Source organism: Lissotriton helveticus, chromosome 8, assembly GCF_964261635.1.
Source record: "Lissotriton helveticus chromosome 8, aLisHel1.1, whole genome shotgun sequence".
Taxonomy (NCBI): domain Eukaryota; kingdom Metazoa; phylum Chordata; class Amphibia; order Caudata; family Salamandridae; genus Lissotriton; species Lissotriton helveticus.
Genome location: NC_136069.1, coordinates 1,634,809,897 through 1,634,954,075, shown reverse-complemented (window position 1 = coordinate 1,634,954,075; position 144,179 = coordinate 1,634,809,897). Strand labels below are relative to the sequence as shown.

The 144,179-nt window shown below is 44.1% G+C and overlaps 1 pseudogene; it reads right to left on the bottom strand.

The window, feature by feature from the left end:
* Positions 1-32,553: 32,553 nt before the first annotated feature.
* Positions 32,554-92,118, bottom strand: LOC144774046 (transmembrane protein 62-like; annotated as a pseudogene).
* Positions 92,119-144,179: the final 52,061 nt, after the last annotated feature.

Sequence of the window (144,179 nt, the reverse complement as noted above, 5' to 3'; positions counted from 1 at the left end):
GCTGTGCTAAACATAAAGTGCAGTGCCCGTGTATGTAAATGTTATGCACGGCAGCCCATGAAGCGTCCATTTTGGCTAATCATTACCAAAAAATAAAGTAAGTAGTCCCCACAGGAACTGATAAACACCTACCGCGTAAGTAAACTGTAGTTGAATGGTGCAGCCTCAGCATAAAATGGAAATGATGTATGGGAGCACCAACCAATAAGGAGCTAGGACAGAAGAGCAATGCAGGAGGAAACCAATGCTAATCAGCAGGCGGTATTACACTCCATACAGTGATTACAGCAAGTTTTCCAGACAACGCATGCACACTGTCTAGGCTCGACCTAAAAAAATGACGAACTCTCTAACCATTTACGCCAACCAGGTTGGCGCCCTGTGGAAAAACATATTCTTTTAAATCAGCCTACATCATCAAAAACATTTTCTGTAAAACAGGCTACAAATTCCTGGTACAGAAATTTAGGGAATGCGCGCTCACTTAGAATATAAGATCTTGAAAGAAAGCCATGTACTGTGTGTGGCACAATGAACTTAGTTGGACTGGTGGGATTGGTAAAGATGTTCTGAAATGAATGTGATCTGAAGTTTAGTTGTATGATGTTTACAAATACCAGTAACTATGGCCTTCTTAGGAATTTCTCCTTGCCTTTTTGAAGATCCTGTTTGTTCATATGTAATTTTATAAGTACATAATATTTCTATAAGATGAATTTTGAAAATAAAAAACATTTGTCTGAGGGATTCAAAGCCATGTTTGGTATCCCTTCAGTAAAGTATATCAGACGTGGTACAAGAGTTTTACAAGCACAAGGTGCATTACTGTGGCACACTCCCTCATTCTTCATTAAACAAATTCCGACTATCTTTGCATAAAATGCTATTCACCCACTAAAGGACTGATTCCGATGCAGTTAGGAAGGCCTCCCAAAGGTATTTGTTCCGTCCGAATCGGATAGGGAATGTCTCTTTCCGATGGAGCGGCCAATTATGATCCCGCTAGGAAAGTCCCCTGTACGACTGTAATCCGGAGGACTTTACTAGCAAATAGCGCTATGCGAATCCGACCAAACTACCATTGAACTCTATGGGAGCCTGTGTACAGATTAAGCATGGACGCAAAATCCATTCCGCTCGCGGATTTTGCGGATTTTCGGCAAATTCGCGATCCGTGAATTCCCGCGAATTTGCCGAAAATCCACAAATCCGCCAGCGGAACGGATCCAGGGGGCAAAAGTTCAAGCTTCAAGCTTGCAACTATTTTAGAATGGCACCGGCAATCTGCCAGAGCCATTCTAAAATAGTTACTAAGTTAGCCTAATAGATAAAATGAAGCAGGTGCTCGATTTTAACTGAATTCGAGCTTCAAATCGAGCACCTGCTTTATTTTATCTATTAGTGCTTCCTGATGAAGCTAACTTAGTAACTATTTTAGAATGGCGCTGGCATCTTACCGGCGCCATTCTAAAATAAAACAGGAGTGGGGCAGAGGGCAGAAGGGCACAACAACGAGTAGGGCAGAGGGCAGAATGGCACAACGAGTGGGGCAGAGGGCAGAATGGCACAACAACAAGTGGGGCAGAGGGCAGAAGGGCACAGCAACGAGTGGGGTAGAGGGCATAAAGGGCACAACAACGAGTTGGGCAGATGGCAGAATGGCACAACAACAAGTGGGGCAGAGGGCAGAAGGGCACAACAACGAGTGGGGAAGAGGGCAGAAGGGCACAACAACGAGTGGGGCAGAGGGCAGAAGGGAACAAAAATGAGTGGGGCAGAGGGCATAAAGGGCACAACAACGAGTGGGGCAGAGGGCAGAAGGGAACAAAAACGAGTGGGGCAGAAAGGCACAAAAAAGTAGGGTAGAGGGCAGAAAGGGCACAACAACGAGTGGGGTAGAGGGCAGAATGGCACAACAACGAGTGGGACAGAGGGCAGAATGGCACACAAATGAGTGGGGCAAGGGGCAGAAGGGCACAACAACGAGTGGGGCAGAGGGCAGAATGGCACAAAAATGAGTGGGGCAGAGGGCAGAAAGGGCACAACAACGAGTGGGGCAGAGTGGGTGAACCAGAGGGTGGCAGTGGTGAAACAGAGGGTGCTGTGATGAACCAGACGTAGAAACAACATGGTCGCGTCCGTTGCGACCCGACAAGTAAGTTTGCGTTTGCGAACTAGTAAAAAACCCTTGCGAACTGACAGAAACCCTTGCGAACACAAAAAAAATCCGCAAATTCGCAAAAGTTCGTAAATACACAAATTCGTGAATCGCGAATTCGCAAAATTCGCCCATACATGTTACTGTTCAACTTCAAGCCTTTGTTCCAATAAAAAATCTACTGTGTACTCACCAGGCAGGTTTTGACCCAGGATTTGGTACTTACTCTCTCATCTCCTCAGTGACAGATGCCCTCAGAATGTTCTCTGACAGTGGAGGCTCAGAGGTAATTGTGCCCCTGGACCTCTCTGCCACGTTTAACACCATTGATCATAACTTACTAATATAAAGATTAACTAATTCCTCTAATAAAGACGCAGCCTCTAAATGATATTATCTTTCATTCCCAACAGATGCCTTCAAGAACAATTCGACGTTACACTGTGGCACAAATCACTCTTCAATGGAGAGTCTCCCAGGATCTGCTGTTTTGCTGGGCAATTTAATCTTCATAGTCAACACTTCACATAACTACCAAAAAAGCCATTCCATTCCATTTCAAATCAATTCCCTCAGTCGGGCCAGTACTCAGTTGTGAGGAGTTGAAGGCTATAGCTAATCTCCACTAGAGCATGGTCTGTTGTTCTCATTTTGTCCGGTGGAGGCAAGAAGACGGTAGATACTTATCTCCTCTGGTTCAGCGAGCTGATGAGAGTAAAGAAAAAGTGAACCGGGTACATCCATAAAACAGCTGACTGAGGGTGCCATACGCATTGGTAGAGAAAAAACCCAGAGCCATCTCATCTGGTGCCACCGTCAGCCGGCACAGCTAAACACACACCAGGAGCAAGGGGAGATAGAGAGGGCAAAGGCAGGAACCAGCTCTACCCCAGGAGACAGTTGCACGAATGAGTGGCATGCTGGGATAGCAGAGGACCTTTGAAACTGTTATTGTGAAAGACAAGAGCTATTGGCATTGTAAATATAAAAGCGGGTGCCATGCTAAAACATAAAGTGCAGCGCCCATGTTGTAATTATGATAGAGGGCACTGAGGTAAACAAAAAGCGTAGTGCCAGTGTTGTAAATACTAAAGTGGGCGCCCTGTTACACAAAATGCGCCAATCCTGTGTTGTAAATATGAAAGCAGGTGCTGTGCTAAACATAAAGTGCAGTGCCCGTGTATGTAAAAGTTATGCGTGGCGGCCCATGAAGCGTCCATTTTGGCTAATCATTACCAAAAAATAAAGTAAGTAGTCCCCACAGGAACTGATAAACACCTACCGCGTAAGTAAACTGTAGTTGAATGGTGCAGCCTCAGCATAAAATGGAAATGATGTATGGGAGCACCAACCAATAAGGAGCTAGGACAGAAGAGCAATGCAGGAGGAAACCAATGCTAATCAGCAGGCGGTATTACACTCCATACAGTGATTACAGCAGGTCTTCCAGACAACGCATGCACGCTGTCTAGGCTCACCCTAAAAAAATGACGAACTCTCTAACCATTTACGCCAACCAGGTTGGCGCCCTGTGGAAAAACATATTCTTTTAAATCAGCCTACATCATCAAAAACATTTTCTGTAAAACAGGCTACAAATTCCTGGTACAGAAATTTAGGGAATGCGCGCTCACTTAGAATATAAGATCTTGAAAGAAAGCCATGTACTGTGTGTGGCACAATGCACTTAGTTGGACTGGTGGGATTGGTAAAGATGTTCTGAAATGAATGTGATCTGAAGTTTAGTTGTATGATGTTTACAAATACCAGTAACTATGGCCTTCTTAGGAATTTCTCCTTGCCTTTTTGAAGATCCTGTTTGTTCATATGTAATTTTATAAGTACATAATATTTCTATAAGATGAATTTTGAAAATAAAAAACATTTGTCTGAGGGATTCAAAGCCATGTTTGGTATCCCTTCAGTAAAGTATATCAGACGTGGTACAAGAGTTTTACAAGCACAAGGTGCATTACTGTGGCACACTCCCTCATTCTTCATTAAACAAATTCCGACTATCTTTGCATAAAATGCTATTCACCCACTAAAGGACTGATTCCGATGCGGTTAGGAAGGCCTCCCAACGGTATTTGTTCCGTCCGAATCGGATAGGGAATGTCTCTTTCCGATGGAGCGGCCAATTATGATCTTGCTAGGAAAGTCCCCTGTACGACTGTAATCCGGAGGACTTTACTAGCAAATAGCGCTATGCGAATCCGACCAAACTACCATTGAACTCTATGGGAGCCTGTGTACAGATTAAGCATGGACGCAAAATCCGTTCCGCTCGCGGATTTTGCGGATTTTCGGCAAATTCGCGATCCGTGAATTCCCGCGAATTTGCCGAAAATCCACAAATCCGCAAGCGGAACGGATCCAGGGGGCAAAAGTTCAAGCTTCAAGCTTGCAACTATTTTAGAATGGCACCGGCAATCTGCCAGAGCCATTCTAAAATAGTTACTAAGTTAGCCTAATAGATAAAATGAAGCAGGTGCTCGATTTTAACTGAATTCGAGCTTCAAATCGAGCACCTGCTTTATTTTATCTATTAGTGCTTCCTGATGAAGCTAACTTAGTAACTATTTTAGAATGGCGCTGGCATCTTACCGGCGCCATTCTAAAATAAAACAGGAGTGGGGCAGAGGGCAGAAGGGCACAACAACGAGTAGGGCAGAGGGCAGAATGGCACAACGAGTGGGGCAGAGGGCAGAATGGCACAACAACAAGTGGGGCAGAGGGCAGAAGGGCACAGCAACGAGTGGGGTAGAGGGCATAAAGGGCACAACAACGAGTTGGGCAGATGGCAGAATGGCACAACAACAAGTGGGGCAGAGGGCAGAAGGGCACAACAACGAGTGGGGAAGAGGGCAGAAGGGCACAACAACGAGTGGGGCAGAGGGCAGAAGGGAACAAAAATGAGTGGGGCAGAGGGCATGAAGGGCACAACAACGAGTGGGGCAGAGGGCAGAAGGGAACAAAAACGAGTGGGGCAGAAAGGCACAAAAAAGTGGGGTAGAGGGCAGAAAGGGCACAACAACGAGTGGGGTAGAGGGCAGAATGGCACAACAACGAGTGGGACAGAGGGCAGAATGGCACACAAATGAGTGGGGCAAGGGGCAGAAGGGCACAACAACGAGTGGGGCAGAGGGCAGAATGGCACAAAAATGAGTGGGGCAGAGGGCAGAAAGGGCACAACAACGAGTGGGGCAGAGTGGGTGAACCAGAGGGTGGCAGTGGTGAAACAGAGGGTGCTGTGATGAACCAGACGTAGAAACAACATGGTCGCGTCCGTTGCGACCCGACAAGTAAGTTTGCGTTTGCGAACTAGTAAAAAACCCTTGCGAACTGACAGAAACCCTTGCGAACACAAAAAAAATCCGCAAATTCGCAAAAGTTCGTAAATACACAAATTCGTGAATCGCGAATTCGCAAAATTCGCCCATACATGTTACTGTTCAACTTCAAGCCTTTGTTCCAATAAAAAATCTACTGTGTACTCACCAGGCAGGTTTTGACCCAGAATTTGGTACTTACTCTCTCATCTCCTCAGTGACAGATGCCCTCAGAATGTTCTCTGACAGTGGAGGCTCAGAGGTAATTGTGCCCCTGGACCTCTCTGCCACGTTTAACACCATTGATCATAACTTACTAATATAAAGATTAACTAATTCCTCTAATAAAGACGCAGCCTCTAAATGATATTATCTTTCATTCCCAACAGATGCCTTCAAGAACAATTCGACGTTACACTGTGGCACAAATCACTCTTCAATGGAGAGTCTCCCAGGATCTGCTGTTTTGCAGGGCAATTTAATCTTCATAGTCAACACTTCACATAACTACCAAAAAAGCCATTCCATTCCATTTCAAATCAATTCCCTCAGTCGGGCCAGTACTCAGTTGTGAGGAGTTGAAGGCTATAGCTAATCTCCACTAGAGCATGGTCTGTTGTTCTCATTTTGTCCGGTGGAGGCAAGAAGACGGTAGATACTTATCTCCTCTGGTTCAGCGAGCTGATGAGAGTAAAGAAAAAGTGAACCGGGTACATCCATAAAACAGCTGACTGAGGGTGCCATACGCATTGGTAGAGAAAAAACCCAGAGCCATCTCATCTGGTGCCACCGTCAGCCGGCACAGCTAAACACACACCAGGAGCAAGGGGAGATAGAGAGGGCAAAGGCAGGAACCAGCTCTACCCCAGGAGACAGTTGCACGAATGAGTGGCATGCTGGGATAGCAGAGGACCTTTGAAACTGTTATTGTGAAAGACAAGAGCTATTGGCATTGTAAATATAAAAGCGGGTGCCATGCTAAAACATAAAGTGCAGCGCCCATGTTGTAATTATGATAGAGGGCACTGAGGTAAACAAAAAGCGTAGTGCCAGTGTTGTAAATACTAAAGTGGGCGCCCTGTTACACAAAATGCGCCAATCCTGTGTTGTAAATATGAAAGCAGGTGCTGTGCTAAACATAAAGTGCAGTGCCCGTGTATGTAAAAGTTATGCGTGGCGGCCCATGAAGCGTCCATTTTGGCTAATCATTACCAAAAAATAAAGTAAGTAGTCCCCACAGGAACTGATAAACACCTACCGCGTAAGTAAACTGTAGTTGAATGGTGCAGCCTCAGCATAAAATGGAAATGATGTATGGGAGCACCAACCAATAAGGAGCTAGGACAGAAGAGCAATGCAGGAGGAAACCAATGCTAATCAGCAGGCGGTATTACACTCCATACAGTGATTACAGCAGGTCTTCCAGACAACGCATGCATGCTGTCTAGGCTCGACCTAAAAAAATGACGAACTCTCTAATAATTTACGCCAACCAGATTGGCTCCCTGTGGAAAAACATATTCTTTTTAAATCAGCCTACATCATAAAAAACATTTTCTGTAAAACAGGCTACAAATTCCTGGTACAGAAATTTAGGGAATGCGCGCTTACTTAGAATTTAAGATCTTGAAAGAAAGCCATGTACTGTGTGTGGCACAATGCACTTAGTTGGACTGGCGGGATTGGTAAAGATGTTCTGAAATGAATGTGATCTGAAGTTTAATTTTATGATGTTTACAAATACCAGTAACTATGGCCTTCTTAGGAATTTCTCCTTGCTTTTTTGAAGATTCTGTCTGTTCATATGTGATTTTATAAGTACATAATATTTCTATAAGATGAATTTTGAAAATAAAAAACATTTGTGTGAGGGATTCAAAGCCATGTTTGGCAACCCTTCAGTAAAGTATATCAGACGTGGTACAAGAGTTTTACGAGCACAAGGTGCATTACTGTGGCACACTCCCACATTCTTCATTAAACAAATTCCGACTATCTTTGCATAAAATGCTATTCACCAGCTAAAGAACTGATTCCGATGCGGTTAGGAAGGCCTCCCAACGGTATTTGTTCCGTCAGAGTCGGATAGGGAATGTGTCTTTCTGATGGAGCGGCCAATTATGATCTTGCTAGGAAAGTCCTCTGTACGACTGTGATCTGGAGGACTTTCCTAGCAAATAGCGCTGTGCGAATCCGACCAAACTACCATTGAACTCTATGGGAGCCTGTGTACCGATGCGTTCACAGGCTCCCATAGCAAAAAAGGGTTGGGTGGGGAAAAGCATACACCCTTTGGTGGGCATCCCATGTTGTCCACCACACTGTGCATGTTTGTATCGTGGGGACCCATGCGTACCCCCTCGCAGCCGATTCGGAGGGCTCCTTGTAAAGGGAGGCCTGCTGCAGCCCCCCAAATTCTGATTCCAACAGCTGTTTTGTCTCGCTGATACTGAGTCAGTTCATCTCCGAACGAGTAGGACGGGCAGGATCTGGTTCGGAAATGATTCGGTCGACGTGGACCAGCCCTTCGCATCGCACTTGGTTGCTCAGGACGGGGGACAACTCGGTTGGAAACGTGCTCCGAATTGGATTTGCTCGTTCCGGAACTCGTCTGAAGGCCTTCCCAGCGAGATCGTAATCGGCCCCCGAAACTGAAAGGTTTCTGACCGACCGAGTATGATGTGAGTTAGGCATTGGGAATATCCCAATCTGAACCCAACAGCATTCAGAATGACCGAGCCATACGGAGCAGAATTGTACGTCTCTATTGCCTGCGTTTCCGAGTGACTGATAACGATGCTGGATTCAGACAGCCTTTCCAAATCGAGCCGTCCGACTTGAATCGGCATTCGGAATCAGACTTTGGGGGCCAACATTGGGCCCCCCTGCACCAGGAGCCTTCCGGATCGGGCCAGTGGGGGTATCCATGGGTCCCCCCTTATAAGCCATGCACAGTGTGGCAGGCACCAGGGGGTGCCCGCCGCAGGTTGCCAGATTTTCTCCAGCCACCCGTTTCTTTAATGGGAGCCTATGCATTTGGTCGAAACATAGGCTCCTATTGAAGTCAATGGCAGTCCAACCATATCGTATTTTGGAAGCATCTGGATGCATTGTTCTCGGTTGTTCGGAGTCTCCCGATCTGAGTCGGTCAGAAACCATTCCCAAACAGATTTGGTCTGAATGATTTTCTAACCGCATCGGAATTGGGCCCTTAGTAGTCCTTAAGTATTGCACTTTTCTAAGCCTGTCTAAAGAGCCAAGAGAATTTAGCCGAAGTGCATGCAGAGCTTTAAAAATACTTCCAAATAAATTTCGATCTAACTGTTTCATTTTAATTGTGGTCTGTTGGCTGATTCCACATGCACTGGCTGGATTATTGGTTTGTTTTCTCAGCACAGCATGACTCTCTTCCGTTTAGGAAGGATGTTACAACCAAACTTTTTTTGGAACATGTCAGCTCACAGGATTTCACCAGTTCCAGTGGATTGTAGAGTCATGCCTGGCATGAAATGAAAAACAAATTCAATTTTGAATGTACTACATAGCCCCAGTATCCACACAAAGATGAGAATGAAAAGTCATAGAATAAGGTAAAAAAGGTGTGGTTTAGCAGATGTCAGATGGATTCCCTGTGGGTAGACTGGACAAATATTAGCTGTCGGTTGTGTTTCCACTCTTTTGTGGTGGTAATGTAATTGGAGAAAAACATTAGGCGTCTGTGAACATACACATAATATAAAATGATGTTCAGCGCATAATGTTTCATAAAGTTCTGTTTTGGTGACTTGGTAAATAATGTCCTTATCCGTAAAAACCCTAACAAAATACATTTTCATTAATGGTAACTTGTTAAAAATATTTTTTTGTAAAGTCTACTGCAATATGTAACTTTCACTGAAAAGAAAGCACAGTTTCATATTTTGAGATATGCTTCCGAAAAGGTGCATTTTTCCTATAACTCAAAGATAAAAACAGTAACATAACGCATCTCCAGTCCATGAAAAAGTTTAAACAGGATTAAATGTGTATATGTTTGTTAATCATGTTTGACGGATATTTGTCTTCAACAAAGCCTCATTTCCAGTTACTCTTCTTTAACTTTGTCCATGATTCTGTGGTTTTGCTTGGAACCAATGGAGCTTTAAATTTACGGTTTGCAGACAAATTGTACACATATAGGGCCATATGTATCAAGAAGTCATTTTGCGATTCTCAAATAGCGATTTTTTGTGAATCGCTATTTGAGAATCGCAAAATGCTGTGTATGTAGGATTTACAATACATTTTGCTAATCCTTTATATTCCTTAATTGCAAATCACTAATTGTGATTCGCAATTAAGGAATACCTACCCATTCATTCCTATGGGCCTGGAGGCCCATAGGAATGACTGGATGACATTCTCAATTTGCGATTAGCAATTAGCGAAACGCAAATTGAGAATGCCATTTCAAGGGTGCAGGGGTGTCAAAAGGACACCCTGTTGCACCCCTGAAATAAGCATGGGTTCCTTGTTGTTCTGATAGACTCATCCCAGACGCGTTCCTAAATGCAATGTAAGAAGCACTTTTTTGGTGCTTTTTACATTGCATTTAAGGAATCGCAAAATTTGTGATTCCTTAAATGCAATTGCAAAATAAGGAATCGCAAATTTTGCGATTCCTTATTTTGCCTTAATACATACAATTGGCAAAATTGCATTCGCAAACGCCGAAATTCTGCGAATTTCGGCGTTTGCGAATGCAATTTTGCTTGATACATATGGCCCATAACTTCTATTTGTGACTGAATTCTGCATTAAGGAGATCCCTTGGTCGAAGCCCCTGGAATAGCATTTTTAATACTATCAGGAAATAATATAGTTGTATGATAAATGTGCAGTATTAACGTGTAGCTTTAAAGAAAAATGAATTGCGTCTACTCTAAATGCCAAAAATTTTAATAGACCAATATATTTACTCACTAGGCCTGAGAAGCTGAAATGGTGTGCTTTGCCCAAAGCTGAAATGAATCAGGAATGTAGATATAACTCAGAATGTTTATTTCTCAACCTCTCCGTGAACACATTTATTAATAAGTTGCATAAATGTTTTCATATATTTCTGCAGAATGTTTCTATTCACAGAAAGATCATTGTTCACAATGATTAAAAGTTAGCCTTTTAGTAGGGAAATGAAACGTTCAAACATATAGATTCAGCATTTACACTTGATATTGACCCGTTCAACTAAACATGTATTTTCTTTCAGATGAATGGTTCCTGGAAAATATTTTCTTTTGTCTTGTTGATATTTCAACTTTTACATAGACCATTGTTAAAAAAGTCTGATATATTACAAGGTTAGAAATGTAATTATACATGGGAAAATAGACCACAATGGGAGAATGACATATACTGAAACTTCGAATGTTACAATTTGATAGCAAATTATACATTGTTGTTGGTGGACTACAGTATTCCTGTGAGAAAACTAGGAGTAAGCCTGTCCCCAGGAGAGCCTTAAAAGCTGATTGGCTGACTGAAGATGGAAGAAGGAACATGTTGCAAAGCTTCATGAAATGTGTAGACTATAATAATCTGTGTTCCTAGAGTAGACCGAGAAGCTTTTACTCGGACACAGACATAAAGTGCCATTCCGATTTCCATTTACTCTTATTCCATGCTTTTTTGAGTCTCTATTGAGGTTCTCGAACCTCTCTTTATGGGATTTTCTGCTTTGAATCATTTTGAACTTGAGCAAAACTGCTGGTCCATCCGCCCTATTTTAAGTTGGGTGTGGAGCCAGGTTTACATCTAAGGGGTAGAGGTGGGCGGCGTTTGTGGAGTTGCACTATGCGGTATTCCCCCGATCACCCATAGACAAAGTTTGCTGCGCCAACCAGCTAGGAAAGAGGGATCCCTCCTCTTTTCCCATGCACCCCCTGCTCTTTGACAAAACATAGGCTGCGGGCCCAGGGTTTGCCTACAGGGGGGATGACACTCATTAACTCGTTGAGTGCTTGTGACGAGCTCAGCTCGTCATGAGGCACAGTGGAGCTGCACTCATGACAAGCTGAGCTCGTCACGGCTGTTGGAACGTTCGCACGCGAGGATAATTTCCCCGCTGCGCTGAACGTTCCAAAACGGGTGTGGCTGTGACGAGCTCAGCTCTTCATGAGTGCAGCTCCACTGTGCCTCATGACGAGCTGAGCTCAGTGCGCCGCGCGAGGCCCCCTACCCCCCGCACAGCGGTGGGAAAACACCCCGCAGTGAAGGGGTTAAAAGGGGAAGCTCACATCACATAACTAATACAGTAAATACTGTGACACCAATGGGGGTATGCTCTATAAGGAGACCAGGATTAGCTGAGGGGGCATTGAGAAGACAACATAAGCAATTAGGGGAGGTCAAACTCCGCCACACAACGGAAACTGAGTTTTTTGCCAAACTCCGCGCTCCCAGCGTAGCACGGGGTTGGAAAAACTCGCCAAACTACGGTGGCGGAGCAGAGTTCACCGCCCACCCCTACTAAGGATTATAATTCACTCCATTGGCCTAAACCTTCAAGTCTGAGGGAGTACTATCCATCAATGGTAAGCCATCCAACGGTCTGCCCTTTTATAGAGTCGGTGATCAGATCACTTTGTAGTACATTTTCTGTACATCACTACTAAGAATAAACTGGTGGTGATGAGGAGAAGCAAAAAGAAAAATATGGCCCCCAGTCACCATAGGAGAGAACTCTCATAGTTTTGGCATAGTGTTCCAGATAAGACAGAGTCAGGCAAGGTAAAGTAAAAACTGTTTTATTTTCCAGTGGTATAGGAACACAACCTCCCTGCTACAACTGCGCTGGCTCAGCTGACACGCTATAGGAGGCTTCACTGATCACGAAGTATTTATTTATTTATTTAGTTTTTTATTTATGCGTTTTTATATAGCGCAGACTTTACCCGAAGGTGTCAGAGCGCTTCACAATAGGAACAGAACTGATCCATGAGAACATTACAGGTGAACAAATTACAAAAGCAAACGTTACATTGCAGCGTAGCAGCTCCACAATTCTGCTGTCTCACCGTCAACCATTGATCACCAACAACTTGGTGCACAAGGAAATGCAGCTTGTTTGTTTCTCTCCTTGTTGCCAAAACATGTCGTATTCCAGATGACACATAGTTAGGTGAGTTATAGTAAAACAGCTTTATTTCCTAGTGGTATAGGAACAACCTTCCTGCTCCACAGTCTCATATTAACTCCCCAACCTTCCCTTTATCCCCAAGATTCCCTCTCCTCCCCCAAGGTTCCACTAGTACAGAATCCCAAACTAATTAAGTATGACATACATAGAGTAAAGTCAAATCTCCACTTGGGAAATCATCAATCCACATGTATATACTGCATGCACTCTTCAAACACCCCTTGGGCTGATATTACATGCATCAAATCTACAATTCCAGTGTCACAGCAGTTTTAATAGACATGAAGCTTTATTAGTGTGTTTTCAAAGCCTTGCAATATATACATCAACAATGTTACTAAAATAATAATGATAATTGTGACATTCACAAGGTTAAAATTAATTCTTATATAAGAAAAATATCTTGCAGTTAAAACCCTCACAATACGGAGCAATAAGTTTTTATACAACAAACATAAAATCAGATGTAAACAAAACAGGAAGAAACAAAGAAGACAACAGCAACTGTCTATTCAGAAATACTGATCCGGGGGGGAGGAGCTTGGCGGGCATCCGAGATGGCCGCTTGAGCACAGCGCTCTCCGGACCCTCGCCGCTCCCGACATTTTATCCTGGCTGAATCCTGATTTCTTGCAGGAATTCGTGTAGGGGACGTTTGGCTGATTACCCTGGCACTTTCCAGAAATCGATTTGGATCTCGTATTCCTGAGATATGGTGCTCTGAACTTTTGGGCTCCGCCCTTGAGGTGCGCCCGGGACGGGGTGCGGTACTGTAGCCGTCCTGCAATTGAACAACAACGGCAGGAGATCTGGCCTTGTGGGTCCCCCCTTCCTAAGTTTCGGTTTCGATTCCGTTCCGACTTGGGCCACGGATGTGGATGTCGTGTTGCGACTGAGACTTGGAGGCAGATCGGCTGTTGGGCTTTCATGTGACCTATTTGCTGGTGTGGCGACCTCTACCCGAGTTGTGCCCCCCTTTTTATGTACTTTTGATCCTGTACTTTGGGTGTCGGGCCCGTCGAACCTGGTGGCTTGTCCTGTGACGCATCTTCAAAATGGCGGGCAGAGGGGACAGAGAGACGCGCAAGACGAAAACACCTCTGCGCGGAGCTCCAGTTCAATCAAATGTCATGGACCGTTATACCCATTCTAAGGGGTCCCCCGGAGCTGCCCTGCCTGGTTCTAGTATAGCGTCCGAACGAATTTTGGAAGAGTCGGCGGAGCCCTCCTTACAGGATATCATGGGCGCCATCTCGGGTGTGAGGGAATCCATCGGCCTACAGTACGAGGCCTTGGCCCACAAACTTGACACCGTGGCTATTGAGGTGAATCTGATTCGTGCTGATCTCGGCAAGACGAATGAGAGGGTACAATCACTGGATATTAAATCCTCTAGCCTTACGAATGACGTCTCGGAGCTCCAAACAGAGATTGGAAATCTCCGTCGGGGGAACGACTTCATGACCCGTCGCCTGGAGGACTTTGAAAATAGGGCGCGTCGCTGCAATGTTCGCCTGGTTGGTGTACCGGAAAACCCTGAACCCCACTCGGTGGATCTCCTGGTTGAGGATCTGGTCTTGAACCATTTGGCCCCTTCTGGTCTCACAAAATTTTTCACGGTGGAACGTGCACATCGTGTTCCAGGGGGCAAAGTCAAGCCGGGAGCCCCGCCGAGACCCATTGTAGCGAAGCTTTTTCATTATAGAGACCGGGACGCTATCCTGCAGGCCTCGCGGGTGAAGGGCCCGGTGGCCTTTGAGAATGCTACGGTGAACTTTTACCCGGACTTTTCCCAACAGGTTCAGAGACAACGTATGGAGTTTCGTGGTGCCAAGAAACGTCTCCGGGATCGGGGCCTACGTTACGCCATGCTCTTTCCCACTAGACTCCGGGTTGAATACAATGAACGTACCCTTTTCTTTGATCGGCCAGATGCTGTTAATGACTGGCTGGACTCATTGCCTGACCGTCCTCCTGAGACAGACTCCGCCGCTCACCCTGGCGGTGCCGAAGGTGGTGTGGAGATCTAACTGTTCGGCTCTTATGTCTTATTTTGAATACATTCTCAGGAGTGTTGGCCGGCGTCCCTCTACATTGTGATCATTCTGTCTTTCGTTTGTTATTTTTGTTCTTGCTGAGGTCGGGGGGTGGATGGAACGGAGACCTTTCCTCCTCCGGGGTCTTTGTGTAGAATAGGGGTTCTTGGGCGACAGGCACACTGCAGGTTGGGGTGGCTCTTTAGCTTTTTGCAGGGGTGCAGGGTGGGGGGTGTTTCTCTTCAGTTTGGGGGAGGGGGGTTGGGAAGTTTTTTCTTTTCTGTGTGTTGTTTTCAAGGCGAGTTGCTCCTGTGTTTGCTGCTGTTTCTGATGTCTAGCTCATGGACGAGGGGTCTAGGCTCGGGTGGTTGGGATGGGGGGTAGAGGGTTGAAATTTCTTTCCTGGAACGTTAATGGCCTGGGAGATCGTATTAAGCGCAGTGTGGTCTTAAAATGTATACGACGTTTGTCACCGGACATTGTTTTCATGCAAGAAACCCATTTGATTGGTAATGTTTGTTATGCAATGAATAGATGGGGCTACCGCCTTGTGGCGCACTCGGGGTTTACCTCCGGATCTAGGGGTGTGGGTATTCTTGTTCGAACCTCCCTCCCCCTGGCTATCGATGAGGTGATTCATGATGACCGTGGGAGATATACTGTCCTGGTGGGTAGATATGAAGGCCGCACCCTATCTCTCTTCAATGTTTATGTTCCCCCGGGTTTGCAGGCCTCTACTTTTACTGACTTGGGCCGTGTTCTGTTGGATCTCCCTGATAGCACTCTCTTTCTTGCCGGTGATTTTAATTCGGTGCTTTCCGGCCTTCACGATCGCCATCCCCCTAGAGATACCCCGCAGGCTCAGCAGTGGTTGGGTGGGTTTTTAGATACCTTTGGCCTTGTGGACTGCTGGCGACTGTTGCATCCTACTCAGCTCCAATACACCTTCCATTCTGGGGCCCATGGCAGTCTGTCCCGGCTGGATTATTTCCTGATGCCCGCAGCCCAATCATCGGCGGTTCGTGAGATTTTACATTTGCCGAGGGGTATTTCTGATCACTCGCCGCTCTGGCTTCGTTTCGAGGTTGGGGTAGAGGCGGCGGGCCGAGTGGCTCCCATTAACCCTTGGTATCTTTCCTCCCCTGAGACTCGTACCCTCTTGCTCAAGTCCATGGATGCATATTTCCTGGAAAATGAGGGGTCGGTCTCTTCGGCTGTGTCCCTGTGGGAAGCTTTTAAAACTGTGATTCGTGGACAGGCCCTTTCCTTGATTGTTGAAGCTAAGAGGGCAGGGAGGAAGGAGGTGGTGGACCTTGAGGGGGAGATCTCTGCTTTGGAGGACGAGTTGGAATCTGGTGTCACGCCTGAGAAACTCCATGCCCTGGGTCTAAAACAGTTTGCATATAAATCTCTGGTCACTGACGCTGCAAAGGTGATGTTTCGTGAGCAGCAGGGCAGATTGTACGATGTGGGTGACAAGGCGGGCAAACTCCTAGCGTGGTTGGACAAGAAAGAAAGAGTTAATCGTGTGGTGCCCGTGATTCAGTCTGCGAGTGGTGAGAATGTGATTGATCCGACCGCCATTGTTGATCGTTTTGCGGAATATTTCCGTGTGGTATATGCTCCCGTGTCTGTGAGGGATGTTGCCGACTCCCGCCTTCTTCTGCGTGATATCACTTTGCCCTGTGTCACCGACTTGGACCGTATTGCTTTGGACTCCCCTTTTACGAATGATGAGATAGCCAATGCAGTTCGATCGCTCCGTTCGGGCAAAGCACTGGGCCCGAACGGTTTGCCTATTGAGTTGTACAAATTACGCCCCGATAAGGTGGCGCCGTATCTCCGCGCCATGTTTCTAGAATCTCGTGAGCGGAACATGCTTCCTTATGATCAGCGTCTGGCGACAATCGTCGTCATTCCCAAAGAGGGTAAACCGCGTGACCTCTGTTCCTCGTATAGGCCCATATCCCTATTAAATGTTGAACCTAAGGTGTTGGCTAAACTTTTGGCGACCCGTCTCCTTTCGGTTCTTGGGGAGTTGGTCCATCCGGATCAGTCTGGCTTTATCCCGCATCGCAACACTGCTCTGAATTTACGTCGCCTCCACGGCGCGCTGGCGAGGGCGGGGCTTTTGACTGAACCGGCCATTTTGGCGTCCCTGGATGCCTCCATGGCCTTTGATACTGTGGAGTGGCCCTATTTATGGGCGACACTTGAGAAATTTGGATTCGGGTGCGAGTTTATTAGCTGGGTTAGGCTGTTGTACGCGGAACCTCTGGCGCAAGTTGTAGTGAACGGCAGAGTGTCGGCCCCCTTCTCCTTGGGCAGGGGTACCCGTCAGGGTTGCCCCTTGTCCCCTCTGTTGTTCGCGCTCGCTCTTGAACCGTTGGCGGCCTGGCTCCGTTGGGAACCGTCCCTTAAAGGTATTCGTTGGGCCCCGGACTTCGAAGACCGCGTCTCGCTTTATGCGGACGACATCCTCTTGTATCTTACTTCCCCTCGCAAGTCTTTATCTGTTTTATTTGACGTTCTTGCGTCCTTTGGCGCTAACTCAGGCCTCGTCATCAACTGGTCTAAATCCTGTGTATACGTTTTATCTGGTATCTTGCCTCCGTTGCCGAGTAGACTTCCTCTTCAGGTGGTCCGGGATGGTTTCAAATACTTGGGGGTTTTCGTTACCTTGGATCCGTCCCTTCGTTTTGATCGTAATCTCCTTCCCCCGTTGCTTAGGCTCCGTTTGGACGTTGCCCGCTGGCGCAAACTTCCCCTGTCTCCACTGGGTCGGGCGGCCCTGTTTAAGATGATGTCACTACCGCGGTTTCTCTACGCTCTCCAGAATTATTATGATCCTATCCCCAAGACCTATTTTCGGGAGATTGAGAGCCTTCAGAGGCAACTTATTTGGGATGGGCGACCGCGCATTGCTCTCGCGAAACTTTCCATCCCGTGGTACGATGGGGGCATGGCGCTCCCCGATATTAAGAGATACTACTGGGCTTCCCATCTGTCCGCTAATAATCACGCTATGTTCTCTCCGGGTCGTAATCCGGCGTTTGAGATGGATAAACTTCAGCTTCCGGGAGGTGACTTTAATAGAGTACTCTATTCTCGCTCCGCTGGGCGCCATCTTGTGGGACCTACTTTGACTGCTTTGACAGTGTGGCGTGCTGCGAATGTGAGCCTGGGCTGGGAGGATCGCTTGACGTTGGCGACGCCGCTTTATGCTTCAGAACGTCTGGGCGGTCTTTGGTCTTCCAAGGGTTTTGACCGTTGGGACTTGATTGGGATCTCTAAAGTGGGGGATGTATATTCTAAGGGTTCTGTGCGCCCGTTTCAGGCCCTCCAGGCTGACTACGGCCTGAGTAGTCGGGAATTCTTTCGTTATTTACAGATCAGGCACGCTTTGGTTTCGGTGTTTGCTCCTGGTGAGATTCCGCCTGACTCTTCCCCACTTGAAGACCGTATCCTTGACGAACATCTTCCTGATAGCACTATCTCCCTGATCTATAAAAAGTTGATCAACAATCGGACTGACTTATTGGCCCGACTTCGGGAACAGTGGATGGGAGATGGGTTGGAACTTGATGATGAGGATTGGCAATCGGCCCTCTCCTCTCCGAAGGAGGTGGCTATACCGGCTCGACTCCGTCTGGTCCAATTGAAGATCCTTCATCGGGTGTACGTGACGGGACCGCGACTGATGGTGATGGGCTTTTCCTCCGATGGACTGTGTAAGCGTGGATGTGGTTTGCGTGCTACTTTCCTGCATATTCTTTGGGAGTGCCCGATGGTGGCTGCTTATTGGGTGGCCGTGCTTGATCTGATGACTGTGGTGACGGGGATATCCTTGCGACCGGAACCTCGTCGCTGTCTTTTGAATGTTTGGGAGCCCACGGACTATTCGGTGGCACAGACTAGATGGGCCACCCTGGGCTATATGATTGCGAAGCGAGATATTGCGCAACTCTGGGGGGCCTCCAGGCCCCCTGCCCTCTCGCAATGGGAGGATAATATGGATTGGTCCATGTTCCGTGAGAAAACTGTTTATGTGGCCAGGGGTAGACCCAGGGCATGGGTGAAGGTGTGGGGTCAATGGAACGAATACCGTGGCGACATTTGTACTCCTCCCCTTGTGGACACTATCGAGATTACCCTATCTCCTTAGGCTAGCGTTCCCGGAATCTTCATATAGGGACTGAGCTGGTGTCTCCGGCTCTTCCCCCCTTCTTCTTCCTGATCTCTGCCCCCCTCCCCCCCCCCCCCACTCCATACTCCTTAGTGCTTAGGATATTATTACTGCACCTCCGCTGCTGTCCCCCCCTTGCGTCCCTTGGGCTGACCTTCAGTGATACACTCTCGCCTTTTTGTATGTTTGTTCTTTCATATATATAAAACCTGTTTTGGTCCTGTATATAATGTGGAGTATTGCATTGTTGATTGACGGTTACCTCTGCGGGCTTATGTGATATGTGTCTACTCCTTTTTAGCGGCTGGCCCGTGTGGTTGTAGGCCCATCCTTGTACATTTCTGCTTGCTCAAATAAAGGTTTTTAAAAAAAAAAAAAAAAAAAAAAAAAAAAAAAAGAAATACTGATCCATTCAATACATATATATGTTTATCAAGTATGGGTTGTTGCCGGTGGGGACCGCAGGCTCATAGTTTTGGGGACCTGCACTTATTTTTTTTCCTCATCAGACATTTCCCCATAGAAAGATGGGAAAAACAGACAAGTAGAAAGCTGGAGAAAGAGAAAGATGGAAAAACTGTCACAAAAGGGAGGAAGCAGGAACCTGCAAGAGTACAAGGGCAGGGGTGTCTGGTGCTGGTTTAAAAAGGCATGAGGTGGCATCAAGACTATGTGGACATTTAATTGCACTGGCTGCTGTCTTCTGAGCAGAGCATTGAGCACCAGCACTCACACTTTATAAATTAAGCAATGTCCTTGATAAGGCTTCAGTCACCAATGTCATGGAACCAACACGCTTTTTACAAGTCCCAGAATCCCATTTGATATGGAAACAGTGACTTAAAAGCTTTAAAAATTATCTAATCGAAGGGAAACAACATCATGCTGAGAGAAGAAAAGATTTATTGTTTAATCATCTTGCAAATGCCTTTTCAACAAGTTCTGCCAAAGAATCAATTTGGGATGAATATAAAAAGGCCAAAGCATACCTAGAAAACGAGCTCATGAAGAGCCAAGTATAATATTAGAAAGACATAGGGCTTGATTTAGAGTTTGGCTGAGATACTCCAAATGCGACAAATACTCTGTCTGATTTATTAAAAGTGCATTAAATATTTTGACACTTGCAATACAGCAGGCAAGATATTTGTCATCTTTTGGCAGGTAGCTTGCCTGCAGCACTGTAAACAAGGCCCATCATTTATTCAAATGCACACAAGGAATGAGACAATAGAAGAGTAAGCTGCAGTTCTTTGCATACTCAAATCTGCCTGCAAGTTTGAACATTATGTTGATGTCTTTCGGAGGAATCAAATTGAGTTCCATTCCTTAAAAACCAGGAAAGACTGCATGGCCATCACCATCCAACACTTGAAGGGTATTGGACATAGCCAAAAGCATAGAAAGATCCGAACTACCATTTGAAGGTTTTAATCCCTTCCATGCTGATGACGGCCCCCAGCCGTCAGGGCACACAGTGTTCGTGTGCTGATGACGGCTGGGGGTCGTCATGACTATGCCCGCGATCGGAATGTCCAGCACAGGAGCGGAATTCCGGCCGCGGGCAAGGGGTTAATGGGTGAGGAAGGCAGAGGTGCTTCACCTTCTGTAAACTTGGAAATAAGGCTGAAACTGTGTGCACTATTTTTGGTAAGAACAAAAGCAATAAGTACACCTTTAAACAGAATCTAAGCTTTTGCTATAAGTCTGGCCCTCATTCTCACTAAAGTAGTTGTTTGGTGTCCTGCAATTGGCAAATATTGTAATGACTGGAGAAAAATTGGGCATTTTCAAAGGGTGCAGAGCAGCAGGTACTGACAGCACCATTACAATTGAGATGGAGGAGAAAGATCTGCCCACAAGAGTGAGTAAGTCAATGTAATCTGTAGAAGCAAGAGCCGCAAACCATATCATAAAAAGTCCACTGTGCTTGGTACATATTGGGAATATTGAATTTGACATTATGGAAGATTTAGGTCTCCTGTAATGATTATCTCTGATGTGACATTTGAGGAGAAGTGGAAAGGCTTGTAATTGAATGTAGCAGATACTAATCCCAAATTCTTTGGAGACTTTGACATTGATAGGTTAGGCTATTTTGCAGAAATACTTGAATTTATGAGCAAAGCTATTGAGACAAAAATGCATATGCCCACGAGGGGAAGAAACATAGTGGCTGACAGGACCTGGCCAAGTTAGGAACTGTGTTATGATGAGGTACTGCTGATCTTCTTTCTTTGAGTGATGCTCCTTTATAAAATGTTGATTTAAATTGTATGAATGTCAAGACTGTCCTCCAACAGTATTGTGATTTATTTGCAGACAAGGAGGGTAAGGGTTGAGGTTTCAAACGATTTATCAAATTAAGGGCACCCTTACCCCACATGATACAACTGTACATTTGAGTGAAAGTGAGGGGATGGGGTCTTTACTGAATAGATTACGTGGTGAACAGATCAGATAAATCACTGATTCATTAGAGTTATCCTCTGTGATGATTGCTCAAAAGAGAATTGGCAAGATTTGGCTGTGTGTCTCTTGCTGAAGATTACTAGCTTTAGGCAAAGCAAAGTATTTTCTAGGTACTGATATTAAGTCAGGCCATCACTAGGTAAGTGTATCTCTCCAGTCTCAAAATATAACCATATTTGTCATGCCTTTTGGTGCCTTTGAATATTTAAGAGTGCCTTCAGGATTAATGTTGGCAGGAAGTGCATTCCACAAAATGATCAATACTCTTTTTGGCCACCTAGGGGTTGTAGGAGCCTTGCAGAAGGATATTCTTTTGCCTGCACTCCCCTTGAACTCGGTGTCGAATTAGCACCAGTCTTGAGTGTCTTAAGGAATAGAGGTATGGCAGGGAGCAGAGAGAAGTGCAGGCTTTTCACACTGAAGGAGGATTTCTCCTGTCACCACACTAAGCATGAATCCCAAAATAAACCTTGTAGAAGCTAGCTATCAAGCTGCTGCAAAAACTCACTAAGCTAATTTTTTGGGGTTAATTAGTATTTTGCAAGGTTTGTTCCTTGTGATGTCATGGTTGTACAACCCTTGAGAAACATCTGGAAAACTAGTATATTTCAGTGGACTCCAATCAAGCAAAAGCATTTGAGGAGGTTAAAGATTTGACTATCAACACACTTACTTTTAACCCTTTGGTGGCTGTTGAAAAGTATTTGCATTTGTTACAGTAGCTGCTAGGTCTGTGAGATTTCAAGCCATTCTGAGTCAGTAGGTTGACAAAAAGGAACAGACAGTAGACTTTATTTCTTAAACCTTCTGAAACCCTTTATATTATCATTGAGTGAGATGCAATAGCGTGCTCATAGGCTTTGGAGAAGCTTAAGGTAATTCTGTTTAAGTTGTAATGTTTACTGACCACAAAGCTCCTGTTTAAGTTATGAACAGCAACGACTTAGGAAAGGCCTCTTCAAGGCTGGTCAGATTGATCTCTAAGTTACAAAAGTAAAATTAGTGACATTAGCAATGTATTTGGCGGGAAAGTTCTTAAGGCAGACCCACTTATTGAGGCTCCCTTTGTCTACTGAGATACCTGGAGCTGTGAATGGGGACAGAGAATGTGTGATTACTGATACAATGAATGGCTGACCGTGTGATAACTGTGTGAGCAAAGATCTGCAAGGATGTGCACAGGTGGCCTCATTAGTGACTAAAGATATGGTCCTGAGGCAGGAGATGTTTGTTGCACTTAAAGTGATTAGGCATACATTCATTGGAACACCCAATAGCAGCCATTTTGGGATTACAGCTATGAAGAAACTCAGAAAACTGTACTACTGATGACCAACAATGGATATGGCAAAGAGGTTTGGAGACAGCACATTGTCCAGTGCCAGTGCTTCTAGCAAATCGAAGAAGATAGCAATAGATTTTTGTGGACCATTAAATTTGTTTCCTTCAAATGTGAGATATTTTATGTGGCAGGGAGTGACCGAGAGGATCGGCAGGAGGCAGGGTATGCTACAACCTTGCTTAGGGGAACTGGTGATTCCCTACCTTATACACTACTACACCCACCTCTGTTTTCTTATACACTGGGCCTGCAGGGAGACCAAAAATGGATGGTGTATGATAGACCACAAGATGGTAGGGGGAACAACCTTTACAATGAACCCCTAACAACGCGGTACCATTATAACGCAGGTTTTAGAACGAAAGTCGTTACAACGACTTTCGCTGGAGGGTGCTCTAGGATAGGGAATAGTTTAATTTACTATCCAACACCTTCCCTACTATCCACGGGGACTGGAGTCGGAATAGTAAGTTAAACAATTCACTATCCAGCGCCCCCCAACGCAAGTCGTTGTAACGACTTGCGTTGTAAAACCTGCGTTGTAACGGTACGCGTTGTACCGTCATACATCCGATGGTAGCGGGTCCCCTGTGGGAAGTACCATGGCAGCCTAGAACGGGGCGGATGAAGATGCTCTACATCTCCCCAGTCATGAGAGCAGCATTAGAAGTCTGGGATATAATAGGGGATAAATATAGCCTCACCACGTTTACCTCCCCATTCATGCCCTCTGGGAGAATCACAAATTTGTGCCTAGCTTGTCTAGAACACCTTATACCAATGGCTGGAGGAAGGCTAAACATTGTGAGACATGTACACACAAGACTCTGGTAAATCCTTTGAGCAATTGAGGGAGGAGATGGAGCGATATTGTTACTGGCAATTGAGCCATTGGCTACAAGATTCACATATTAGGCGCGGGGCACGCAAACTCTCACATCCTTTGAAAAATTCCTCCTGCACTGCACAAATGACAAACAAGCTAGATCTATCATATACAACATGCTCAACACCACACAAAGTACCACTAAACATTCATATCACTGAGCCTAGGAGATAGGGATAAGCATCACACTGGATCAGGATCAATAGGAAGAAATCCGGATCTGAGAAAATAAGTTTTCAACCCATTTGAGGAGGAAGGGAGAGTCTGCTCAGAATTCTGCTTCAATGGCTCTACGCTCCTACATGCCTGGCCTGGAAGAAGAGAGGGGGTGACTCCCTGTGCTGGAGGAGATGGAGAGAGGAGGGCTCATTGACACACATACTATGTCCATGTTCAAAGTTACGCCCCTTCTGGTAATCAGTATCGACTCCAATAGATCACACCCCAGGGTCTGACCTAGCAAGAAGCCCCAAAGTGATTCTTTTGGGATGGCCAGCACCTGACCTTTATCTACTCTATGGCTGGATAGGCAAACCAAGCTCCCATTCTCTCCTGTCCACCAAACAAAATACCCTGGGTCTCCGGGGACAATCAGCACTGCCCTCTGAACATAAATAGGTTGAAACGCTATGGCTTCTCTTGAATATGGAGAAATGGTCACTGCTAGTGCACGGTGAGAGGAACATCTTCACTAAGCAATGGGGACGACTGCTGGACTATTTTGGAAAGGACTTTAAGGAATTGTTTTGTCCGAAACAGATCCGGATTCTGAAGCTACTGGACCCCCCCAAACTCAATTATTACTATGCTGTAATTTGTCTGCATCATATTAGCCCACAGGCGCAACGAGTTGTACTAAATGTGATCTCAGAGGACTTGGAAAATATGTGGTCCATGCTTTTTATTGCTAGCCAGGGGTGTGGCAGTGTGGTGGGGCAGTGGAGAGGTGTAGGGGCTGACTGGAGTAGGGGATTTCTCTTCGTCTCACGTTATAATTTTCTAGATGGTTGGATCTTGTTTTCAAAATGTCAATAAAAATGTATTCACACCTAAATGTGAGATATTTGATAGCCAGTGTGGACTATTTCTTTAATTGGATTTACTATTTTCTTTTGCACCAATGCCACTGACGTTATGATAGATTTACTTTTCTGTATAATGTCCTTAGAGGGCACCACTAAGCTTTTGGTGTCTGATAATGGTAGGCCATTTGTTTCTAACAAATGGTTAATGTTTTGACATTTTATGATGCTACACTACTTACAGTTGTGCTTTACACTTCATATTCCAATGTGCTGTTGGAAAGGGCAAAGTGTTTTGAGAAGGAGGGCATACAGCCTGCACTAGTTGCCAAATTGGACATTAAGGCTTCAATGCCAAGAAAATTATAGTTATTGCAATATACTGCACACCACAAAAGGTGCAATCCCATTCTCGTTGGTAATATTTATACATAATTGAGTAGTGAATGATTAAGAACGGAAGTGCCTCCTGATTTCATGGGAGGCACAAGATTGCATATTGCAAACGAAACAGACTTGTACTAAGGTCTACCATGAAGTTTACAAATATTGCTTTTTTAGTGGTTGATCAGGTTCTCACCAGAAAGCCAGACAAAGCAGGTAAAGATGAGTTGAAACTTTCTGATCTAAAGTTAGTAGTCAGCATGGATTCCATTCTGCTTGTGTGAGAGGATGTTGGTACAAGAAAAATGTGATATTTTGTTAAAAAGAAGTTACATTTAGCTGTTGGTGGGCATGAGCAATGACACAGAAGTCATGAATTTTAAGTGGTATGCTGGATTGGAATGTGGATGACCTTAGCATAGAGGGTATTAAATAATCATTCTAGAAATTGGGATACTGCTTGTGTGTAAAGGTAATGAAGTTTAATTTTTTTGTGCTATGATTTGCTGATGAAATTATGCATTTGCTTACACCACAATGATTTTTCAAAAGTTCAAATTTTCTATACATGAATTGTGTATAAACCCCTTGATTTTGGGGGTGAGCAAGGTTTTAGAACTTTCCTCTTCTCCTAGAGATGCTGCCCAATTTCTCTCTGATTTTGCTGCTCATTGGGATGTAGACTATTTTCTGATGTTTTCATCCTCTGTAACTCTGCATCCTAGAGCTTTCAAAGCATTTACTGTCTACTACTTAGTTTGAATGTTTGTAATAAAACCCTTTAACCTTTAATTGATCCAGAACTCAGTAATTGATTGGGCTCATTCAGTGTAATAATTTCTTAAAGAACTATGTTTTAATTAAGTTTGATGTTTTGGGGAGGTGCCTCCTGAAGTGTAGGTTTAACACTATCTCTGACCAAGTAAGCAATCAGAGGACTGAATGAGGTAAATTGTGTGGTGTCTAAATGTTGGTCTCACATATGTAGATTGATTAGTTTATGGCTCTGGCATGTGTCTTTAGGTATTCTTCGATTTTCCACCTGTTCGGTTTCAGTTGGAAATTCTAGGACCTCTGAAGTGCAGTGTTCAGTCACAGACTGACCAAAAGCTCCTTATTATAGATGGTTATTTACCACAAATATGGTCATGTAGATAAAGTTCTCTAGATAAATGTCTAATATATACAAAGATGTCCCAGAAAGGTGTACAGGCTGAGCACTAAAGTAGGATGAAAAAAGATAATGGTTCTACTTAGACGCTGCGCTGTAAACACTTGGAGTGTGCCGGGCTGTGTGTCCAGAGAACCCTTCTGCCTACTTCTCGCAGAACCCGCTTTGCGGGTCCCGCATCGCTGGGATTGGCTGGGACTACCTTCCCCAGAAGCGCCCGCTGCCCAGATTAACAGCACCTGGGCTGCTCTCCCTGCTGGCCCTTCCCCATCAGCTTGAAAAGCCCTCGCCTTCGGTTTACCTGTGGGACGCTGCGCTGTAAACACTTGGAGTGTGCCGGGCTGTGTGTACAGAGAACCCTTCTGACTACTTCTCGCGGAACCCGCTTCGCGGGTCCCGCATCGCTGGGATTGGCTGCTGTCACTCAAGGACTTCTGCTTGTCAACTGGGAGGTGGGAGCTGCAGGGCTGCGAGCAGAGCGCGGGTCTGGGACTACCTTCCCCAGAAGCGCCCGCCGCCCACATTAACAGCACCTGGGCTGCCCTCCCTGCTGGCCCCTCCCCTTTACCACAGACTTACAAATTGACCTGATCAGTGCCGCTGTGCGGGAGCACGCGGGAGAAGCCCGGGACAAGGACGGGACCGTCTGTGGCCGTCAGGGGCCGAAGGAGGCCGGGTCGGGCCCCCCTCTGTCATCTCGTAATATTGACATTTGGCTTACCCTTACAAAGATTGTTGGTACTGTTATTTGTATATTATAGTACGTAAACTGTATACTTAGATCACCAAATATGACAACAACCATAACCACCACTGCCGGTTCTGTTAATCCGGTAGAGGTGGGGCTAGCTACCCTGGGCCCTTTGGATAAATATTTTTGTCGGGTTGTTAATGACATCGACAAGGAAATTGCATTGGCGGAGAGACGCGCAGAGCGTAGGTTGTCTATTGAACTTCTCAAAATACCCTTGGAAAAAAGACAACCGCAGGATTTCCCGGCATTGGTTCCCCCCCGGTCATCCCTAAATCTGCCAGCGGTCAACGAAACACCCTCTGCTTTTCCCCCTGTGATAGAGTTGTCGACTGACTCTCTTGTGATTTCTGATCTTTGCCCTCCCCCTGTAGGCACACTTCCCTTATCTACTGATCCGTTAGGAAAGCAGAGTTTGGCTCAACATAGAGTGCCAAACGATTTGGTAAGAGCAAAATCATCATCAAAGAGGAAGAGGTGCCCTCCTCCCAAGAAGTGTTACCTGCCGAAACCTTCGAAAAAATCAAGGAAAATGGTAGCATGCTCCTCCCAGGAACCTATTGGAGTTGGTCCCTGTAGGAACATAATAAGCAAGGAAGGGGCTGCATCTGAGGCGGTTAGTCTTGCCCTGATTAACATCCATCCACTAGCTATGGGCTTGTCTGAGCTTCCGCCTGCAGCTCCTGTCCTGCCTCCTGAGGAGGGTAGTGTCCCAGATGGCCCTAGCCTCATGACTCAAACAGGAGTGGGTGGGTCTATACATGTCACTCCTACTTTGTTACTCGAGCTGGAGAAGTTAATAAGGTCTTTGCTGGACCCGCTCGAGGAACAAGTAAAGAAACTAGCAGGTAGACTAGATCACCTTGAGCAGGTCACGTTGGATCATTTTTTCTCTACTAAGACATTGATTAAGTCCCACACAAGGATAGGGGAGTGTAGTAATTGTCACCAACCTGGTGGGCAGGGGAAAGAAGCCCCGGCTGTTGTATTTCCTATACCGGTGGATAGTACCCCAACCAGGCCCCAGGAAAAAGGAAAAACGAAAAAGTCTAGTTTGGAGTCAATGAGTAACCCAAGCAGTAAGATCGCCAAAGAAACTAAGCTCCCTGCACTAGTTGCCATGGGTTTAAAAGACCCTCCTAGTACTGCTAATCCCCCATCCAACATCCATCAAGTTACATCGAATAATCTAACAATTTGTCATAGCACTGTAGCTAGCAGTAGTAGAACCAACCCTGAGAACAAAAGCACCCCATTACAACCATCACATGACATCCCCCTTCTTTCCACCTCTTCTTCTGGAATTGTTGTCCCTGCCAACAGCACGCTTAAACCATTACTAGCGAAGGCGCCGCGCAGGATACCACCTATGAATCTTACTCCGGATTCCTTTCCCTACGTGGCTGTCCTCATAAACGTACCATCATTGTTGGCTGGGCAAAGGGAAACGTTCCAAATGCTAAAAAACAAGGCAATGCATTGGCTAAGGGTTAACAGACCATTGCCAGGGGAAGTTGATGGCTTGATTATTGGAGTTCGAAGGACAGAGTGGATAGGTTGTACCTCTAAGAAATTAGGGGGTGATTGTATAGTTATTAATTTCCAAGATCCTAGGGTGGTAAACTTGATAACGAAACAGGACGGGGGTATCAGTTGTGGGGGAATTGGTATTGTAGATTTAACTTTTTTTTACCCAAGACCATCGGGTGTCGAATCGATTCTGACAATGTATCCAAGACCCTCAACCACTGTCCCGTTTCCAGGGTTTGCTCCCCTTGCTGTACCACTCCAACCGAACTGTTACTATGGTGGTACTAATACTAATTGTTTCGGATCTTTGAGGAAGCCAGGGTGGGAGCATTGACAAATGTTTAAAAATTGTGCAAGTATTGAAGAGGGTATCAACATCTGGAACCTATGTGGTGATCTTGTAAAAATTGCTAATGACCCAAATATGGAATCAAACAGCAGAAACAATGCTTTGGGGCCTGTGGCTTTGGAGCATCTATGTGAGGAATGCAACCAAATACCTGGGAGCGAGTATTTAACTACACCAAGTACCCAAAGTAACCAAGAGGCTGAGATTAACAATCTAGATCCTGTAGGACCAGTGCCCAGGGACGGCCTAAGTGTAGGGAAGTTCTTCTCGTGGAATATTGCTGGGCTGGCCAGTAAGCTGATGTCCCAGGATTGGATTGATTTTGTAAATGTTTTTGAAGTTTGTTTATTCCAGGAGACATGGGCATGTGATCCTATTTTTCACCATGGTTATTTGAATTTCTCTATCCCGGCAAGCAAAGGTGCTAGGGGTCGACCAATGGGTGGCCTCACTATCTGGGTGAAACAAAGTTCACAAATTAAAGTAAAAATGGTTGATCTGGGATGTAAGGATATCCTAATGCTAAGACTAGTTCCAGAAAAAGGGGGAGTGGTAGATAAGTATAATATATATGCTAGGGGGACTAACACAGGAAGCTCTCCCACTCTAGAGGCCTTGTCCACTTTCCTAGACTTGCAGTCTCTGGGGAACAAAATTATAATAGCGGGTGACCTGAATAGGACTTTTGAGCCGCTCGATAGTATGGATGATTCCGTGGGGCAGGATGAGGATACATATTGGGGTGTCCCGACTCTAACCTTGGCTCCCGTCAAGCGGTGGACTAAAGATATTTTGTTAATGAATGCCATTTGCTTGGAACATGGGTTGAGAGCTCTCAACGGAAGAACGAAAGGTGATAGGGAAGGGGTGTCAACCTTTGATAATGGTTTAAACCATAGTAGGATTGATTATGTCATTTGCAGTCTTCATTTATGGCAGTGGGTTAGGGACATGAAAGTCGAGGGTAGATTGGAAAGTGATCATAATCCCCTCTGTGTGACCCACAATTGGTGGTCAACTGGGTCTGGTGGTCAGCAATCGAACGAAGATTTAATGCCCATAATGACCAATGACATGCGTAGACTTAATTGGCCTAGTGTTTTGGCAAATGCAGATTCTATGGACTCTATAAGTACGGAGCTGGATGTTGCAATTGTTGCAATAGAATCTGAAAATTCCGTTAACCCAGGGTCTAGGGTAATAACGGATATACATAATAAATTCTTCACCCTCATAAGACCTCATTTCTTGAGAGCTTGTAAGCCTAATAGGAAACATCGACCCAAACCAGCTAGATGGTTTAACCAGCAGTGTAGGGTGGCGAGGCTAGCCCTAGGCAACGCTATTAGGAATAGGGACAGGGATGCCATTAGTAAGGCTAGGAAGCACTACAAGGCCAGCATATTGTTAGCAAAAGAAATATGGGACGAAGAGTACTGGGCAGAACTGAAAGAAGCATCAGGGGGCAAGGACTCTAGGTTATTCTGGAGGTTATTAAAGTGGGGAAGAGGCGGGACTCCGCACAAACCAGATAATAATGTTGCAGAGGGTGCTTGGGTAGAATACTTTAAACCCCAATATGCAGAGTCTAAGGAGGTTGGGTTTGCGAAAACTATTCCAGTAGTATTCGCAATGGGAAATGTATTCTCCCTTAAAGAATCAGAAGCAGCAATACGTGCCGCCCAAGGGGGAAGGGCCCCGGGTCTCGACGGGATACCCTCTGATGTCTTTAAAAATGACATGGAACGGTGGGCTAGATATGTTTCCCTTTTGGGAAACTCCATCGCCAAAGGAGCTGAAGTCCCGGAAGTATGGAGGGGGGCGATCATTATACCCATATACAAGAAAGGGGATAGGTCCCTTCCGGCAAACTATAGGCCGATAAGCTTGATTGCCACCATTCAAAAGGTGGTAGGAAGAATGGTGGTAAACAAGCTTATGGATTGGGTTGAGGAGAATAATGCATTGTCCCCTTACCAGGCAGGTTTTAGGCGGGCCACAAGTACGGTAGATCAGGTGTTTCGGTTTGCTTTACTTCAATGGGGAACGGTGGTGTTGGGCGGGGGCAGCCTGTATGTCGCCTTTGTGGACTTGCGGGCTGCCTTCGACCTTGTCCCAAGGGGGAAGCTATGGGCAGTCCTGAGTGATATTGGCCTTCGGGCCGAGTTGCTAACCATGATCATGAGGTTGCACGGGGCCAATTTTGCAAGGGTTCAATGGGGCACAAACGGAGAATCTTCCACCGATTTCCCCGTTCAACGTGGTGTCCGACAGGGATGTGCGATGGCACCCTTGCTTTTTTCGTTATTTATTAACGGAATTGTGGCTCGGATGTTTGATGTCTGTGTGGATGCACCCTCGTTGGCGGGCCTCAGGGTTCCGATCCTGATGTTCGCCGACGACACATTGATCTTGTCCAAAACACCGGGAGGCCTGCAGCGTGCCCTCCATATCTTTGACCGCTTTTGCGGAGAACATGGCTTGGAAGTGAATGAGGGCAAGACCAAGCTGATGGTTTTCTCGCCCAAGCATAGAGCAAGCCCAAAAATACTCCTGAATAATAGTGAGTTAGAGGTAGTTAGTGTATTCACCTACCTTGGGGTTCAGATCTCTAAAGATTTAAAGTGGTCTCAACATATAGAAAAGGCAGCCCTGAAACATCAACAGATCGCGGGAGCATTAAGGGTGGAACATAAAAAATCAAAATCAAAACCTATTAAACCAGTCTTGGCTGTTTATGATGCTAAGGCCATAGGGTCTGCCCTATATGGGGCGGAACTATGGGGCTTCGACAAGGTCTTCTCTTTGCAGCTATCAGAGAATAGGTTTATTCGGGGTATAACGGGACTCCCCCAGAGCACCCCACTAATCCCGCTTGGTCTTGACCTAGGGAGAAGATCGGTTAGTGACCGGGTAAGATTGCGCCCTATCCTTTATTGGCTTCGCCTCTGGACGACTCCAGAGATACGGCACTATGCTGAGGGGTTCCTAGCAGTAATAAGAGCGGATGTTTTCCATAAAATAGCTTGGCTCAAACACCTCAGGGCTGCTTTAGGTGACCTTGGCCTTTCCAATCTATGGAACAATCCCTTGGGGGAAGTTTTTCCCAGCAAAAAAAACATCAAAAGTCTATATTGGGGCAGGATTGATGCCAGACTCTGGAGCAGAACGAGATCTGATACGATGGGGGGGCGTTTCCTGGAATTTAAACAGTGTCCATTGCTAGAACTTTACTGGGACACAATCACCGTCCCAGGAGACAGGAAACTAATGTTTCAGTTGAGATCTGGTTCCCTCCCTCTGAGGTCTCTGACGGGCAGGTGGAGGAGTGTGACCACCTCGAGCTGCCCGGTGTGTGGAGTAGCTAAGGAAACCATAGGCCACTTCTTATTTCTCTGCAAGGCATATGCAATCCCACGAAGAGTATGGCTGGTACCCATCTTTAGGAACCTAGGGACACCTAGCGGAGTTGAGGCGCTAAGAATTATCTGTACCTCCACTGATTTGCCAATTGTTCTTGGAACAGCAAAATACTTGGGGTGGGCATGGACAATTAGACGGAGGGCTATCTTCTCTTAATGTAAATTGACTTTTTGTTTAAATGTGGATTTAATTGTAATTGTTTTTATCCCCTATTGCCAAAGCTGTCACAACGGTTTTTTATTATTGATTGTGTATAAGGATCAATTTTAAGCTTTGTTTCTTCTAAATGTATGTTGTGCTCTTATGAGTATTTTGCTCGAATAAAGGTTTGAAATCAGTAATCGGTTCTACTTAGCACATGAAGCGAGAAGTAAGTCAGAGAAATCAATCTAGGTGACTTCTTCAGTGCTCGCTTTCACATGTACCTGAAGGCTGTAATCATGATGACATGACTCTGGACTGTGATCAGAAACAATACCTGTGCTAGGACATTGTGCACAGTAAGCCAAATTAAAGATGAAAGTAGACCAAAGCGGAGTGTGATGTCCTGCACCAGAGTGAATAGATGGCCTTCACTGTCAATTCTTCCAGCTGCGTTGTTAACTTTTGCTTCAATAGTATGCAATCCTCCAGTGTATTACCGTGGGATCCATTTCAAAACATACAAAGAACTAGGCAAAGGAACAGCTTCTCCCAAAGGAACTTCATAAATTTTAATCTGAAAAGATGTGATGGGGGATTTGAGAAAAGCCAGCACTCGTACTGAGCACTTCGTAGTAGGAGTTCACAGGCTGTATTATTGTACTGGGCTCCTTTGGGATTAGGTATAAGAGATACAAGCTACTCATTAAATTGCAAATTTATAAAAGTAAAAAGTTCATGGTCAACGGCAACGATACAATAGCACCTGATAATCATCGAGTCTCCAAGTTCAAGGTTCAGGATGCCCGCAGAATGATGACAATGCAGTATTGACATCAACCCTCCTAGAATAAGTAGAAGGCCACATATATAAGCCATAGCCGACCCCTCAATGAACGTATTCCAGGAGGTGATGGTTGAAGTTGGGTAGTGGACAACCCATATAGGAAGGTTACTATAATGAGTTTGCAAGGCAAGTGAGGAGGGTGTTCTCATTTGACTTAAGTTGACACGCCAAAGAAATAGTGGGTTCTCTTTGGACCTGGGCTAAATGTAGCATCCTCACAGGTAAGAGTGGTATCCAGAGTGGGGGCTGTGAATATAGTGGAATGAGCCTTCTCTTCACAGATAGATACACAAGCCTGCAGGAGGCAGGAGAGAACCTGGAGGAAAAACTATGATATAGCGGAGAAAGAACAACATAAGCGTATGCTAGCGGACTATAAGAAAAAAATCATTAAGAAAAAGAGCCAACATTACACTCCTAAAATAGAGATGGTGGGCAATTTAAGTAAAGAACTTTTTACAGTCATAAATAATTTAACTGCCATTAATAAGGATGCTAATATGAATTGCTCCCACGATTTCCGCAACTCTTGGCTCAGGCATTTAAATTAAAGGTTGACCTAATCTACGATCAATTTGCCTCACATAATGCTAACAACACTGACACAGAACAGGAACCTAAGACCACAACGCCTCTTTTAATCTTTACTTCAACTTCATCAGAGCAGATTGATAACCTTCTAATATAGACCAAATCTGGCTCTCCTGATGACCCCTGAAGTCCTTGGATACTGCATAACATTAGCCATATCATCAGTCACCAGCTATCTGGCATATTTAATCAGATGCTTTTAGATGGATTTTTTCCAACATTGTGGAAACAGGCCTGCATACTACCTTTACTAAAAAAGCCCATCCTTGATGCAGCAGATCAGGACAACTGCAGACCGATTGCAAGACTCCCATTGCCTGCTAAAATACTTGAGAACATTGTAAATAGTGAACTTTCCACTTACATTTTAGACAACAATGTCTTAGATCACAGGCAATTTGGTTTCCAGTCCTGTCACAGCACCGAGACAGCCCTGATTAAGACCACTGAGGAAATTCGCACCGCATTAGATGGCGGGGATTCAGCAGCCCTTATCCTCCTTGACCTGACTGCGGCGTTTGATACTGTGGACCGCACCTTACTGATAGAACGTCTGAAATCTATTGGTCTAGGAGGAAAGGTTCTGCTGTTGTTAACATCCTTTTTAACAGATAGCACGCAGACAGTGCAATTAGGCAATTTTAAATCTACATCTTTTACTCTGCCTTGTGGTGTGCCACAGGGCTCTTCATTGAGCCCCACGCTTTTTAATATATGTTTCTGAGTTAGCACCGTTAATCAGAAGTTTTGACCTAATTCTAACCTCTTATGCCGACGATACCCAATTGGTCATCTTAACCATAGACAAAGATGTCGACCACTCAAACAAATTGCATGATTGCATGGTCGCTCTAAGCAATTTAGATGGGCAGGCACTGCCTGAAGCTTAATTCGAGTAAAACTGAGGTGGTGCTATTTGGAAAGCTCTCTCCACATTGGTCCCCTGCTTGGTGGCCAAGTACTTTGGGCTCCCTTCCTACACCGGTAGGAAAGTCAAAAAATCTGGGGGTCATATTAGATTAGAAGCTTAATTTTAAATCGCAGGTTTAGAAGGTTGTGTCTTCCACGTTTTTGACTATTAGAACTGTGCGAAAAATTCTTCCATTTATCCCGAAAAACACTAGGAAAATTGTTTTATCCTCCTAGGTTTTATCTAAGTTGGACTAGTGTAATTCCTTACGTATAAACCTACAGTCGAACCAACTTAGAAGTCCCTAAACATCAATCTATTAGGGACGGGATTCAAGACCTGCACTGGCTGCCAGTCGCCCAACGCATGAAATTTAAGTCTCTTTGTATAGCACATAAGGCATTTTACAGACAAGGTCCATGATTTCTATGGCACTTTTTTAACTGGTATGTTGAAAATGGCGATGTATATGCACATAAGCGGCGTTCATTTGTGTTCACTGTACCCCTTGTTGTATGCAGAACGGATATCGCGAAACACTGACTGTGTTATCCCGCCAGCATAGACCCATGCACACACGCATACGACAGCCATTTTAGGCTCCATGGCCTCTCTGCCCGTTTGTTAAACCCCCGGCACCCCTCCCTGCGCGCACTGCTCATGCATCGGCCATAGGACCCTCTCCCTCTGCGTGACCCTGCTCTAGAAGTAACACTCCTGCTTGACCCACACCCCCCCATTTCCTCCCAAGAACACCCTTCCCCTCTGCTGACGAGCCCCCCCCAGCTGCACTTGGCCTTTCGACCCGGTCCCAAGTCCTAAGACCAAGCCTCGTGGATGTACACCCCCCTTTTTCCCTGCCCAGCATAACAAAACCGTGATACACCAGCCGAAGTGCCCGATCTTATCGCCTGCCTAACCTTTGATCTGATCATCCCCTCCTGCCCTCGTGTCCTGTAGGAATGTCCGGCTGAGAGATCACAATCTTTTGTTACATTCAGGAGGGGAGGATGACATCTGAGCGACTGGTATGGGAATAGGCCTGAAGCTGGGATTCCAAGCATGCTTTTTCCTACTTCAAAGCGTCTTTATTGCAATGAGGAATGTTTGTGCATCATAAACATGTGTATAAAAGACGAAGCCTCAGAGAAACTTGTTAGAGCACCTCCTGAAGACACTATGCGAGTGTCCGACATGACAGGCTCTCCTCATGAGAAATAAAACTCTGTTCTTGTTTTCCTGCTTCCAGCGCCCGTCTCTTTATTTGGTAATTGTTCAAGATGGGAACTAAGAGGCGTCTTGCGCCAGCAGCCTGGGCATCAGGTGCGTTATGGGCTGACTTTTCCACAATTGGCGTCCCAACGCTGGGTCCATCAGCGACATAAGGTCCGGTAAGAGAGGTCCAGACGATGGGGTGAACATCTAAACGATTGGAGTATACCTGCCTTGAGAGGGCCCTCGTCCGGCTGCCGATTGAATGAACTTCACTGATTCCGAACGGACCTCTCTCAAGTGACCTACTGTCCTGACTGGAATCCCACAGGAATGCTGCGGTAAAAACATGGAGAAAGAGAACGATTGGGCGCTGGAAAAGGGAAGGCGAAGAATTGCCCACACGGTCCGGTCCGGGTCAGGTTAAGTAGGACATCTTTACGTCCGATTGGTAGGATGGCTTTATCCATCTGATTGATTGATTGATTGTACTTGAAGAATTCGTTCTCTTTGAGACATTTTCTATTTGCAAACAGCGATGAATAGGAACGTTTCTCTCTCTTTGCAAATAGTTAAGGATAGGTAATGCAGACGTTTGTCCCCCATTGTAATCCGTCATGCCTATTTTTCTCCCCACTGATTGTTTGTTATCGATTTTTATCGATTATTGCTCTTTGAGATATTCCCTGTCTACAAACAGGGAAGAATAGAAATATTCTGCCCCCTTTGCAGATAGTGAAGGATAGGTAATGCAGATTTTTGTCCCCGTTGTAATCCGTCATGCCTGTTTTTCTCCCCACTGATTGATTGATTGTCTGGACATTTATTGTCCAAGGAATAGTTCTTTTGAGGTATTCTCTGTTTGCAAATAACGTAGAAAAGAAATATTCTGTCTAATCTTTGCAAGTAGTGAAGGGTAGGTAAGGCGGACCTTTGTCCCCCGTTGTAATCTCTCGGGCCTATCTACTCCCCACTGATTGGTAAACTAGTTCCACCCGGACCATTTATTAGAGGTAGGTCATCTGGCTCGACCGGAGGGCACTCCTAATAAAAAGGACATATGCAACAATAACGAAGTAATCAATGTATCCTGTTAACAGAAACTTTAACATGAAACACGCTAGAAAGGAATAAAAGAAATAAGAAAGCAAAATCAGTAGGCCACTGATGAGTTTTTGATTTCGCTACAAATAGGAAAACGTTAGAAATAGCACACGATAAAATACATGATTTCGCTAGAAATAAGAAACGTTAGAAATAAGCCCGTAATAAGAAACATGAAAATGGTGAGAGAAGCCAAGCTTGACATCACGGCAGCCACGAGGCAACCAGGCTTCGCCACCCCTCACTGCTCCAAACATGTCTGCCCCACCGCCTGCCACGCCCTAACAACGGTAACATGAGATAGATACAAATCAGCAGATACCTACCCCCTTTCTGGAAACTCCCGAAGTGCAACAGGTTCGCGGCTACGCCCATCCGGAAGATGAGAGCTTCGACACGTGTAGGGCGGGTCCTGCTGCCAGCCGTCGGCCGGAGGTCGTTGCGTAAGGTAGGCCAGAAGAGGAGCCGAGGCCGACGGGATCCGGGCGTCCCCTCTTCTTTCTTCAATAATGGCTGCGACAACACGGGGGGGGATGTCTTGCTCATGCCACCGACCCCCCCCTCGCATCTCCTGGTCCAGCCACGGCTTGGTAGAAGCTCCCCGTTCGGCCCTGAAGCGGCGCCTTGCAGGCCACCAGGGGGGGGATGTCTTGCCTATGCCTCCGACCCCCCCCCCTCTCATCGCTTGGTCCGGCCATCATGAATATTAGCGCCGAGAAAAACGGCGTGGGGTGCACTGGGAGGGAGAGGCGGCGCGAACGAGCCTCCCCCACCTCCCCAGGTGGAGGCCCCCAGTGGCACACCCAACGCTCCACTCACCCGACAAGGGTTCGCCCACTCGTAAAATGGCGATCCACCCTACAGGAGCGGGCCCGGCGTGAAGGGATGGCCCTGTTGCTTGTTGATTAAGAAGTGAGTCCCACCATCATAAGTGTTCTCCTCGACTTTGAAGATTCTATAAGAGCCACGGGGGCCCCCGACCCCCGCGGACACCCTCGATGGGGAATGACTGCCATGATTGCCCACGGAACGATGAAAATGTAGCCGCGAGACGTCGGCGCTCCCATGCTGACGCCAGCCTCAGTTTGAATGACTAAAATACTGCAGACTACAGTTCGGATCAGTTCCGGTGAAAACCCAGTATGACCCGGTCGAAAAATTGTTGCCTCCCTCCCCCTTTTGACTGATGGTTCATACTGCCGATCCTTTCTGTTGCCCTTTAACGGAACTCTTGGACTGCCGAAAGAGGCTCTGGGCCAACCACGAGTTGGTGGAGATTTTGACTATGCCTGGATCTGCCTGGCTGCACCCAAAATGGCGCCGGTACAAATGAAACTCTCAACTCCTTGTTGTAACCCGATTGCTCAGCCTTGGTGTCATGAGATATGTATGCAGTTTTTTTAAACACATGAATTGATATAGGATGTGTACTGATTACATGTTCGGACAATGAATTGATATGGGATGTGTACTGTCAGTTCGGACAATGAATTGATATGGGATGTGTACTGTCAGTTCGGACAATGAATTGATATGGGATGGGTACTGATTATGTGTCTAGGACAATAAATTGACATGAGATGGGTACTGATTGAACATTCGGACAATGAATTGTTGTTAAGGTTTGGCGCATCATGATTATTGAAAGTTCGAATTTCAACACTTATGATACTCGCTCACACTGAAGTTTTGATATGATTTTATTGCACTTGTTGCACTTTTTATTATGAAATCAACGACCACCGACTCCATTAAGTTTTCCACTACTAAGTATCCCCACATGTACAGTTCCAGCCTGCTCCGTGGCCGGCCCACGAGGTTGTAGGCCCGTATTTGTACACCGACATTTTTATTAAAGATTTTTGAAAAAAAAAAAGTAAACGTAGTTGTCACGCGTAAATTGGTAAGTTTCGAATAAATGACTACTATTTCCGATATAACTAAATTACAGGTGGAATGGCTCAGCTCAATTAGTTAAGGGTTGAAAAGTATAGTACGCAGAAATATTGCAAACTTGAACGGTCCAGGTTTATGTTGTATGTGGTTTGCATTTTTGTACAGCCTAAAGCAACCGCTAAAAGATCCTGGTATTTAGCCTATACTTTATATGCTACCGGTATCAGGAAAATTGTTTTAAAAATGCCCCTAAGTCGCCCCGAAGGAGTGCCACCTGACCCCCCTAGTACGAACGACAACGACTCCGTACCACTGTAGGTTATCCCTTTTCCTCAAAGGAGAGCACGAGCTCGCCCCCCCCCACTTTGCACTGACTGCCCTTTGTTCTGACCACCCCCCTGCACACGATCCGTAATACCACACTTGGGCGACCTATGCTATCCACAGGCTTCCGATAATTATCTCTCCCACACTAAGCGGTCCACCTGGGCTTAAATGCCGAGTTGGCAGGGACTGCATTCCGTGGAGATAGGCCGAGTATGTAGTAAGTAAAAGCCTTTTCGGGATTATGCGCGCTAATGTGTTTTTAAATGCTGCCCCCGCCGCCCCCCTTCTTTTTCCCTCTTTCTGCAGGTCACATCGGAACGTCGATTGAAAGTACGAAAAAAAAATGATGATCTAGCGGACGAAGAGATGGGAAAAAGGGGTTTGATTATGGTGCCTACAATGACTATTTCTCTCCCTGAACTTAGCGCCTGGGGGGACAGCCTGAAGCGGAAACTACAAAATATGACTTCGCTTGGCACCCCGAATAGTACAACCAAAAATGACGTGCACTAATGAATAAGCATCCTACATTTAACTAAATAGGGAAAGTTTAAGGAATATTTTGAGGTGAGGTTTACATTTAAATCTACTACATCCTTTTCGCACCCTCATAGACATGAAACTCAAAGCTACCCCATTGTTCTCCCAACTGACACCCACTGTTGCCTCAGCCTGGAAACACATTAGCCCGATCAGGTTAGTTCTTGACCAATTGCCAAAGGCGTAAGTGTGTACAACCAAAGCCACCAGTAAAGGCAGCCGACGATAAAAGAGAAGAAAAAGGTAAAAAGAGCTTAGGATGCTAAGGATGCACAGCATACAGGAAGAGATCATTATGGCCAATAACTGTTCTATGTTTTGTCTTGGATTTTTGTATATAATACATGTACTGTCTCCCTCACCTGAGTATGTGTGTACGTGATGTATGGATCTACGTCATCCCTCTGCCTGTGTTTCCGTATTACTTAACCCCTGCTGTTCTGTGTTGTGTGCGCACTGAATGGCCCATTATTGTACACGTTTCTCTCTCTCTCTCTCTCTCTCTCTCTCACTCTCTCTCTCTCTCTCTCTCTCTCTCTGAGGGTCCCCCTGTTCCCTCCTCCCTTGTGTGGTAACGTTGTGCCCCACCGGCACACACCTAATTGGGTCTCTTCGAACACAAAGGTGTTCGGCAAAATTGACAGGAACTAAAACGATTGTAACTTGCCATATTACTACCTCTCCTTTCTGCAAAACGATGGAACCCGAGTTGGTAATGAAAGAAAGGACAGGTAAGACGACTGATGTCCCCTAATCTGGCCTTTTTATAGGGGGACTATAACGTCAATGGTCTTCAGTTTTTCAGTTCGTTAGAAATGCAATTCCCAATGCCCAGATTTCCTCACCCCTCTGCACTTACGTGCGGATGTCCAAAGCGTCCTCACTTCTCCCGATTGACCCCAGCTCCCTGTCCAAAGCGTCCTCGCTTCTCCCGATTGACCCCAGCTCCATATCAGCTACCCCCGAAGCGTAATTGATGACTTTGATTAACGGTCACTCCCCAAGAAAAGCATGTTTAACCTCTGCCCCCCTCTCATGATGATAACGCCCCTGCTTGCAAGAGTTAGCCGACCCCGAAGGGAAATGTAAGATTGTCAGTACTTGGGTTAAAAAGAAAAAGGGCGAGTCTCTACCTAAGGACTCGATTTCGAGTTTGATATAATACACTGTTGATAGGAGTCCGATTTCTCTCCACGTACGTCACGAATGAACGCCAAATAGGCTTACGAATTCAGTGGGAATGCCCTCCTACATACTCCATAAGTGATGACTTCTGACTGTGATCGATGAACATATCCCCCACCTACTTAGGATTGGGGACGGAATTGAGATGTATAAATGTCTTCTCCTGCCAGTTTTTCTAAAACTTGTTTTGTACTCATTCAAAGATACAATCACCGGAGGAGAGGAGCTGGACGTGACGCACAGCCTGGCCACAGATCATGAAGAACGTGTGACCTCGACCAAAGGTGGAGTCGCAGAGCAACGAGACGCGGGACGAGGCACCACTCTCAAACTCGGCAGATGAAGGAATGAAGGGCTGCCTTGAAGCCCTCGATTTGCTGACCCACTCGTGTCTGAAGTCCCCGTCCCTTTTGAGCCCGACTGATGGGCCTGCCTGCTCGTCATCCTTTGCTCCTTTGGTCCCTTGGTGTGTTCAAAGATCTGATCCCACTCCGCCCTCTCTTCCCTCGATTATTCAACAACATCACCCTTTTCGCATAACTTTTGACTCAGAAAAGAAGAGCAGTATTTAGATAGAATAAGGTTTTGCCACGGAAGAAGAAAGACACGCAGGTGCCCAGCATGAGGCACCCCTAAGAAGATCAGTTAGGAAACAGGACTGTGATCTAACAGCAGAGGACTGATCGCAACCCTGCAACGCGTAAGGATGAATCCGAGCTGGACCTATAGCTCCACCGCCGGTGCTCAACAGCGCCAACAAAAGAAGACGGACTCTGTTAAAAAGACATTGTGACGAAGACCCCCCTTCCTGAACTTTCTACCCACCCCTTGACTAATTGCTTGTATCGAACTGAATTCCTCCCTCAATGCATTTAGTTTTCCAAAAGTCTCTTATAGCACTGACAAGACCCGAAGGTATCAGAGCACTTTTTACTGTATGTTGATGTCACCGGAGAGAAAGTCGGAACCTGATTCTATAATGTGTCGGAACCCCTTTTTCTTGATTGACCCCGACTAGGTATTAGGCCGATCTCTAGACTTGTATGAATAACCCAACAAATGTAAAAACATATGTACCACATTCCGCCAATCGTATCGACTGTAAAGAAATGAACTAGCTTATGTAAAAAAGCGGCTACTGTTGAAAATGGCGATGTATATGCACATAAGCGCCGTTCATTTGTGTTCACTGTACCCCTTGTTGTATGCAGAACGGATATCGCGAAACACTGACTGTGTTATCCCGCCAGCATAGACCCATGCACACACGCATACGACAGCCATTTTAGGCTCCAAGGCCTCTCTGCCCGTTTGTTAAACCCCCGGCACCCCTCCCTGCGCGCACTGCTCATGCATCGGCCATAAGACCCTCTGCGTGACCCTGCTCTAGAAGTAACACTCCTGCTTGACCCACACCCCCCCATTTCCTCCCAAGAACACCCTTCCCCTCTGCTGACGAGCCCCCCCCAGCTGCACTTGGCCTTTCGACCCGGTCCCAAGTCCTAAGACCAAGCCTCGTGGATGTACACCCCCCTTTTTCCCTGCCCAGCATAACAAAACCGTGATACACCAGCCGAAGTGCCCGATCTTATCGCCTGCCTAACCTTTGATCTGATCATCCCCTCCTGCCCTCGTGTCCTGTAGGAATGTCCGGCTGAGAGATCACAATCTTTTGTTACATTCAGGAGGGGAGGATGACATCTGAGCGACTGGTATGGGAATAGGCCTGAAGCTGGGATTCCAAGCATGCTTTTTCCTACTTCAAAGCGTCTTTATTGCAATGAGGAATGTTTGTGCATCATAAACATGTGTATAAAAGACGAAGCCTCAGAGAAACTTGTTAGAGCACCTCCTGAAGACACTATGCGAGTGTCCGACATGACAGGCTCTCCTCATGAGAAATAAAACTCTGTTCTTGTTTTCCTGCTTCCAGCGCCCGTCTCTTTATTTGGTAATTGTTCAAGATGGGAACTAAGAGGCGTCTTGCGCCAGCAGCCTGGGCATCAGGTGCGTTATGGGCTGACTTTTCCACAGGTATGCCCCCACCAGACTTTTACGCTCGACTTATCCTTTTCTGATGCCTACCTCCAGAGGTAGAACAAAATTGGGGGGGGGAGGCCTTCAGACATAGCACCATTAGGCTGTGGAACTCACTTCTGCTTGCTCTCAGGAAGATTTCCTCTCTACTTGAGTTCAGGAAGCATCTCAAAACATGGCTTTTTAAAAACTAGTCTCCCTCTACAGTATGCGGTCTGCAGCGCCTAGACACCTAAAGGTATTGGTGCGCTATGAAAATTGTTATAAGATAACATAACATAACACAGGGCAGAATGCTTCCTGTAATCATTGTATAAACTGTGGAAGTCTGGAATCATGGTTCCAGTGGACATCAATCCACTTGATGCTCTCCAGGACCTTGGATCTCTGCAAAATAGCCCTGTAAGCCTGATTGAGCCCAATTTGTCTTTTGATTTTACATCTGTCAAGTCTCCTGTAACCAGCACTGAGGACAGGCGATATGGAGATCTGGCACCTGCATGAACCAAAAAACATGGTTGTGGTCCGCCCTTGGGACTAAGTCTTCTGCATTGGTAGTCGGCTCAAGCCATTGTGTGGGTGAACAGGAAATGGAGTGTAATCCCAGTAGCAAGGCTTCCACCAACACAGCAGCAACCAACACCCCAGCAGAAAAACTGAACTAACTAATGCATATTCACAAATTTACTACTAAAATCCAAGGGTGAAGCTTGAGTTTGTTATGATAATACAGCAAGATTGTCATGAGAAAAACACCCAATAAGTTTAGTGTTTCTAAACCCTCTAGCTTCTGCTCCAAATGGTCCTGAACGTTCTGTGCCTTGACAACCCTGGAGTGAGTTCACCTTCTATGGATATGTGATGTCATGATTAACGAACAGTTTAAGCCACGCCTCTAACCCGAAGCCTCCAGAGGTATCATTAGTAATAATTTACGTTGCCCTTGACCTCTTAAATCCCATTCCAGGTAGCAATTGTGAAGGTTTGGGGAAACACCCAGTCACATTGGTGTCTCTGCCACAGGTGATTTGAGAAGGCTGAAACAACCAAAAATATATTGGATGGTGTAGAGTCTTCCCAGTTGGGGTTCCCGCCAATGACTATGCCACAGATGGAGCTTGGTATCGCATGTCTTTATTCATGTGCGTGTCACTGAGAACTCAACATTATGAAGCAGCCCTCACTGCAATACACTCTAGCTATGATGTTATAACTACGGAGTTCATGAGGAGCCAAATGTGTTCTGTCATTGTTAACTTGAAAGACACTACAAATGGGACTCTTTTTGTTTGAGTTTAAAGATTTTGACTATTTTTGCGTGACTGGGAACTCTGCAGCTGGAGGTTCAGTCATGACATCTGCAATTTGAGCAAAGTTCCTGTCATAGCAAGGAACAGTTGCTACATTACATAATGTTTTGTTCTCAACTGTTTTAAAATTGATTGGACTCTCAAGGGCGATTAGGACACACTGTAGCAAAATATCCTTTAAGCTGAGCGTTCCTGAAGCAGATCACTTACCGCCCTATAAGATTACAATGGCCACATGCCAATGTTATAGCATATCTAGGACCTAGAACATACATAATTTGTAAAAATGTAGGGATTTATCTCACTTTCCAGAGCATTATATCACTAGCTAGCTTTCTTTAGGTTATATTTTTAATTCCCCTTTTGACTCATCTGTAAATGAAAGCTGTATTCTATGAAGAATTAACAGTAGTTAGGCATTGATTTTATGGTGTGTTGTTTACTACTTCATGTTGCATATGAAGTCTCAATCATTATCAACCTGTAGAGTATGCCAGGACTGCCTTCATAGGGTCAAGTGCACAAAGAGAGTAACCTGGATATCTAATCGTGGTTATGGATTATAAGTGGTGCATCAGACTACTATCATAGGACATAGCCCTGAAACAGACTGTGCCAAGGATACAAGAAAAGGCCCAAAACCTTATACTATAATTACCCATAAAATGTAGGCCGAGAGAGGATGATGTTGTTCTGCACAGGGTTATGGTTTCAGCAGCACAGTGGGCGCCACACCAGGATTAATATCTCCTGATGCAGGCAAGGCTGGCAATCGGTTCTCTGCACTGATGGATACCTGAAGCAGGAGAAGGGCAGTTTGCGCTGTGAGCTCAGCCTTCCTGTCTGTGGATCGGCATTGATTAGGGCAGGTTGAGTGGATTTGTAGCAGACTGAAGCAATAGGACACTTGCCAACAAAAGTGATCCTGTGTTACAACGTTGGGACCTAACGCTGAAAAAATGCGTTATATGTCGAGGCAGAATCTAGAATTTTATACTAAATCCATCACCATCGATGCACACTGGTGCAAGGGTTCCTGCATTGGCACTAGGCAGCCAAAATGGTGCCTGCACAGGGGAAATGGCAGGAGTGTGCAATATACTTTTAAATATGGCGCATTTCTGCACTTCCCCATCACGCAGTGCAGCGCATCAAGATGACTTGCTGCGCTACACTGCGTGACTTTTATATTAATCTCCCCCTTAGTCCTTAGGCTCATATTGGGATAAAAGACCCCACAAGTGCTCTTTAAAATGTGCATGGCATATCTGGCCTTGTTGCGGACCTACCTGTGACTGAACAGGCTCTGAAGGATTGTGTGGCATTACAGACAGAACCCCTCAATATAATGCTGGTGTGGTGGCAACATGTCATAGGAATATCATATGACCTAAATCTCATGTCCTAGGTATCCTTTACAAAGATATTGCCCCAAATGAGCTAATAATAGAAAACCTGCAGTCAACTGGAAGATATTTCGGTAAACAATATGTAGGACACACTAGTATGCCATGCAATATTCTTGATTAAGATGTTTTGGCTTACAACCATGATGCTGCATGGACTCTGCAGGGTTTGGGCCTAGTGGACTTAGTTGTTGGCTAGCTGTGGGTCCCTTGGCATTGCTTTGGGTCAATGGGATGAGTGAGGGTTCTATTTGATTGTATTCTTGCTTACTTTATCTCATCCTCATAAAAACATTTTAGTAGAATAGTATGGTTATAAATAACTTAAACACCTTTAAATCTGTAAATTGGCAGGCATTCCACCAGAAGGCACAGAGGTACTACAAGAAGGGAACAGCTGTGTTTTCCTTCCACTGTTTAAATCCATCTGTTTGTTAATGCTAATGTAGATGGCTGTTAGCTCCAACACACTGTGGCTGATGCCACCGCTGAATCAGCCTGACAGCCACAGAAAATCAGAAAGGCTCTAGGGTTCGCATCAGTCTGACATGCCAAGGGCTGGGACCATCTCAGCAGAAAACAGAGAAACTTCATGTCATAGAGAGGAGTATGTGAGGCTCTGGTGTCTTCATGGAGCTGATCTCATTTGAGCTTCAGTCCCCCCTGTCATGTACCGCTACAATTTGCAGGAGATCCAAGTCTTGAGGGTCAGAGAACTTCCAATTCTCAGAACCCACACAAAGGCTCCATTTGATTTGAAGTTATGCCTAATTCACATCCTGTGCTCTTCACTCACACAATGTTGAAACATTGTTGATTCAGAGGGAAGGTAGAGACTTTACAGCAAACACAGGGATCTCTGTTTCCCTTTCCTCTACTTTTACTTATAGCCCACAATTAAGAGAGTAAGAAGGTTAGAATCAATAAGTGGTGTCAGACCAAAATCTTCAAAAACTTACATCACATTTTACAAAATCAATGACTTTTTGAAACTGTGATGATGCAAATGACACTTGAGAACGTTGTAGAAAATCCAAGTTTGGACAGTGTTCTAAAAACGCTTTTCATCTATTGATCATTGGCACCAAATTGGCCTCATCAAAAAGTAGTCACAAGTGGGGGCTAGTGAACTTTGAAAGTTTTGGGGCATCGATACCTATCTTGTACATTATCCAGTGAGCGTGCTAATCATGAGTACTCTATCAATCAAGACAAGAACCTAAATGTGAGCATAACTACACGTGTATGATTACTCTTAGACTTTTGAGACTATTTAATATTTTTGACTATTCAACATTTAGGGCTGGAAAGTTACAAAAAAGTGTCGATTTACATGTCCCCACCCCAAGTTAGTAAAACATCATAATCAAGCATAAAGTCACTACTAGTAGATGCTTTACAATTTTAATAGACTTTCCACACACTTGGCGTAGACCTACACAGTCAGGGCTCAATTCTCCTTATAGTAATATATAGGGACATTTTGAAAAGATCATTAAAATTTAAAAAATATTTAAAATATTTGTAAACTAAATGTTAATGTAAATACATTCTATATATGAATGTTACAAGTGCAAAAATACAAATTGCATTTTGAATAAAAGTGTTATTAAATAAAATATATTATAATAAATTACAAATATTTTATTCTTTATCCACCGGCCAGAGTCTTAAAGCATAAAAATGTTTTACTAGTAATGGTTCCCCGATGGGGTACCGTTTGTGAGAAGTATTTCGAGGATGGAGTTAATCCAAAGGCAGGAGAAGCGCTGGGATCAGCGCCGGGCCGCCACGTTCATGTGCAGTGTCTTCGGGTACCATATCCGGGACAGACGCAGTTGATCGGGGACCCGACCCTGCTACACGCATCACTAAGTACTACACTGGTGACCATTAGAACAGACCCCCTTTCAGTGATTCCCAGCAGATACTTTCTTTTGCTGCACCGTGCCCGTAGTCTCCACTACTCACGCCTGTACTTTTTTCCTTGGTTCCCACCATTCCTGACTCTAAGCAGACCCCGTCCCCGCTGTGCCACAACCGTGATACTTGCCACTCACGCCAGTACCGTGAGCCATCATGGGACATAATTGTCTGACCTTCGCAACTTGCTGCTCATGACCTACAGCACCCCAATTTTTGGCAACCCGGTCCTGAAGATGATCCTCAATAAATTGGATTGAAACGCCGTCGACCAATTTATCAGCACAACTCACAGCACACATTCTACTTTGGTTCATAAAAAGTTTAAAATCCATGTTTAATCACTTTAAATAATCATTCTTGTTGAACCTTTGATCCTTGTACATATTTTTCATCACTTTGTCACCTTGCGCCCTTTGCTGTGTTTTTTTCACTTGTCACTTGCGCCGTTACTCACTGTTTCACGAGCACAATGTGCACCAAGTTCCTTTGGGTTGCCTTTGCATTTTATGCTCACAGTGCTTATATAACTGTTCTGTATAAACTGTGTTTTCAAATATATGATGCCATGAGCACTTTTGAACAAACCACATGGATTCTCCCTGTTTCCTTTCAGTAATGTCATGTACATACACATGTATCTGCCTTCCTCATTGAATCCGGTGAGACATTGTTGCTAATTTTCGCTTAATCACCCAGATCTCAACCTGGTCTATGGGTTATACTCCTGTTTTCATTTACTGTACTTTAGAATCACCATAGGATGCAGACTTTTTTGGCTGAAATTTTCTGCGATGATCAGAATAAGGCTTGGACTCCTTCCTAGTCGAGCGATAGGAAGAATACCCCCAGGAGTTATGAGTGGATGAGGATCTCCCTTTATAAGGTGTAGCATCTGTTTAATCCTTAAAAGCATTTGTGATCCTAGTATCTAGTCACTCACCAAACAACATCTTCCCTTCTAATGAAATTTGCAGATGAGCTGCTTTTTCCTAAGAGCTGCTTTTTCCGAAGAGTCCACTTTCCAATCTCTCATCCATAGCTTTAGTCTTGCCATAAGTACAGACACCCTAGCATAGCAGAGGCTTTCAGGACATCTAAAGAAACGCCTGCTCAAAATTTGGGCTCTTGTTCCATGCCTACCAGAAGCTCAGAACAGTCATTCTCCTCCTGAATTGCCAGGGGCAACTTTAAATAATATAGACTAAAGTTTGGGCAGCACAGGTTGTATAGATGCCAGCTTTTGAGTGCTAGATTCTCCACTGAGAAAGCTTTCTTCAAGACAGCCTCCACCTTTTTGTCAGTTGCATCCGAACAGACCTCTGGATTAATAGCAATTCTACCAATCACAGTGGCCAAAATGATATCAACTTAATATTGTGCAGAAGTGAATCTCCTCCCTCTTCCACTGAATAGAGCTTCTGCTTAACTGTGGCACTGTTGAACAGTCTAGCTCTCGCCGTTCTCTTGTAATTGGGTCTTTTATCCTTCCATGAAAAGGCATGGCTAAATTTGGAGGTTTCACATATTGCAGAAAAAGACCCTCTGAAGTTTCATGAGTAGGAAAAGGAGAGAATTCCAGGTTCTGCCTGATGTGCTGTAGATGTTGGGACCCTCCTCTCTCTGCACGTACTTGCCTGAAGATTTAGAAGGGGCATTTTTCTCTCAAGCAGAGGAATGCAATGAAGGAGAAACACCAGCACCTCCAGCATGCTCTTTATCCTTGGGATTATCTTTAGTCCTGTCATCCAAAGCCCTAGAAACGGCTGCATTAACCACACCTTACACTTCAGCAGCAGAAACTAAGGTTGGAGGTTCAGGGGACTCCCTAGTCCTGCTCCTTCTAGTAGGAATAGGGCCCTCATCCTATGAAAAGGACAAAATGTGCCTCCTCTTAGCAGATCTTTTCCCCACCATCCTCATAATACATTGACAAGATGAAGTGAGATAAGTCTTAAATACACTCAAACCTACTGAGGACTAATCCCAATGGAACTGTCCCCCACTGTCTCCAATCAGAAAGATCTCCCAACAGGACCAATGAAAAAGCAAAGACAGATGTTAAATGCTATAAACAATATCTAAAGTGACCTCATATGAGGCCATTGCCTTTTGCCTGGTAGGTGCTGTCCTGAAGGAGAGCTCCTCTTCTCCAGACTTTGTGCAGTCCTTTCAATGATCTGATAAGGCAGCTCCAGCCACTTTGAGCTGTCAAACCTTAGTTCATGCCACTCAGCAAGGACACGCTGATGCCATCTGCCTTGTGGACCACCTCAGCAGCTCTCTTGGCAGGGGAAAGCATGGTGCCAGATATGCTAAGCAAGTTTTGAAATGTCCAAAAACTTCCAACAAGGTTCCTGTATCGAAAACGAAGCCGCCGCAGCACCACACAAGCCTGACGGGTAACGATGGTCTTTGAAAACAGGAGGACGGGATGGGCGATGGTCTTTGGACTGGGTAAGAGTGGTCTGCTTAATTCAGACACTCTGTTCATCACCACCCCCTTTTCTGAATCGGGGCGATGGAGAAGGGGCTTTTATTTTGTCATGATGAGCGTGGTGATCAATGTCTAGCGAGGCAGGATGGCCTGAATTTGTAATGAAGGGAAGCGAGGTTAAGGATGAGGAGGTAATATTTGACGCAGGCCCTCTGCGAATTGGGCTGAATGTAAAGGACAGGTGCCTTAGTGAATTGCAATTAGTAGTAGATAAAGCGGGACATAATAAGTCAAAGAGGGGTCACTATTATGTGAGGGACAGCAAAAATGAATGTGGCCAAAAATGGCCACAATATCTCAAGGATGTGTAACAATGTGCCAGGGATATCCACATATGCCCAGAGTATGGAATTGTGGGGTTACAATTATGCCAGAAAAAAAAATGTGGCCAGCAATCCCTACAGTATATTATGGATGTATGGATGGGATCACAGGATAGCTGGACTTTTGATGATAAAGCCCACTATATTTCTAGTATGGACTACCATTCTGCTAAGGTTAGCCATAATGTTACCAGGAATCCCCATATTATTTCAAGAATGTCAGGGCAGATCACAATCTTTGCATTCATATTCTCAAATGGGAAACTTTTTCAAACAACTCTATTCCTGAACCAGGACTTCTATAATAGAAACATTTGCGTTTGGGAAGACACGGGGAGCAAGGAGTGGTCAATTGTGCAGGTCTCATCTCAGCTCTAAATCGACTAGGGAGCAAACTAATGAAAAAGTGTCAGCATCCACTCAGGGTTTTATACTTCATACGCTTCATTGAGCATAAATAGTTTATCAGATATGGATTGTGTCTATGTGAGGAGAACCAACCTGAAACATACCATCACTCAATTGCAGTCTGTGGCACAAAGGAGTCCTCTCCTTGGCTGCTGACATGCACACTTCAGAGGAATGGAATGAGAATGAAACAGGTTTTGTGTCACTTTCTTTAATTTCATTTCTGTAGCGGGGATCTGTGGAGAGCAGATTCTCTTTGGGTGTATGCTGATGGTGGTGAATCCTGCACTAGTGTGCCCCAGCACCAGCCGCCACCAGCTCTTACAGAATTAAGGAGAATGATCTATAAGTGTGTCGAGTGAACAGGTTACATACCGTGTGGCTCACATACAACTCCAACGCACAGCACACCTTGGTCTTACATTCACCCTCGGAATGTGCCAACGAAATGTGTCCCATCATGAAATGCCATCGAAGGAAGCATCCAAAGGCCTCTGTCTGCTCCTCCTAGCAGCAGAAGCTTAGACAGGCAAAGGGGACGTGATCTGAATGACTTCATATGCATTTGGGTACCAGCTTTCATTCAATGTTTTACACTGACAGGAAGGGTCTCAAAGCAACAGTGCAGTCTGGTGCAGGCTGTAAGGAAAGGTACCAACCATTTAACTGCCCTATCCTTTTTCAACTTACAAGGGGTCCTGATTTTCTCTTCATTCTGTTTTAATACGTTTTCAATTTTCAGCAACTATACAGACATACATAGTATATAATGCATTTTACGATAGCCATTGTGTGGGTACATTATCAGTAAGTGTGTGGCATTGAAAATTCAAACAGAAGAAATCAAAACTTCTGGTTGCAACATATACAGAATAACAATGCATGCATAGGGACCTTTGATATTAGTCATTAGTGCCCATGCGGTCTCAATAGTGTCTTAGTATGTAATGCGTGTCAGCGCTGCCGGTTCTTTTTGCGTATTGTCTTGTGAGCAAAGGAGGTGGATTATAACTCAAAACATAACAGGTAATGTAGAAAAAAGTCAGCGCTTTCCCCAGGTTCCCCCACTTGGTGCCACTAGTGTATTGACATATGTAATAAGTATTCTGGCATGTATTCAAGGAATAGTATTGGGTGGTGTGCAATCTTGTTCATTGTCTACAGTGTCAGCTTTACATATTATTCTATATCTGATCTTTTCATTAAATGAGTTTCTGTAGGCTTTAGTGTCGGCTTAGGGTAAGGCCTTCATGTTGGTGTCTGGATGTGTAGTAACTCAGCCAGCATCACGTCCCAGCCTGTGGCAAGAGAGGTCTTGCGGATGCCCATAGTATACACTCGGTGGAGCACAATACTCTCAGCTTTGGCCCATGTGAACATGGAGTGTCTCCACGCTAGTATGTGAGGGAGATCAGGTGCCTTCCATCTCCTGGTGATCTGTCTCTTTGCTACCGCAATCCCCAGATCTAGGAATCTGGAAGTCACTTTGTTGTTTTAGTTTCTACAATATATATGTAGAATGTAAACGTGCCATTCAAATGGGAGTGTACAGTCAGTGCACTGAATCAGGATATCCGCGACTTTCCTCCAATATGCATGCAGGTTGACATTCCCAAAGCATGTGTAATAAATCCACGCTGGTGAGGGAGCAATGGGGACAAGCAGATTCTACCCGGTTAAAGTATTGGTTGATTTTAGCAGGTGTGAGGTACGCTCTTTGTGTGATGTATTACTAAATTTGGCGTAAGTGCGTGTTCCTGGCAATATACACAGGGCTTTCTAGCACTGAGATCCACTCAGAGTCTTTGAACTGGCAACCCATCCCCATATCAGTGAAGCCGAAGCAGTGTTAAGTTAGTTGCCATGTGTTGTCTTAGTGAGGCAGCGGACAACCATGTAAGGTGTCCTCCTTGTCCCATAATGTGCATGTATTGTATTGTGAGATGGGTTGGCGGTTCATTGGTGAAGTCACCCCATCTAGTAGTGAGGGTGGTGAGGTTCTGTGGTTTTCGACTTTGCTTCATATCTAGCCGCCATTTTGTAATCAGCCGCCATTTTGTGTTGCCTCACTCAGGCAGCACGGCGAACGTAGTGTTTTTGCTTTTTCAACTGCTACGTGTCTCTTCTGTTAAAAAGTAACCCCTTGTCCTTGTTTACGAAACCGATGTCAGGGTCTGGCCGAGTTTGCTAATCCATGTCTAGACTGATTAATCCTTGTCTTAGTCCACTGTTTGGGTCCCACCATTCTTTCTTACTTTATCTTATTTGACTGGCCTTCGCTATTCTCTTCGTGTATTCTCTTATTACACAAACTATCCTTTGAAGCACGCGAACATGTTCTACCACCTGCAAATTGAATTACGGGCACTAGTGTTGATTAACTTGAGGGGAGGAGAGCACACGGGGACTGAAAGGAGGGCGTGCACAAGATACTTGATAGCTTGTTTTCAAACTCTTCCTATTTGTCAGTTTTGTATGTTTTGGAAGTAGGCATTGTAAATATATGTACTATAAGAGACTGTGAGCCACGGAGTTAAGTGGCAGTCTCCTGAGAACCAACCATTGGTGTACTTCTTGGACAACTGTGCTTAGCTGCAGCTAATAAACTCGATTTTCTACGCCTAACAGAGTGTCGAGTGTCTCATCTTCCTCTATTAGTGTCGTATATGGGGTTAGGACACCCTCCCAATATAGATCTCCCACAGCTTGAATTCCCGCCTCCTGCCAGCTCTTCAGCTAGACAGCTGTGGTCGTTGTCTGACCCCTGGGTGTTCCCTATAGTGGTAGGGCAGGTGCATATGGAGTAACGTTTTGGGTAAAGTTTAAGGTTCAGCGGAAGCATCTGTAGACTACGCTAAGCAGTAACAATTCCGGTGGTTTTGTTTTCGCGCAGGGGTAAAATAGCCTTATCAGCTCTGGTAAGGTGTGGGGTGGCTGTGTCGTTGCAGTGTCACCGCACTGTTGATGAGCCAGCCACCTAGCCACCCACTGCAGCTGAGCGGCCGGGTAATACCGTTCTAAATATGGGGCCACAAGGCCTCCTTGGTCTGTGGGTAAGTAGAGCTTTTTTATTTCCACTCAGTGCCGGGTGTCGCCCCATATGAAGTCTCCAACCAACTTTTCGAGATGGTGGAAAAAGGAAGGAAGAATGTATAGTGGAAGGTTCGTAAAGTAGTGTAGGAACCGTACAAGGGGTACTGATGTGCATATTTTAAACTCGTCCGCATCAAAATAGTATATATTGGGGACAACTCCATAAACTCTGTCAAGTATATGCACTGTATGAGTAGGTTCTCTTGTTAATCATTGCACACTGTCCAGTCCATACCTCTCTACTTTGATCCCAACTGATCACCTTTGATGTGAGCTCTGAACTTCTCGGTCTTCTGCATTCCTTTACTCCTTTATTTCTTTTTCCTCTTCTTTTGGGTCTTGAGATGAAGACCATCCCTGCCTTTTCTGGCATGAGCTGCCACTCTCGAAATCACTGCCCCTTCCTTTAGATTCCCAATTACTCCTCGCCGTTGCTTCTGGCTCAGACATCTATTTTCACTTTGGTGGTTGCATTCTTTTTTCAGACAAGTCAGGGTCTCTCTGAGCAGTTTTATATAATCCTTGTATTACTCGTCCTCTTCTACTCAGTGGTATCTATTGTGTTAATTAACATTAGTTTCACCTCTTGATTGTACTACTAACTATACTCCGGAAGCTTTTTATTGAAACGCTCTCCAAAGCCTTTGTGCCGTGTTTGCACTAAATATATAAATAGATAAATAAATACATAAATAAATACAGCATGAATAAAGGTTATATTATAGGTCATACACAGCTTGGGCACCAAGCAACCTGTCAGTGAACCGAATATTCCACCACCACGCTACTCCCATTTGGAAGAGTCGAAGATGCGCCTCTCTACAGAAACCTACGTCACAATGTGTCAACCATCCATAAAATGACTGTATATTTGCCTTTGACTCTGTACAGTGCTCACTCGCTTTTTTGGCTATGTTCAGTCTATACGAATTCCACATATGTACATACATTACACAAACCCTTAAATGATTTGAACCATGCTAAATATATAATGTTGGCCCCTCCAAAGTGCCACAAGTACTTTTGGTAGATTGGGGTTCCTGTTACCCTAAATACAAAGTAATGTTGGTGTGGAGCATTAGCAGACGTGTCCCTTCGATTGCATTTGTAGAGGGTTCCTTTTGTAAATAATGCATTTACCCTTCCCCACTTTCCCCCGTTTGCATCAGATACTCTCCAGCATCAGAGTAATATTTTATGTGGCTTGGATAGTATACCAGGGAAGAGAGGCATTTAAGAGAACACATATGTACTGGTTATTTGCAGTGGCCGGTTCTCAATTAAATGTTCTTACTAGACTGAGCTGCTGTTCTGCTCACCAAGGGCCGAATTGTGCATTGTGTTCACTGTTCTTGTTTGTGCCACATCGCACCTTGAAACAGGTGCGCTGGATACGAGCGTGAACAGTGCGCCCAATTACAATCAATGCACTGTTTTCAGGGCAGCCATGAGCTCGGGCTGCCCTGGGTGCAGCGCATAGAGTGAAATACAGAGCTGCTGCTTTCACGCTTTACTGTGCAGACAGCACCTGCCTGTACTTTAGAGAGGGGACAGAGCTCCCTCTGCAGGTCGGTGAAGTGAGTGACTGCACGTGCCTGCAGGGGGATGTCTTGGGGGGACCATTGGACCCCTCTGGTCACATCCAGAGAGCTGCCCTCAGGGGGAGCACAAACAGTGCACCACCTTTTTGTGGGACACTGTTAGTGCACATCCTGATGCCTTCTTTGCCTCAGCGCCCACGTCCAGCAGAGATTCCTGAATTTTCATTTGGGAGGGAACACCCTCTCAAGATAGTGCCGGTGCTACATGTTCATCAGCGCTATCATTATTACAGAAGGGGCCACAAAGCATATGTGGCCTGGTCTGTAATACCAAAGTGCGCTGGGGGAACACAAAGCGGGCACACACCTGTTGGGCCCTAAGGCACTTTCTGCAATATGGTCCCAGTATCTACCATACTTTCTAAGAATGATGACAGGCCAATAACCCAATCCAGAATGGCTGCACAGTGCCAGCCTCCATACTCTTACATAGGACCTAGGTCTACGTCTAGTGATGGCACCAGATTAAAACAAAAGGACAGAAATATGCTTTTTGCAGAATATGGAGCGCATTCTAGTGGACAAAATGCTATTTTGACTGATGCATGTAAATCATTGCTGAGTGTATTTGCAGAGCTGCTTAGATACTCCTTTTTGGAACTGAACAGTGCAGCATAGCATGTTCAGTGGTCTGGGAAACATGCACTGCTCTGGCAACTGGGCAGTGTCGCATGCTCTGAGTAAATGCCATTAAACAGACAGGACCATATGTGAGGAAGCTCAGGGCCTGACTCACAAAGGGTTTGATGTGACTTACTGCTAGTGGGACACAGGAGTAACCCAGGAGTACCCCAGTATTACACCTGAAACCCTTAGGTGATCTGGGACCACTAAAAGAGTATCTCAGACCTAGTCATCAACCAATCTATGTCTATCGGGTTACCAGAATTTCACTGATGGACTGCAAGAGCATCCCTTGGTTTGGTATGTCACGTGGTATGGTGAAAGCAATGACAGATAATATTGCTGGTCAGCCATGAGGTTAAAGGTCAGGGGCAGCTGGAGTCAGGAGAAGGGCAAACTTAATGGCGAAAAGAAGGAAGTGCTAATTTTGGGGAATAATAAAGATCTTTGGGGTCCTCAACACTGGCCTTCTGAAATGGGTGATCTACCCCAGCCTACGCACCAGGTCCGCAATGTAAGCTTTATCATTGATAACCAGCTATCAATGAAGCAACAGTGGGTAAAGGTGGCCTCGCCTGCTTCACCATCCTTAAATGGCTCAAGAAAATCCTTTGGATGTTGCCTGGTCCCACTCAAAGAACAGTGGTCCAGGCTCATGTCACTTCTAGTCTGGATTATGGCAACATCCTGTATCTAGGAGTCAATAAGGATGTGATACGCAAATTACAGGTGGTGCAGAATGCGGCCGCTAGGTTGCTTTGCGAGGTCCTCAGAATGGCTTGCATGTCAGGTTATCTTCGGGACCTTCATTGGCTCAGTGTGGAGAATCGTATTAAATTCCAAGCCCTGAGCTACATGTTTAAGATCAAATCTGGCAAGGCACCTCCGTACCTGAATGCTTTAGCTCATCCTTACTTATCATCGCACCTCCTTTGCTCCTCTACTCAGGCAACATTTTCGGTCCCTAGGACCAGACTGTCACACTTTGATGGTCTGTCCTTTTCTTGCCCGGGCCCCTCTATGTGGAATTTCCTCCCTCTGTCACTTTGAACTGAAACAGCTTATGGGAATTGTCAAAAGGGTCTAAAAACTTGGCTATTTAATCAATAGATCTTCTATCCCCCTTCTGTTCCTGTCAGGTGGCGCCCAGAAACCTTCGGGTAGCTGAGCGCCTTCCAAGATTAAAAATAACATAACATAATAACAGGGGCTTTGCTCGACTCCTGCCCTCTGTAGCCTTGCTGGTCATACAAAGACTTTCATGTAGGTACATAAGCTTTCTGACAGCAGGACAAATCAGGCAAGAATCCAAACATAAAGGAGGCAACAAAGATGAATTTACTCTCTCAGGCACAAACTCCTGCAAAGACTCTTGGGATCTGTGAGAACGATTATGTGCATAAAAATGAGCAGGTGCCTAATCATGCTGCAGCAATTAAAGAAGTAGATTTGAATAGAGAAATATAATTAGTGTCCCTACAGATATTACCGCAGTAATGGATGTAATTACCAGCAATCTTCATTCATAAGTATTTGTGGCTCATCAACACCTGCCGCGCTGTTCATTCCTCTGTTCACCCTCCAGCCCTTGTGAGTTCTGTACAGTTCCACCTCTCTGGGTCCTGAGCATGGCATCAAGTGGCCATTGAAAATGTTTGGAACACGGATAAATGCTGAGAATCTGCTCAGACTGCTCAAGTAACAAATCAAAATCAAGAATTACAACAGAGAAAACAAAGTTATCAGCCAAGTAGTCGCTCGCTACTGACATCTGTGTGCTGCAGGCCTCGGGAATGACTCCTAGCCAATCCAACTCCACCTTAGTAGTTTAGTAGTATTACAATGTGCACCATTAACACCTGTTATTAACAGCATTTACAATGCAGAAGACAAGATATCTGTCAAGTTTGTGACGGAGTATTCCATCCGCCAAGATCTAAAGGCCATATGTATCAAGGTACCAATTAGCAATTCTGTAATAGCGATTTTTAAGAAATCGCTATTTCAGAATCGCTAATTGGTATGTATCAAGAAAATTGCTAATTTTTTGCGATTTCTTGATATTCCTTAATTAAGAATTCGCAATTAAGGAATACTTTCCCATTCATTTCTATGGGCCAGGAGGCCCATAGGAATGAATGAGAAGTTATTCTCAATTTGCGATTCACAATTTGCTAATCGCAAATTGAGAATAATTTCAAGGGTGCAGGGGTTGTCCAAAGGGTACCCTCTTGCACCCCTGAAATATGCATGGGTGCACATGTGGCGCACATACATGCCCTAAGGGCATGTATTTGGGTCACATGGCACTTTGAAAAATGCAAAAATTTGCATTTTTCAATGAATTCGCAACTTACCACCAACTAGAAGTTGGTGGTAATTTGCGATTCCTTAAGGCCATTTAGCAAATTTGTTTGGCTTCTTACATTGCATTTAAGGAATCGCAAAATTTGGGATTCCTTAAATGCAATCGCAAAATAAGGAATCGCAAATTTTGCGATTCCTTATTTTGCATGCAGATTTGTTTGATACATACCATTTTGCGAAAATGCGTTCGCAAACGCCGAAATTCTGCGAATTTTCGCGTTTGCGAACGCATTTGGGCATGATACATATGGCCCCAAATCATGTCCATGGTGTCCTGGCTGCTGTGTGTCAAGAGCCAGCAGAGAAGGTGTGCTTGGCTGTAAGTTCAGTGGGAGTTGTCGGTCATGATAGCTTTGTAAATGATGCAGCTGGTTTGAAGATGATGCAGCCGGAAAAAGGAGCCAATGGAGTTCAATCAGGATGGGGGGGTGATCATATTTCTTCAGGGCCTATATGAGTTGTACTGTAGCATGCAGGATGCCCCTAGGGCTGCCAGTGTGATGTTTGTGAGAAGGGTCTGAGCAGCAGATCTGAAGACACTTTCTGGAGGAAATGGTTTGATCTCCTTTAGAAGAGAGGACCGATGCCTTAAAACTGGTCATACAAACAGCCAGTGAAATAAAACACAGTAATGTGCCTGAATACTAAAATCAACCAAGAGAAAGATTCTCTCTTTTTCTACTTCTCTTGCAAGCACTCCCCCTTTGTCTCATTCTTTTCTTTCTTTCTTTCTTTCTCATTCGCAATCTGTTAACTTGCTCTCATTCTCTCTCTCTCTCTCTCTCCTCTGTCACTCTGTCAACTATCGTTTCTTTTTCTCCCTCTATCTTTTCCACAATCTTTCTCGCTTGCTTTCTCTCACACTCTCCTTTCCTCACAATCTCTCACTCTCTCTTTCTCACTCTCCATCTCAAACACACACTTCCTCGCTGTCTTTCTCTCTTCCTCTCTCTCTTCTTCTTTCTTCCTCCCTCACTCTATTTTTATCTCTCTCTTTTTCTCTAGCTGTTTGTTTTGCACTTTCTATTGCTTTCTTTGTTTGTAGAATTCTGACAGTGGTGGCGGAAAGGTGATATTAGTAGCTGGGCAGGTCTTTTTACCTGTCACATGCAAGTGGGAGTGGCCTACTGGCTTCTTCTATACCTTTCTAAGTTGGTCTGCCAGTCCCCTTCCCCATCCATGAGAGACATGGTTGTTGTGTGTGTGTCTGTTAGCTATGTGTGAGAAAAAGGATGCATGTGCAAGGCTGAAGCTCATTTTTGACTGTGCTACATTTAAATGGTACCAACTATGGGGTAGAGCACAAACAGTAGACAAATTGCAAGGCTTTCCCCAGAACAGTGGTTCTTAAACTTTTGACTTCGGTGAACCGCCATTTAACCATTACTGAAACCCGGGGACCACCAATGAACCTATAATTGGAATCCAGGGATCCCTACTGAGTAATGACTGCCGGGGACCCCAGCCTCAATATTTATAAAGATTTGAACTGTAAAACAATAAACAAAAAATACAGAAACAAGCACTCATCAAACAAGTACACATATTATGAAATATTTTATTTAATAAGGTTGAAGATTTTCAAAGTTCAATTTAGACCACTCATCATTCATACTATATTCTGTTGGATGCACTTGCATTGCTCCCTCTAATCTCCTTTGGAGGATACTAACTTAATTTGTAGCCTCCAATTTCAAATTCCTTTACACTTACAGTATGTCTTCGATTTAAAATGTTACACTTAGCATCTTTATTTATAGACAATTTATTAATCTCTTCATCTTGAGTAATCTATTAATAAGATTTAATTTTCTGAGCAGTCGCGGCCTCCATGGGTTGGCTTCACGGACCCCCAGGGGCTCCCAGACACACAGCCCTAGAACATTCCAGGTATCCTTTTGCAGTGGGTCAGACTGAGGAGTGTTAAGTAGAATAGACAGAAGGCCCTTTTGAAGCGTTTCCTCATGCTCTGTCCTGGCCCATTATTCAATGGAAGGGCTAGCCCCAAATAGGTTAGCAGGTAGTTAAGCGGGGGTATCCTCCCTTGCTCTTGTGCCCTTTTGTGGGATGCTTCGTGGGTGGAGAATCCCATCCTCACCCCACCTATCCTGCTTTGACTTATTGACAAAGACTTTGGCTTGATCCACTCTAGTTGTACAAAAGGGCGGAATTTTCCAATATCAGACTTAGAAATGCCAGTTGGAATAGACAACTGCTATCCTAAACTTTGGTATAAAAATGGGACAGAAGCATCCAGCCTGTGTGACAAAGTTTCTTTTATGAATCCAAAGTCTCCAAACCAGTAGAATCTCCAAACTCTTTGAACTGCAAATTAGAGGTACCTATCGCCAGCACCCCTCGACTGGAAACAAGCTTCCATCGTTTTTTGCTCACCATGCCATTCCAGTTCGTCCTAGACTGTTCCCAATGGGCGCAGGAGTCAAGCTAGCCTGGCTGAAGAGCTGTGAAACCCCCAACCCGGTCCTAGGATGCTTGTTTCCAGTTCAGGGAGGACCTGACCTGGCAGTTCGGACTGGACTGTTCCCATTGGGCGCAAGGTCAAGACTGATTTGCATATGGCTGGGTCCAAACTGGAATCGTATGGTGAGCAAAAAACGATGGGGAGATGATCTTATCTTGCACAAGAAATATGCTAATCTGAAGAAATTGGTCTTGGCTAGCTGAGGTGAGATGAGTTGTTGCCATCCGAGCAACAAATAGGACTACTGGCATCACTGTGCTAAGGATGCTGTTAAAAGGCTCGAGGTTTCTCCACAGCACTGGTGACCATGGAGACATCTGAGCCTGAGTGTGTTGTTGGACTTCATGGGCGTGAGTTCTGCATTGGACATCTACTTCCACAATGCACCAAAGATCTTCTGACTGCAGTCCATGGCAACAATGTGAAGAAATTACAAGCAGAGAGGGTAAGTTACAAACGACTGAGAAGATTGCACTAGAGTCAGTGCTGCAACCCATGGTTGGCGCATCTTGTTTAGTGGTTGGTCAGTTTAACAGGACCAAAGATAAATCCTAGCTGCAGGGCGTCGAGTTCCACACGCACTGTTAACAACCTCTTTTCACTCGGTGCTTGTACGGCTACTGTACGCCTAAGTAAGTGAGTGCTGGTGCCCACATCACCAAGCAGAACCCCTTCTGGTTTGCCGGGGACCCCAATTCACAGCTATCTCTCAGTGGACCGTGTGGATGTACGCCACTTTGACTGGCACTTCCAAGCTAACTAGCAAAAATAAAGACTAAACAGAGGCACACAAAGTAACTAAACCTACCAGAGAACAGGAGTGGGGGAGGAGAAACACACACTCACACAGCTAGGCCAGGTTGGGCCCCATGCTCACCATTCCAAATAGAGCCCTATGGAAAAATCCTCCCGGGACTAGCACCAAGGATGCCTCCAGGAACTGTCCCAACAGAACTGCTGTTTAAACAGCAGGGAACATATCATGATTGTTGGTCCTGTTATTTATGTACTGTGTAATGTCATGTTTAGAATAAGGTACTATTTGGTATTTTCCAACATTGAAGGCACTTGCTGTACAATTATTTATTAACTGGTTATTAAGTGTTCTGTTCTGAGCTTCGAACCACACACCATCTCCCTCAACAAGTCTTGGACTGCTTGACTATTCTACACTGGTTGGCAAGTGCTAAAGTGGTAATCTTGGTGCTCAATATTGGTTCCATTAGGAAGGTTAAGCTCCCCGGACACAAGTGCTAAACTGCTCTGTTTGATTCCATCTAAGCCCAGTAACTCTTGAATTCCCTGATTCTGGGGACTCCTGAAAAAGTTTCTACAGATATGGAACCATATTGAGCATCATGAGCTGAGATGACTGGCATCCCACAGCATGAGTTTCAGTTTAGTAACAATACTCAACCTGAAGCAAGGTTCTGGTTGACTTTGGCCTTGAACTGAGCAGACTTAACAATCTTGCTGTTTTGGCTGCTACCCATTATTCCATTATTTATTTACTTTTATTTTTGGATTGTGGTGTTTTGCTGTGTTGTCCTAATAAAAATACATTATTGATATATTTACAAAACACAAGGTGGGTGGGTCCAATTTTGTAACTAAAAATGTATGATCCACTGTTAGTACTCAAGAAGGAAAGGTGGCCACCACACAGCCTTCAAAAGCCAATAGAAGTAGTTCTTCAAGAATGCTTTCAAGCACACAGTTCCATCAAAAAGTTCATGACACGTAGTTCAGTCTTGAATCCTCCTATTGCAATATTTATCTTTAAGCCTCTAGCAAACATGTGTTTCCTTGACTGATGTTATGCTTCTGACTTCTTCAGCCTTAAAGGCAAACAAAACAAAACTGATTTAAGTGTCTTTCGCCGACACTATTGTACATTCTTCAAGGATAAAAGTCAATCTCATTGCTCAGTCCAATAATAGGTTTAAGGGTGAGAGACCATTCTTTTTGTCATGAAAACTTCTGATACTCATCAAGACAAGAGGAAGGGCTTCTGTTTAAAACAGTGGAACCACATAGTTTAGCCAGTTTGTTTTTAATGGTTCTATTATTTCTCTCAACTATTCCAGAGGATTGAGAACGACAACTACAGTGGAACCTCTGGTCAAATAGGAGGGCCATATAAACCAATTGTAAAATCTCAATTTCAAAATATGAGCCATGATCTGTTTCAATAGAGGTCGGCAGGCCGATTCTCAGAATCAATTCCTTTAACAAGGGCATGACAACTATCAGACAGTCCGATCTCTGGGTTGGACCAGCCTCAACCCATTTATCCACAATTACAAGAATGTATTTAGGGCCATTGTAAACTGGCATTTCAACATAATCTGCCTGAAGTCTTGTACATGGGCCTCTGATTTGCCTCCTAATAACTCTGACAAGTCAAACACCAGCTGCACAAACCCTCTGCAATTTTTAAAAATGTTGCGTTTGGCCAATACTTACTAAAATGTGCGCTCAATGGACTCTCTCCCTGAATATGATTGATTATGCAAATATCAGACCATGGAATGCAACATTGTGTTAGGCAATTCATATTTATATTTAGGAGTAATGTATAGGTCCTGCTATTTTTCTTTTAATCCAAGATTTTCCATTCTCCTTTCTCATCTTCTGGAGCTTCCTCTTGGAGATCAATCAATGTACTTAAAGAAGTCTGAATAGGACTTAACAATAACAATCTCACATCTTCTGTTTTTCCATGAAATGTACTATTATTCCATCTTGTTCTGTTCCTTGAATCAATATTTCTTTTTCAAGTGTGCACTATCTGGCCGTTTGATCAGTATTTTTATTTCCAAGAGTGATCACTTCTTTTCCAGTCTTCTGAGCAGCACATTTGACTGCAGCAATCTCTTTTGGTGATTACATTGATTTCAATTATTTAAGTATATAGAGACTGTACCTGATGGGAGCTCCGGAAGATGTCATAACTCCTCTTTGTGACCCCAGTTGTCCACAATCATGGACCGCTCCAAAATCATATTGGTTGTCTCTATATATTGTCATATTACATTTTTCTGATAGGCAACAAGCTCTTCTCAATGTAATGTACTCTGCCACTTGCGCTGAAGTAACATTCAGCAGATGTGATGCTTCAAGGATTTAAATTGAACATATTGCATAAGCAGCCTTCTATGCACTATAATGATTTCATAAACAGGAACCAACAGCAAACACAGTCAGATCAGCCATTTCAAGAGGCATTTATTTAAATATCTGGTCTTGGTTTGGTATACAATCTGTAACAATGATGCAGTCATTCTCTGGTTCACCATCATCATTATCATCATTATCATCACCATCACTTCTGTTTCTGTCTTCACAGCTTTTGTTTGGAATAGGAAGCAATTTCACAAGGGTTACAGAAATTACATATTTTGATTGAGATGCTCCAGCTGCCAGTAAGACTTGAGCATACCGGCAAAATAATAACAGAGTGTGGCAGAAACATAATCAACATGTGTTCCATCGCAATCCCTTGACTTTGTTAAATTGAAATTCGAACAACTGCAACCGCTTTCAAACAACCAGGAAGACTTACAGCAGATGGATCCAACACAGCTACTAGATAGGCTACTGGCCTCATAATTCCTCCTTGTTTTTGTATTAATATTGTACGTGCGCAACAGCCTTTTTCATGACAGAACGGGTAAGACTCCAAACTACAGTCAGACATTCTTGGAGCGGGTGCACTACATAACCTTTCTCTTAACAACCAGTAGGCCTCTAAACATCCTTGATATCACTAGGGGGCAGCCTTACTAAAGGCTTTAAAATAAAGGAAAAGTTTAGAATCCACTGACAACAGCAGCCAACAATTGTTAAGAAGGTCCCCACCTCCCTCTGAATTATAGAAGGATTCATGTTCGGAGTTGCAGAAATGCGTTCCATTGAGACTTTCCATGTTCCTTTTTCAATATGATGACCAAAATAAACCACTTCTTTTTTCCAATACTGCATTTTTGCAGGGAAAACCTTATGCCCAATGTCAGCGAAATGACTCAACAGGGCAATTGTGTCGCGTTTATAGTCTTCTTTTGTTCAAGATGTGACCATAAGGCCATCAATTGCTTGATCTTTCCTGAGGATTTGACAAAAAATCAAAGGTCTTTTGGTATATCCTTGCGGAATCGACACCAAATGAAAATTGTATTTTTAAATTGAAATGCAGGTAAGTTTTGGCTTTCTGTGTGGAGGGGAATAGATAAGAACACTTTGCATAAGGAAATTACTGTACCGGTTCAATCATTTATTCAATGACAGGCTTCATTCCTATCTTTGCTTCCCTTGACAATTTGTATTATTTAGTTCTGGAGAAAACAGAATTGGGCTTGACATTTCCCCTAACAGGCTTTGCATTATTTTAATCAATCCTATATCTTTAACAAAGAAATGACATATCTAAATGTAATGGTAAATCATCTTAGGCAGGGCTGGAACCAGCTGAACCTTTGAGTCATGTGATTTAATTTGAAATAGTGAATCTTTTTTTGGGGTTTATTTAAAACACTGTCCATGGTGCAATAAATCATGCAGTTCATGCTGCACAACAAGTCTCTGTATAATACATTTACAGGACACAGATCACACAGAATAAACTGATGATTATTTTCCATTGACCCTATTTTAACAGGAACATTTGCTGTGACCTGATTAACAACCTTTTTATTACTGATTGCTACAACTTGGACTTCTCTGCCTGAGAGGGTTAGGGTTGGAACCCACCCCCCCCCCCAGAACTAAACTGTACAGCGGGTAGCCCCTGTATCTATGAAGAAACCAACGGGTTGGCTATTGACTTCACCATTAATATATGGGCAACCCTGGTCTACCTCTAGGACTGCTCCCGTAAGTACTTCTACTGCTATCTCAGGCACCATCATACATTCGGGAGAAAACTGAGGAAAATTATTACTCAGAAATCAGAATTAATGGATTCTGTTGGTAACCTGGAGTCCCAGTTTTCAGTGTTTACTCATTTGAACATATAATTACAGAAAGAAAACAATGTGCTTTCTGTCTGCATAATATTTTTAAAAGCCAAAAATACAGAAAATTGTACATCTTTTAATTGATACTCTCTCTGTTGTATTTCGTGAATTCCAGGCCAACAGCTGAACAACTAGACAACATGGGGACAAGATTTCCTTAAGTATTGGCATATGTCACCTTACATTTGTAGTATAATGCTAATATTTTCCTGTAGGCCTAATGTATTTTTATATTTGGCTGCCTAGTTTACTAAAACAGGACAGGACTCAAAGTATAAGTGCAAGTTTATCAGTTAAATAAATGTGGAAATATATATTTTACTACTGTATTTATACACAAAATACAAAATAAGTTGGCCCAAAAAATAAATATGGATTACTAAAGACAGAAATGTAAAAAGAAATAGACACCATAAATCCAGGAGCCCAAATTATATGGCATTTTGTTTTCATATTTTGCTGCAACACTGGGGCTGTAGGTATATTCATGCAAAACAATCTCTGATCATGCATGTTGTGTACAGGAGCTGATTGGGCTGGAGAACATGACTGTACCTGTTCCTGATTCACATTCCTTTGCCTCTGTCGAACAAAAGCATTCTGGAATCAATCTGGATTTTTCAACATTCCTGTTTCCAGTGCCCACTTTTACCACAGAAATGACTTGCAGTGCTCCTCATCAGCATATCAACATTTGCATTCATTCCACAATTGTTGACAATCCCTCTTTTATGATCCTGCATTCACATGATCACATTTCTCAGTTTCACATTTTGCATTGAGGACATCCCATTCGTTCTGCATTTTCCGTTTGTACATAACCCAAATCAGAACCCTTCAACTGATTCTTATCATTCCTCTCAGACTGCTTTATCTGGGCAAAAAACGCTTCTCTTAGAGTCTTTTCTGCTTTGCCTTAAACCAATTACTGCTGTATTTGGCAAATTTCAAGATGTCATCTTTACTCTTTGCCAGGATGTCACCCTCTGCTTACTATGAGAATTAAGCTCAGGAAGCAAACGAATAACAAAAGCAGTAATTAAACCACAAGCACCATCATTCTCGGATTCTTCGACTCCACTGTGCTTCTTAAAAATCTGTATGAGTCTCTCCTAGTGGGCATGTACTGACTCTTTAGGCTTTTGTGAGGATTTCAAAGCTTTACCCAAATAATGTCTTTCTCTGGCATTTATTTTCACAAATGCTCCATTACTGCCTTGTATTTGTCAGCAACCACTTCTGAAGGAGCATTATTAGGCACAATCCGAGCTGGTTCTTTAGTTGCCAAGCAGGAGCAAACATACACTCAGACCACAAATCACTGGGAACTAAAATCTCAAAAAACAAGTTCAGATCAGTCCTAAGCATTTTTGAGCTAGTAGTCAACCTATGAACCTCCTTGTTCCACTATTCAGGTTCGTCTCGCAGTTTTGGAAAACTGTTGTAAACAATAAAGAACAACTCTTGTCCAAGGCACTTGCACATAATTTCCTCCATATACATCCGTTAGTGGGAATTCTGAACCTGTCCCCATTTCTGAATCACTTCTAGTATCCCCTTTGCTTTCTTTCCTGACGAAATGAAAAAATTAGAAATCACTTATCTGGATACAGTCACTGCCTCTCCTCATCTCTTCTGAATCGTGATCCGAAGCAGAAAACACACAGGCTTCCCAAAGTAAATTATGACGCTGCTGTCACCATGACAGCCGTGTCGTGATTGGTCTGAGCGCTGTGGATGTGGGACTATGAGCCTGTGCATGTTCTCCACCTAGGCTGTGCAATACAACCGGGTGGAGAACATGCAAGGTGTGCATGACTGTTTGGCGTGCCCAAGACGGCCGGCCAAACCGTCATGCACACTTAGAGAGAGCCCACCACCTCTCCCACTGCTCTGTACAGCCCCGCCCCGCCCCTAGAACTGAACAAGTACAAAAAATTAAAATGATAATATCATTCCATTATTATCATTTTATTTTTCCTTTTTTAACTGCTCAGAGAGCAATGGGGCGACGCTCCTCATCCTTAGCAGCGGGGCTGCCACTGTTGTATTAGGCATGAATATGTCATGTTACAACGCGTGGTGTTACCATGTGGTAGGTAACAATGCGGTCATTACAATGACCGTGTTGTTACCATGCATGGCTTTACATCGCAAATCTTTTCTACGACTTGCGCTAGATGGTGTGCTGGACTTATGAAAAGTATACATTACTATTCCCACTCCAGTTAGCTGCAACAGCAGGGAATGTGTTGGATTTAAAATCCAACATATTCCCAAGTGTTGCACGCCACCTAGCACAAGTTGTAGAAACGACCTACGATGTAAAGCCAAGGATGGTAACAACGCGATTGTGGTAATGACCACGTTGTTACCTACCTGTGTTGCAACCGCTGTTTTCCATTAGACACCCAAACTCCTAGAGAGGAAGTCTTGTTCATTAGAAAACCCTATCTGTCTGCATGTAGCTCTTCGCGAAACAGACTACTTTATACAGACAAGTAAAACCACAATATCCTGAGATCTTGGATTTCGACCAATCCGATAACCAAACCAACCAATAATAGACAAAAATCTTTTTTTTTGTACAAATCACATTTAATAATGGTATATCAAAACAACAGTGATCCAATTACCAATTGAACCCAGAATTAACATCACATAACCAAATGCTTCACAAAGAGCATAACATCCATCTCTCAAAGACTTTAAAACATCAACAACACACCAAAAAACTCACTGATACCAGGATCATTCTATCCTGTTCATACTTACAATCCAAATAGTTAAAGAATAGCAAGTCAAGTTCTCTGCAAAATCATCCTGTATAATGCTCACAGGAAAATCCACTATCTCTGAGGGCAGGGCAAAAAGGAACTTAAAAATGGAGAAAAGCTATGTTCTTTAGTGTGCAAATATCTTCTGCTACCAAAAACTGTGGTTGCAGAGTACCCGGTAATTTTAGATGCCCCAAAAGTTTATATCAACCAGAATGCCACATTCACTAGATCGGAGGCAGTGTTAAACTTCAGTTCAATGAGGCAATGTGTCCTCGCATTAAAGCACCTCCAAAAGCATCAAAATTAGAAATTATAATGAATTAGTAAATGTGATTACTCATTAACTGAGTTCTATATAAGTGGAAAGTTGAAGGGTTTTATTACAGAATTCAAAAAATTAAGTGGTGCAGAGTCAATGCCATGAAGGATCACAATGTGATGGAGTACCTTACACTTTCAACCACCTTAAAGAAGAACACAACTTGCATGACGTAGAACTTTACAACTTTCTAGCCATCAAAACAGCCCTAACGAAGACAAGGATTCACGGACAGACTCCCTCCATCTTCCAACTAATGGAGAACATAAACCAAACAGGCCACCAAGTCTCGCTTCTATATACACTGCTCCGGCCTGGACACCCGAATATGATATCGCCAGTACTGGCGCAGACAAAATTCTGGCTGTTACACCAGGTCTACTGGACACCAGCAAGACTAGCTTCAATAGGACTACTAGGCAATGATAGATGCTGGAACTGTGACACAGAAAAGGGAGACCTAGAACACATCATTTTCAACTGCACTAAAGTAAAAACCTTCTGGACACGGGTTTTAGCCTTCACCAATGACACACTAGGCAGCAACATAAAGGTCACATTCGCCTCACTAGCCACAGCACAGATCTCACAAGAGGTCAATACGCAAGAAGACAAGAACCTCCTTGATTTTCTTCTCACCACAGCAACAAAAATCATACTCACAAACTGGAAGAATACAGCCATAGCCACCTTCAAAGGATGGCTCAACTGGGTGATCTTCCTAAGGGGCGCGGACACCACCACCCTTAGAAACACGCCAGGTAGACACCACGACCGAGAAATGTGGACCAAACTGGACAAACACATAGACACCTTCAAACCACCATAGCCACACCTCTTCCACAAACTCAGGCCCACCGACCCCTGACAGACAACGGCCGCATTCCTGCCCAACAAACCGCCCCCACTCTGGGTTTTATGTTTCATGTTTTATGTTTCTATGTCTCTTTTCTTCATTTTTATACAAAGGTCAGCGAATAACATCCAAAAAGGTCTGTTATATGTGTTACATGTAACCTGTAAATACCAATAAAAACACTTAAAAAAAAAAAAAGAAGAAAATTATGCAGAGATTGCAAAGTCAGAACATATTCTAGCTCCCAAGGGGGCAGCAAAATCAGCAGAGCAATGGACAGCATCCCTAGTAGGACAGCAACGTCTTTAGACATTATTTTCGCTTATGAAATTACAAAATCGTCAGACTCCCTTTGGAGTGAGTAATTGTAGCTTTTCATCAACAAAACTGAGCACATAAAAAATAAAGTCTTGTTGCTTTAACATCCAAGCACTTTCCCACTACATTAAAAATTATTCTGCATCCTCTATGCTAATGTCGTACGGAGATGTTAGAACAAAAGTAGATACATGAACAATAACATGTTATATGAATGAATAAGCCCCATCGAACAAAAAGCGGGAAGCTTGGAAAGTGACTGGAAGTGCATCAAGAACAGAATAATAATAACAGTGAAAATGAACCAGTACCTCTCAGCCTGTGTGCTGCTGAAATGATGAGGAGAGACATAGGCAGGGGGGGGGGACATGAAGAACATGGCCGACTTCTATCTTGGAAAAGATGGCTTTTATGGCTAAATTGAGGTCTAGGTAACATATATCAGAAAAAAAGCACTTCTACACATCATAGAGACTTTGCTTCAAAAGCAACATTGCTATAGCAGTATACAAGTATATACGTTTCTGTGTGTGTGTGTGTGTGTGTGTGTTTGTGTGTGAAAATGCATTCTGCAAGATATTAATAAACCACAAAAATATAAATGCATAAACTTTTTTCCACAAGGTGGGTAGATCAGTTGTTCAAAAGGCATATTTAGGCATGGATTATTTTTGGGATGTTTCAAATGGGATCCTGGTTGGGCCTTTTAATCTGCTATGTCTTAGAGGGATAGGAATAGATGCCTTCAAAATGAAGTTCATTTTACTTTATTTCTCTTTGCCTTCTTAGAGCTCAAGCAGTCTGCTCTTTTGAGGAAACCCTATAAATATTGTTGGCTAGGTAAACTAAGGGCTCTGAATGAATTATGTCTAGGCCTCGTTGAATTTTTATTATGCCAGAGTAATTGGAGTTATTTCAGTAAATCCGCATTACTCTTTTAATGCAAAATTACCAGATTTACGCTATTTTGCAGTTTGCGTAATTATGAGTAATTTGGCATAAAATCCGGCCTCAGGAACAGCAAATTTAGCCAGAATGAGTGGCTGCTGCTGTTTGTGTTTTGTTGTATTTAATGCAATTTTCCTAATTCAAAATGCATCCTTATGTTGATTTTGGACATTAGGGTGCATTCTAAATAAAGTTCGAGAAGTGAATGTTGGTGCATATCCCTCCCAAAATTACAGCTTTGAGGCAGGGTATAGACTCACTCCAATTAGGTCTCAGGAAAGGATTCATTCTCCTAAAAAAGCAATGTGCATGAAGGCAGGGCAGTTGTCAAAAGTTGTGTGATCTGAGGGAGAGGGAACATCTACCCAACGAGGTAGGACAACTGCTGAAACAAGAATATAATAAGAACTTATAATGCAATTTGGAGAAAGATATTGGCTAACCATAATAACTGGCACTCTTTCCCCGTGCAGCTATTAATGTATGAGTAAAAACCTCCTTTAACTTACAATTAGTAGTTACATAAAGAAATACAATCCCATAAATGTTTTATATTGTATAACCTAGTGTATACAAATAGTTTGCAGCAGTTAAGCTCTAAAGCTGTACTGAGAAAAACAAAACAAAAGTGATGGATGAAATGCCTAATTAAGGTGATTAGTCTCGGCCACATTCCAATCTGCTGTTTTGTTGCTCTCTGTGCCCCTACAGACACTAACCAGTCATGTGAAAAATACATTGACTCCTCCCCACACAAGGCAGCTAAGCCTGAACCCCTGAGAAACTGTGCAGCTGTACAACATGTAAAAAAATGGTTTTGGGAAAATATACTTTTTCATAAACTGCAATTTTTGTGATATTATGGAGAAACATCATAATTCTCTGTTCATATCATAGCCTCAAATGAAGTTTTGCTTATGTCCTGGCACGCCTACCAATTCCTAGTAGAGTCATACAACGTCCCAACCTACTTTAGTTTTCAATGAAACCAAAATTACCCTGCTGAGGACTCAGCGTTCCTTCTGTTCCATCATCCGACGATGAATAATGAATAACAAACACTGCTACCTGACAACCCTTTTCATTAGTTACTCTGCAGAAAATATTGACTTCCTACTGCTGCCTGATTTCATTTTACTTTAATAAACACAAAAGCAATTTGTTTCGAAAGTACTCAGTAAATGGATAGAGGAGGAGGCAGAGATTTTATTAGATACATGGAAATACACCAGGTTGTACTCAAGTCGGATTATTGAACAGCAATCTGATTGCACACACAATTTAATTTCAATAAAAAAGCAGCATGACGTCCTGTACTGAGGAGTGCACTGAGTGAAACCCTGTACTTTAAAATCATGAATCATTATCTGCACTGACTACGCCACTGGAACCAAGATAAAGGGCCTGGAGCGGTCTTTATAAAAAAACACAAGAAATCTATATATATTAAAACAAATGTATGTCTGACTGTCTGTCTGTTTGTCCTTTATGCATTACTACACCATTCATTTGATCGCCATGAAACTTTGGGAAGTTGTTGAGTACACTCCCGCGAAGGTTTCTGGCATACATTTTCTTTAAATATCGGCCCCCCAGGGCCCTCATAATCTTTCGAATACTGATGTACGCACCAGACGGAAAAACAAAAAATTGTGTATCCACAAGCACTCGAATAAATAAATGGAATTAAAACAACACTTTGAAATGTTTTCCATATTAAAATGGATAAGTTTCAACAAAAATGACACAATGTAAATTGAATGTTATCATAACGAGTTTCCTTGAATTTCCTTTCTTCAGAGATCGCAGCAACGCGCGACTGGTAAGCTAGTCATGAATAAAAGAAGAAAAAAATAAAAAACAAACCGATACATAAATAAATCATCTGCAAGAGTGGGGCACAGAAGCAGAAAGTGTAGTGTGGAGGAAGAAAGAGGCTTGATATGGAATCAAGAATAGGCAATCTTGTACTCAGCACTATTGGGGGGCTCCGTAGAAAAACTTTGGACCTCTACACTAGCCCGGGCTACCAAAGGGGGTGGTCTGGGCTACCCCTTACTGATGCTCTAGTAATTCACGGGTGAAGCTTGGCTTTCAGGAGGTACATGATTGGTCTATGCTCAGTTGATGCACTGAGTGTCGTTAATTTTTAGGAGGACAAAGAGACCATCTGCCCCTAGGGCCACCCAGCCGGGTGCAGCCAGGCTGGGGAAGGATGTTGCACAGCAGTTGATAAAAGTGCAAATAGAGGCCCTGATTTGATATGATTTTGCATCGGGATGTGATAAATCATTTTTTAAATTTATTGAGCAACACACATCTACTTTGCATGGCTTTGCGTGGTTTAGTAAATACAAAGTACCGCAGGACACAGCTCTGCCTTGCATTGTTTTACATCTGATAGGCAATACATGGGTGGATCATGGGCATTGCCATGCATTAATCCATGTATTTTGACACAAACACATATTAACAAAAACACGTACACCTGAGTTTGTGCCAAAATGATGCACCTACCACGCAGAGATGTCAGGAGGAGAAAGATCTTTATTCCTCCTCATTTCTTCCTCTTTCCATGTGTGTATTCTGCAGCACACATAAAAAGCGGATTATGTCTCTAAGGCGATCCTGCCGGAAAAGCAGGCACCCTTACACAATGGTGCAAGGGTGTTTGTGGTGGAGCTAGGCAGCACACAGTGCGTCAGTGCAAGGAGAGAGCACAACTGCCCCATATCTTTGTAAGTATAGAGCTTTTTTGCACTCTCGCTTTTATGCAAAGCCGTGCAGCAATTTCCCTTGCTGCGCTGTGTGAAACTGTAGTAAATCTGCCCCTAAATTACTAATGTAAACAAGGTTGAGGTGGAGGAGACACACCTCAGGTGACAGCTGACATACCATGAAAGTAGAGGTTGATCTAAATATGTAGATGTGTACAAAGTAAAGTGCATCTCAGAAACAGTGAACAAGGGTTGCCTCTTTCTGAGACACATAAAAACCGACACTGCTCTGAGGCAGCTCAGCCCATCATGACACAGCTCCCACTCGTGTCATGCGCATTGGCAAAAAAGAGGCAGGAGATACTGATAGAGCAAGATTTCGCATCGTGACTTGCTCGAGTCAAGAACCTCGAATCTGTTATAATCCTATAATACCATTTGTATGTTTACTAATTTCCTTTATTTTGATATGCGTGTATATTAGTGACGCTTGCCTATGTGTTTTATTAATACGAATAACCCTTGTATAATATTATGGCCGCTGTTTTGAATTTTGCTTCTGCGCATGCGTTAGACATACTCACGTGATGTGACGTAATTGCAATTCTGGAGGGAAAGGGTGCGCATGCGTAATAGCCATAAGATGGTTGCTTATGTATTAACGTGGTGAAGCTCGTGCTGTTGCTCTCGTGTTATTGTGTGTTGCTCTAATCTATAACTGCATAGTATATTTTTAAAATGATAAACCTGAAGTACAAAATCATGATATGTAGTACATTCATTTATTTCTATGTTTTAATCCGTTTTCGCTTACTTTTCATGTATCGCGGGAAATGGGGGTCTGAATATACTGAGAGCCATCTTGAAGGTCCCTTCCGCGCATGCTCGCGCCGCCAAGGAAGAAATAACCTTGGGCCGTGGAACTCAGCCAGCTGGCAGCCACAGTCGAGATGCTCCTGCGAAAGCTACCTCTGACCTAGGAGGATGGAGAAGACTTGTTCTTTAACTGCAACAAATGTAATTCTCTATTGTATTCTGTGATACTTTTCCGTGGGAACCCCAAACTTGCTAGGCGGTACCCTAGAATGTAAAGTAGGTCTTAGAAAAGTCTGTTCTGATTGGTGTGTTAACCCATCCTACCTTAGGACCAATTGAAATTGGGGATTCTGACACTTTGCAACATTGGGGGGTGGTACACTGACCCGAAAACAGTATAACTAGCCTAGGTTCACCTAGGGAATTTGTCCGACTTGTCTGAATAGATGACCTGTCACTGACCCAACGCACTGAATAGGTGACTGAATACAGAGCGCTGCGGAGCACTCTGTCCGAATTTGACCATAGACTCAAAGGTTTTACTAAACCTTAAGTGCTGGCGGAGCACTTTGCTGGGGAGTTCGCTAACCCAATCGGGGTTCTGACTGATAGCTGCAGAGAGGGTGGAGCGCAGGCGTTGCTTCCAAACTGCGGGTGCTGGTCGTGCCTTGGTGGTCCTGTCCTGATCCTAATCTGGTTTTCCTGTCCTGTCCTGGGGTGTCCAGTCTGCACCTGCTGTCCCGTTGATGACTGTCCTTCATTGGGGTATTTCCTGTCCTTAACTGACCCGTGGCCAGGGTTGGTTTTCACACCATTCTAGGTAAATATTGCTGAGAACTCTATACTGCACCTTCTATTTTTCTGTCTTTGCTTCAATAAAGACATACCTTTGCATACGTTAATTTTCCATGATTTCCGCAGTCTATCTTTTAAAAAGTCATTGCATTATTTTTCCATAGCATGTTCCTATGTTACCCTACCTTTTAGAAGCACATTCTCTCTACACTGGTGACGAATTATAAATGTGGTTTAAAATTTCTCCTACAAACTGAATTTAGTAATAACGTTAGAATTTAGCGTGTTCCATTTTTCCCTGCCTATAGGTGTATAGAATTTATCTAAGTTCTCTTCTTACCCCTGAAGTATTTCCCAGTAATAAATTCCTAGTACGTGCATAAATTTGCCCATTTATAGTTGCCCATTCTCGAATTCTAAATTTTTTAAGTTCTTAGCCTGTTTCCCTGTCTCACCATTTTAGAAACCTTAAATGCTTGCCCTTACATTGTTCCTTTATGGTTATATGCTTTTTGTTATCTTGATTGTTGATTGCCTTTTAACTGTAAGCCTAATGCTCTCAGAAACTGATTTCTAGATAAAACCTTTAAAACTTTTCAGTTGTCCGTGGTCATTTTATGAATACAGAGGTAATAAAAGTCGATATTGTATTGTGCCTGCTTTCCTTTTACAGCTAGCTCCCTGATCCATTGTGGTCATAGGTACCCGTAACGGTGGATTGGTAAGTCGGGTACATTAGAATTAAATAGGAAGGAATCAGGGTTACTGGTAGTAGAGTTGTAAGGTCACCTGATTAATGTATATTGTGAATTGAAGTTTATGGGCCTGATACACATATGGTAAAATTATTGGTCGGGTGACCCACGATCTCTATCAGTAATTTACTGGTAGCGCAGAGGATGGTTAGGGAATAGTTAAAGGTTAGGTAGGATTAGGTAAATTAGCTAAGTTGGATGCTGCTAAATAACGAACCTTATTGCTGCTACGAGGGTAGGTAGTTCAGGTGATTTGATCACTCACTTGGAATGTTTGCTTTGAAATATTATGAAATGTTTTAAATGTGTTATTCTTGTTATTATACTGATATATGTATTGATCCATTCGTTCGTAAAACGTCTTCTATGTTGTTGGAATCCCCGGGGAATTGAATAGCAAGTGGTGAAGAGAATCCACTTGCTTTGAGGTCACTGGCTCCAGGAAAGTTGGTGCAGGTTAGGCAGAACTGGAAGCACTAACTAGGGTTTTTCTGAATATATGTTTGAATAAATGTTAGCAACGAGGTTCATTGGCAAAATTCCTATTGTGGCATAACCTAGTGAGGGTCACACCGGAAAAGTAGCGGGTTCATCGGAGCTTGGGTGAAAGCAAAGGGGCTCGCTGGTGAAACTTTAGACTTGGATATATCCCGGAAAGGTGGATGAGTCTAGGGAAGTAGCAGGTTCTCCAATGCTTGTGTGAAGGATAGGCAGAAGAGATCTATCCGTAGTGTGTGAAAAGTAAATGGAAGTAGTTTACTTGCAGTGAAACAGAATTCTTTCCTCTCTAGACACTTGAGTACAGTGGCGAATGTGTATTTGTTGTTAAATAACCCAGCACTGGCACCTTAGAAAGAAAGAAAGTTTCCGTTACCTTGTAAAGGAGGGAGTCAGTCGCGAAGCTGCTCTGACGTCACTCTGTGCCGCGCTGGGATTGGTAGATGCAGCGGGTGTGTAGCGGAGCTGGAATTGTAAAGGAGGGGTGAGTGCCGAAGCGTGAGAACTGTCTCGCGAAAGGGCCGCGCACCCATTGGTCGAGATTATTTTGAACCCGTGCACTTCATTGGTCGCACGAAAATAAAAGACGCACGTGGATTAGAAGTGATTTTGTAAAAAAAATCACTCGTAAAAATCGTATGTGGCATTCGTATAGACCGCATATCAGACCTGATCCTCGGTATATGGGATTTAAGACCGATCAGTGGAAAGGTGTTAAAAACGACATTATGTACGGAAACAAAAGAAAATTGTCTCTTGTAAATAAGGTAAAGAATTACTTCAAAAAGGACAAGCCGATTAAAACTAGAGAGGGTGTTGTCATACCGCCACCCAACACTCCCGCATCTTTCATGATGTTTGATAAAGGGTACAACACATACGTATGGTTGGAAAATTGGGTGGAATACACGAAAGATGACGGAGTATTGGCTTTTCCGTTAGAAGCAACATTTAACAGCAGGATTCTATTCAATTTGAGAACCCGAATGAATGATTTACTTCCCAGACCTAGATTAATGCAGTACGAAGCACTAGAGGAATGGGAGATTGAGGCTTTTGAAAGGGATAAGCCCCGAATGGATAAAGGGTTAACTAAATTTTATCCAAAGTTGAAGCAGGAAACCCGAGCTAAAAAGATGAAACAGTGGAGACAAAATATGATTGTAGAAGGGCTGTTTCCAATGATGCCAGCGGGTGGCCCTCCTATAGGGGAAAAGAAGACAGAAAAATGTAAACATTGGGTGCCCATTGGGGAGTCGGATGATGAATTATTAGACGATATGTTTATAAGAAGTCCACCTCCTTATAATGAAGGACACCGACCTTGCAGTGAAGGGGATAATTCTCAAAGACTTCATCTCCAGGATGAGGCCAGATCTGCCAGTGTAGGAGGGGGTTGCCTCATACCTCCCTATACCGAGAGTTTAGGTCCCGTAGATACAAGAGATCTTTATCCAAGAATACCAGCTAGTGGGGATGCAAGATACTCCTGTGAAAGCGACTTTTTCTCAAGACCTCCCTACGAAGGTGAGGCAAGATCATCAGGTTCAGGAATACCGTTCTTACAACCTCTATATGAAAAGGAACCAAGATCCCTAGGCACAGGAAGCTTGTTCCGAAAACCTAATTATGGTGAAGGACCAAGTGAGACACATCCCACTGCCCCGAGTTATACTCCCACTCTAACCCCGCAGGTGTTACATGACAAATCATTAGAGAGATTATTGGAAGAAAAAGAGCGAGAAGCTCTAGTAAAACAGAGAGCAGAGATAATTCAGAAAATCTCCCAGTTAAATACAAGCCCTGAAGCCTTGACAATCCCAGTAACTATTGGACCAGTGGTTCCGTTGTATGGGGACCGACAAGGAAGTCTAAAAACTCCAGTTATTACCCCAGTTATAGCACCACCGAGACCAGAACCCTTAATCGTAGATGACCAGACGAGCGAGTGCGAGTCTGAGGTCTCACTATTAGATCTGCCCATTAGGAACACAGGGAAAAGGATGCAGAAAAGACATAATCCTTTCAATACGAGGGAAATTCAAATGGAATCGACTTCGGGTACTAAGAGTGTCACGCCGGTGACTCCTAAAGAAATCGAAAGATGGAGTCAAGAATTAGAAAAACAAACTCCGCAGACGAAACCTTTAGATCTCTACAAATTGAGAGTAGAAATAGAAGAATTAATGGCAGGGAATGTAGGACTAGACAGATTAAATACCTACTCTGAGGAAGAACTGTTGTTTATTTGCAAAAGTCTTACCCGCAATGCCCGAGTACTCCATGAGAAATTGACAGACACTGCTGCTAGCATGGGAATAGATATTTCTAAATCGAAACCCTTGCAGAAACCGTACAGAGCAGATTTTTCGGACAAAGATTTGGAAAGCCTAAATGTGTCAGGAAAAAAGGCACAGGTCAAGGAACTATTGACAGTGTTGCAGAAATGGGGAGATGTAGAAAGATGGAAAGCCAGGTGGGCCAAAAAGAAAGATGAGGCTAGATCTAAACAGGCGACCCCAGAGTACGTTCTAAAGGAAGCTGACAAGCCAGAGCAGTTATACCCTATGCGTGAAGTGCCAGGTAGAAAGTACGTGCACGTTCCGTGGTCCACACAAGATATTGTGTCCTTTACAAATGATTTCCCAAAACTGCGAGAAAAACCAGTGGACTGGTACAGGCAGGTGGAAAGATTTGTAAAAGTGCAAAAATGCTTATGGAAGGACCTGGATGGGTTCTTTGACATTGTGGTCCCGGTAGATTTATGGACCGAGTGTAAGATCGCCATAGGTTGGCCTAGTGAGGAATACCCGAGGGACCATGTCACAGGCGCACCCTCTAATGAAGTGATGAAAAAATATGACCAGGTAATATTACACCTCAAGGGAAAAGTGCCTGCAAAGGAAACTGATTGGACCAAGATAGATAGAACCACGCAGGAAAGGGATGAGACTGTACACTCCTTTTATGAAAGACTGTTGCAGGTGTTTAAAACATACAGTGGCATAGATAACATCGAGATGAAGGACATGACCCATTTTATTTACAGGTTTGTAAATGGTTTAAGACCCGAAATTTGTCAGTGGATAAAAGACAATAAAATCTGTTGGCAGTCTAAGAAAATGGATGAGGTCCTACGGTACGCAAAGTACTGTGAGGACGAGATGGCAGAAAAGCGAAAGGCTCTGAAGGAGAAAGTCATGTGGGCACAGGTAAAATTAGCCGAACAACAGGAAAAGCAATTGAATAAGTTAAATAAGACTACTCAGAACCAAGGCCCAGGGGGTGGGGGAAAGCCCCGAGCAAAAATGAGTAGAGAGGAAGCTAAAAAGAAATTTCCCTGCCACCAGTGCGGAGAAATTGGACATTGGCAAGACGAGTGTCCGTATTTACAGAATGATAATACCCAAAACCCTGATTTAATTCCCAGACGCAGAATGAAAAACCAAGAAAGACCCAGCAGCAGGTAAAATTGCCCCGAGCGCCAAAACCTAATTTTAAGGGAAAATCACCGCAGGGTGACGACGTAGAGATCTGGGGAGGCAATGAGAACAGAAATGCAGCAACTTCGCAGTATTTGTTAAATGACACTTTTTTCTGTGACGACCAGTACTGACGGGGCCTGAGAGGGGAGGACAAGCAGTGTGTACTTGGCGCCTCCTTGCCGGTAGACCAGTCAGGGCCATACATTGAAGGAAAGGTTGATGGAAATGATGTCACCTTTCTGTTGGACACTGGTGCTACCCGTTCTACTGTGAGAACAGCAGACGTTCCAAACTTACCCCTCTCGGGAGAAGCAATCCAGGTAGTAGGTGTGTCTAATCAATTGATTAGTACCCCAGTTACTGAGCCCATGGAGATTTCAATAGGGAACTTTAAAGAAATGCACAGATTTGTCGTCTGTGACACCAGTCCAGTGAACTTACTGGGACGTGATTTGCTGTGCAAAATGAACTGTACCATCTTTTGCACACCAAAAGGAGTCGAAATTCAGACCCCAGATGAAGATGGTATCTACAAGTTAATGTTAATCAGACCTGACTCAGAAATAAAACGAATGACTGTACAAGACTTACCTGAAGAACTTCAACAGACAGTGAAACCAGAAGTATGGGACTTTACTGGAAAGGATGTAGGATTAATGGCAAATGTAGATCCCATACAAATAGCCATGAAAGAAAATGCAGTTTACCCCAATACTAAGCCCTACAGAATGAGTGCCAAAGTAAGAGCAGGAGTTGCCATTGAAATACAGAAATTGCTAGAAGCGAACATCATACAAGAAGTGATGAGCAGCCCGTGTAATTCCCCCATAATTGGAATCAAGAAACCTAGTGGCAAGTACAGAGTAGTGCAGGACCTGAGAAAGGTAAACAAGATTGTGGTTCCTTGCTGTCCTATTGTCCCGAACCCCGCAGTGATCCTGTATCAGATTCCCTGGGATGCTGAGTGGTTCACTGTGATAGACCTATGTCACGCATTCTTTTCGATCCCATTGCACCCAGACAGCAAATTTCTTTTCTCATTTGCTTTCAACAGTCACGTGTATGTTTGGAATCGTGTCCCCCAGGGGTACACAGAAAGCCCCTCTATCTTTAATCAGATTCTGAAAAAATGCCTTGAATCTTTAGTCTTACCTGGAAATTCTGTGCTGGTGCAATATATTGACGACCTCTTGGTGGCGTCTAAAAGTCATAGGGATTGCGTGATTGACACCATTGCCCTACTGAATCACCTAGGTGAAAAGGGACATAAAGTGTCCCCTGAAAAATTGCAGTTCTGCTCAAAATCAGTAAAATATCTGGGGCACCAGATAGAAAAGGGAATCAGAAAAGTCACCTCAGAGAGAGTCAGAATAATTCAAAATATGCAGTTACCCCGTACTCAGAAAGAAGTCAGAATGTTCCGTGGAGTTGTAGGTTACTGCAGGCAATGGATTGTGGGATTCGCAGTCCTAGTCAAGCCTTTGATAAAGATGATAAAGAAAGGCGCAGAGGACCCAGTGGAATGGGATGATGAAAGCTTAACAGCATTCACTAAATTACGAGATTGTCTGTGTACAGCCCCTGCTTTAGGGATGCCTGACTATTCTAAAGTGTTTGCCCTATTCTGTGACACACGAGACAATTGTGCATTGTCGGTCTTAACTCAGGAGCATGGGTTGACTAGACGTCCAGGGGCATATTTCTCTGCCACTTTGGATCCAGTAGCTGCTGGATTACCTGGGTGTTTGAAAGCAGTAGCTGCAACCTGCACAAGTTTAGAACAGAGTGAATCCATTGTTATGGGACATCCTGTAACTGTGTATGTTCCACATGCAGTTGTGATTTTACTGACCCGAACTAAGGCTCAGTATCTCACCCCTAGTCGGCTGACTAAATACGAGAGGATTCTCGTGGGTGCTGCAAATGTAGTCATTACTCGGTGTAATATCTTGAACCCAGCCACCCTACTCCCTGACTCAATGATTATAGAAGATGGGGGAGAAAACGAGCATGACTGCATTAACCTGACAGAATTCAGTACTAAACCCCGCCCAGACATTAAAGAAACACCCTTGCCTGTACATGATGAGGAATGGTTTGTGGATGGCTCATGTATGAGACACGAATTGGTGGGCCTAAGTGCTGCGTTTGCTGTGGTCGCATTAGACAAAATTAAAGAAGCATCATGTTTATTTGGAATAAAGTCTGCACAAGTAGCCGAATTGATTGCCTTGATAAGAGCTTGCAAATTGGGAAAAGACAAAAGAATAACAGTGTATACTGACAGCCAGTACTGTTATGGGGTGGTGCATGACTTTGGCCAATTATGGCTCCAAAGAGAATTCCTGACTTCATCAGGTACCCCATTCGAAATGGAAGGGTTGTACAAGATTTACTGGAGGCAATCCAATTACCAAAAGAATTAGCAGTGGTCAAATGTGTTGCCCATAAAAAAGGCCTTGACGCTGTATCTTTGGGAAATGATTTTGCTGATCAAGTGGCAAAACAGTGTGCTAGGGATCGCATGTCAATAAATATCAAACTGGGAGGGACTGGAAACAGCTGCCAACTTATGGTGTTTGAAGAAGTGCCTACCTGGGATGAGGTGAGAGAGTGGCAGCATGCTGTGCCATCGGAAGAGAAAGAGAAGTGGAGGAAACTTGGTTGTCGACCAAGAAGTGAGGATGGTGTCATTGTGGGCCCAAATGGTATGCCTGTGTTACCTAGACACCTGCTTGCCTCTATGGCCAGATTGATACATGGAAATTCACACACTGGTAGGGATGCCATGGTTTTGGTGTTTCAACAAACCTGGTATAATCCGAAATTCAGGAAGGTAGCGGAATCACTCTGCCAGAGGTGCTTGACATGCCAACAGTTCAACGCTGGGAAAAGAACAGTAGTTGAACTGGGGAAAATTGGAAAATCAGGAGGTCCCTTTGTAAGAATTCAGATTGACTTCATCACCATGCCTCGTTGTGAGGGAAAAAGATATGTCCTTGTCATTGTCTGCCTGTTTTCAAAATGGGTGGAAGCTTACCCTGCCAAACAGAGTGACGCCATAACCGTAGCCAAATTGTTACTACGAGAATTGATACCTAGGTTCGGGGTTCCAGTCACTATTGAATCAGATAGAGGCGGACATTTTCAGAATGAGGTAATCGATCAGCTCTGTAAAGCATTTGGAATCACACAAAAGCTGCACTGTGCACATCGTCCAGAGGCTTCTGGAGTAGTAGAGCAAATAAATGGCACTATAAAATCGAGGTTGGCAAAAATGTGTGACTCTACTGGCATGAATTGGATAACTGCCTTGCCTCTTGTTCTGATGGGACTCAGAAGGTTTCCAGACCGGAAAACAGGCCTGAGCCCCCATGAAATCTTGATGGGAAGAGTGATGAGACAAGCATGGGTACCAGGATACAAACTGTTAAGCATTACTGATGATTTGGTACTTGAGTACTGCAAGCAACTGGGTGACCAAGTGCGTTCTATCTCTCGCCAGATTGGGGAAGACGCCGTCGCCAACCCGACAACTCCAGTTCACAAGTTGGTTCCTGGTGACTGGGTTAGAATAAAGAAGCATACTCGTTTGAGTTGCCTTGCACCAAGGTGGGGAGAAAAGCGCCAGATAATACTGCTGACCACGACAGCAGTGAAGTGTGCAGGCGTTCCCAAGTGGATCCATGCCAGCCATACACAGAAGGTGATACCTGACAAGGAACCTGGAGCTGAAGGTTGTCCAGCTGAGGGGTCTGCAGACATCGGTCCTGAAGTAGCTGATGACGAACAGCCGAGCACCAGCCAAGATGATTGGATACCTATAATCGACCTAACTGAAGACCCAATCAGAACAAGAGAGCGAAACTACGAAGATAGAGAGTGGAATAGAGAGGACGAGATAGGCACAGGCGAAGATCCTCAGATTATTGAGATTCATGTCAAGTCTGAGGACGAAGAAGAAGGTCAGACAGGGACAGAACGAGTGATCGACACACCTCCACTAACTCCTGAAATTGAAAAGGGACAGACTAGAACTAGTATAAAAGTTCGAGCAGAAGAAAATCAAGGGATCGAAGTGCTTGAACAGGATCAGATAGAATTAGAAGAACGTGTTCAGGACACAGAAACAGAGACATTCGAAAGCCAAAACCAAAATTCACCTGAACCAGGCCAGCTTAGTTACCAGGCAGAAGAAATAGATACAAGACCTGGGACTAGTCAGACAGGAAGGGAAGAAACAGAAGCAGAAGTGCCACAAACAAATGAAAATAAAAGAGCATTAGAAGAAAGCCCAACCACAGTGCCAGCTAAAAGACTCAATAAAAAGAAAAATATCGAGCCAAGATATATTAAGGGACTGAGACTAAGAATAAAAACAGTTGAAGAGAAACTTGCAGACAGAAGGAAAAGTCCACGAATTACAGAGCAAGCTGGAGAAAGCTCCAAAAGAAGGAGTGATCGAATAAAAAGACCGAACGAAAAATACCAGGATCCTGAATGGACATACTTAGTTTTGGAAGAATTTGAGGATCTTGATATCTCTGAGGAAAGTGACGGAGAACAGATTGCCGATCTATCTGCCGAAGAAGACGAACTAACCTGAGAAGTTGCTCAGAGTAAGCTACCTGTGCAAAGTTACAAAGAGGGGTTGAAAACTTCTTCTGAGCAAAATGTCTGATTCAAGAGTGAATGGAAGGCCTAAACGCAGTTGTTGCAAAACATGCTGCAAAGTATGTATATGTAGTATAGCTATAGTGATAATAGTTTGGATAGGATTAACAGTTTTCATTCCTTTTATGGTGAGCAAAAATACAAATATTTACCCTACTGAGACTACTGACACTGAAGAACTGACAACACGAAGTGTAGAAAGACGTGAAAAGGCACTCAGACAAACAAAACGAGACTTAGAAGCATCAGATGAGGAAGGACTACATTATCATGGAGTTAAGAACCAGACTCATTTAAATGTTTTCGCAAACCTGTTAGTACATTATGTAGAAACTATGGAGATAGAAGACTGCTATGTCTGCATGAAGCTACCTACTTCTGTAGCTGAAGGCGTGACTTATCACCACCTACCTTTGACTTACGGAATTTCCTGTAGTATTTTAGCAAGCTTATTTTACAAAAGAGGACCGTTACAGTACTATTACTCTAACTCAGACGTGATATTTTCTGAACTTCCTATACGTGGAAATCTGAATCCTGTACATACTAAAAGTGACGTTACACGTTATATGGGAGAATACTTTCTGACTATAGGTACCATAGAACTAAATGACGCACACAGGGACAACTTGACCTGTTCATTACATGAACAAGAGAAAATGTTTCTAAACATGGCAGAGAAAAGAAGGGAGCGTTTCCAAAGAAAGGCAAATGATAAGAGACAGAAAACTCCTAAATGGGCTGAGAACATGGAAAGCACCTCAGATGGTGGGAGTGGCCCTGCTTTGTTGCTGGATTTCGAAAGGAAAGGGAAACTCTGTCGTCACCGCGAGAAGACTAGTTGCTATAATAACATTTTCATTGGTTCCAGTCAATGTGAACACAATTACAAGGTAATTGGAGGATGGGGTTTCAAAAATGGGTCAGAACCTGTGTTTCCCGGAATTTATTATATATGTGGAAACAAGGCTTATTTCAAATTGCCGGATCACTGGTATGGAAGCTGCTACTTTGTCATTGTTTTCCTGAAAATATACCATGTGAATGAAATTGCTGGAAGCAATTAAAACACTAATGGCTTAGTGCGTGGCAAAAGAGAAAGCGTAGGCGAAATAATGGGTAGTATTTTTAGTGCACTGATACCTGGAGTGGGAGTGGTTCTGAACACACACAGAATTTGCAAATTGTCCACAATAGTGGATGTGTTGTCTACTGACACAGCTCATGGATTTCTATTGGTCAATACCGAAATGGTTGCGATCAGATCAATGGTTTTGCAGAACAGACTTGCGCTTGATACCTTATTAGCAAAAGAGGGCGGAGTCTGCCGGATGCTGAAGGCGCAACATTGTTGCACTTACATTCCGGACAAAAGTGTACAGCTCAAAAGATATGTGAAAAACATTACTAATTTGGAAAAGGAACTCAAACGACTGGAGGTTGACAGTGCCTGGAAGAGACTGGTCGATGGTCTCTCCAATGTAGGTCATTGGTTTGCTAGCTTAGGTAAAAGCTTATTGTTTAAGGTACTGATGCCAATTGGAGTGATAGGTTTTATCATATTTCTCATATTCGTCTGTTGCAAATGTCGCAAACACACAAAGAAGTACCAAGTGAATGCGAGAGGAGTGAAAAGAAGTGTGGATGAACTCGAATTGGAAGAAATGAATAATCAGATTTACAAAAGGGTGAAAAATTCTCACCCTACCAAAGATGCGAAAGAAAAATTGAATCGACTGTTGGAAGAGATAGAGTTGTACAAGGTGTGAAAGAAAAGTTGGCATGTGGTTCCGTTATTTTGTGATGATAGTAAATATCATCAAAGAGGGGATTGATAGAGCAAGATTTCGCATCGCGACTTGCTCGAGTCAAGAACCTCGAATCTGTTATAATCCTATAATACCATTTCTATGTTTACTAATTTCCTTTATTTTGATATGCGTGTATATTAGTGACGCTTGCCTATGTGTTTTATTAATACGAATAACTCTTGTATAATAATATGGCCGCTGTTTTGAATTTTGCTTCTGCGCATGCGTTAGACATACTCACGTGATGTGACGCAATTGCAATTCTGGAGGGAAAGGGTGCGCATGCGTAATAGCCATAAGATGGCTGCTTATGTATTAACGTGGTGAAGCTCGTGCTGTTGCTCTCGTGTTATTGTGTGTTGCTCTAATCTATAACTGCATAGTATATTTTTAAAATGATAAACCTGAAGTACAAAATCATGATATGTAGTACATTCATTTATTTCTATGTTTTAATCCGTTTTCGCTTACTTTTCATGTATCGCGGGAAATGGGGGTCTGAATATACTGAGAGTCATCTTGAAGGTCCCTTCCGCGCATGCTCGCGCCGCCAAGGAAGAAATAACCTCGGGCCGTGGAACTCAGCCAGCTGGCAGCCACAGTCGAGATGCTCCTGCGAAAGCTACCTCTGACCTAGGAGGATGGAGAAGACTTGTTCTTTAACTGCAACAAATGTAATTCTCTATTGTATTCTGTGATACTTTTCCGTGGGAACCCCAAACTTGCTAGGCGGTACCCTAGAATGTAAAGTAGGTCTTAGAAAAGTCTGTTCTGATTGGTGTGTTAACCCATCCTACCTTAGGACCAATTGAAATTGGGGATTCTGACACTTTGCAACATTGGGGGGTGGTACACTGACCCGAAAACAGTATAACTAGCCTAGGTTCACCTAGGGAATTTGTCCGACTTGTCTGAATAGCTGACCTGTCACTGACCCAACGCACTCAATAGGTGACTGAATACAGAGCGCTGCGGAGCACTCTGTCCGAATTTGACCATAGACTCAAAGGTTTTACTAAACCTTAAGTGCTGGTGGAGCACTTTGCTGGGGAGTTCGCTAACCCAATCGGGGTTCTGACTGATAGCTGCAGAGAGGGTGGAGCGCAGGCGTTGCTTCCAAACTGCGGGTGCTGGTCGTGCCTTGGAGGTCCTGTCCTGATCCTAATCTGGTTTTCCTGTCCTGTCCTGGGGTGTCCAGTCTGCACCTGCTGTCCCGTTGATGACTGTCCTTCCTTGGGGTATTTCCTGTCCTTAACTGACCCGTGGCCATGGTTGGTTTTCACACCATTCTAGGTAAATATGGCTGAGAACTCTATACTGCACCTTCTATTTTTCTGTCTTTGCTTCAATAAAGACATACCTTTGCATACGTTAATTTTCCATGCTTTCCGCAGTCTATCTTATAAAAAGTCATTGCATTATTTTTCCATAGCATGTTCCTATGTTACCCTACCTTTTAGAAGCACATTCTCTCTACACTGGTTACGAATTATAAATGTGGTTTAAAATTTCTCCTACAAACTGAATTTAGTAATAACGTTAGAATTTAGCGTGTTCCATTTTTCCCTGCCTATAGGTGTATAGAATTTATCTAAGTTCTCTTCTTACCCCTGAAGTATTTCCCAGTAATAAATTCCTAGTACATGCATAAATTTGCCCATTTATAGATGCCCATTCTCGAATTCTAAATTTTTTAAGTCCTTAGCCTGTTTCCCTGTCTCACCATTTTAGAAACCTTAAATGCTTGCCCTTACATTGTTCCTTTATGGTTATATGCTTTTTGTTATCTTGATTGTTGATTGCCTTTTAACTGTAAGCCTAATGCTCTCAGAAACTGATTTCTAGATAAAACCTTTAAAACTTTTCAGTTGTCTGTGGTCATTTTATGAATACAGAGGTAATAAAAGTCGATATTGTATTGTGCCTGCTTTCCTTTTACAGCTAGCTCCCTGATCCATTGTGGTCATAGGTACCCGTAACGGTGGATTGGTAAGTCGGGTACATTAGAATTAAATAGGAAGGAATCAGGGTTACTGGTAGTAGAGTTGTAAGGTCACCTGATTAATGTATATTGTGAATTGAAGTTTATGGGCCCGATACACATATGGTAAAATTATTGGTCGGGTGACCCACGATCTCTCTCAATACAAGTTCTTCCTGTCCACAAACAACATTTATGTGGCACCTGGCGGGACACTGGATAGAAGTACATTTAATGCCTGGCTGTAGTCAGAATAATTATCAGAGCTGTCCTTCTTTTCTTGATACAAGCATTAATGTTTTAACATAGAGCTAGCTCTGTATGCTAATAACAGCATAAAATATTTGCATACTCCATGCAATAAACAAATTTGTGTCTTGGTACCTAGGTTAGAGTGCTTGTTGAGTTTGGAAGGATTAAAGTCTGACTTGACCCTGGCATAAGTTGGACCCGCATTGTACAAGCACATCTTTAATGCGGGCTCTGAAATAAGTCAGCATTTCTACATGGTTAACAAGCAATAACAATATCCTCTGCAATTAAAGATGTAAATGCATTTAAATGAAGCCAGTGAGCAAGTTTTGACTTGCAAATGTGAGCAGGCAAAGGCAATTGCATCGTGCAGATTACCAAACACGTGAAAATATGCGCAGCACACGTATGGACTGCAGCTCTGCGATAAAACAAGCAGGTCCTAGAGCACTGAGTGGATTTACACATTTTAAGGGGTCTTTGTGCAGCCAGCCTACTAAATATTCAAGCCCTTCCTGCAACATGTGGGAGGGGGTTGGAGCCTACCAATGAGTGACAGCTTCACCTCTCTGGGGAGGACACGATTATGAAAATTGTCCTAAAAAGAGCTAAAAGTATTTATATTTCTTTAATGTGGTTAAGGAGTGGGTAGGAGTAAATATGGCAGAACACAATAATGGGGGGACTAGGAGCGCGTCTAGACCCGGTATAAATGCTCCTTTAATATACACGTATAGAAGTGGAGTATGCAGTTCATAAAAGAATCAGAAAAGGAAACAGAACAGGCAGCAGGTCGGGAGGGGTCTTGTCAAGCAGATCAGGGGGATCTGATTGCTCAGAAGCAAGCGCCCTCATACACCCCGAGAGGAGTCATGCTTCATCATTGGACAGCTCCTCATTGGCCCGGTGCTGCAATGCCCAACGGGACCCTGGAGGGAGCTCTCTGCCTGAGGTCTTTAAAATAAGACGCAGTGATGAAGTGTAAGTGGAGGTGCTGTGTGTGTAGATTGGTGTAAGTGTAGTTTAAAAATAACTAAGAGGGACCTTGAAAGTTTTAATATGTGGGACCTCTTGTTATAAATGAAAACAAAGGGTGGCTGTGTTGGAGACAAGCATCCACTAGAGCACACAGGAAAATGAGAACGTCAGTCAACATGTTGCCTGCCAAGTCCTTCCGTGTCTGGGCACTTTGTCGGGACAAAGTAACTGTTATGAAGATCAAACTTAAGGCAGAAGAAGGTAAGAACAGTCTTTATTCTGTCACCCACTCTCCAAGACTGCCTGAGAGATGCCAACATTCTAAGGCAAGCTCTGGCAGGACATACCAACAGAGGAGGGGAAAAAAGAGGGGGAAAGGAACGTACCACAAGAAAGTGTAAACAGGAAAGAAAGTTACAACGCATCTCCCTTCGCCAACATAAGGAAAACAAGTTGATGCCCGGAGAGAGTCGTCGTGGAGCCAGCATACAACAAGGAAGTACCTGCAAAAACAGTACCAGTGGAACAGGAAGGGTAAGGGGGCATCTCCACCACTGGCCAAGGACAGTGACGGAAAGAACAACAAGAAGTATAAAACAGGGTAGCAATAGTTCATAGGTCACAAAAGTACAATTTCCGTATCTAGTTAGCTTCTTAAACAAGTTGACCTGAAAAATACGCTAGAAAGCACATTACCAATCTCCGTGACCAAAGGTACTATTTCACCTCTGGATACTTTGACATGCTTGCCTTTCCTCCCACAGCATTACAAACCCACCCTACCTTCCCTGTTAAGGCAGATGCTTGATCTTGATTACTGCTACTCAGACTAACTTGATCTTTATTATTGGGGTCAAGCATTATTCCTAGCTCTCTTAAATGGTGCCAGCCTAATAGGTTTGACACATCTTTTACAATATAGACCCTACCACTGGTGGACCTTCCTCTGAATTCTATACCCATCTCTACCATGCCCACCAGGTGTATGGGTTCCCCAGCATAACTAGTAGGAGATACATCAGGTTCTAACACATTAAGACTAGAAGTACCAAAAAGATCATCCATCTCATGTTGATTAATCATCGTAAATGGAGAACAAGAATCTGCGTAAACTACCAAGGGTTTTTTGGTCAAGAAAATGGTACATTCAGGATGCAGATGTTGCAAAGTATCACCCTTTTGAAGTCTTCACATCAACATTTTTCACTTGAAATATGTACTGAGGAGAGTGTTCCTCTCCGTTGCAAACTAGTTTTACCTGGTTATTCTCCCCCTCTCTGCACACTCTTGCAAAATGTCCCTTCCTTTTACATTTCATACATGTTGCATTGCGGGCAGTGCCATGAACATTGTTTGCAAGGTGGTTACTGCTGCCACACCTAAAACATTTTAATCCTTCAGTTACACTCATAGGTTTTTCTGTTTTGACTTCTCTTGCTTTGAATTTGAGAATCTCACTGTCATTGTTGTCATCCTGATACCCTTTAGCATTAACTACACTACAGACCGGTTCTTTCGGTGGGTTCATTTCTAAAATGCACTTAGCAGTGTGTTCAATAGGTTGTACCATACTAATAGCTTCTTTTAAAAATAGGTTTTTAGATAGAAGTTTCTCTCCAATGCGAGGATTGTGGGTACACCTTACTAACTGATCCCTGATAAGGGAGTCATTCAGTTCACCAAACTCACATAATTGAGTTAGGCCTCTGAGTGCCACAATGTAAATGCTGACCAACTCTTGTTTGCCCTGTACTCAAGTAAATAACTTTTGCCTCTCTAGGATGACGTTTACTTTGTCACCAAAGTGATTTTCCAATTTCAAAAGTGTGATTTTGAAAACATCCATATCAACCTCATCATCTTCTAGCTCGGGATCAGGTAGGGTATCATATATTTTCCTACCTTGAACACCAAGGTTGTGTAACAGGACATGTTGTTTACGAGCAGCAGATACCTTTTCCCCTCCAATGGCAATAAGGTAGGAATCGAACAGGTTAATCCAATCCTTCCAATGGATTTCAGGATGCCCATTATCATTTAAAAAGGAGGGGGGTTGACTCATGGACGAAGCAGCCATGGAGGAGGAAAAGGGGAGGACAGGCTTCTCCTATGGAAGAAAGGGAGAGGTACAATGTAATAGCTCACTATATAAGTTTACACAGACTATGCAGTGGCACCCAATAGCTGGAAGTCCTACCAAATGTTAATAGATCATACAGGTACTATGGTGGGCAGAATCAGAATATAGGTATAAGTGTCCTGAGGGAGGAGCGCACCTAATGTGAAATTACTGGAATGCTCTATTCACGTACTAACAATAGAAGAACTGAATGTATGTAAAATACTAGAGGTACAATGTAAATACTAACTGAATAAGGTTATCACAGACACGATAGCACTACAATGTGTACTAGGATATACCAAAAGGAATTAATAACAATCCAACATTTGACGTAGGTACATTCAGAACATGGTATCCAGAATAACATGAGAGAAAAAAAAACACAGGAGAATAGAAGTAGGCAATAATCCAGGATGAAGGAGCGACTCTGTAAGGATAATACAGGTTAATTGACCTAATGTTGATTGAGAGCGGTTGTTCAATGGTGGACAGAGTTGCTTGAATAGACAACTATCTTAAAGATGGTAGTAAGGTGTGCGTATCACCGTTGAGACACACACTGCAAAAGTAATAGGAAATCAACACTCCTTGCTGGTTCAAATATGCTTGACACCATGGGGTTACTCCAGCAATGAAAAGTACCAAAGGGTGAGATACAGAATGCAGGTGCTTCAGGACATCGAGAAGAAAGAAAAAAAAAAAAAGTCTTACTTGAGTCCTTGGGAAGATAAATGACACGTAAGTATTAAAAGCTCTGCTCCACAGCCAATAGAAGGAAACTCCCTGAAAAGGCGGCCCTGAGGAGCTGGAGCGCCGGGTGTGCCTCACGAAGATCCTTGAGAAACTGGTGAAGGGCGTTGATCACACTTCTGGAAGGCAGTAGACTCTTGAGAACGGCTTGAGGGGAGAACGCTCAGGCTGCAGCGAAGACTGACGCTTAGAGTGACGCGGGAGATACCGTAAAGGCGGCTGGGGCGTAAATGTCTGCGTCTGTCAGGATATACAACTGGGGAAAAGACCAGAGCGCCGGAACCCCTCTGAGGAAAGATCCCTGCCTTCCCCACTGGACACTTGAATGGGAAACAGGCGATCGTAGGAGGGCTACGCAGAAACCCTCTGTGAGGAAAAATCCCCGCCGGACACCCGAAAAAGGAACTGTTGGATGACTGAGGCAGCGCAACTGCACGTTCGTACACAAATCCGCAAGCAGCTGACAGGAACTACAACTGCAGGCATGCACACGTCACCGTGTACCCCCAAAGCACTGTACAGGACTCAAATCTCCTCCTGAACCGGCAAAGCAGGGGCACACTGGCACTAGAGAACACCAAGGTAACTCCGTCAGTAACGACAGGGCAGCCGATAACAGAACACTAGAGCCTCCTCAGGAAACTGCACCGAGGGTCAAGAACACAGCCAAGAACTCAGGGTCAGACACAGACAGAGATGTCGTATCCAGAAAGCACACACCGAGGATCACGATCTGTGGGGCGAAACCACAAACCCACAGCCATACTCACGCCTCCCTGGACTCCTGGGCAGCTCATGTTAGTACACAGAGTTCTCCACCGAGACCCTCACCATCGGCAGCATTACGGCACGACCATCATCAGTACCGGGCACCAAGGACTATGCATCCGCAACCTCTCCAACATCAGGAGGGAATCTTCACCACAAAGTACATCAAATTCAACCTCAAACTGAAGCGAATGGAGAGAGTACTGAAAGGGGAGTTGACAGCACAGCCCCCTGTGCTGGTTTCGTCGCCAGTGTTATAAAGATGAAACTTGAGGCAGAAGGAGCTAAGAACAGTCTTTATTCTGTCACCCACTCTCCAAGACTGCCTGAGAGATGCCAACATTCTAAGGCATGCTCTGGCAAGACATACCAACAGAGGAGGGGAAAAAAGGATCGTAAAGGAATGTACCACAAGACAGTGTAAACAGGAAAGAAGCTTACAACAGTAACCTAATCTACCAATGATTGAGGTTATTGTAGTGGTAATTAGCAACAATAACCAATCTAAAAAATTCACCCTCAAAGAAGTCTAGGGAGGTCGTCCAGGGTGGCAGAGAGGGGTAGATCACAGTTTTCCTTTCACTCCGCATCTAGCATGGTTTTTGCTATCATCCAAGGGGCCATTTACTTACTCAAATTGTCTCAGATTTTAGATATCATAACATTTGATGATAAGGATTATGGTTCTGGAATGTGCTATAAGATGTGAGCACCTATGTCTGAGAGGTTTGTGATATAAACTGATTTGATAATCGGAAAATCATAAAAATTATTGTAAAAAAATGTGTTTATACGTGACTCTTTGGAAGGGTTAAAACACAGAGAATGTGGTGCAGCATTCACGCACAGCTAGAGTCCTGCTCCATATAGGCGCAGACAGAAATCAGGTGTGACTCTGGTTTGTTATCTCCATTACCTTTAGGGAGAATTCTTGAAGTATTCTATTTCCCTGCATGTAAGTCCCATAATATCTCACCACAAGCCCGCATAATTACACAGGCAAGAGTGGCACTTCTAGATGTGATCTGATGCCATGCCATGTTTTTGCAAGGTTAGTCCCTTATGGGAACTGCCTGCACTGCACATGTCAGCTCGTCATAGCTTAGTAAAGGCTGACAGGACTGGGGATTCTGCCCTGCACAGAACATTGAATCTCAGGATTGCCAAGTCAGGGCTGTGAGGAGTCTTTGGGGGTACCCTTGATGGTCTTTGCTGTCCCTCTTCAGATCAGATACTTAGACATGATTCATCCCTCCCTGCAGAGGCACACCTTAGAGGATCGCAGAGCTAGGTAAGGCTCTGGCTTCAAAGAGACCCCAGGAGCAGAAGAGCCCAAGGAAAAGGCTGAGTACGTAAAGAGGTGCCTTGCCACATTTTATTTTTTAGATTTGTGGTTTAATAAAGCATGTCCTATAGCCAATGGTGTCATAGAACTTTACAAGGATAAACCAGAGAGACACAGTAAAGAGAAAGTAAAACATAAGTCTAATATCAGCAAGTCAATAGTATGCAATCACTAACTAATAGGAGGGAACAACAAGGAAATCCATACAAAGTGTGCATGGGAGGGGTAGGGACGTACAACAGTAAGACTTAAAGAAAAACAATTTTAGTATCATCGTGTCAGCCTCGCTTGAAGTGCATCCCCAGAGGAATTCTGTTTTCATTGGGTTTAGCTTCAGGTGATTGGAGGATATCCATGCTTGAACATCCTCAAGGGTTCTGTAGGTAAATAATGTCTCATTTGGATGAGGCTTCAGATGATAGGAGAGGTTTGATTGCTTTACGATTGAGGTTATAGGTTCTCGGTGTTGGATAAATAAGGTTTGGAATAGCCCCGACCCTCAAGGTTCCCGTCAGTGACTAAAGCTCATTTTCCTGCCTAAATGTACTATGGTCTTTCTGGAAGTGGCCAGTTGCCTTGCAGCTGCTGATGGATCCCCACAGGGAAATGTGTATTGGGGCCAAACAGGGGACAAAGGGGCCTGGGTGTAGAGGGGAGTGACTGGATGGCAGATTGCATTTGAAAGGGTAGCTTGGGGCTGTACCCCACTCTACCTGACTTCAGAAGAAGCTTACCCTGTCACTGGCTGATGCAACTCGCAACTGGGCCTGCCTGCCCTTTGTATCATTCGACTAGCTGGCACCAAACCCAAACCTGACCATAACTAGCCTCCGGTTAGTCAAAGGGGTGTACTCCACCCACAGCCTGACACTGGATATAAAAGTGGCACCTCCAGATCCTGACATCAGAGCACTCCTGGACATGTGAAGATTCAGAAGAAGAACTGCCCTGCTGTCTGAAGAAGGAAGAGTGGAACCGCTTGCCTGTAACCCAGGACCCCAGAAGAGACAGCAAGGTACAATTGGCTGACCTCTTGTTTGAGCTACAGGGTCAGAATACTTCCAGAGGCCTTTCTTGCTTTCCAGCTGACTTACCCAACTGCACCTGACTTGGTTCCCTCTGCTAGCCTGTGTGGGAGTGACTTCTGACCCCCCTAAGTGCTGTCTTCAAGGTCCTGCACCTCAGTCAGAGTATACTTCTCCCTGCTTAACTGATGGTTTCACCACATCCAAAGTAGAGTGGCAGCGAGTGATGCAGGGACTCAGATCATAACACCGTGCATCTCCTGATTAACGGCTTCACCGGATCTGACGCGGAGCGCTGCGGAGCCCTGCAGCTCCTAACTGAAAGCCCACTTGACCCAAAACAGCGTGATACAGGGTGATGCACAGCCTAAAATCAGAAGGCAAAAGTTTCAGAAGGATAAACCTGGCCCTGTATCCAGCATATGCTCCATCACAGTCAACCTGAAGTTATGACTTTGTTTGGGTCTAGCACGACCCATGTTACTGTTACAAGATGGATGAAAGACTGTTACTAGGATGAATGTAATTTAGCGTAGCACAGTAGTTCTGTTTTTTTAATAGAAAAGCTGCCATTGTTTTTAATGCCTACAATTGCAAAGGCATCATTTACAGTAAGGACCTCTTTTAGCATGCCTTCAGGCCTAAATGTATTCTAAATGTATTCTTCTGTGCTTGTTCTGCGGCACAATATGAGATATTAACTGATGGTGAGTTCTTTGTCACTTTAACAAAACCCTGCTTCCATCTACACAGAATATTATTCTAAAAGTAACATTAGTGAATACTCACACCTGCCTGCTCTATTTTATCTTCAATCCAAGCAAGGATTTCTGATTTGATGCCCACCTGCTTTTGACTTCAGTTCTGAATCACAGCTGGCATTGTTAGGGACAAGATACAGTCTTGAAATAATTCAACACCTGTCCAGTGGTTGCATTGGTGTTTCAAGCACACTGTAGGTGTGGTACCAGACTATTTTCACAGGTGCAACAATAGAGAAGAGAGTCCCATGCTCACTATGCCATTGCATTAAAGATAGCATTGCTGATGAGGGGTGATACCCGGAAACCAGTTCTAGGACACCTGTTTCCAGTCCATGGAGGGCCTGGACTAGCAGGTCTGGCTGAACTGTTCCCATAGGGAGCAGGGTCAAGGCTGATTTGCATATGGCTGGGTCCAAACTGGAAAGGCGTGATGAGCAAAAACATTATGGATTTAGGCCCAGGTGTCTGTACTAGGGGTGAATTTTTGGCAATGTTCAGAATTCCACCCATCATCTTTTTGTGTTGATACGGCCGTCCCAAGTGGGAAGGGTATGCCCAGACGTGGTTCTAATATTCTGTATGCCATTGGATTCAAGCTAGGCTGGCTGATGAGGGGTGATACCAGGAAACTAGTCCCAGGATGCTTGTTTCTTGTCCAGGGAGGATCTGGCCTGGAAGTTTGGGCTCGACTGTTTCCATGAGGAGGAGGGTGAAGACTAATTTGCATATGGCTGGGTCCTAACTGGAATGTCATGGTGAGCAAAAAACACAATGGATTTAGGCCCGGATCTCTGTATTGCGGGTGAATGTTTGACAATGTTCAGCATTCCAACCATCATCTTTTTGTGTTGCTGTGAGAACCTAAATCACCATGGCCCAGATGTACTGAAAAATCAAACAACACAGGAGTGCAAGTAAAATTGTTGCGATGAGTTGCGCAAATGGGAGAGCTGAACACTGCCATGTCTAATATTATGAGGCACTGTTCTGCTCTCCCTCTGCTGGCACACTTTGGATACCATTCTCCAATGCAGACCCCTTGCACCATAGTGCAAGGGATCTGTGTTGTGGTAAGTACATTTTTTGTACAGCAAGGGACCCATTCTAGTAGAAAAACTATGCTTTAAGGTGTTCCCCACTGTGCATATGTGTTGTAGAGTGCAGAACAGTGGGCCTTGATGTATAATCTGGGAATTGACCCTGATCTTATAAATATCCTAAAAGAACTACATTGGAACACCACTGCTAAGGTCCGCTACAGCGCGGGGGGGAATACTGATCCCTTCCCGTGCACTAGCGGAGTGAGGCAGGGGCGTATCCTTGGTCCCTTTTTATTTTCACTGTACATAAATGACCTAGAAAGTACTTTGGTTGCTCTGGAGGCTGACTGCCCCAAAGCAGGATCGTGTCATATCCCAGTACTGTTGTACGCGGATGACGCAGTCCTGCTTGCACAAACAGCACTGAGTTTGCAACATCTTGTGGATGGATTTGTGAAGTTCATGGAAAATTTAGACCTTTCCGTGAACTTGAGCAAATCCTTTGTAATGGTGGTGGGCAAAAAACCCCAGAAGAAATATGTATTTAAAATAGGGGCCCATGTTCTAGAAACCGTTACCACCTTTTCATACTTGGGTCTGTTATTCGACGGGGAGATCAAGTTTGATTCCTTAATTGAGGAAAGGTGCAGAAAATTGGCTTCAGCAAACGGTGCTATATTAAACTTTGCCCGTAGGCTGGGTCGCTGGTCACCAGAGCAAGTAATGACTTTATACAGAGCGGTAAGTACCGCCAAGGCCATTTATGGGGCAGAGGTCTGGGGTTTTAGGGATGTAAGACACTTACAAGTAGTAGAAGATAAGTTCCTACGTAAGATCTTGAAGACACCACAGAGTATCCCAGCAGCAATTGTCCACACTGAGCTTGGGATCCCATATATCACCGACCAGGTAAAGGTGAGACCTATCCTAACTTGGCTACGAATCTGGGTAAATCCGGAAGCGATGCTAAGCAGGATAATAGTCAAAGACTGCTTACAAAAATATAAGTGCCTTCAAATCCCATGGTTAAATTATGTCAAGGACTCACTAGGGAGTATAGATCACCAGATACTGTTCAGGGATTCGACCTCGATTGACACCTCTTGTAAATATCGGATCCAAAAATTGTTATTAGCAAAATATCAACTGGGCAGACAAAATCTTGATTTAGTAAAAATATCTGTAGCTGCACATAGCTTAGTAAGTAACGGGGAAGGGATGGACCCATATTTATTTTTAATGTATAATCAGCAAGATAGATTTTTAATGTGTCGTTTTAGGCTCAATTTGTTACCTAACATTTTACCTTACCCGCCTGGTTTTATTTAACAATTGAGCAGAAGAGTGCCTGCGGCTGCGACAATAGGTCTCCGCAGTACACCCTTCATTTTGTTCTTTTAAGTTCTTTTTACCAAATCCCTCGCCGTAGATTTCTTACAGATATTTTAAAAGAGTTAAAATTCCGCCATGCCAAAACTGCATCACTCTTTTTGCAAAGAGCTTCTGATATGCGCACCTTATGCTCTATTATGAGTTTTCTAAAAGTAGCAGTAAACTTAAGAAACACGAGAGGCTGAATTAAGATGTACATAATATCATGTGTTTTTAACTGTACAAACTGTGTTTTTGGTTCAGAAATGTAACTGTTGACTTTGTATAATGAATTTTTATGATGGTTTTTAATCATCGAAATAAAGTTTACTGAACTGAACTGAGTGCAGAACACATTCAAATAGGAAAGAATGAGGAGAAATACATTTCTTTTTTTATGCCTGCTTCGATGAGGCGCCGGATTTTGACAAAAATTGCTGACTACTATTCATTGTAAATACACATTTGCATCATGACCCAGAGGTGGTTCAGTTCTTAATTTGAGCAGGTGGTTTTCGATGCTCAGCTCCAGCACTTAATTGTCAACACTGGTGCTTGTGACAGTCTGCCACTGGCTGATGAGGCTGTCTGGGTGATTTAAAGATGACCACAACAACAGCCAATTATGAATTCAGTATACATTAAAAATGTATTACCTGTTGTAACTTTGGAGGCCTGGAATAGTCCAAATTGTAGGAGTGTGATGGTTAGTAGTCATGTTGTTACAATTATTGGCAGCACGGCAGGGGCAATGTGTGGTGCAAGCTGCGGTAGCATCCTGATGACAACCCTGGCACTTATTGTTTTACAAATTAAGCACTGGTAGTTGCATGGAGATACCCATGGACCTCCCCTGGAGAACTCCATTGATGCAAAGTAATGTAAGACAGGGCACTGCACAGATTTGCTTTATTTTTGGTGATATTCAATTGAAAATCACAATTTGCGTTGTATTGTAAATACCACCACTACACTTGCCGTCGGGTTGCATTAAAAAAGTAATGCAAATCAGAAGCAAATTGTTTGTAACTCTCGGCCCATCGATTTAAGAAATTGGCAATTGCTGAGGACTACACAACATATGCAACATCATTTGAAAACGATGTAAGTTTCAATCATTTTTAATAGGAATTCATAACAAAGAGCAGGGAAAAAAAGCCTTAAAGTAAACACTTATGCACAAAAATAAGTTCTATTTGCATTTGACTTTGAAAGAATGGGATTCTGTATTACAGGAGAAAATGTTAGGGTTGTGGTACAAACTCTGCAGTGTTTGAGGGCAGCTACCTGATTCTTTGACTGGTTGGATATGAATGTTACATCCCAGATTTCCTAAATTCTTATGCAACGCAGTGCAGAAGCCAAAATGCTGTGCTGCACTGGGGTGCGTGAGAAGGAGAGAGCAGGAGAGCGCATATTTACAAATAGATGGAACACTCCCCCCCTCCCTTGCACTGGCCCACAATCATCAGACGTGCGCCACACACCTTTGCACAATAGTGCCAGGGTGTCTGTGTGAGTCTAGCATAGGTTTTGTATTGTAAGGGTCAGTAGTAGCTTCTATGGTGCAGTAGTGGGGGGGGGGGGCAGGAAGATGGGAGTAGGGTTAAAAAAAGAAAAAATTAAAAGATAAAAAAGAAAAAAATACTTACCTGCCGTCCACCATCCTCTTTGGCTGATGCAGGAAACAGGAAGTACCCAGGCTCCCATAGTCCCCTAGACAATCACAACGCTGCTGTCACCAACATGACAGCAGCGCTGTGATTGCTCTGAGCACCGTGGTTTGGCTCTCAGACAGGGAGCGGGAGGCTGTGCATGTGCTCCACCTGGCCTTGCAAGACAGCCGGATGGAGAACATGCTAAGTGTGCATGACTGTTTGGCCTGCCCAAGATGGCCCGCAAAACCTTCATGCGCACTTAGAAAGTGCCCACCACTCCTCCCCCTGCTCTCTGGGCAGCCCAGCCCGCCCTTCCCCAAACCTACAGAACCTGTAATGAAAAATAAAATAATAATTACATGGTGTTATTATTATTTATTTTCCCTGTGGGACGAAGCTCCTCCGCCTTAGCGGAGAGCTACCGCTAGTAAGGCTACCTGTCCAGTACAAAATACTATGCTTAGACTAACTTTAAACCTTTTCCCACCTTGTGTACGTGCTGTACAGTTCAGCACATATGCAAAGTTGGGTAATAAAGGAGACTTAAAAGCATTTCTCCTCAATAGCACCTATTTGAAATGGGTGTAATTTTTTCATGCAAACCCCGGTCTAGTTTATTTAGTAAATAAGGTTTTGCGGCAAAAAACATGGGTTGTTGCCTTGGAACCCCCAAGCACTACCCATGGAACATCTCCCTCGCACTAAGGAATGCACAGCAGCGCTATGCGCAGCTTTGTATTACTTTCAAGTGAGTTTGTAGGGCAAAGTTCTGTGCTGGAAAGTAAAGTGAGAAAAAAAGATTTTGCTTCAATTTGCATCACTTTTGTGAGTAAATATGGCACAAAATCTATCCCCCTTCGTCTGGGGCCAATGTTTGCATATTTAACAGTCTGTCTGCACAACAATACATTTAATGTGGGTGAGGTGGCAGACAAGGCAGCTGGCAAATAGCCACATTGCCAGACTAACACAATCAAAGTTCAATTAAACTGGATGGGCCATTTTCTGTGCTAAAAACAACACTGGAACAGGAACCAGGGTCAGCTAATTTAAGGTAATAGCAAAATCACCCATTTTAATAACATAATAAGGGTTCATCAAAAGGACAAGGTTCCCTAAAACCCTTTTTGCACTTTCTAATCTGTGACTCAGAAAGGCTATTGATGCAGACAGAGGAGGGCCCACCTAACAGTATTGCTTTTCAAGGGCCATTTACCTAGTCTGATGTTCACTGTCAGAAAAGGTAGGAAATGGTTCCATCCTGTGAAGAAAACGTAGCTGGTCAGGAGTGAGTGAACTCAGCTGGTTCTTATGTGAATACTGGCCAAAGAAAGATCTGGTGCCTTGGTTCTGTCCCTCATGACCTGGAGTCTGAAGGAGAGTTGTTGCTGGCATCACAAAATATTTAGACTTAAGGCCTCAATTAGAGTGTGGTGGAGAAGCTGCCAGCCTAACTAGGCAGTGGGAACTGCTGCAGCAGCTTTATTGAAGGCACCAAACTAAAGCTCTGATGAGTGGATACCATGTTTGACACACCCGCTCAGCAAAGCTTCTTAGTTTTTCAGAAAACAAACTATGAAAGTGGAAGTTTTTTTCAGAAAATAAACAAAACTATGGTCCTGATATACAAGTATGTTTCTCCTTGCTCATTGGGTTGGGGAGAGAATTCTGTGTTTTCCCTCCATGGGCCCTGTACCCTGTAAGGAGGTCCCAAATAGGGAAAACAAATTATGTCCACCCTGTGTAGGAAAATCAAGAGCTTGGTGACTGCCATTATGACTTGACATCCCTTTGATGGATTGCCATCAGATCAACGATTAACACCTCCAGAACCTGCTAAAGTTTAAGCCCACTGCTTCCCCAGACTCTTAATAGATTGGGGAGGGCAGCAGTTCTTACAAGACAGTAGTACCACAAATGTATGGCAGTGCTTCCACACTATCATATTCCAAACGACCTCTTTAGTCAGTATTCCTGTTTTGCAGGACTGAGATAAGATGCTAATGCTCAGTGGGGTCGCTCGACATAGCTGGCTATAGATTGTTGGTTTGTCAAACTTTGAGCTTTTAGACCTGCATTTAAGGATACTGTGGGATCACAATAGAACTGTTTACAACCGTGTGAAGCCCCCTTCTGAAACAGCCCCCAGCCTTGCCCCACTGACTGAAAACGAAAATCAAACAAGCATAGATCTGTCCTTCCCTCTGACAGAGTGAAGGGATACATAACTCTGATACCCTGATGGGGGTGCTGGCCGCCACATTTTGACATTTTTGTCAGGCCTGAAGGCATTTTAAGGTTTGATAGGTACTGCCTTCAAAGTTCTTCCTGCCAATGCATTGCAACTTTGCTGGATGACTCCACCAAACATGGTTGAGCCATATGGCAAAGTTACAACTTTTAAAAAGAAAATTCCAAAGTTGGCTTTTCGTTTATGAAGTTAAACAAACAATGCTCCCCTCACCATGAGAGATCCTCCAATGGCGAGGGGCCATTGAGCACCTTTAAATGTCCCTTACCGGCGGGTTTTTCCTGGCAGTGACAGGCATTGAAATAACAGCTGTAGGTCTACACATCTAAATTAGGTGGGCGGACATACAGCCAAATTTCTGACGGCCCTTACTCCATCAAGCTATCAGAGACGGTTGAGCACAGGGGAGACAGAGTAGTCTCTGTCTTCGTCAAGTTATGGGGCAGGTGGACCAAAACGTTGGTGAGGAGGTAACTTCAACATTCAAATCAAGCTCTAAGTCTGAACTTAGGATAGGCAAAGAATCTCATCAAATGGAGAAGCGCCCTCTGTGGCAAAAAAAAATCAGATTTAAGCGACCCAGACCTATTGGCACCACAACTCAAGGATTCACTGTGAGATCGTGAATGGCATATCCAACTTCAAGGACTTTGCCGGATTCAGTATTCAGCCTTAATCTGCAGTAAGATTTTAAGAATCTAGAAAAATAACAAATACTTGAGGGAACAGTATGGATTGTTGTAATGTGGTAGGCATACCCGACCTCCACTGCATTGCAGTTGGCCTGAAATGATGGCTAGGTTCCAGTATACCGTGATCATTGACCTTCATTGGTGCTTTGTCTTTTCTTACTGCTTTTTGTTTTAAAGCTGAAACTACGTGGGCATAGTCTGGGTACTAAAGAAGATGGCAAAGTATTTAGCAAGCTTCTCCTCTAACCTGGCTGATTTGTTGCCTTTCAACAACATTCTAAAGGCTTCCTGGCCCACTATTGTATGAAGGCAGAGAAGAAAGCAAGAAGGCCTGATGTGGAAGCAGTGAGAACGAAACAAAACAGAGGCAGGCGCGAGAACCCAACAGAAGAAGTTGCAAACTTAGTGGACGATGAGAGGCTGCCAAGGATGCCTACTTGTGGCCTTAATAGGCCAGGGCTGCAGCCCCACGGTCTCAAGAGAATCAGGAGTGACTCGTCATCCTCTCCTGTGCAATGCCATGGCGGGCTCTTTATGTACACAGAAGGGGGAGAGTCCACATAGGTAAGAGCAGAGACGGAAGGAAGAGAGATAACATGGTCGGGGGTCAGTCGAAGATTCCTGGAGCACTGCAGTGGTAGATTCCTGGAGCACTGCAGTGGTAGAGAGGCAGCTGCATTCCCAGGCTCTGCACCTTGTAGGGGCCAGAGAGGTATGATATGCCTCCCTATTTCTCCCTTTCCCTCTCTCTCCCTCTGCAAGTTGTCCAGATCCTGCAGGTAGGCCTGGACAGAAAGTCAGGGATAAAATGCTGGTAGAGAACCTGCAGAAGCAGCAGGGCTGCTGCACCATCTGATATGTGAGGAGTGTGAGTGCTGGTGCCTGGAGGAATATAATATATACGTAGCTTTGCAATACCACCCACTGAAAGGGTGACAATTAAGGCCCACTCATAAACGTAAGCAGGATGGTGGTTCCCTTTCTCTCCTTTTACTCACCCCTTTTCATTGACATTGAGAGAGCATGCCTTCTGGGACACAGTAAATGTTAAAGTGATCCTCAAAGCTGATTATGATATAGATAGGTTGGTGGTGAGCATTGAATCGCATCAGAGTCTGCAACAATCAGACTCAGACAATATGAAAATAACAATTCCTGAACATATATAAATGCAACACAACTGACAAAGAGAGGCTGGTGGTCTGAGGTCACTGAACCATCGCAAGATACCTACGTCCACATGCATGTGGCCTGTTCAACCACATACAAATAACTTTGTGTGATATTCATAAGTAGGACCAATGGCTACACAACACCAATACAAGAATTCAGGAGCAACCACTACACACTGAATTGATATGCTAGATCAAGACTATGCAACATGTTCAGCCCGACAAAAGAAGCTGGAACAATATGCATTGTCCCATAGCGAAGAACCTAAGTGAGAAGAAGGCAGCCAACTAAAAGAAAATTACCTTCCTGGACCCACAATACATGACGTGAAACGAGAACTGCCCTTAAATGCATGGAAGAATCAGTGATCACAGATTTAAATATAGTTTGTGCTGACCTCATTAAAATCATTGATGAATTTGGAGCGTTAGAGGAAATGACCAAAAAAAGACAGATGCAGTCCTGTTACTGAAGACAACTGTCACCAGAATCTAATGAATATAACTCCAAGTTGGCAGCGAAGGTGTGAGGCATATCTAAATATAACAATATTTGCATTATTGGATATCGAGAGAAACCTGAGAGACAATATGGAGACCTCTTCTTAGAAAGCTTGTAGGAGGCTTGATCCTGAATCAGTTACACCTCAAGGGAAGCTCACCAAGCATCGGCACCTGTGACCATCGTGATGGACATTGATTGGCTACATATTTAATTTGAGGGACAGAGATATAATCCTTCAGATATCTGGAACCTATGGTTCACTACTCTTTAACAATGTGAAAGTTGTCCTCTTTCTAGACTTCATACAAGCAGTGCAACAACAGCAATGTAATCTCGAAAGTCAAGAGAGAACTTAGGAAACAAGGAATTAACTCCGCAAACAAGGAATGAAATAAATGATTTTTTTTCAGACAGGCTTTGAGATCTTGACGAAGGGAAATCCTGTCACTTCCTCCATCCAGATGCCACCTGGTACTGGTTCTAGGGCATCCGCGTCGGTAGTAGGAGTTCCTGCAGGGCGGTGACATGGGGAAGGGGAGGGGCAGAGTGGGGGGTAGTAATGTATGGATTACGGAGTTTAACAGGTAAGTAAATAAATAAATAAATAAAACAAATTTTGTTGCGCGCACTGCATCGCATTTGGTGATGCAGTGCACGCAACGAAATTCGTTTGATTTTTTTATATGTTTACTTACCTGTTAAACTCTGTAATCCATACATAACTACCCCCCACCCTGCCCCTCCCCCTCCCCATGTCACCGCCCTGCAGGAACTCCTACTACCGACCGCGGCTGTTCTAGGGATGGTGGTCTGCCTGGAGCGAGGGTAGATTGCACTGAAATAAAAATAAAATAAGTTGACAAAGATGGTGATCTGGTTTTGACCACTTGCCTGGCTACTACAAAGGGGTCAATCCACCAATCAACCAACACAGAAAGGCAGACAACGGACAACCAGTGAAAATCTCACAGAAGATGGAGAGTGGAGCCATCACCATAGGTGACCCTTTAAACATAGAACTGATAGAACAACATAGAAGGGCATGGTGCAATGATATTCTCTGAAAGCCCTATTAAAATGAAACCCATTCTTTGATGTAGAGTCATATTAGAGGCAATCCAAAGGGCCAACAAGGTTGTGTCAATGTAGTTTGAGCTGGATAGTGCAAAGGCCAGGAGGCTATTAGTATCCCTGTTCTGTAGTGTTAACCATTCCCTAACTTTTTTGAAAGGTAAATGTAAAGTTGAGATACCAATGTTACTAGTTTAAATTGGAATATGTGATGGGGTGACAGGCACTTTAAGCGGGAACATGGTGACGAGTTTGGAGTTAAGAATCTGAAGACTTAGGGTGAGGGGAAGTTGGGAGGTATGTTTATATTCAATTGTGAAGTGCAGGACCACAAATATAAGCTAGACAAAGAGGGATGTATGACGTTACAACGCAGGCTATTGCAACGCCTGCCTTTACAACGTGGTTTTTACATCGCAATCCATTACAACGCATAGCGCTTTGGGGTGCTGGATAGTGAATAGTTTAATGTACTATTCCAACTCCAGTCCCCGTGGACACTAGGGAAGGTGTTGGATAGTAAATTAAACGTATTCCCTATCCTAGAGCGCGCCCCAGCGCAATGCGTTGTAATGGTTTGCGTTGTAATGACCACGTTGTAATGGTAGTGCGTTGTAATAGTTTCGTTGTAAAGGTTGTTCACCAAGGTTGTTCACCGTCATAGAGCTTATCACTCATAAAATGAAATGAATTTAAAAGAAAGTTAAAGGTAGTTGGACATGACACGGACACTCAACAGCCTAGGTTGCTTATGCGGAATGTGAGTGGTATGGGTGATAAAGTTAAGAGAGGTGCAGTGATGTGATTCCTTAATAGACATAAGCCTCACATGGCATTGCTTCAGGAGACACATCTCTCAGGTATTAAATGCAGGTTTATCAGGAGGGGCATGCACATCATTCTGACACTGCAGGGGTTTCACCTCTGGATAGAGAGGTGCTGCTATATACTGGGCTGGAATCAGTGCCTTTTAGGATGGAACTTGTTTTGGGCAAATCCTTGGAGCAGATATGCTGGAGTTTTGGAAAATGGGAGGGAGATAAAATAGCAGTGATACTTTATATTCCCCAAAACAGGCATTAGAAGCAATAACAAATATCTTAATACAGATTCTGAACATCGTCATAATACTAGGGTAAGATTTCAACTTAGTGATGTGGAAAACAGAGGACAGAATGCCCCTCATACCCTCCCCTGGCGAATTGGTTAATGCAAAATATTTTCCTACATTTCCCTTAGGTTGAGTAACAAGACAGGGGTGCCTACTTTCTCTGTTACTATTTACCCGCATATTAGAACCCTTGGTGTGTTGGGTGAGGAAAAAACGGCTAATCAGAGGTCTAAAATGAAATTACGGATGGGAAGATATCACTTTGCTATATGTTGATGACCACCTTTTACATTTGGCTAACCATGTAACTTCGAGAAACCCTCAATTTGTAGGGAGATATAGTTGATATGCGGGATTTTGGATTAGTTGGACAAATCAGTACTGCTCCAACTCACTAACTGGGAACATCAATCAGACACACACTGTCCAATCCAAATCACAGGAGATCCCTTTCAATATCTAGGAAGTTTCATTTCTAGGAGTAAATAACTTTTTAGAAATTGAAACCTGAGGCAGATCCTGACTAGGCTTAAAGAGGATATATAACAATGGAGAATGTTAGCGCTCTCCCCAATGAGTATAGTTTCACTCTGCAGAATGAGAGCTCTTCACACATTTCTACATGCAGTACACCATTTTGGATATCAGACATGTATTTTGAATAAAATAAGGGATGTAGGCACTCTTTTGTGGAACAGAGGTACCATGAGACTCAACCTTCCAACATTTTGAAGGGGAATATATGATAGAGGCACCGCAATGCCTGGCCAAAAAAAATAATATTGGGCTTCACCACTGGTAAAGATGAACAACTGCACATTTGTCTCCCATCAAGATCGAACAGTAATGATTGATAGTCATGTCTTGGTAGATAGAGGATAGATGGGCCAGGGTCCTCTATGGTGGAGAGGTGCCAATGACAAGGGTAAAACAGTTACCAGCAAGATAGGGTGCAGGCAGTCCTCATCCAAGGTCTCTGTGACAAGCTAGTAGAAGCACTAAACATGCTTCCTTGAGTGATTACTCTTGCACATGCATTCTCCTTACCTCCATAAATGATCAAAAGAGCCATTTCAGGGTTCTGCTGAGATCAAAGGAATCTACCTGTTAAAACTTGCTGGGCAGCTGCTCTCTTCCACTAACCTCAGTCATCATGGCATCCATAAAACTGAGGTTTTCTCAAACGTAGCACCTTGGACAGTTGTACTACATTCCTGTGACCTAAATTTGTTCAGTTCACAGAGAATTGAGGTGTGTAGCCAGGGCCGGCTTTAGAGCTGGTGACGCCTAGTGTGACAATGTTTGTTGACTCCCCCCCAACCATGGTGGAGCTGGTGGTCACCTCCACCATGGATTCCTTCACCAACACCTTTTGACAGTGCTCCTCAAGTCTCCATGACGCCTCTCTTTCAGATACATTTAATTATTTATATAGCACCACTCATACCAGTGTAAGGTGTCAGAGCACTTTATATTACACGCACATTGCACAGAGGCAATCATGTGTGGTTAAATCAGTGTATAATAAATGTTACATATGACAGAAGACTACAGGGTGGAGGAGACACATGTCATCCACACTGGTAGGCAGTATAGTTTAAGAGTGCTTGGTTTGGAGAAGCACAAACTCGGATTTGAAAATGGAACACCATAGTTGGGGGGTTCTCTTTAATAATAAGAATCGATTTCTACCTAATTGAACCCTTTTTGCAACACTAATCTATGCTCGTCTATACTTTGCAGTGCGCATGCAGTTCTTTGATGACAGTAAATTATTCACTGTTCTATATTAGGATTTTAACTGCAAGTAACAAAAGGATGTCTCTTAGAAAAGCAGTAACCCACTTACCTATTTACATGATATGCTTTGTGAACTGGATGGTGCATGTTCATTGCAGCAGGCATATCAATCCTCTGTGCTATATTATGATCAGTCAAAATCTCAACTAGACAAAACTCTGATCTCTCTTCAAGAAGAACATTAATCATGGAGTTATCTTGACTTTTTTTCTTGTTGCCTGGAAATACTGGAGGCAAGAAACGTGTCAGCAGGGGCTTTTAAAACCATAATAAACTTGCAAACATTGCGCCCCCTGACGTCAGCACCTACAACCGGCCCTGCACGTAGCCTTTATGAAGACAGACACGATTCTTCGCCTGGAGCAGAAAGCCCTGCAGCACATGGACTCGAAGGAGACTACTTTCCTCGCTGTCACTCAGGGCTACTGGCCTTGAGTCACAGCAGATAAACAAATTGGCTGCCTCCAGGTGAACTTCCTATTGCTCTATCTCAAAACTGGAAGTTCTACCCTGGGACATCCAGCATTGAGGAAGGGGACTGGAGTAGCTTTTCAGGACATGAGGTGTGCTCGTAACCCTGAATGTCGGAGGGACCATTCTCACAACTTGGTGCAGCAGCTGCAACTAAAACACAGGTGGATAGTGTTATACGGGCATCACTGCTAAAGAGCATGTGCAAAAGCCCATTTTTGCAACTTTGCTTTCCAGCTATGCAAATGAGTGGAGAGGCAACATACAGCTAGCAAGGGTCTCCCTTCAAAGGCACTATCACAGAGGATATTGAAACCAGAGACGTTGCATTCAGGACTCTCTTCCAATTGTTAATAACCAAGCATTGGCAAAACCGATCGGCTTGGCCTTGATAAGCTGGTTCAATGGGTATGTTTTTGTTTTTTTTATTGCAAGCGTATACCACAAAAATTCAAATGGAAAAAAAAGAAACTATGCATTACCTAAACGTGTCAATCTTATGCTTGCAAGGATTATATAAATATAAAAAATATTAATTGATTTAAGTTTTTTACTAGTGATCTTTTTCAAACAACAAGATTTTTGGCTGCAGCATGAATTCTATTATTATTATTATTAGTTGTAAAAGGGTCATGAATACATTTCCAACTATCCAATTACCCAGCTCAAAGGCAACTACAATGTTAAAATGTCACTTAAAAACTTTACAACATAAACCTTAAAATGGAGTGAAAGCCAAACAGTCAGTAGTTATAGTTAATATAAAAAGCACACTTTTTACCAGTGTAGGAAATTGGGTTAATAGCTGATCAGGATGTGAGGCTTGCACAAGTGATAGGTCCATAATTGTCCCTTACTGGGAACCATGCACCCATTCCAGCTCTTGAATATCCCAGTGCAGCTAAGCAGAGCAGTCCAAGGCCTACTCAGGGAAAGTGATGTGAGGTAGCAATCACCATTCGATGGCACTCAATAATAACACTCAATACATGATTGTCCAATCAGTACTTTTACTTTAGAAAGGGAAAAGTACATTAGTTGCACACACATTACTAAGTACAATGCATTAATTTACAATTATATATATATATATGGCAGATAGAAAATACAATAGATGATATTATGACATCACATTTGACCCCTTAAGGGTCATGATCATCAAAACCATAGTACCCCCACCTATGCAAGATAGTAAATCACAACATGGGGTAGGCATTCCTTTGGATAAAAAAAGGCGGGAAACATCCTTTACAATGAAACTTTTACAACGCAGTGCTTTTATAACGCAGGTTTTACAACGAAAACCATTACAACGCATTGCGCTGGGGGGCGCTCTAGGATAGGGAATAGTTTTAATTTACTATCCAACACCTTCCCTACTATCCACGGAGACTGGAGTTGGAATAGTAAATTCAACTAATCACTATCCAGCACCCCAAAGCGCTATGCGTTGTAACAGCATGCATTGTAAAAAAACTCAGTTGTAACAGCATGCGTGGTAAAAGCATGCGTTGTAATGTCATACATCCAAAAAAGGCACATTGGCTTTGTCAAGGATCTTCACAGTAAAAGGCACAAGCTAAACGTAATGTATTCAATAGTACCCATTGTAAATAAAGCTTTCACATGCTAAACACAATGTGTTCAATAGTACCCATTGTTATTAAAGCATTTTAATATTCTTCAGAAACTGATGGAAAGCTAAAGGTGTCATAGTTTCTCTGAAAGAAGAAACTTAGGGGCATATTATCAAGGGCAGTATCGCCGCTTTCGCAGCACTTTTAGCAGCTTAAGCAGCAATAATCCTATCGCTCTATTACCAAGGCAGCCCTAACATGCATCAGCGCATGTTAGCAGCCAATTTATTAATGCTAGGCAACTTAGCGATATTCATCTGTAATGAGATGCTAAGTAGGCGTTCCCTCCTAGGACAAACTGTGAAATGCCCGCAAAACCTACATTGCGGTATTACAAACACTGTCCTTGAACCACGAAGCGATCACAAAAGGTGTGTTAGGGCCCCCATCATTGCAATATTCTATCGCCTAAATAAAACCTGACTTAATGCCTATGGGAGGTGGATTGGCAGGTTAAGTCCACACTCCTTTATTACCAAGGTTGACATTAGCACTGTGAAATCATCGCAGGATTTCACACGCTAATGATCACTATCGCAGTCTATCGCACGATTTTGCATCGCCTGTCAGCTAAGCGTTGCTAATACGCCGCTAACTCGGCAATGTGATCCAGCGATAGCCGGCAATAATTAAAATCGCGCTAAGCTCCAATTGCGATATTTATCACAGACTGCAAATAATATGCCTCTTAGGGTCAATTGTTAAGATCCTGTAGGGAGTCTGCTGCGCCACTTAAAGACCCCTACAGCATTGTTGAGGGGGCCCCTTCCCATTCCGAGGCCACCACAGGGGTAAAATGGGCAAATCAAATAGCCTTGCAGGTCATTATGGGGTGCTCATGCTCACAGAAGCATGAACATTTAAAGAGAGCTGCGCTAGGGATATGACCCAATTTTTTTTGACACTGCATACCCCTTTTTAGTTCTGTTGGGGTGCCCTGTCCCACCCAGGCACCTCCTTTGTTTGGGCCAGCTCAGGGAGCACACTTTAAGCTGGCTTGAAGCAGCTCCCCACCTGCCAGCACTCCTTGTGGCAACTCCACTCCCCCAAACATGGGCAGTGGGGGCCTAGCAATGGGGCGCCGGGACCCCTTTTCTTTATTGGGGGGCACAATAGTGCTCCCCTGATTTCTGTTTGCATCCGGCCCCGGGGAAGTATGGGTCCCCGGTGGATAACTGATGATGTGAGCGGGTACCCTCACCTCCCCCTCTCCTTGGGAAAAATGTATATATCAACCTGGCAGCAACCTCTGGGCCCTGGTCCACCCCAGAGGTAATTGAAAGCAAATGCAGTGGAGCCCCACGTCTTTCATTCCTTACTGTTGGTCAAAGATCAACAACATTAAAAGTCTATAATTCAGCCCTGGTTGGCCCGTTTTGGACGATTCTGGGCTAATTTTACTCCTGGTGGTGAGCTCTTGCCACAGGGAGCAGTTCCAGTAGACCTCCTGGCTTTAGAAACAGAGTTATTTGCAAGAAGCTGGTTCCACTACTCCCTGCACCAGCTTTCCTCCTGGATTTTGGGTCTCATACTCCTCTCCTCCTTCTTGGCACAGAAGTAAAGATATTTCCCCCAACTGTGTCATAAGGGGTTTAAGGGACTTACTGGCCCTTGGAGAGGCACACTGGTCCTGGTGTCAACTGGGACTGAGTCCTTGGTCCTTTTGGGCATCAGAGTTTTTTTTCTCCTTCCTGTTGTCCATGACTGCTGCCACCATTGCAGTTGCAGTGAAAAGCACAGCACAGAAAGGCCTTGTGCAAGAATGGAATGGAAGAATCTAGAAGCCAGGCACCACTGTCCAGACCTCAGGTGGTACATCACCTCTCCACCCCTTTCCCAACCCTCCTGCACAGCATGATAGGGTAGTTCAAGATGGCACCGTCCAGAAATCACTGGTCACATGACATCACTGCCAAGGCCTTTTCCACCAAATCATCAGAGAGGAGCCCCCTCCTGTATTAGCTCCAGGTACCTGGGCACCTCTCTTGTTCAGTGGGCCTGGGCTGTCCCCAACCCTGGTACAATGCATAACTGATGCATATTTTCTTCCCCACCACTACCTCCCCAGGAGCTTGGGGAAGCTCCGTTAATTACTTATTTTGTGTGGGGAGGCCTTTGATCCCCCTACTGGGGAGAATTGAAATTAACTTGGATTAGCAAGGTGGCAAACGGCTGGGGCTCTGATCCTGAGCTGAACCAGGGAAATATGAAAATTCTGGGCGACCCATAAAGTGTACATGTATGATCTTCGACCCTGCGTATATGAGCTGGGAGCACACCTTCCACCCAGTTTCATACCTCATAGGACGTTTTAGGCATAGAGAAAGTGAAACTGCACTCAAAGGCAGATTTCCTCTTATGTGTATAATATAGTGTGACTACAGACAAAATAGTGAACCATACTGACTTTACCTGTAAGGGCCCACTAATATTATAAGCCTCCTACAGGTCAAAATATAACCCTGCAGAGTTTCCTCTGCACCTGGCTACCTGTGCACAGCTACAGAGATGAGCATGAAAATAGTCTCACTCATGCAGCCCACACATGTGTGCACATGTGAGCAGACATTTTGATGTGTAACCAACCAATTGCCCCTTACCTCTGCTGCATCACAGCAGCCTTATCTTAAAAGGCAGACACTAGCCTGGTAACACTGTCAGTCCAGTTTCTGTGTGATTGCCATGGGTGAAAATTGCAAAAAACACAGTTGATGGACAGAATGTAGAACAATGTCATACATTCACCCCAGTACAAGGATCTGGGCCTAAATCCATCGTTTTTTTGCACTCCACACCACCCTGGGTTAGACACTGGCTATATGCAAATCAGCTGTGACCCTGTGCCTCATGGGAACAGTCCAGTCCGAACTACCAAGCCATGTCTTTCCCAGACCGAAATCAAGCATCCAAGGACCGGTTTCTGGCTATCAGCCTTCATTCAGCCTGGATAGCTTGACTCCAGTGGTGTGGAGAGCCTGGATGAGACACGTAGTGAGACTCACCAACATTAAAAAGTCCAAACCTGGATGACCAACAAAGCAAAAGACCCAGGCATATTACATGGACGGAACTCATTTTGCGTCAATTAGATTTGCAACTGAAGGGAATGCAACCATTTTTAGATGGATGTGAACAATGTGAACAAACTTTTTGTAGTTACTCAAAGTAAATGAAGCAAATAGGTAAAGTGGGCTGACCCAGGCTGTATGCTGTGGTTGGTGGAAGAAAAATGTGAATCCCAGTTTAAGGGACCAATGGTCGAAGGCTTTTAACCAAAAGTCCCTCTATGCGTGTATATTATGTATGATTTCTATGGGAAAAACAATAGTCTACTGAGACAGCTAGATCAGTCTGTAAGGCCACACTTAAAAGGGAATATGCAACTAATCAAATGCTCTTTTAGAAAATAACTCTGTCTACTAACTTTTTCCCCAGAAAGTCATCCATATACACTAGGGTGCCTATTTGGATGACAAAAACATTGTACAAGTTATGCCATAACATGGGCAAATGACAGAAATAGCAAAACACTGTTAATTATGCAATAGAAGTGTTAACTGAATTATGTTGTAGAGGTCTTTATTGATGGGCCAGTCCCTCTGGTGCCATTCGGTTCTGGGCCTTAGCTGTTCCCTATGGCAGAGCCGTTAATGGGTCCGCCATGTGTTGACGATTCAGTGATGTGCGAAAACGCTACGTCCGTTATTTTTGGCAGAAAGGCTGCCAGTGAGACCCTCCGTTTGAAGTAGCAGAGCTTGGCACCTATTGTGTAATGGGGCAACGCACTTGCAATGTCTTGGTAGATATGTGGAGTTAGCTCCGGAAGTCATTGCTCCAAATGTAAACTCTATTCTGCTTATTTACAAGCTCCTGTGCGCTGCCGAAACTTCACTTTTAGTGACGGTCTGGAGGCGCACACTGCAGGGCCATATCTACAAGGCCACGTGAAGCCGCCCTGCATGGCTTTTTGTGTCCTTGTTGATATGGACTGAGGCAAGGGAGCGCAAGTCTCTGCGTTGCCATACCTTGCAATAGTGACACAGCCTTAGTCTTTACGTTGAGTGTTCCCACGTAACACTCACGGCATTCAACACATTCCCAGATTTACGAGATTTCATAAAATTGGGATTGCGTCAAAAGCCCACACCGCCCCAGGGGAGGCACAAGGGAGGTGCAACGAGGAGAAATACCTTTATTTCTCCTCGTTTTTCCTTTTTCTATGTGTAATGCATTCTGCAGCACACATAGAAAGTGGAAAACACCACTTCTGATTTTTTTTGTGGAGGAGGGTTTCTCTTCCTGCACAAAAACAATCACCCCTACACTAAGGTTCAAGGGTGACTGCGTTGGAGCATGGCAGCCCATTGTGTGCCAGCACAGGGGAAAAGGACAAGAATGCACCATATCTCATAGGTACAGCACATTCCTGCTCCTTTCTTTTGATGCAAGGCAGTGCAACAAGATTCCTTGTGGCAGTGCCCTGCACCAAAACTTTGTAAATGGGGCCCAGGACCTATATTTATATGGCCATGGAAGGTCCCAAGGCAGCAGAGGAGTGTCTTTGGAAGGTCACAGACCAACTAGATGACTTGCAATGTCCTCGTGGTGTTTATATACACGTACAGCTACTTAATTCTTAGCAATAAATTATACAGAAACACAAAAAATCTAATCACGACAAGCCCTGGTTCACAAATTACTGCTAATAACATCATTCAAAAGTTTAAAGTGTATTTTCAAAGAAAGGCAACTGCAGAATTAGCAGCTTCTAAGATTTGCATGCAAACGATTCTCCTGAGCTGTTTCTGAGGGGAACATTAGGATGTTTATTGCTGCTGGTGAAAGAGCAGCGATTGCTCTTCAAAGGGCCGAGTGCCCAATGGACATAAATGGCATCAGAGGAAAAACGGAGGGCAGTGGCTCGGGCTACTCCAGGGAGTTTTGTGAACTTTGTTGCTGCCATTTTTCTTTTATTTGCAATGCTTGGCAGACATTTTTCTTATTTATTTCAGAAAGTAGGAGGCAAAGGGGGCTGCATTGCAGTAGTGTCACGTGTCTGTGGGGGCAATGGCATTATCTCCCTGTTGTGACAGATTATTATGCAAAACTAATGACTTCTTACCCTTAATGCATGCAAGTTCTCTCACAGGATCTAACTTGTATGCCCAGAATTACAAAGGTCTCACGCAACGCAGCGCAGCACCCATAGTTGCTGAGATGCGTTGTGTGACAGAGACAGAGATATGGCGCCTTACTCCCCCCTCTCATTAGCACCGGCGCAGAATTTGGCTCCCAAGCACCACACACACACCTTTGCGCAAGAATGTGTGCGTGAGTCTAGCATGGATTTTGTTCTGGAAAGTTACCCTTCCAGTACAAAATACTATGGGGTATATCTACTTAGCACCAAGGCGGCGTTCCATGGGTGATGCATGGACATTCCCATGCAACCACCCATGGTTTTTGATGCAAAATCCTATTTATTAAAAAAAGGTAGACAGTGTTTAGCATAAAAAATAACTCCCATTTCAAATATTCGATATCAAGGATAAATGCTTTTTTTTCCCCTTTATTTTCTGACTTTGCATGTGCTGCACTGTAATGTTAATAGATAGGGTTAGTAGCAAAAAGCATGAGTGGTTGCATGGGGAGATCCGTGGACCACCCATGCAACGCCTCCATACTACTAAGTAACACAAAGTGCTTTGCGTTACATTTCCTTACAAACCAACACAAATACCAATTTGCGTTGGTTTGTAAATCACCAAATAGGTTTTGTCTGGGTTTAAGTTCAAAAAAATTAATGGAAAACCGCCTCAAAACCGTTGTAAATCTTGGCCATAATGCATGCTATATAGTGTACTACTACTTTCGGAATCTAACAGCCATGCGCATAAATCCCTGAATATCATTTTTGTCATTCTACCCTACATTTTCCACAGTTGCCTGGCAACCCCATGTCATGTCTGACAGTCTAAGCATGTTCGACCTTTTATGAAGAAAAACCTTTTTCATAATATGTTTTTTTAGGTCAAATGTACAATGGTACACTCTAAACTATCCGTCCCAGAATGCAATATCCTGTTAGTTAAAATGCTCAGCCTCAATGACAGTCTCACACATGGAATGGGGACGAATGGCATCTTTAGAACAGCACTTTCTAAGCAAAATAAACTGTCTTGTCCACAGCCTTATACTGGTTCAAGCCTCAGAAAACGGACTGACCTGTGCTGTTCCTCCTCTTGCATACATTTTCTGACGGAAAGACACCTCTTCCAAAGGCTGCTGCTGTCCTGAAACTTTTCCTTTTGGCAGAGCAGTGAATTCGTGCTTCTCTAAGACACCCTGCAAGTGAAGGAGAAGTCAGTATCTTTAAAAGGACCCAGCAGCTGGTAAAGAAGAGAGAGGCTTACTACTGTTGTGCCAAGGCCCTTGCGGTCTCTGCTATGGTGGTGGTGGACTTGGTGAAACTCCAGGACTAACATACACATCTTAGCCTTCCCTCACTTATTTCCTGGAGACAGATGCTTATTTTCAAGACACGTGACTGCCCTGAAGCTAGATGGTTGCTTTGAAACTGAGCTATCCAGACTGCTTTTGAAACTGGGCAATAACTGGACCCTCAATTTCACTACTTAATCTTTTGATATTAACAGGTTGTCATTGCTAGTTAGTCCTGAGTAACTTGTTGTTTTATGTGAAGCACCCAGCTACCTGTATGGTGAGGTGAGTATTATAATATTATTAAAGATATTAACCCGTTGACCACGGTGCGAATTCTGCCGGGGTGCGGGCAAATTAATGAGTGGGCCTTGTTCAGACACCCCCGGCCGTCCTCTGCACACACCCACATGGAACGGGTTAAGCATCAGCACATCATGGTAGGGCCAATTCTATTACAGGACCGGAGGCTTCTGATTATGCTTCTCAAACTTTACTGCATCAAAACAGCAGCCAATGAAAATGTATTATTTTCACAACAAACAATAAATTACTACATTTCCCATGAGTACCATGGTTATAGGCACGCCCCCACAGTCCATAAGAACCCCTTGCGTGCACTTCACATCCTCTTTCTTTGCTGCTCAAGTCAGAGTTAAGTGCACCTCCCCTTTGGTTCCCTCACTCTGCTTGTGTTTGGGTTTTCCTGTGGGGTTAATGTGCTGATTGATGTGCTGATTAAGGGGCAGATTATTGCACTGAGCGGGTCGTCCCGCGAGTTCAGGTGGATTGCAATTGCCAAATGTTTAATTTATATGTGCTTTGTTACGCGTTATTCTAGAGCGCTAGGGCACTTTTCTCTGACCTGGTATTGAACCGCTTTCAGAGCCGTACGTTCTGGGGCTGCTCCCGCGGGACCACGCGCTTCTGGAGCGCCGATGACAGCGGTCTTTGACCGGCGGGGGGGCCGCCGCGCACATCACAGGAGCCCGGTACCGGCAGCCTGAGGGCGCGCAGAGGCTTCCCTAGTACGCCCTGACGCTCAGGCTGGGTGGCTCTCGGCGGACGCGCGCGCCCAAAACGCTTACTAATTGGGCTAGTTTTTGGTAGGATTGGTAGCGTTTTGGGCAGCGCGCCTCGGTCTGATTCCTCGGCTTCCTAGAACGCGAATTTCGCGCGTTTCACACACCGGCAGAACCCCCTGTGTGATCGCCAGCGCTTTGGAGCTTCTGGTTGGAAAATACTTGGGGCCCAGAGTGTGCACACGCTCAGGGAATATAGGGCCCAGGTCACTGACCTTTTGACTACAGCATTGCTGAGGGGGTTTGGGAAACGTTACCTACATTTATTATCTGCTACAGTGTGCTTGGGCTGACCCCCCCCCATTACCCCCCAGGGTGTGTTTTTGCATTATCTGCAGTGTGTTTCTTCATCATGGAAGGTTGGGTGCAACACCAGGATGAGGAATATAATGATGGGGAGGAGATTGTGACTGGACAGCAGGAGGCTGTTCTTGAAGACAATATAGTGGAAGCATTGGATGCCTCGGTCCAGGCTTCAGTGGCTAAAGCTATGGAGACGAAAGTCCCTCAGACAGTGCAGCAGGCACTTGCGGTGGCTCTGCGTCCCATAAGAAAACAGCTGGAGGGTTTTGCGAAACGTCATGGTTATGAGGGGAAGAAGAAACAGAAGCAGGCAGCCTCTTCTTCCGCCACAGGCTCGGCCGGGCAACCACAATGGCCGCATGCACATTCTTTAGCTTCCCTGCCAGTGAGAGGGTCGTCTGACTGCCCTTATATGGGTGGGAAAACAAAGGCGAAACGCCCAATCACAATAGATACGGATACCACTACAACGAATACCGACACGGGTACTGATACGGATACTGGGCTAAGTTTGCGCATGACAAAACCCCCTTTACTTACTTACTTACTTACTTACTTACTTCGGAGGAGCATCCTCCACCTCCTAAGAAGGCGAGAGTCGATCCCAAGACAGCGGAGGACAAGGTCAAGACTTTTAGCTTTGATCCTTCTGATATAGTTCACCCCCGGTCTTCGGACTGTGTCCCGCCCCCGGCGGTCTCCGAATACCTACACGAGAACCTCAGGAAGGGCTTCAGTAGGGAGGTTCGTAATCGTTTGAGGTCGGAGTGTCCGCACCCTGAGGTCCCGGATAGTGTGGCTGACACACCGGAGATTGATGCGAGCATGCTCACATTCTTGAGAAAATTTTCGAAAGACCCCAAGAGGGGGCTGGAGAGGGCTTGGCAGGGCTGCCAAGACAAGATGCTGGACGTCGTGGGGCCCCTTGCGAAAATACTGGAGACGGCCTTGAAGGCCAAGGAAGGAACGAAAACAGTGGATCCGGATATCCTGGCGGGCTGGGCTCAGCGCGCCATTTGTCTAGTTGGCAACGCCAATTGCGCAATCTCCTCGGAGAGGCGCAAGTCCCTCCTGCTCAGGATGGACAGCAACCTGACAGAACTTGCGGAGGCGGAACCAGGTCCCCTGGCCGGGGGCTTTCTGTTTGGTGACAGATTAGTTAAAGACGTCACAAAGTATGTGGGAACATTCACCGCCTTGGATAAGGCTCAGAGTGGAATAAAGAGAGCCCTTACCCAAGGGGTTTTCAAGGCGGGGGTCGCTCGTCAGGCCGAGGATACCAGCAAGGCTCTCAACGTGGAGATTTTGGTCGCGGGCGTGGAGAGTGGGACTCCACCCGCGGTGGCACCTTCTACCCGTCCAAGCGAAGATTTAGCAGAGGACGTTTCCAGTCGGGAAACAATAGAGCGAGCTTCAAATCGCATCAGAATGCCGGTGAGTGTCACAGATGTTTCCCTTCTTCCATTGGGGGGGCGCACGCAGCATTGCCTGGCGCAGTGGCGAGCTTTGACGCAGGATGTGTGGGTATTACAGACCGTCCAAGGTTTTCAACTGGAGTTCTATTCCCGCCCAGCGCAAGCGTTTCCCCCTCCACCTCTCCATTTTTCCCAACTAGATCACAGTTTCATAGGCGAAGAGGTGGCAGACTTGCTGAAGAAAGGGGCGATCGCTCGGTGCCAGAGAGGTCCTCGAGCTTTCTTCAGCAATGTCTTCCTTGTCCAGAAGAAAGGGGGTGGCAACAGGTTAGTACTCAACCTCAGGGATTTCAACCAATACCTAACTTACAACCATTTCAAAAAGGAGGGTATTCATCTGCTAGCAGACTTGCTGCAGGAAGGGGATTGGTTTGTCCGTCTGGACCTCAAGGATGCATATCTGTCTATTCCGATTTTTTCTCCTCATCGCAGGTTTCTACAATTCATGTGGGACAACCAATGTTACGAATACTTGGCTCTTCCCTTCGGTCTCTCCTCGGCTCCCTGGTGCTTCACCAAAGTGATGAAACCAGTGGTGGCATACCTCAGGGAAAGAGGAGTACGACTGATCATATGCTTAGACGATATACTGCTCATGGCGCAGGATCGACTCAGTCTTTTGCGACACCTGACCATGACTACTGCGTTACTCCAAAGCTTAGGGTTTGTGATAAATTTAAAGAAGTCGGTGATGGTTCCGACACAGGTAATAGACTTTCTGGGGTTCACGATCAACTCCCAGACAGCGCAACTGTGTCTTCCTCAGGCCAAGTTGCGGGACTTGAAAAAAGAGATAGCGAAGTTGCTGGAAAGCCAAGTAGTCACCCTCAGGACGCTGGCCAGAGTTGTGGGCATACTGGCATCGTCCATTCAGGCTATCTTCCCAGGGCCTCTGCATTACAGGGCCCTCCAACGCCTCAAGATCCAGCATCTACAAAGGGGCCTCTCATACACCGACTCGGTTCCCCTGATGGAGGAAGTACGAACAGAGCTGCAGTGGTGGCTAAGTCACGTGGATGCCTGGAACGGCAGGGCGATCTTCGGATCTCAACCAGAGGTTGTGATCGAGTCCGACGCCAGCAGGTGGGGCTGGGGCGCGCGCTGTGGAGAGGTTTCTACAGGCGGCAGATGGTCGGCACAAGAGCTCGAGTTGCACATAAATTGTTTGGAGCTACTGGCGGGGTCGTTTGCGATTCGCACGTTATCCCCGAGGCAGACATCTTGTTGCATCCTCCTCCGTTTGGACAATGTGTCAGCGGTGAGGTATATCAACAAGTTGGGCGGCACGAGATCGTCGATGCTTGTCCAAATAGCCAAGGACTTTTGGCACTATTGTCTCCAAAATCAGATCTCGGTTGTAGCGGAATACATCCCGGGACAAGCCAATCAGGTGGCGGATTGGAATTCCAGACACCTGAGGGATTACAGCGATTGGAAGCTGCTACCGCGTGTCTTCCAGTGGCTACAAGCGACATGGGGCCCGTTCGAGACGGACCTGTTTGCCTCCAGATTGGCATTTCAGATTCCCGGTTCTTCAGTTGGAGACCGGACCCGTTGGCAACGGCGACGGATGCGTTTCTTCAGGACTGGTCGCAAGGGACTCAGTATGCCTTTCCCCCCTTCCTCTTGATTCCCAGGGTGATGACACAGGTGGTCAGGCAGAAGGCGGAAATAGTCATGGTGACTCCGTGGTGGACGTCGCAGGCATGGTTTCCCAAGCTTTTGCAGTGGAGCTGCGATCGTCCACGGATGCTACCGGACTCGAGGTGGTTGTTGCAGGGCCCTCAACAGGAGCAGCACCCGTTGCTGTTAGAGGGCAGGCTATTGCTGATGGCATGGAGGCTTTCCGGGAACAGTGGCAGTTGCCGGGAGTTTCGAGCAAGACTGCCGAATTCATCAAGCAGGCATGGGCGCCTTCCACCACGAAATGTTATTCCTCGGCCTGGAAGAACTGGGTGGATTGGTGCGTGGGACGACACCTGGATCCCGTGGGGGCAGAGTTGTCCCAAGTCTTGAATTTTCTGTCGGAAAAGGCCGGGGACGGTTTAGCGTACCGGTCGGTCAATAATTTTCGTTCGGCTATTTCGGTGGGGCATGCTCAGATAGATGGGAAACCGGTAGGCATGCACCCGGTGGTGTGCAAATTGTTAAAGGGAATCAGGGTGGCCAACCCTCCCAAACCCAAATATACCGGGTTGTGGGATGTGTCTCTAGTGTTGTCCTTACTCAACAGTTGGCCGGTCAATGCTCTTCTGTCTAGGAAGCAATTGTCGGCGAAATTGGCTATGTTGCTGTGTTTATCGTCTTGCAGAAGGTCTTCGGATGTGAGAGCACTCGACGTAACAGGTAGAGTGGTTACCCCGGAAGGGGTTTCTTTTCATATTACAGGCCGTACTAAAACTTTGTCTCGACACATTTCGTACAATTCTTTTCCTGAAAATGAAAAATTATGTGTGGTTCAATGTTTGAAAACATACGAGGAATGTACCAAGGCCTTGAGGCCGCAGGGTTGCACTCAGTTATTAATTGCTATTCAGAAACCCTTTAAGCCAGTGGTAGCTGCCACAATAGCCAGATGGCTTCGCTATGTGATGAATGAGGCTGGTGTGGATACACAGATTTTTGGGGCTCACTCTGTGAGAGGCGCTATGGCGTCAAAGTCATATGGACTGGGGTCAAGTATCCAAGATATCATGCGTTGTGCAGATTGGTCATCGAAATCAACGTTTAAAACATTTTATTATAAGCCGGTGGGAGATATTACTTCAGTGGTATTTACTCAGCGTTAAACTAGCATAATCAGAAGCCTCCGGTCCTGTAATAGAATCAAAAATTTGCTAGCATTCGCGACAAGAATTTTCAATTCTATTAAGGACACGGGGGCGAGGATTATCCCACCCGGCTTAATGTACAGTATGTCATACGCTTGCCCACCCGAGTATTCAGTGATTACGGTGGTGTTATTTCCTTTATTTCAGGAGCTGAGAACAAGTCGGACTGAAAGACGATGAACGTCATGATGTTAATCTGAGGATTGTTCTTCCACGTTGGAGGATTGTTATTGTTCAAGTTCTGGACTTTTCGCCTCAAAGAAAGAGGATGTGAAGTGCACGCAAGGGGTTCTTGTGGACTGTGGGGGCGTGCCTATAACCATGGTACTCATGGGAAATGTAGTAATTTATTGTTTGTTGTGAAAATAATAAATTTTCATTGGCTGCTGTTTTGATGCAGTAAAGTTTGAGAAGCATAATCCTCGCCTCCGTGTCCTTAATAGAATTGAAAATTCTTGTCGTGAATGCTAGCAAATTTTTGATTCACAGAGCTATTTCTGAGACGGTGAAGTTCCTCGTGAACTCCTTTGTGGATTGGCCCCTCCATGGCTCTGACCACCTGTCACATGGAATTAGCTGCCTAATAAATCTGCACATGAAGATAACATTACTAGGCCGTGACACTACACACCTATACTGTGCAATTATAACATAAACCCCACGGAACTGAAAGTACCATGTGGGACCTGATTGAGCCGACAGCTGGTGGTAAATGTTTTTTGCAGCCTCTCTGCATTCAGTGTGGGGTGGAGGGCTGTAGTGTATATATTTGTACACGCGTTCATGCACGTGTGTGTTCTCGTGCTTGAACGCGTGTGTTCTCATGCTTTGGTCGCGCTCACATTTAGTTCATATTGTGCGCGGACTACGCCTGTGTTTATGCTTAAACACATCTCGTGACCTGTTGTCACTTGAATACAGCTATTTGTACAGTTACACATATGCATGCTTTGATATAACTGTTAGTGGATGTCAGTTACCACTGATTACATGAAGCGAGCAGTCATGTTCAGGGAATGTTTCTAATTCCAGGAATAAACTTACTAAACTCATCAAGATCTCTGTGAATTATTACACGACAATTTGGCGACGAGGGACGGAGCATTTTGAACCCGTTCGAGAAGCATTTCCTGATTCTTTTTCTACAAAATTTCACGACGGCTCATTTTACAAACAACTCTCATTTCAACGGAAATTTTAACTAATACGAAGAGAAACGAAGTACTTAGATCCATGGTTTAGGATCCATTACCTTCCATACCTCCGGAACGCGTTTCTTCAGCAACTTCCTTGCACGCCCGTGAGTAGCCTGCGGTCTACACCCCTGCGCTGCTGTGCTCATTTGATTTTGGGCGGAAACTGCTACGCTACTCCATTTCCTGGGAGACGCTACTCTCCGCTTTGGATAAAAATAAAGGAGGTGACTTCGTTTCATTGCCGTTTTGATTCAATACTCGGTAACTGTGAAATACAACTTATGGAGACAGTTTGAGCATCAAAAAAAACGCAAGTATTGTTACTAAGGAGCGTTTATTTAGAATAACCTAACGACCCATACAAGATCCAAGTACTTTTAAATTTTAACTTGAGACATTATCACTTCTTTATTTACAAGATACTTAATTTAACACCATTTTAACCATTTTAAAACCAATATGTGTGCTCAAGGTTATACTCTTTCTCCACCACAAAGCTATTGGGCAGCTGGCAGTTCTCCGTGTATGCCTTGGATTGAATGGAAAGCCTATTTTTTAAATTATATTGAAACACTAGATGCAAATGGAAAAATGAAAGCCCCGGAAAAGAAAGGCATTTTCTTACATTGCTTGGGACCAGAAGGGTTAAAAGCCTTCAATCAACTACCTACGTCACAAACAAGTGGGGACATGAATATATTTGATAAGGCCATTTATGACTTTGACAAATACTGCTCTCCTAAAGTCTGCATAGGAATTTCTAGATATAAATTCTTTCAGAGAAAACAGTTGAATGAAGAATCTGTTGATAATTTTGTCTCTTCTCTAAAAACTCTAGCGTTAGATTGCAAATTTGGCAATTTACAAGAAGATTTCATCAGAGATCAGGTTGTTATGCATTCTAGTAATGATACTATACAAGAAAGATTATGGATAAATGGTGATGAAAATTTAGATTTTATTGTATCCATTGTTAGGAAAGCAGAACTTTCTTGTAGGAGTGCGCAACAAGTTAAGGGAAAGAGTATTTCAGTTAGTAGAGAAATAGTTTCAAAAATTAATCACAAATATGATAGCAAAAACAGAGACCCTACAAAGAAAAAACAAACGTTTTCCCCCAAAGGTAATCCTGAGGATCTCAAGGGTAATTTAAAGTGTTTTAGATGCAATAGTAAATCTCATTTAGCTAATAAAAACTTTGCCCAGGGTTAAAACAAAAGTGTACAAATTGTGGATTAATAGGACACTTCACTTCTGCTTGCAGAAGAGGTAAAGTTAACCAAAAAGTGAAATGCATAGAGTTAAGTGACAACAGTGATGATGATGATTCAACTGATGACTCTAACAAATGTTCTTTTATTCTGAACATAAAAGATTCCACAGTTCTCAAGGTTAATGACACTACTATAAAGAAAAAGCCTTTATGTGATATGGTAATTGGTGGTGTAAAAATCAACATGTATGCTGATTCTGGATCACCTTATTCTATAGTGTGTGAATCTGTTTGGAATAAACTATTTGTGCCTAGATTGAGCAATCATCTAGAGAAAAGTGACATCAATCCTGAGGGGTATTCAGGTGGAACAATAGATATTTTAGGTTTCAGGACTTTAGTGTTCAGGTTTAAAAACAGGAAGTGTATTACTAAACTATATGTTTCAAAAAAGGGTCCCTCAGTACTTAGCTGGTTTGACTGTGGTAAACTTGACATCGTGCTAGATCCTAATAGCCCTAATCCTGTGATGTTGATTGATGAACAAAATGGTATATCTTCTCTGATGTTGAATAAATTTCCTAATGTTTTTTCTAAAAACATTGGAAAATTAACCAATTTTAAACATGAGATTCGTCTGAAAGAAAATGCCTGCCCTAAAATACACAAGGCAAGAAATATTCCTTTTGCTGTTAGAGAAGAAGTTAAGAAAGAATTGGACACTTTAGTAGAACATGGGATAATAAATAGGATTGAATCATCTGAATGGGTTTCGCCCATAGTGGTTGCTAGACGGGCCAATGGCAAGGTTAGGCTTTGCATTGACCTTCGCCACCTCAACAATAATATTATTGTTGATCAGTTTCCTCTTCCCCGCATTTCTGAAATGCTATCTGTTGTTGGAGGTTCAAAGTTCTTTTCTACCATTGATTTATCTGCGGCTTATCACCAGATAGAGTTGGTTGATAACAGTAAAGACCTAACTGCATTTATTACACCTTTTGGGTGCTTTAGATTCAATAGGATGCCATTCGGTTTAGCATCAGCGGCAGCTATTTTTCAAAGAGTAATGCAGGACATTTTAAAGGATTGTAAAAATGTCATATGTTTCCAAGATGACATTTTGGTATTCAATGATGACAAAGACAAACATATTGCTACTCTTGAAGAAGTTTTAAGTGCACTTAATTCACATGGTCTTACCATCAAACATGAGAAATGCAAATTTGGTGTTCATTCTGTGAATTACCTAGGCCATGAGCTCTGTGAAGAAGGAATCAAACCAAAGCCTTCACTTTTAGAGGCTATTGAGTCAGCTCCCCATCCTCAGTCTAAGGATGATGTAAGATCCTTCTTAGGCTTAGTCGAGTTTTACGCCAGGTATGTGCCTGAATTTTCATGTAGGACATATAATATAAGACAGTTAATAAAAAATAGAGTAGTTTTTGATTGGACAGATGAGTGTGAGAAGGAATTTTGCGATGTGAAAAATGCTATCTGCTCTGCTAGTGCGCTCACTTGCTTTGATCCTTCTCTGCAAAACATCATCACTACTGATGCCAGTTCAAAGGGTTTGGGCGCTGTGTTCACTCAAAAAACTGATAAAGGTAAGGAAGTAATTATTGCACATGCTTCCAGGGCACTTACATCTGCTGAAGAAAAATATTCTACGATAGAGAGAGAGACTTTAGCATGTGTTTGGGCTTTGGAGCATTTCAGAGTTTTTGTGTGGGGTAAAGAATGTATTTTGAGAAGCGATCACAAACCTTTGGTACGGCTTCTTACAACAGAGGGCATGCTAAGAGCTTCAGCTCGCATTGCACGTATGTCAATGCGCTTACAAGACTTTATTTACATTATACAATATGTACCAGGTAAAGACAACGTTTCTGCTGATTTTTTATCTAGAATACCTTTACCCATTCAGGAAGATGTACACAATGAATGGGATGATTTCCAAATTGCCATGATTCATGATGAGGGTCCCATATCTATTGATCGAGCTTTATGGAAAGAGAAGTTTGAGAATGATAGAATTTTAAAGAGTGTTGCCAACTACATCATTAGTACTTGGCCTGAAAAAAAATGCTTAAGTTCAGAATTGAAAAGCTTCTGGGAAGTAAGATCAGAGCTTTCATGTTGTGAGAACATTGTTAAAAGGGGTGAACGTATTATTCCACCAGAAGGTGTGAGGAAAACTATAGTTTTACAAGGTCACGAAGGACATAATGGCATGGTCAAGACCAAGCAACAAGTTAAGCAACTATTTTGGTGGCCAGGAATGGATATGTTTATTGAACGTTTAGTTAGAAATTGTATTGTATGTGCAAATTCTGACAAGTCATTGGTTACCCTTAAACCAAATATGGGTGCACATAATATTCCCAACAATCCATGGGAAACTATTTCTATAGACATTATGGGTCCAATAGGTTGTGAATCTAAGTATGTCATTGCAGCAATTGATATTTTTTCGAAATGGCCCATTATCAAAATAGTTCAGAGGATAGATACTGATTCAGTACTTTGTTTTCTTGATAACATTTTTATTGAAGAAGGATTACCAGTAAGAATCATCTCTGACAATGGTGTACAATTCAGTTCAAAAAAAGCCAATGATTATTTTTCAAGACTTGGCATTACTCATTCCACTACCTCTTTGTATAATCCTAGTGGAAATGGAGTGATAGAGAGATTCAATAGAGTTCTTAAAAGTGCTATACGAATTGATGGTGATGATGACAAAAAATGGGAAATTTAGATATTTAAGAAAGTTTGGATGTATAGGACAAACATGAACTCCATGACTGGGTATTCTCCTTTTGAAATTATGAGAGGAAGAGTTCCCAGAACTAAAGCGAATCCGTCATGGTTAATCAATTCTACTTTTTCGAGTGTTGATTTAAGCAAAGTTAAAGAGAATCTCATTCGCACTCATTGCAATAATAAAAAATATTTTGATGAAAAATTTGGTTCAAAGAAAGATCCAATGGTTAAAGTTGGTATGATGGTAAAAGTCAAAAAACCATGGAAAGTTAAAAAAGGAGAAAGTGCATTTATGGGTCCTTATGAAGTATTAGAAGTGTTAAAAAATTCAGTGAAATTATCAGATGACAAAGTTTGGAATCTCAGTAGAATTGCTATTCTCAAAGCTAACAAAAATGTTTACTATAAAGAGACTACTCCTGACCATCCTGATTTGTCATATTTAGAAGATGATTTAGTTGTAAATGAAACAGCTAATAATACACCTAGTGTTCCTAGTTGTTCAAGTAATAATTACTCAAACCAAAATACCGATGTCATACCAGGTAGTTCAAATAGTGACGTAGTCAATCAAAATGTTAGTGTACAACAAGATGTTTCATTAACCAAGAGATCTACTAAAAAACCCAAATGGTTGTCAGATTTTGTTGCATATGTAAAGAACAAAATTTAACGTTCATATATTTTGTTTTTTTTGTATATTGTTTTTGTTTCATATTATAAGGAGGGAAGGTGTGTAGTGTATATATTTGTACACGCGTTCATGCACGTGTGTGTTCTCGTGCTTGAACGCGTGTGTTCTCATGCTTTGGTCGCGCTCACATTTAGTTCATATTGTGCGCGGACTACGCCTGTGTTTATGCTTAAACACATCTCGTGACCTGTTGTCACTTGAATACAGCTATTTGTACAGTTACACATATGCATGCTTTGATATAACTGTTAGTGGATGTCAGTTACCACTGATTACATGAAGCGAGCAGTCATGTTCAGGGAATGCTTCTAATTCCAGGAATAAACTTACTAAACTCATCAAGATCTCTGTGAATTATTACACGACAAGGGCGTGTTTGAAGTGGAGGGAATGGAACTTAAGTTCAGGCGGGGGGGGGGGGGTTGTGTGCTGGCAAGAGGGAGCAATGATTGCTCCCCCTGCAAGAAAAAAACATGGAAAGAGGCTTGGGTCCTGCTGCAGTCAAAGCCTCATGCATTTCTTCCTGGCAGAATTACTTTCACTGGCGGTTCCTGCACGAGTACAGAGGGGGCGGAGCACCACCAGTCTCGGAGGACGGGGAAGGAGATTGGACTGGTATGCGGTTGCAGCAGTGCAGCACAGCCGTGTACAAACACACGCTGCGCATGCGAGGTGGACGTCATCAATACCGCCCAAATCCTGCATGTGTAGTGTGTGTCTGTGAGGCTGGGGTGTGGGCAAGCTGGCGCTACTTACAGCGGCAGTTTTGCCAGGACTTTGGTTGAATATTTGTCTCGACCGACGTGGCTCATCACTTTCTTCAAGGATCCCACCTCCTCCTGTGACTGGCTGACCCTTGTTACTGTCAGCCTATGAGAAGAGGAGGCGGGATTTCCAGCACTTCTTCCTTCGGTCTGTGCTGGGTTCCTGTTTCTCTCCTTCCTGCATCAGGGGGGGCCCGAGATGACACTTCTGGGAGAAACACCGTGCCCATCACGGTGACCAAGCTGAAAAAGATGAGTACTTTCTCTGTTAATTTATTCGAACAAAAAAGGTTTTATTATGACAGTGAATGAATGAATTTCGTTGGATTTTAATCATATGCAAATCCATGAAAACAGCGTTCCGCCCCTCTACTTTAAAAATTCACCGGCCGCCGCTGGCAGAACACCGGTCCACTCTGAATCAGGCAGAATGGAATTCCATAATGTATGTTACACTTGAATTCACTTAAAAGAGTACCTTTAATAAGAGTTGTAGCTGTAACTAGTAGACATCATTTGACCTTCCATGCTAGAGGAGGATGGAAATCCCTGCTTCAGCAGGCTGCTGCTTTATTCAGTGTTTAATAGCAAACAAGAATGCAGCATCCAAAGTTTCCTTCACCATCAATGGGCTCATCTTCCATTTTCTTCCCGGCCATCTCCAGGTGCACTAAGGGGTAAATTTCCTAACGTTTTGTCCTGGGTTAGCGTCGCAAAAGTGATGCTAACCAGCACAAAATGTTTTTTCCTAATTAACTTTCCAGTGCAAAACTTGTCTTGTGCTGGAAAGTACTCTGAAAGTAATGCAAAGCAGGATGAAGCACTGCTTTGCATTACTTAGCGCTAAGGGGGCATTACATGTTTGGTACATGGGCATTCCCATGCAAACACCTATGCTTTTTGACGCAAAACCCTATCTACAAACAATAGTAGACAGGGTATAGCACCAAAAGTGAATGCCTTTCCAAACGAGGCATTAAGAGGAGAAATGTTATTGTTTCTCCTCTCTTTTCCAACTGTGCATTCATGCTGTACCGTGCAGCACATGTGCAAAGTAGGAAACAATTTAAAGTGTGTCTACGTATGGTATTTCTTACTGGAAGGGTACCGAGTATGGTTGACTCAGGCACGCAATCTATCACTATGGCTCTATGGTGTGTGTCTGGTGCACAGCAGGTGAAATTAGCACCATTGCTAGGGAGAGAGGAGGAGAAAGCCCTGTCTGTAGATTTGGGGCTCTCCTTCAACCTCACTGTCACATAACTCAGCGCAGCACTTTTGGCTGCTGTACTACATAAAGGCCTAAGTTTTTCATGGCCTGAGCTGATATTGACATTTCATTGTTGATGCCATTCCTGTGGAAGACCAATGGTGTTCACTGCCTTTCTATCACCTGAAGACCTTATGTCATGTATTCTGTTTATGTGTGAGTGTAATGGCACATATTAAGGACAAACATAGCTGTAGAACAATAGAGAACTGTACATAATCGAAGGGGAGGGAACTATTCTAAGGTACTTGATGTGGAAGAATAGTGCAACATTCAGGATGTTATCTGAGACAGAATTACTTATATTGACAAACAACACCAAAAGAACACAAGTGCAATCTGGACTACTTTACCTCGTGCTGACAGAACACATTGTCAAGAAAACAAGACAGTGTGCTGCTTGCTGTCCCTTTGGAAGAAAATTAAATCTTTCCTCCCTGAAACTGACTCCAGAACATCAGTCTGAACCTTAGTCCTCACATTCTGGGACAAATGTAAGGGCATATTACTAACAATTAGCAATATTTATCGCTAAACAGGCTTAGCGACGATTTTTTTATCGCTGAGCATCGCCGGAATTTATAGCTGAGATAACGTGCTATTACTAACATTTATCTCCAGAGCGATACATTTTCCGGCGATAGCAGCGAAATGCGCGAATATCGCTGAGAATACAGTGATATTCACGCATTAGTGACAAAATGCTCTTAGCCATGTTATCCACCTCCCATTGGATAACATGGCTAAGAACTGGTCTGTTAAGATATATAAAGGGGTCCCTGACCAAACACACACCACTTAGAAATATTATTTAATTATTTAAATAAGACACAAATGATGGTGAACAGTGTTTTTATTATCACTGTTTCTGGTACAGTGATAATAAAAACACTGTTCACCATCATTTGTGTCTTATTTAAATAATTAAATAATATTTCTAAGTGGTGTGTGTTTGGTCAGGGACCCCTTTATATATCTTAACGTATTACCCAGGTCCCATTGATCACATGGGTCGAACCCCTCTATTCATAACAAACTAAGAACTGGTCTGGGCAGGTGTTAGTATTTGGAGATATTCGTGCTTAGCGCAAATATTTCCATCGCTACGCCTGCTTTGCTAATAGGCGATAGCGATGTTAGCGACTGTTTTCAGTCGCTAACAGTTTGGGTACGCCCACTCTGCATGTCATTAGCGATAAATACCGCTAACATACAAAGCGGGCCCCAAACCGCTCGCTATCACCTAAAAGCTGTCGCTAACTGCTGTTCGTGACAGCTTGCTAATAGGGTGATAGAATTATCGCCGCTTAGCGGCCGATAACGGCCGCTAAAGCAGCAAAAATTCCCTAGCGCTACCCTTGATAATATGCCCCGTAATTCACTACTTCTTGGACTCCCTCTTGTACATGTCATACCGCAGCATCGCTTGTCAAAAGATGTAGGATGTTCAGCAATATCACCCTAACACTAATGGAACTACACTGGTTCACATCACAAGACTGCATCATCTTCAAGACCAGCTGCATTATATACAAGAAAATAAACCCATCTGCTGGACAACTAAGGGAGAAGCCAAAATATCTGTAGCCTGAAAAAAAATTATAAAAGAGACAAGTTCAGATGAAATTCTCCATTTCTGCCCCAGGATATGTAACACCACCCACGTCAATATCAAAACAGGCCCCACCCTCCCGGAATTCAAAAAATATCTGAAGACTCACCTCTTTGGAGAACACTTCAGATCTACAAGGAAGGAAGCACCATCTTGAATATTCTGCCTAGTTGTAAACCATCAAGAGTTGTATCAGGTTCATCAATGTCCTGCTTTCGAGACAGATGTACACTTTACAAGTGCTCATACGCACGTACATGCCTGCACCATACAATATGGGAAAGAAGCGGCTGGGAGGAGTTCTTTCTTGTTGAGCTAGGGGGTAGATGTGCCTGTAGATGACAGAAGAGTTGCTCCTTGGAGAGATGTTACTTCAGGGTATTTCTGAACTGCAGAACAGAGAGGATGAGCCTAACATGCTAACATGCTCTTCTACATCCATATTAAGTAGGTTTTGATCCTACTGTGTAGTGCATAGCTGGGTTTCAAATCTGGTGATGCAGTGGTTATTTGTGTTGTGTTGGTTTCTTTAGGTGGTAAGTTGTTCTATGAGGTGGCCTGGTGTGCTCATCCTTTTTGAATTATCTACCACACTTTAAAAATATGGTAAGTAGCATTTTTTTTTTGCAGTTCAATATAGAATGAACATGGACTGAATGCATCAGAACACTTTACTTGACAACCAGACGTTACAAATCTTTTTAGGCACCGGGAAAATACGCGATTTTCTCAGTTTCAAGGATGTTGAGCGAGGTCAAGATTCAAACCAGGGGGCATATGTACAATGAACTGGCGGAGTGTGAATAACCTCCAAAATTGCTAACACTGCGCTCCGTCAGTTAAAAAAACGCTGGGATGTGCTGTATTTACAATGATACATTGCACCCCTGCATTTCTGCTGGCGCGAACTTAAGTCACCTAGCGCCAATGCAGGCACCCTTGCACAACAGTGTAAGAGTGCCTGCGTTAGGGGGGAATGATTGTTTATGAGCAGGAAGGTGTCCCAACAATCCAGAATGGCGATTTGAAACTCCTACGTGTGCTATATTGTGCAGTACATATAAAAGTTGCAAACCATCATTTTTTTAATAATTGTTTATGTGCAGGAACTCACACCTCCATTCATGGCAGTTTGCTGTTTCTATGTGTGGGACACAATGCAGCACACATAGAAACTGTAAAAATGAGGGGAAATTAGACGTTTCTCCTTGTTTAGCCATGTTAAGACCAGGGTTTTTAAAAACATTTTTATAAATCTTTTTATTATCCAATTAGTCAGCAGCACATCAACAGTTGTACAGCCATATTGGATGACTCAAAGTACAGATAATTCCAATTCAATATTTGCGCTCAAATCTATAGGCATGAATATAAGCACCATTAACACCTTTATCTACCACCTAGAGTCCCCAAGTGTCCGACCCACCTACACAGATCTATTGAAGGAGAGCCATTAGTGTCCCCTATACTCTGTCCACTTACCCTAATATCCCCCATTTTTTAGTGCAACCCCAGACTTTGGAAAACCACTTTTTTGGCTGCCAAACACCAATCCAGGTCCTGTTCCACATCTACCACCCCAGGGGTCTTACCGCCCCCCCAGCCAATGGCTATGTTCCTCTTTGCTATTACTGACACCACCATCAACCACTTCCTAAGACATATTGGCCATTTTTTCCAGAGTCACGTACAATATATGCCAAGTAGCCTCCAGTGGAATCCCATGATCCACCACTTTAGATATGACTCTCGTTAGTGCTACCCAGTATTGCTGTATTTTTGGGCAAGCCCATAAAATATGAAAAAATAAACCCACTTCCCCACAGCCCCTTGCACATTGGTCAGTGTCACAATGGCCCAACCGGTGAATGAGGGCTCTAGAAGACCAGGATTCTTTTGGTCTTAATTTGGGCACTGCCCCATATTTGCGCCACCCATTGTAAATAGGGCGCAGCATCAAAACCAATGGGTGTTACAGCAGAATGTCCACCACAACACACATTGCCTGCCCCTTTCATGCTAAGTGAAGCGTGAAAGGAGGCCTTATTTACGAGGCGGCATCAAGCCACATTAAGTAGCTTAACACTACCCTTTAATAAGGAGATGGACTTAACGTCACCAGAACGTCTTAAAAAGTCACGTTCTGGTGGTGTAAAGTCTTTGTACATATGCCCCCTGGTTTCTCAGTTCCAATGTTGGCAGCTCTCGCATGTTGACCACATCCTCAAACCAAATTATTACTTAGCAATTTTGGAACAGCATATTGAAAAGCCAATTCTTCCTGAAATAAAACATTCTAAATACATTTAGAGGCAAGGCCTTTGGTGCTAATGCATGTGAGGCACATTTCCATCTCTCTTGACTCCAATATTTGTATTTATCCTCCATCATAGGCTTCATACTGGGAGATGACTCACTGGGGATGCATGTCTGCTCATGTGTACCTTGCTGAATGCTTTCACTGTTATTCTTGCTTACAGTGCTGTTATCTGAGACGTCATTTTGGCTCCAGTGAACGTCTCTATTGGCATCTAGAGACTGGAGCACTGCTGTGCAAAGCCTATTCTGATAGCAAACCTGCCTTTAATAGAGTTATAAGCTTTGGAATGTACAAAAAGTACTTTGCCGAGTTGGAAATGTCTTGCGGGATGCACTTTGTGACCGCCTGAAGACCAGTAGGTGGAGGAGCGCATAAAAGGTGCCGCCCCTCAATTCTGAAACAAATTTTACAATGGTTGATGACATTGAGCTGATAAAGACTCTGAAATTGGGGTGGTGTCCCATTTGTAAAGTTGTCACCTTGTGAATGTGTGCATTTGGCAGCGAGGAAAGAAGACATACGGCCATGGGGCCATTGCACTACCCTCAAGGAGAACATCCTTTACAACGCGGATGTTACACCGCAGTTCCCTTACGACGCAACTTTTACAATGCAAGTTGTAACAACGAATTGCACTGGGGGGCGCTCCAGGATAGTAAATAGTTTAATTTATTATCCAACTCCTTCCCTACTATCCATGGGGACTGGAGTTCGAATAGTAAATTAAACTATTCACTATCCAGCCCCAGGTGCGGTGCGTCCATTGGGGCGTAGGGGCGTAGCCCCACTAAGCCCCATGGACCCACCGCGTCGTCACTAAAATACAAATTAAAATATTAAAATAATCACGCTACCCGCCGGCCGGGAATCTGGGAGACACCCGACTTTTCCGGAGTGCGCAGGGGGGGGGGGGGAGGCCGGGCCTGCTGCAGCTGCGCAAGTGGATTTTTGGGCAGAAACTAGCCCGCTCATGCGCAGATTGTTTCCCCTGTGCAGTTCCCCTTAGAGAGAGGACCAGGGGGCGGGCCGCAGCCCCCGGGGTTTCACAGGGCGACTGGGCGAGCAGTCATGGTGCCCCCCCAGCCAATCCCGGCGCTGCACACAGCGCCAGGATTGGCTGGTCAATACTATAGCCCGGGTCCTGCAAGGAGTGCTGGACGCAGAATTAGCTGTTTCTTTAATCAATAGTCTAATCTGTAAGCAAATGCAATTTAATATATTGCTTTTGGCCACGTACATATGTCAAAGGTCGTCTGCGTAGAAATTTGACCAGTAGCGAATAGACAGTTATTTTGGACCTAGACGCACTTCCTTGGCACGGTTCTCTTTACCCTTTCAGACACACATTAACTCTGCAAGCTCAAATGACTTGAGATAGTTCAGTGTGTTAAAGCATCTGCTGCAGAAATGTGTGCGTCTATTCCAGGTCACCCGTTTATTTCACGGCACGAAGTTGTAAAAATGTATACATGACTTTGGTGTGAATATGTACCATCAAAACTGCAGGGCCACACCAAAGGAGAGAGGATGTGGTCTGACGGTTAGCGCGTCCAACTTTGGTGCTGTGAAACCAGATTCGAGCCTCTTATCGAGCCATAAAAATGTATACATGACTTTGGTGTTAAATAAATAGATGTTTTAAAAAACAAATAAAAATGATGTTCCGACTAAGGTGTGAAATTGGTATCGAATAAATATATGTTTTAAAAATAATTAATATTAATCATGTATCATTGGTGCTGGAGTACAAGGTTTGAGACTGGTATTGAACACTGACAAGCTGTGTGCAAGTTATATGGTCATAAAAATACATGAATGATGGATGGATGCAGGGTGGGTGCATTAATGATTGTTCGGTGGATGGATGGGTGGATGGGTGGGTGGATGGGTGCATGGATGGATGCATGTATGATGGGTGGATGGATGCATGAATGATGGATGCAGGATGGATGGGTGGGTGGATGGATGGATGGGTGGATGCATGAATGAATGATGTATGGATGCAGGATGGGTGGATGGATGGGTGGATGCATGAATGATGTATGGATGGATGCATGCATGATGGGTGGATGCATGATGGATGGGTGGATGCATGAATGAATGATGTATGGATGCAGGATGGGTGGGTGGGTGGATGGATGGATGGGTGGATGCATGAATGAATGATGTATGGATGCAGGATGGGTGGATGGATGGGTGGATGCATGAATGATGTATGGATGGATGCATGAATGCATGCATGATGGGTGGATGCATGATGGATGGATGGATGGATGGGTGGATGCATGAATGAATGATGTATGGATGCAGGATGGGTGGGTGGATGGATGGGTGGATGCATGAATGAATGATGTATGGATGCAGGATGGGTGGGTGGATGGGTGGATGCATGAATGATGTATGGATGCATGGATGCATGCATGATGGGTGGATACATGATGGATGGATGGGTGGATGCATGAATGAATGATGTATGGATGCAGGATGGGTGGGTGGGTGGATGGATGGGTGGATGCATGAATGATGTATGGATGGATGCAAGGTGGTTTGGGCACGCTCGCTGCGCTCGCTCGCTGCGGTGCAATATGCAGATTAGTTTACGCCCACCACTTTCAAATGTCACCAGCCGCCCCTGTCCAGCCGCCAACAACGCAAGTCGTGGTAACGACTTGCGTTTTAAAACATGCGTCGTAAAATACTGCGATGTAAAACATCGCGTTGTGCCGACGTACATCCTACCCTCAATGTTATTAAATGCCAATTTATTTAAAGCAGCCTCTGAGATTGCTTTAAAAGCATGTCTACACTCAATGATTGCAATTGAAGGTATGTATGTCTGCTGTGCCTTGCAGTCCTCCACCCTTGCATGTGCAGTCATTCGAAGGATGTTCCAAATTTGCCTCTGGCTTGTGCATATTATTGAGGCAGAATTCTTGAAGCTCCCTGCAAATGGTGGCTTTGCATTGTGATTGGTTAGTAAATCACTTGCAGCACAGAATTAAGAATGGGTGGAAAAGAACCGGTGACCAGATTTGTCAAAGTGTTGCGTTGCCCTTGCGTATTGCAAGGTAGTGCCAAGGCAACACAGCACTAAAGTCAGATTTACCAGGCCTCTTTGCTTGGCCCTGCGGTGCTTGGTAAATCTGGAGCAACACAAGGCAGTGCAAGTTGCTGACCTTGCTTTTCTCTGACCCAGGAGATCTTCCATCGGGTGGGGCATAGTGTTCCCATGCATCTACCCATGGATTTTGGTGTGTTTCCAGATTTACAGTCAGTGGTAGACCTGTGAATGCATCAAAATGCTATGCCTCCCTAGGTGGTGCGTAACAAGGAGAATGAAAAAAATGAAAAAAAATGCCTGAGAGGATTGTTTTTGTGCAGGAAGACGTCCCTTCCTGTCCAACAACTATCCTGCCTGCAAGGGTGAAAGGGTTTCGGCATTGGCGCTAGGCAGCCAAAAGTGCGTCCGTGCAAGCAGAGGGCAGGAATGTGCCCAGGGCCGGACTGGAAACCAAAATCGTCCCTGGCAAAGTGCTCGGCTGCCCCCTGCTCGGTTGTGGGTGCCACTGAGATCTTTGCCAGGGCCGCTAAGCTGCAAAAACGGCCCTGTAACAAAAAAGGCCCCCCAGAGCCCCAAACCGCCGCCACCCCCCCCCCCCCGACACACTCGTGCGGCACACCAGGGGATTGCCCGGTGCCCGCTATGGCTAGTCTGGCCCTGATTGTTCCATATAATGTGAAATAAGGTGCATTCTTGCCCTCTCTCTTTCACGCAGTACAGCGCGGCAGGGTTTATTGCTGCGATGCATTGAATAATGATAAATTTGCCCATGGTTGCGCAAACAGCACCAACTGTTTTACAAACTAACCTATTTAGGTTGGCCTCAAAGTTCACTACAAACCCAGAGTACCATTGTCAAAACTTGAGATGGGAAATAGAACATTTTCCAGTAACCAAGACAGCCCAACTTGGACATGATATCGCTGAGGTTCAAGGGGAAGATATACTATAACTAGACCACCTGAAAGGGAATGCTCATCTACCACCTCAGTGTCAATCAAATGTTGATACCTTCAATCTTCACACGGTGGCCTCTTGTTCTAATCCCACTGGGTCATAAGAGCAGAATATCTTGGCCAGAAAGGGAAATCCATGATTTCACAGGGCCCACCACAGAGACTACCTTGAATATCTCCATCAGGATCATTTAGAGCAGTATTTCAAGGCTTATGATGGTAGAGCTCTTGGAATACAGCATTTGGCAATTAATGCAGCATTTGGCAACTGTGAACACAGTGAAGTGTTTGTGCCAGGGGCTCTATATTGAAAGGAATACGACACCACCAGTAGTAGATTGCAGTTTTTGCATATCAGCTCAATGGTTGGGTTCAATGACCCCAGAAGAGCACTAGACTTAGTCTCTCTCTCTCTAGGAACAGAAGTCCTCGATAACTTGAGTACATAGTGGGGACAGTATCTTTTATTTATAATACTGTCTCACTAAAAGCTTAAAACTTAATTCAATAGATGGAATTTGTACATAATCAAGGTTTCCATCTTCACAGGATTGAACAACAAAATTGACATAAAACAATGTGATTTCCTTTCTGAATTTTTTTTTTTTTTAAAGGAATACAGAAAATTGGGCCTGAAATATAAAGAAACGTAACAGTTGAAAAGGTCCAGATTTGCAAAAGCATAGGCTGTTCGACTGCAAAATTGCTTCTGGTTACATACAATGCCCAAATTGTGATTTGGTACCACATTAACCAATTGCAAAGTAGGTTTAAGAGTACATACTGAAACCCAGTTGTTTGGAGCATCTCTCCCTATTTGCAATTCCTTAAGGTATGTAATAATGGCTTGCGTCTGCAAACCATTAATAAGTTACCTACACCTCAAAGGAAGTGGTAACCCATTCACAAAGGGGAAGGCATCCCCAAGGGATCAATTTTCCACTGTGAATGTCGAAAAACATTTTTTTAGGGGTAGGCAGTGATCCCATGTTTTTAGGTCTCGTGGCGTTGAACAGCGCGTAAGCACTGTCTCGCCAGAGATCTATTGTTGCTGGGTCTGCTTCCCAGGAGGCAGCACCTGGCCGCGCGCAATGCCTCTCCAAGGAGACGATTTGAGCGGGCCACGCGAACGCGCACGCTGTGGCCAGCTGCTGTATCCTGGGAAGCTCTCACACGACACTCGCATGCGCATACACAGACACACACCCAAGCGCCCATGCACGCACGCACATACATACAGAGATACCCCCCACGCATACACACACGCGCGCACACACACACACGAGTACACCGACCCCCCCGCCGTCGCCGCCCACATACATACACACACGAGTGCACTGAGACCCCCACCCAGCCCTTTTCAACTTACCGGTGCAATCTCGGGGGACTCCGCTCTCCGCGCGCGGCAGGCACCGGGCATGTGCAACACTTGCGCAACCTCCTTCTGGCGACCCCGGGGCTCTCCACCGCTCACAGGAGCCCCGGGCCGCGAAACGCTTTCACTCCGCCTGCCTCCTCTTCCGGTCCGGACGCGGCCCCGCCCCCGTCACAGGCGACCTTGCCTGACTTCCGGTGAGGCTGCGCATCGTTCGTGGCGCTTCAACACTCCTCCTCCCCCCCCCCACCACCACCACCACAGAGCGTGTCTCGTTATCGTCGCTTTATTGTGGTTTGGTGCTCCTTGTTGTAAGACACTGTTGGACCACGCGCTCCTACCAGACGGCAAAGTGACCACACCTCTTATATAACTGGATACATGCGAGTCACTCAATATTATAATACTGCAAAGCCACACCGGGTATTTATTCGACACGATCAGCAGGATTTAAGCAAAATCTTGCGCCATCTTTACACAGTGCTCAGCTCCCCTCATTGTCCCCAAATCGCCGCGAATCGCACTTTACCCAGAAAACACTTTACTTTCTCGTTGTTGAGCTTTTGTGAACTATATAGCCATTTATTCGAAATAAAATGTTCTTTAAAAGGCAAACACTGCATTGAAATGGAACATTTCATGCTTCGGAAGATGGATGAAATGGTTCATGCTGGGCTGCAACTCAGCACTCATTTCCAGCTTCACAATAACTTTTTTTTTCAATGTATTTTTTTATTATTATTTTTCTAAAGGCGGTCGTTCTTTTAGATTTATCTAGTTCTACTTGTAATTTGTACCAAAAGCTTTCTAACAGACAGATTCGAAAAGAGCTCCTCCACTGATTAATGAGGTGGTTCTGATATTAGATCTCGAGCGAGAGGAACCTGACTTTGTGCTGCAGATGGTGTTCAGCAGGCAATAGATCAATAATTTGACCAAATGAGGCTAATCCAGGCCAGATTAATCAGGATGGTTAATGAAATTGTGTAAATTAGTTCATTTTAGATATTTTCGTATGTCAATATATCTTACAAAAAATCTGAAGATCTGGCATGAAGTAGCCCTTTCATGGGTCCAGGTATGAGAGCGCAGCTTCTTCGCCTGTCACTGTTCTCCTGAATGCTTCTGCTCAGTTGTAATTCTAAAAGTTTGTTGTGACTTCCAAAAGGTTTGTGTTTTTTCAAAGCTGGAAACATTGCTCGACAAAGCTTAATTCTTTTCTTACTAAAATGAGTCTTTTGGAATGTGTGTAGCACAAAGAAATAGTGTGCATGCAATTATTGGCACAGACCACAGTGATGATTGTGGATGGTGTGCGTCAATGTGGGCATAGACCGGTGGGGTGTAGAAACATCTGCTCTAGAGTGGAAGGAACGAGTTCAGCAGCACGCAGCAAGCACAGACAAATGTTGGCTCAGTGCTACCAAAAAGAATTCTGGGAAATAATGTTGATAGAATGTGATGAGTAGCACCCCTTTTCCCATCCTTCCCAGTTGATGTGTTTCCTCAGTTGAGGTGGGTGCCTCGTTAATGTCACAACCCTGGCGGTAGTCATCTACTTATGCTATCCAAAGTAGACTGCAGCCCTTGTAGTGTGTAGGTGTGATGTGGTTTGGGTGGGGGGGAGGGGAGAGACCCTTTCTGCCACCTCACGCCACAGCACTGCTTCCGGGGTCTGTCATCTGCAAGTCACAAGGGCGCAGGCTTCAGTTGCTGTTTACCAGATGGAGGGAAAAGGCTGTGCACGTTAAGTTCCCACGGGCCTCCCCGGGTGTCACTTCAACCATTTGGCCCAACAGCGAAGCATGTGGTGCACAACACTCAGGGCCGCTGCTGGCCAGAGGTGTGAGGCAGGATTTGGAGGCCCCTCGAGGCACAGGCTTGCTTCACACTAGATGAGGGGGCTCTCTTGCTAAATATCCCACCGAACAGCAGTAAGTCTGGTCAATTTAGCCTGTTCCCACTCGCCCACACGATATGTATAATTTTCATAGTTACGACTACGTTTCTGGCATATTTTCAGATTACAACGTGGATGCTCGTGGAATGAGGAAATCATTTGTTTGTTACTTGCAATCAGAAAGAATACATCAACAATAAATGGGGGGGTAGGGGGCGCACAGGACTCAGATTTAAAATGCACCTATCTTTAAAGCAGACTTTGAAGGCAGTTGGCTTTTGCAGTCCAAGCTCCCAGGAACAGGTTTCCAAATAGTATTTATATTGTAGAAAAAGCGTTTCGGATTCTGACTGATCCGTGTGTATGGTGAGTGTAGTGTGCTATATCTGAGTTGCATAAGTGTGACGCTGCGGATGATTGGTACATGTAAGGACATATTTATTGCTAAAGAAAAGAGAGGAAAAGCAGCTTGGGCCGAATTACACACATGTATTTCTAGATAAAAAGCCGGGGCCAGTTTAGACCTTAGGTCTAAACTCACTGAATCAATTTTACTGCTATAATTGTATGTGTGAGAGAGGGCCAGCCTGTCTTTAGTGATTTGCATTATGATGTCTGCACGGTTCCCCCACAGACTCCATTTTCATACATAACCACACTTGGAAGCAGTCATCGGAGTAATGGATGCCACTACCACCCGACATTGTGGTCTTGAAGAATGGCTGGTAAATTCGACCCAGCCATTGTGGCTGGAACCTGCTATACATTAGTACTCGGGTGACAGTTCCCTGCAGCATGTGCCTTAGCACACTGAGCTGATTAACATGCTAAATTACAGTCAGTGGGGATAATCCCACGGTCCTGCTCTAAACTGTGAACTAACCTTCCTTCTTACCACCTCTAAGTCTCCAAAAAATTTCTCACAGAAAGAGTTATGTGCGAGGAGTAACAGAGACAGGGCTCAGGGAGCAATATTGCACACTGCATAAACAGAAAAAAAAAACGCACAGCAGCAGGGTTAATTTATTTGAGGTTTTATATAGTGTTGACCACTGACTGTTAATGTCAGAGTGCTTCACTCGGATGTAAACATAATAAAACATATAGAATTACAGCTGTCACTGTGTACAAGTGATGTGCATAAAAATCCCAGAAAACACCGTGCCATTTGTGTATCGGGTTTCTTCGGGGTGTTTCTGAACATCATAGATGACTTCATGACTGCAATATAAAACAAGCATTTTCAATGCAATAGGTCTCGCAATTGCGAGAGTTTAACATATTGGCACTGTAAATGGCAATGCCTTTTATTTAACGTTTTAAAAA